This window comes from Colossoma macropomum, unplaced genomic scaffold (genome assembly GCF_904425465.1).
Source record: "Colossoma macropomum unplaced genomic scaffold, Colossoma_macropomum, whole genome shotgun sequence".
NCBI lineage: Eukaryota > Metazoa > Chordata > Actinopteri > Characiformes > Serrasalmidae > Colossoma > Colossoma macropomum.
Genome location: NW_023494787.1, coordinates 26,786,643 through 26,930,821, shown reverse-complemented (window position 1 = coordinate 26,930,821; position 144,179 = coordinate 26,786,643). Strand labels below are relative to the sequence as shown.

General features: G+C 41.6%; 2 protein-coding genes and 1 long non-coding RNA gene across 8 annotated transcripts; 2 read left to right on the top strand and 1 right to left on the bottom strand.

Annotated features, from left to right (window-relative positions):
- The first annotated feature begins 22,372 nt into the window (after positions 1-22,372).
- On the top strand, positions 22,373-26,208 carry actb2 (actin, beta 2). The gene is made up of 6 exons (XM_036566720.1): positions 22,373-22,484; positions 23,861-23,990; positions 24,106-24,345; positions 24,682-25,120; positions 25,220-25,401; positions 25,496-26,208. The coding sequence occupies exons 2-6, from the start codon at positions 23,868-23,870 to the stop codon at positions 25,637-25,639; spliced, it is 1,128 nt and encodes a 375-aa protein (XP_036422613.1). The 5' UTR covers positions 22,373-22,484; positions 23,861-23,867; the 3' UTR covers positions 25,640-26,208.
- Positions 26,209-61,326: 35,118 nt separating this feature from the next.
- Positions 61,327-127,954, bottom strand: tnrc18 (trinucleotide repeat containing 18). Of its 6 annotated transcripts, none has more exons than XM_036566714.1 (30): positions 127,794-127,954; positions 125,921-126,260; positions 110,667-110,825; positions 99,609-99,713; positions 97,162-98,862; positions 93,819-93,921; positions 92,117-92,319; positions 91,396-91,542; positions 90,804-90,991; positions 89,440-89,839; positions 87,750-88,730; positions 87,091-87,242; positions 86,417-86,550; positions 86,130-86,276; positions 85,859-86,039; positions 84,974-85,346; positions 84,404-84,664; positions 81,093-81,329; positions 79,149-79,537; positions 78,644-78,772; positions 76,358-76,502; positions 75,822-75,939; positions 70,134-70,209; positions 69,539-69,647; positions 68,765-68,881; positions 68,171-68,329; positions 66,552-67,861; positions 66,201-66,437; positions 65,949-66,023; positions 61,327-65,815 (listed from the first exon to the last, which is right to left on the bottom strand). In XM_036566714.1, the coding sequence occupies exons 2-30, from the start codon at positions 126,129-126,131 to the stop codon at positions 65,609-65,611; spliced, it is 8,754 nt and encodes a 2,917-aa protein (XP_036422607.1). In that variant the 5' UTR covers positions 126,132-126,260; positions 127,794-127,954; the 3' UTR covers positions 61,327-65,608. The 6 variants fall into 6 exon arrangements, with proteins under 6 accessions (XP_036422607.1, XP_036422609.1, XP_036422608.1 ...); XM_036566716.1 differs by having other exon boundaries at positions 76,358-76,499; XM_036566715.1 differs by having other exon boundaries at positions 78,644-78,769.
- A 195-nt stretch (positions 127,955-128,149) lies between these two features.
- On the top strand, positions 128,150-129,643 carry LOC118805710. The gene is made up of 2 exons (XR_005007059.1): positions 128,150-128,453; positions 128,912-129,643. It is a non-coding gene; the product is annotated as an uncharacterized LOC118805710 (long non-coding RNA).
- Positions 129,644-144,179: the final 14,536 nt, after the last annotated feature.

The following is a 144,179-nucleotide window of genomic DNA, read 5'->3' as shown; positions in this document are numbered from 1 at the left end:
TTCTATATGGATAAGAAATGTAATATTTTGCCTGATGGTTTGGATGAAAAGGGTTATGGGGAAGTCAGGGAGGTCAAAGGGACACAAAGTTGTGACATACATGAAATTAGAGATGTAAACATGTCAAACATTTTTTAACAATAAGCATTTTTGTCAGTAAAAGTCTGAAGGGAAGGTTGATGGAAACAAGCTGCTGGGCAGCAAAAACGATTTTAAGGCATTTTCATGTAGTCTGTAATCTGCACAGAATTTGATGTAAAGATAGCTTTGGGAACACCTTTTGATGAGAGGATGCAGCTGTAAGTGGCTGGTTTTAAAAGTGCCAGATCTGTAAGTCATTTGGACTGATGCCCCATAAAAAGACTTATTCGCATTCACATTTGGTTGGTGTGTCAGTGTCTATTTTAAGATATCCTTCCTCATTCTAGAAGTGTAAAGATAATGTTTTGTTGCATGCTATTTACCGTTACTTACTCTCATATCCCTCCAGAGGTAACACGACAAGTAACACAGTGGTGCATTCACTTTAAAACCCCAGCAGTAGCTTGCTGACCCAAATGCATTTCTCCGAAAAGCTCTGCCCTGTCACCTCCCATCCCTCCTGCTGTGCTCTCCCCTCCTCTTTCTCTCTCCTCTCACTCCCAGCAGAGGCCTAGCTGTCCTGCCATTTCCCACACAGCCAAGCTGATATAGCTGCTTGTCCATGGAGTGTTTGCACTGACTGACTGACCTACATACAATGCAGTGTGCTGCTCTTTTATAGGTCACACATTGCTGACAGGCACATGAAGATTTCAAAAAGACTTAGATAAGCCCAATGGGTAGAGTTCATAGTGGATTTTAGGCTTTTTGCTGACATTGCTACACTTTTAATAATATGGACTATATTGTATTGGATGTTCTGAATGAACTGCATTTTAGCAAAAACGATTACATTGAATGTTTGCCAGACAAATAGATCTCTAACTCTCCCTCCAGAGTAAAGCATATTGCATTTAATCTGGTGTTTAGCATTGTGAGCTCTATTATTAGCAACAGCTGATCTTCAAATAAAATCTTTAAATGTATTTTTACCTGTTACTGACCAGAAACTGGAACAATGGATCCTAGCTGTAGGACACTGACAGGATGTTTGAAGAGGTTCTTAAGTGGAACTGCATCATCTCCACATCCTGTGATTTGTAGTTGTTTAGAAAAACATTCACTATGAACGCAGACATTTACAATTGGATGCTTAACTATTAAAGGGCCCATATCATGGAAAACTGGACTTCCCTTTTTTCAAATGAAGGAGTATGAAGTAATATGTAAACCTTGTTAAAGTTTTAAAATGCAGCATCTGTAGAGGACAAATTTGCAGTGATGTCCTGCATCCCCTGATTAACTGTCTATCTAGCACTGTAAATTGAGATAATAGTTCCTTCTTAAAGGTGAAATCCTCTTCTTGTCATTCCTGGCACAGGTTTAAAGTGGAAAGATTAACAAGATCAAGCCTGAAATGATATACCGAGAAAAGTGAGAAACACGCTATCCTTGACTTTCATTTATGATACGTTTAGTTGTTTTTTAAGGCTCTGAAAATGTCTAAAAGAATATTATCATAAAATAACATCTAAATCTGTATACCTTTCTGTGTGTGTTCTGTGTGTTGGTTTAATAAACTCAGGATGACCACAAGAAAGAGTGCAAAGCACCATGGATACTCCTTGTGATCTTATACCAACAAAGTATCACAGTGACATGACCTTGTGCACATGGAAGTCATCCTCTTCTCACTTATTACAAGAGAGGGCTGAAGTTATCACGCAGTTACATTTGTAACTATCATTCCAGAGCACAGCACAAAGGATGATTAATAGCAACAAGGTCATAAAGGAGCTGTGGTAGCCTTACATAGCACTGGCAAGCCATGAGATGAAGCCATGCTGACTCAGTAGAACCGATGAATGTGCATAGCGATGACTGAGTAACCAACACCCAACATGTTTCACCAGTGTTCAGGATGTATAAATGCTTTACTCCAGGCTGCATGTCATGATGTCTAAACTAATTGTGGCTGCTAGATAGACTTGTAAGCAGTAAAAACTGCATTCACCATCAAGTAACCTGTTCTGTTTTAACAGAGGATAACGTCTATTTTTAACACTGAAGCAAACCAATAATCCGTCTTTCTGACAGATATTGGTGGCTAAGTGTATACAATGCTTCAAAGCCTGGCTTGTTATGCCAGACTTGCTGATAAAGGAAGCCTGTTCACTACACTGATTTACCAGAATAGGACAATGAGCTGAAGTTATGTTAAGCTGAGGTAATAGCTTGTAGGTGGTCTTCACTCAAGGTAGCATCCAGTGGAATCTGCACAAAAACTTCACAAATCATCTAACCCAAAACATCTTACACCAAGGCAAATCCCACTTCTAAGACATCAAGGCCAGAGTTCCAGTTGCAACAAGAGGTCCTTCTTGAGTGGTGTCGTGATGAGAACATAGTGCCAGCAGCAGTAGGAACCATGCTCTGTCAGTCCAACATGGTGCCACTAATAAAAGCCATAGTAGCAACCTTGAATCCTGTGTAGTGTTTTCAGCATGAGGGACGTTAGAGGAAGACATAAAGCACCTGTTCTGGGCCAAGTTGGCCACCAAAACCCAGGCCTGAAGGTTGAACGGTTTTGACAGGAAAAACCATCGCCATGTTGTCTGACCTTTTCAGCACACAGTACTGGCAGGAAGTGTCTTGATGCCAGGCAAACTTTATGCAACATTAACTTGATACATGCTCCAACAGAGCAGTGTATTTATCTTGTCAAATTCCTTATTGGGACATACATGAGATGATTTTCATGTCCTTACTCTCAGCAGGCATAAGGTAACCTGCATACACCTGGGGAATGATCTTCGTGATAGCAGTTTCAAACTGATATGAACTAGGAAAACAACTTGCCTATTGTCACAAAACAGGTATGTGACGTGACAAACGCTGAAATAAGTGAAGCCAAAAAATGCTGGCAGTGGGACTTAGCAATTAAAATGCCTCCTTAGTTGTGGCTTCAATCAGTTGTTCAGGTACCAAAGGTAGACCTCTGAATGCTGAATGGGTTGGAGGTTAGGGAACCAACTTTGTGACTGGAACGGTTCGATCTCCTGAGCCGACAGGACATGACTAAAGTACCCTTGGGCAAGGCACCTAACCCCTAACTGCTCCCTGGGTGCTGCGGATAGGGCTGCCCACTGCTCTGGGCAAGTGTGCTCAATGCCCCCTAGTGTGTGTGTTCACTAGTGTGCATGTATGTGGGTGTTTCAATGCATGGATGGGTTAAATGCGGAGGTCTAATTCCTCTGTGCGCAAGCACAGTTGGTCAATGGTTCTATAGTATAGTAAAGAGCTTAGTGTGACAAGCAATGTGAAGGCAGTCCTCCATGGACCCCAAACATACCACAATATTGGTCAAGGGCGCTCAAACATTGTCTTGGGTGGCTAAAGTACAATGTTTGTGGTGGGCAAAGGGCCAAAAAGGCAAAGTAGTAGGTAGGTTGGTGTAGTGTAGTAGGTAACACCTCTGTCTTCTATGCTGTAGACTGTAGTTCAGTCTCTTGCCTGGGAAAGCACCCTGCACTATACTAATCCTTGGGCAAGACTCCTAACACTACCTTTTCCTACTACTGTAAAAATGGTCAAATTGTAAGTTGCTCTAGATAAGAGCGTCTGCCAAACGCCATACATGTAAAAAACTTAAGAAGGTAGGAAGTTTTCAAAAATGTATTTTATAACATTACACTATATTTTGTTATTAAAATACTTATATATAATATAAAACATGTTTATTCTCTTGTTGGGTGAGGGAGTAAGGCTAGGGTAATTTTCTGGCAGGCCAAATCAAATATTACCCTAGTCTCACTAGGATCTCATCTCTTCTGGAAAAACCCCAGAGAAGCCACTTCAGTATCTGCTGGGAACACAAGAAACATCACTGGCACCAGAGAGCTTCTTGCATAATCTTTGTAGTTCAGCAGAAAACACTCTGGCCTCAGTGCATGCCTCAAGAACCAGAGCTGAACACCCTGGGTGCAAGGTTGACCTGTGCGCAGATGCATGAGGAATACCCACTGTACTTCACGGCACCTATGGTGGTCAGTAGGAACAAAACATAAACAAAATTACTGTTATACAAAAGTGAGTTGAGATAACCAAGAGAAAGTGACCTGATTTTATAGTCAAACCTGAAAAAACCTGAAACTAACTTTTTTCAGCTGTTTTTACTATACCTTGGAAAACCAAATTTTCCTTACTTCTTTAAATAAAAGAGTAATGTAATATGTAAAACATAATAAAAGTAAATGTAAAATGTAAACATTGTTTGAGATTCCAACTATAACATTCACCCACCGGTCCATGTTGTTCATATACAGAAACTATGCTGCAAAAACAGCCCGTTTTGAATTCATTCTTTGTGATGTCACAAGAACTAACTTACATTTATCCAGCCTACAGCAGTTTAGCTCCACCCATTCATACTGAAGACCTGTTTCATCTTTAAGTACTTTTTGAATAAGGCGCAATACAAGACAGCCAATCAGAACAGAGGTCATTTATCTTATAACAGTCTTAAAGGCACAATAACAAAAACAGCCTGTTTAAATCTAAGAAGCTGAAACATGGTCCTGTAAAAATGAATTATGACCATTTTTGGTACTTAAAAACACAAAGATGTTTGTGGACCTCAACTGAAAAATTAAAACACACAAAAAAAATGTAGAATGTAGCCCCTAGTTACTTTCTTATAGAAATTAGCTCTCATAAGGTATTTTCTCTAACTAGTTTTAGAAGACTTTATTATTTTGAATTTGTTTAGATTTTCCTGTTTTTTAAACTGGGTTATCATTTTCACTTTCTTAAGTACTTTGTCATGTTTCTGGTGCAATGGTTACATTCCTTCATTTTTCATACTTTATATTTGTCTTGTAAAAATGTTTTTTTTTGTTCTATATTTCAATATTTTTTCTTGCTTTTCTATACGTTAATAAAATCTAATTTCATCTTGTGCTGCTCTTTGCGCTAAATTTGAAATATGTCAAATGTGTCAGGTATTAGGCTTTTTCATCTACTATGCATCGTAAAGATTTCAGTAGGTCACTGAAGCAGTCTGTTGAAACATGCTCTCTTTCATAAGGAAGGCACCGTTTTTAAATTCGACGTGGGTAGCACTCTTTAATGACTGAACCAGATGCTGAGGAGGTAAAGACTGACAAGGTCTTGGCACAGGATATGAGCTGAGAGGGGATGGGGGGAGGGGGAGGGGAATGTAGACACCCCTCCCCACCAACACACACATTTTCACCTCTCCTCCTAAAATCTTACACCACTTTATGTCCTTATCTGATTCCAGGCACAGTGTGCCTACTGATACGTGTGAACCCCTGCAGCGAATTGTGCAGGAGATTTGAAGAGCCTTAGTTCTAGCAGTGTGGCTCTGGCACACAAGCCCTTTTTCAGGGCCTCCACTGCTCAACAAAAGGCCCTGAAACCACTGGGGAGCCTCGGCAGAGGAAACTCTCCCCACCCCTCCGCTGGGGTGAGAGGTCATAGCCTTTTTCAGGGGGGCTGTGAAAAAAGTGTGTCTGCTGGACTGCTTGCCTCTCCTCCACCCCACCCGCCATTGTCAGGACGGTAGGAAAAAAATGGTTTGCTGTGCTTGGGCCAAAAGCAGCAGAGCCAGCAGCCAGAGCAAAGCTTCTCTGAGGGGAGTGGTGTCCTGCTTAATCCATCAGCACTACAGCAGGAGCAGCAGCAGCACACTCTCCCTCTCCATCCTCCACCCTGCCTACAAATCCTGCAGCAGGCACCCCACAGCCTTTCGGAAACTACAGCGAGGCAGAGGAGTGCTGAATAAGTGATGGGGCTGCCCTGTGGCTGCTGCAGGGGCTCCCTCTGGCTCAGTCCAAGAGGGGCAGTCATCACGAGGCGACAGGCAGTAGAGAGCGCACTCCGAGCGCTAGGAGCCAGAGATTAGACCCAGAGCAGGCAGATATAGGTCAGTCAGACAGAGACAGACCAGGCAGGGAGGGGGTTGGGGGGTTGGTCTAGGCCTACTGCCCAGAGAATAGAAGAGGAGGGATGGGAGGGAGGAATGGCTGCAGCTGCATTGAGTAAACCAGAGTGCACACATCAGTCAGTCCAAAAGGAGGTCCTGCTCCACTGGGCGTATGTTGCAAGGCAGCGTTTTCATTTTAAAGATCAGCATCCTCACGGCAGCATTTCATAAAGCAGCTCTGATCACTTTAGTGCAGCTGCAGGGGTACTCGCATTCGTGGCTCCGGATATACAAATGAAATTTCACAGTGCACAAAAGAGGCATTGGATTACACGTCTAGCTACCTGATAAGAATAGCCCTCACTCTGCAACTCTTTCTAATGCAGCAGATAGCGGATGTGGTTCACAGGGTGCCAGTGGTCAGTGAAAATAGATTTCTTTAGGCCTGTATAAAGTGTTGACCTGGAGAAGAAAACCATAAGGGGTTTTCAGAGATGGCATAAGGATTTTTGTTACATAAAAACGTGTGTTGTTTTTAATTCATTATTATTTAAAACCCCTGTCTACTCTTTTTATTGATTTGCTTCTAACTACTCTCTATAGTTTTTGTGATTTTTTAGTACGAGCTGGCAGAGAAAGAACAATGTTAATCTTTTCTTTTGAGAGTTTTTCTAAATTACTCATTTCTGCCGTGTTCTGTTCGATTTGAGTTGGGTGAGACTGTCACTGATGCCAGGTTGTTTATATTGCCAAAGAGGCTTCACTGTCAATCATTATACTTTCTGACATGTCCATACAGTTCTGAACAGGCAGCAACTCTGAACTGTTAGAGCGTTTATCTGCTTTTAAATTGATATTGATATATTTTTTTTACTATACCACTACCAGTGTTATAGTAAAAAAATATGAACACTTATTCCATGGCATATCTTTACTATTAAAACAACATTTTAAACATTTGAAACCATGTTGACAGGGGCTTTAATAGGATGTCGGTTGTATTTAAACTCAATCTCATTACTCATCACTTTATGTTACTCTGTAACAAATTACACTGGCAGATAATGTTGCATGTTTCAAGCATATTTCTTAAAACAAGCAAATTATCAGCCACTTTAGTAAGATAATTTCACTTAATAAAATTACTTAAGTAAAAAGAAGTAATAAATAATAATACCACTCAAAAATGAAATTCTTCTCAAAATTAAAAACATTAAATATATCAAATAGATTTCACTTGCCAAGAGGAGCCCTAACTTATTTAAAAAAGTGCATCCAGTGGGCCCCATTCTCATCTTTTTCTAGAGCCCTAGAATCACCAAATCCACCCTTGACTGTAGTAGTAATCTTATTTCATTTTCAACATTTAGTTGGAAACAGTAGGGTTAAATTCTTGAACTGTACAAAAGAAAATTGTCCAATCATAATTTTTCCCTCATTATATCTAGATAGATACAGTTAATCAAGCAATTTTCCAATTTTTTTTAAGACAACAGGAGCTGAACTGAGCTGAAATCACCACTGGAGTTACCTCTGTTGTTCAAAATCATATTTACCCTATTTTAGTATCATCAAAGTTATCAACAATATCGAGTGGTGACAATGACAGTGAAGTCAGTTAAGCCTCCAATTCACACAAATACATCTCTAACCCTGCCTGCCTTAAGAATAAGGATGTCTAAAGGGTCAACAACATTATCCACATGGAGATTTATTGAATTCCTATCAGCAGAAGGTAAAAGCTCTCTCCCCCGCCCCCTGCTGAGTGCATACTTTGCTCTCGAGAAAAAGATAAAGTGGCACCCAGAGAGAAGGAGATAAGGTGGCTCTCCTATGTCTAAATACACATAGCAAAATGCCAAAGGCCTTGTGAAGATTAGCATAGATAGGGATGAAAACAAGACAGTGTTTGGGACCGCTTGTCATCCAGATGTTGTGCTCATCAACACTTGCTGTGTATTACACTCCCCATGCCTCCTGATCGCTGGTGAATGGCTTATAGTGGTGCAGCAGCACAGATACCTCCAGCTCAGACATCTGAAGCCAGTATGGGTCATCCATCAGTGGTCACCCCCCCCGCTCCAACCCTCCACCACCACCCCCCCATACCCTCAGAGCGAGCTTCACTCCGCTCGTGCTGCTCCAATCCCATTAGAAGCCCCCACATGAAAGACCGGGAGAATGCCTTCTCCCAGATTAAGAGTGATCCCATATGGTTTATTGGGACTAATTAGGAGCACACAGAGAGACGCCTGGAGGTTAATTACAAAAGACTGGATTACAGTAATTATATTTAAGCCAAGTCTCAGAAAGCTGGGCCCATTTGGACTCCCTGCACCTATTAAGACAAAGTTTTGTTGCTGTTGTGATTTGGACTAAGCTTGTTAAGTCTTACATACTGGGCTATAAGCTGCAGTTATAATCTGGTGAGCAGCTTTTTGTTTGTGTGTTCTGAATTCTGGAAACAAACGTTTTTGATGAAACTGTTCATTAGCAATGCCCTATAAAAAACAACTAAAAGAGTTTAAATGGTGTTGTGCCACTGACATTCAGTCTGCATCTCTTGAGCTTTGGCTATGAATTCAAATTGGACACATATCACCCCTTCCTCCGTTGTATTCCAAACCTTATCACATATGTTCCTTTTCCTCTCTGGGTTTAACTGATATTTTTTTAACTTGTGTCAGGAGAACCTTATCCCTCAGTTCTCACTCACTCAGCGGCTTTTCCGGATGGCTGAAAGAGGAGAGAGTGCACCATCATACAGCTCTGCAGCACAAACTGTATAAAGTTGGCTCATGTCTCACCTTACACTGCGGCCACTGCTCTATTGATCTGCATGGGCAGAGCAGCTCTGTGACGGATGAAAGAACAGGATCTGAGGATAAAGCCGCTGATGCAAATGTGTGAGTCTATATCCAGTCAGTGCTCAAGGTCATTTTCACAGTAGCCTAAAAATCAGCAGTGGAGGAACAGGCTTAGTTTGAATTCAGTGGAATAAGTCCATTGCTGTTGTTTAGCTTTGTACACATCTCACTCATGATCTTTAGATATGGGCTCTTTGAGACCTCGACTGATTTTGTGTTAATTCATGGTTTATTCAATATTCCTTTATATATATTATATTGTGCAAGCTCAACAATGGACAAAACCAATAAACTGACATCATTTTTAAGGCATGAAGCAACAAAACAGTGACTCACACAATAGGGAGTGTTCAAAAGCAGTTTTCTCTGAGCACTACCACCCCACCTACTGAACATACTGAAGTACTGCATCAACTGCAATGACAACATGTCTTCTAGGTGACAACATTCATTTATAGTGGTAGACAGCAACATAGTACATGTACTTCATTACTGTACTTTTTTCAGTATCTGTACTATTATTAAGTATATTTTTATGCTTTTGCTCCACTACATTTTACAGTAAAATATCCTACTTTTACTCCACTGCATTTTAAAATTGAGATTTTCCACAATATACCAACTTTTTTAAATTGAACCCCTCATAGAGCGCCTCCACTAAATATCAAATGACCAATCATAGCTTAGTAATAATAACTAGGCCAGAGCAAATCTGACAAGCTTTCAGAATCAAAGATAACTTTGTGCAGGATATGTTAGATGCCTGGAGTTTGGATGAGGGTTTTACCATTTCCTAAACTGAAGACAAAAAATTAGGATTGTTAGAGTATTTTGCAGTACTGCTATATTTGGTACTTAAGCACTATTGAAAGCAAATGCTTTTGTAGATCAACTCCAGTAAAATGATAAATACACTCTTAAAACATGTGTTACAAATCAACACATTCTGTCTCTAGACACATCAGTGTGTTCAGCTGGAGATGACACATTTTGGGTTACTTTTAACATTAAAAGTGTTGAGATATTTTGATACCCAGTTACAGCTCACCCATTTTGGGTTACTTTTAACACAGAATGTGTTAAATCAGAAAACAATATGACACAAAAAGTGTTAAAGTGGATAACACAAGCTAGTGTGTTGTTATTGAACTTTTTACAGTGTAGAGCAGTTATAATTTGACTTGTGTAATGTTTTTCAAGAGCATCTCTGCTTTCACTCAAATACACAATTTATGTCATTTGTCTTGACAGCCAATAACCATTTTTAAGGCACCTTTTTCTCACAAAAAGTATTCCCTGTCTATTAGATGTGTGTATTTTTCTTGAACACTGAATATGTTGTCTTGAACCAATGAAACAAACACACACATGGCATTTACACAGACCATTATGTGTAGAACATTTTATAGAATTTCACATGTCTGATTAACTCTTGATGATACTCAATGAGTATTTGTAAGATGGCTGCTGCTTTCAGAGGCATTCTCTGTCCATTGCTGTCTGCAGTTCGAACCCGAGGCCTTCTCTTATCACCAGGCTGTCTGTAGCCTTGCACTGCCATCCCTCCCCCTTCTCTCCAAACACAGCCTCTTTGGCTCCTTGTGGTCAATACGGCATTTTAGATGCTAATGATATGCACTGGGCCAACAAAGAGCTGCAGGCCTCCTAGAGGGCTCCATTCTTCAGCCCACAGCCATTCAGCTAAAAACACACACCACCCACAGTCAGCTGTTTCTAGCTTATTAAGCCAGATGATTTTTTTTTTTAAAAAAAGGTTAAAACATTTCTCAAGCTTTTTTGTTCAGTTATGCACACAGCAGCCAATGATATGGTCAGCTTCCTGCAACATTTTTGAGTGAGGCCCAGGTTTGAAAACCAGGCCTCACTTATTGATTATATCTCCCCAGCATCAATTGATTAATTGCATATTATCAATGAAAAAATATATTAGCATTGATAATGATACTGTCCAAAGACCCTGATCAGGAGTCTCATCTTTTTAACTCTGGAGACACATACCATCTGTTCAGAGAGACGGCTCATTAACATCTGGCACAGATGGCCAAACACACACACATACACCACACACACCACACCACTATTGACACTCTACTGATACCCAAGACAAGTCTGGTCCCCTTGGCAGAGTGCCTGTTGTATGCTGATTACTGGTGTACACCATGAATCCTGCCCAATGCACGTTCGCTTCACCCATGTGGTGTCTGATTGTGACCTCTCTCAGAATCATAACAATCACCACAATCAAATAAATTCTAAGTGATGAATCACCTTTCATCACTTAGAATATAGAAAATTATGAGAAACAAATACACATACAATGAACAGCATTGAAGGATATTACAAAGTGAACATATTCATCATTATGTACACTAATATATAAATATACAGGTACCTTTTGGCATGTGTAAAAGTTTGGACACCCTTCCTGTTGTAAAATATTTCATTTGGCCAGGTGTGCCCAAACATTTGCATACAACAGTATATGAACAAACAAGTGCAAATATGTTTTCACTGGTAAATAGATTAATAGATGCTGCTACATGTTATAAACACCATAACACCAGGGGCATAGCTAGAGTTGGGCCTGGGGGGAATCCAGGCCCGCCCAGATATCTAACTGCTTGACAAAAAGGTTATCCCATATGAAAACAGTGAAAATGTTACAAATTGCAGTTTGTCTTGTACTCCTAATTCATGATGAACCCAAATTTGTCTAGTTTTTGCATACTTTTGCCATTTTTTCACCTTTTTTCCACAAATAATAAAGACTGCCGAAGCTCTTCTACGATCACCACTATCACCGTGGCAACATTTATATAGCTGACTGCCATCATCAGACTCGTACTGTCTGAGGGTAGTTGGGCAAAATATACAAATATGAGTGAAAAGTCCTGCAAAAATGAAAAAAAAAGAAAAGAAAAAGAGGCCTTTTCAAAGCTAGTTATTAACACTGAACCTGACATTGTCTGTATCACTAAGCAGGGTGTATTCAAGCAGTGTTTGGCCAACGGAGTGGGCGTAGAGTCCAGCTGCAGCTGGCTGGACAGGGTGACCAGAGCTGGTTGAGGGGGGGTCTCTAAGCACCACCCTCTCTGCTCCTGCTGAGGCAGGCTATTGTGATATGAGATGGAGGCTCACCACTGCCCATCTGTCCAGCCTACCCTTACACACATTCTCTCATTCATTAGTCAAACAACAATCTGCTCTCCATGGCACTCACCATGCTAACACACTTCCCTACCTGGCTCCGCTCCATCTGTGTCTCATCTGAGGAACATCACATTGTCTAAATGGCAAATGACCATTTTTTTCACATCTGCAGATTATTCAAGATAGGTAGGGTGTTTACATACAGGAACAGTCATTTTTTGGCCAAAAGGCAGAAGGGATTGCTGTAAAACTGAACTCTGCCACCTATCTTTGAAGTAGTGCAAGTGCGGCAGCCCAGTCCAAAACCTCTCTGGTTACTGTTGTTCCTCTCCACAAACACTTTACTTAATATATGATGCAAACAGACTGTGATCAAACTGTCTCAGCTTGTTATCGTACTTTGTCTTCTTCAAGCTATTAATATTTGTAGTTGGGAGTTTTAGAGGAGAAAAAAATCTTAGCACATAATTGAACTGGTAAAAAGTTAATCATTTAAATGACTGCAAGGTAAGCTCCGAGATCATACGATCTCAGTAACATACGCCTATAGATAGTATAGTCAATATCACTGAAGTACACCTTGCTCTGTTGTAAATTGCATAGCTGCGTTTACAACCAAATGGCTTCCCAAACTAGTGAATGAATGATTAGTCCAAAGGAAAATGGATTGCATTGCCATCATTTGTTAGTGTATACAAAATGTAAAAAGAATATATTGACATGTATTTTCAATATTACATTTTTGTATGAGAGTATAGAATTAGAAAGACCCCTGTATGTGAGAGTAAACAGGACTGGAAACCCATTAGAGATATGAAGCCCATGATAGCACTGTGCTCTGCCTTTCACGCTGCATGTCAGCCACTATGATATCTGAGTTACGCAACAGCCAAACAGCACATCACTGAGTTATCAGCTTACACACTGCTGTTAACCAGAGGGGAGTGCTTTGCTCTCTTATCTGAGCCTGATCTCACTTCCTGCAGTGAGAAAGAGAGACAGAGACAGAGAGAGAGAGAGAGAGATAGGGAGAGATAGGATAAAGAATCTGAAACACAGACATTGCTGCCAACCCCTCCCCACCCCCCCTGTGTCAACCTTCAACCCTTCAACCTTGCCTTATTTAGGCAGCCAGCGTGTGCTTAAGGTAAGGGGTGGGCTGAGGGCTGAGCTTTACCTGTAGTAAACATCACAGGCTCAAAGGCTTAACAGGGATTGTGGCTTGCGGCTTCTTCCCCCAGTTCCATTGAAGCAGTCATAAAGTGGGACAAAGGGGGCGTATAATTGACCAAGGCCAGAGGCTCAGGGGCTGGGAGAGAGGCCTGCTGTTACCTGCCCCGACACCTGGCCCAAGCTCATGCCTCTCTCTCTTTCTCTCTCCTCTCTGTCTCCAGCTGGCGCTCCTCCCATCACTCATGCCGACAGATTGGATTGCCTTTTTAGGGAATGGCTGTCACAGGCTTGCAGTAAGCGGCACTGGATTCCCCATCCTCTGAATTGTCTTTCCCCCTGCGGCCTGGACCTCCATCCCTCCTTCTCCTCATCCTCCTCCTCCCTCTGTGAGCTGAGCCTCCTGAGTGCTTGGAGCCAGCTCACTGCCAGAGCAGAGGGGTATTCATTAAACATTAAAATCCACAACACTGCAAATGAAGAGTACATGTAGATATTGCCATCTAGAATGTAGAACGCAATGTATTGCTTTGAACCAACAGCTCGACAAAAACATCTAAAGCACTGCTTTCATGAGACTGCAAAGCAAAACACTTGGGTGAAATACAAATTTTTCACAACCTTCCCCTTACTCCTACCACCAAACTGCATGCCTAAAACATCACACAACTACCTCACACTATCAAGAGTGTGCCGAGTTGCTTATATGACACTGTATGACATACTGTTACAGACAAAAGTACATTGCATAGCTAAAAACAGTATTAGCAACCACCTTGAAGCCTGAAATTTGTCTTTAGTTTTTTATAGATGACAGTAGGTCATGCGCTTGAAGTAAGGGAAAACTGTGTAAATTTGATTTTTCACCAAACTATTGCTTGAAGTGCTTTTTTCCCTATTAGTATGTGATTACCGAATTTAGACAATGGTCATATGCAACTCTTCCAGACCCTGGAGAATATTGATGCCCCATTGCAGAAAGACAGATACACAGGCTTCTTGTGATGGGAGAGATGAGAGAAAAGGGTCAAGGGGTCACGAGCGCTGGCTGCAGCAGAGCAGCCCACCACTTTACCCCAAGCATGGCGCTAGCCCTATGCTCCTCTTAAAGGCCTCTGACTGACCTTGTGGCAGGCAGGCTGGCTGGAGTAGGCTGGAAGGAATGAATGGTTGATGGTAAGGAAAGGAGCAAAAGAAGAAAGCAGTGAGGCTTCCCACCGCAGAGGAGGAGTGGCAAGGAGAGAGGCAGCCCAATTGGAGAGACAGCCAGAATACCAAATGTCTCTGGTTCAATACCCTGTGAAACCACTGAGGCTTTTAGACTCAGACTTTGCAGTGAGTTTCCATACACATCAGGAAAACAAGAGAGAGAGAGAGACACAGATCCCTCATGGTTCACTGATGCACATGGAAAACAGTCCCTCACTGAATTCTTCCTCTTGTTCTGTCAAGATCGCACAACATTACAGCCCACAAGTAGGTCACAACATAAGAGTCACTGTTGGCTGCAACAAAGTTGCCTCTGGATAATTGATGAAGTATAATCCTGAATAACCTAAGCTTGTGTGGAGGAAAAATCAATTCAGCTGAAACAGGGAAACCCTTGTTTAAAGGAAGTACGCCTCTGTTTTAACTTCATGTAAACTCTTTTTAAATGAAGTGCTTCTCCATTTTCAATTTCCAAAGCAGTCTAACATTGTATGTTCTTCAGAATTAGAATGGGGTTACATGTGCTGATGCTTTGGAAGAGAACATAGTAACCAAGCAAGTTCCAGCTGTTTGAAACGTATATTACGTAAGAGCAAGACAGAGAGAATGGGGTTCCTGACCTACATTCAGTGGTCCTGGGCATGCCAGAATGAAGGACTATTTAAATGAAAAGGAGAATTCTGAGACACTTCACTATGTTTGTAGACTCAGCAAAAACGTTTTCAGGCTTGGGTTAAATAGTTTTTTCCAATTCCAGTCAAAAACACATTTTTACATCTAAAGTACAAAAAAAGGGAAGTTATCTGAAACAGGACTCTCCATTTTTACAATAACAGGAAACTGAGGCAGGGGCAGACTGAAGGGATATGCATGATCATGTTTTTTATATGTATCTTTTTTTCTGTCTATTCTCCTCCTTTCTAACCACAAACAACACTACACCAACACGACCAATCAAAATATCATATTTTATCATAGTTTTTAATAGATTAGATCACAGCCATTAAAAGGTTAATGATCCGGTGCTCACATCTTAATTACAAGGTTGTCACTGCATGAGCTAATGATAAATTAGCTTTTGTTACATAAGAGCTTCATGTTACTCTAGTGGCAACCCAGGGGAGTTTCTTACCACGCCTCCCTCAGGAGAAAATAAGGAGTCCGTGTAGACTTTGGCATGGCTAGCCTTTTACCATCAAATTACAGTTATATCCCACAAAGTCAAGTTGATGATTAATTACATGAGTCTAAAACAATACATGCTTTAATTAATCATTTGCAAGAGTCAGAAACATGGCCTTTCTTTGCACAAACCTCTTGTTTAGGGACAATATTAGGAGAACAATTAACATTTCTGAGAAGCTTCAGCATGCATAGACAAGCTCTTCATTCTTTGTAGCTAGAACTTGCCTCTGGACTTTCACAAGCAATCAACAGTCAATCACTCTTGACAGTGGTGTGTTTTTTGTGTGTTAAGCTCAGCTTAATCAGTAGAAGAAATTTAACCCTTAAACCTGAGAGGCAAAGAGGCAGTGGTGCCTTTAAAATGGCTTTTTGTTGACTGCTAATGCACAGCTCTGTACAGAACTGCTATTTCCTCTTACAGATTTAGATTCAGTAAACGACAGGATGCCCCACTGCTTCTCACAAACTAAACCTGCAGAGACTTTAGTTTATAGATATTAGGTAACAGAGTTTAGTGCAGAAATGAGCCAAAATAGTAAACAGGTTTGGGGAAACGTGTATGTGCCAGAGTCCACAGAGAGAAACACACCCAGCAAAACACAACCGGCTGACTGTACTGACTGAGCTCCACGCTTTGATGACTAAGTTTGGCAATAGCTACCTGCTGTTCCTGTCCATATATGGAACCTGAGACACAGAAAAGGAGAGAAGCTCCGCCCCCAAGGCCTTGAGCGGGCAATTGTTTGTCATCTAAACAGCGCAAGGAGGGGAGAGCATGGGAGTGATAGTACAGCAGAGTGAGAGAATTTAACTGCCGCTGTGAGTGTGTGCATGTGAGAAAGAGTGTTTAAAAAGTGCTTACATTCTTGAAAAGATTAAGATTGAAAAAAAAAACTGTTGATGGGAAATATACAAACTTAATGGAATGTAATAATGTGGGCCAGGCTATACATATAAACATGAAGTCAGTCGTGCTAAGTTGACACAAAGCATCAGTCATCTTTTCCTCTGCCAAGGCTGACTATATAAGGCCAAGACTTCGCTGTCATCATTTCAGGCCACTTCCTCTGTGTTCGCTGTGATGAGGATCACTGGCACACCATTTAACTTTGCCTCTCAGAGTCTGGAAGAACTGCTGTATCTCTACTAAAAAGAGAACAAGAGAAAAAAAAAAGAATAGACAGTCAGTTTCTTACAGTAAACTGAAATAGCAGAAGGAGTAAAAAGAAAAAATGTATCACTTTACAGTCCATGTGAGGCAAACCATAGTCATGCACCAGTTCACAGCTGCAGCAAAATAAAAAATGAAAATCTTCTTTGACTAAAAATCCCTAGCATCGCTTAGCAAGCACAACTTCATTCATTTGGCCCAGCGGTTTCAATCTGATTTCCTTGAGAAAGTCCCATGTGACAGAGGCCTTGAATTCTTGACATTGTTACCATGTGACACACTTAAAGATTTCCTTTTATGGTGGTTGCTGTTACATCGGCTAGAGGGCGAGGCCTCCACACTGCCAAAGTGCACAAACGGTCTAAAGCTAAACCTTTGAGGAAATAAATATGAAGGACCCATGGGTGGACAATGCAGGGCAACAAAAACTACCATATATGTTTTTGGCTCACTGCTCGATGCTGATGTAAGACTGTGTGCGGTGCTCTTTCTCACTAGCTCTATATTTTTAGGCAAAACAAGCCCAGTCATTGTTAGTCAGTTATAGCTTCAAGATACTGAAATACTGAAGCTTACAAACTTATGTATCTCTATTATAAGTCTTCTAATTTCTGATTTGACTTCTCCGTTAGAAAGTGTTTGGAGGGCTCCAAAACAACTCAAATACAAAAAAAAACTGTTTGATTTTATGATTGTGCCATTATAGGTTTGCAATAGTGCCCAGGTCCAGCCAAACACAACAGGGTACACCGAGGAGGTAGTCATTTAAAGTGTGACAATTTAAAGTGGCCTGTTTGTATTGAGTAGTGTTGTCTTTTCCCACCATGGTGTGAGGCAGCAGATTGTGGCAGGGCAGGATTAAGAGCAGTTGGCACATGCAGCCTTTCTGTGCATTCCAGCGCAGGCCGAGCCCTCTCTCAGCGTTAAATACTTGAATGTGATTTCCTGTACAAACTTGCAGAAAAAAATGGTATCCCTGAGAAATTCACTTCCTGTTCAGAATGCTTGGGTCATTCCCTTATTTGGCAACTGAAAGTGGCCTACGGCTGGAGGCTATATCTCTCATGCTGTGGAATCTGTTTTTTTAAGCCTGAATGGCAACATCTATTAATGCCAGTATACCAAATTTCATCTGAATTTGTTTGAACTGCAAAGGATAAAGCACGGCTAGGGGGTGGTGAGGAGGAAGCCGTTTTACGTTAAGCATGGACACTGATGTCTAGCTAATGGTTATTCTAAGTAGAGGTGCTAATGTGGGGCTGGATGTTACGTTTACAAAACCCAAATATAGGTCTCTGCCAGATATTGACATTGGAACCCGGCCTTGCAGCGCCTTAGAGTAAGGCTTAGTCAAGGGAGAGAGGTACTGGGGATGCCACACCTCAAAGCTCTCCAACGCAGTGATGTCATTGAAGCACCCAGGGCTAGCCAGCATTTCATAGCCATGAGGCAACGTAATGCGGCTTCTCTAGTGACCGATACATAAGCACTGGTTTCACCAGATCCTACCCAGCGTCAGTTAGTATATTAAGCTCAGTGTTGTTATAGTAAATGGGTGGATTTAAGTGCCCTCATTGATTAAGCACCATGAGTGATGTCAGTGCAACTACTATAACGGACCTTGATGGTGTATTATTATTTGGTGAATTGCAACACTTGCTGAAGAGGCTAAGCCAATTGCTTCATTCACTACTGTAGCTAGAGTGAAGCCTACGTTTCAGTCGAGATTTGTGTATGTGGAAATGATCGACAATAGAGTAAGCAAGGACAAACTTTTTGCTCTTTGTAGACGTTACTCAGCATCCTGAAGGCTTTAAAGACTTAGTCAAAAGGCTGGAAAGCTCTTGATACTCAAACAGAGATCTTTAAACAACAATAAGCATGCAATGGTTGTCTCTATCAGTACACTCCAGCTAAGTCCATGGCACAATTTGGCAGTTTTAAGAATGCTGCTCAGCAAAGTAATCTCTGCATGTTGGTTTTTAAGGCAAAGCAAGTATCTGGCCAGGACGTGCTGGTGTGACTCGGTGTGAGGCCAATCCCCTTCTAGGCCTACCCCTCGCCAGCAGACAGATGGTGATGAGAAGATTAGCAGAACCAGGTTTGTGGGGGAAAACTATACATTGCAAATCAGTTTAGTTGCATTTCACATCCCCCAATCTTTCCCTAAATCTCTATACATTAAGAGGCGAAATCTGTAAGCCATGCACATAATGAGATTGAGACTATCCTGAATGTAATAGTTCATGCTAATCAATCATACATGCCTTACAAGAGCATACCTGCAATCTGCTGCCTAACTACAAAGGTATGCATTTTTCATAAATTATATTAAACATTCTATATACTATACATATACATACACTAAAATATTCATAAAGTTATCTTGTATGTTCTGGAGTGAATGGCTTTGGACTGCAGCACTATATCCACTTCAGAGACTGCACTCCATGTGAGCACCAGTTAGCGGGTGTCTCAGCGGGATGCTAATAAGCCACTGATCTGCATTGATCTGCCTGCACTATAGCGAGTGTTACACATGCAGCAGGCACACTGGCCATCACGCCAAGGTGATGCCCAGAGTATGGCCCTAAGTGGCCCCACTCTAAACCAGGGAGGGTGACAAGTCCAAACTTGGAAGTGTCACAATGCCAAAGACAAAGTGAGAAGGCCAAGCTGGTGATGTGGTGACATGAGCCTTTCCCCACCTTGTAAATCTTTGCAGCCATAAATGGCACCTGCGGTCCCCTGTCAGCTATCAGCAAGAAGAGGAAGCGAAGCAGTGATATGGCGACACACAAGACACTGACACCACTGATATACTTAAGAACACAAATGAGGAACAGTGGATTTTTAAAAAATTTTCACCAGTATCATATCCTGTTCCAGGGCCTGTTCTAATGGTTGCCAGTGCGCATCGTTATACAGTGCATTTCTTTGTTGGGTTCAGTAACACTAGGGCTGTTGTTTAAGAACATATGGCACCACAACTTAAAGTCTCTCACAAACACCATGTTTGTCTTGCTAAACCAAGGTGTATTCCTCCCAAAGTGAGGAGTCAAAAACATTTGCATCACATGTAGGTAAAAAGGGGTAAAAGGTGTCTCTTTAAGGGGTGTGGGGAAGAGGATATGAATCCATCTGGGCCATGAATTGAGGCCTAATCCAATCTGCAGACTAAGAGGCCAGCTGGTAGAGTAGAATGTCTTCCGCGATTTCCGTGTTCTTAATTTGACTTCCAGGCTCTATGTAGCCAGTCAAAATGCACATTTAAGTGATTCAAAAATCAATGTATTGCAGAAGCAATCAGTAGTCCATTTACAGTCACTGGGGAAGCCACTAGATGCTAAGAGGGCGTGTCTGGAGAACATTCCAGGAGGAAGGGGGTAGGGTGGAGCATGTTTCTGTGTAATCCTTACAAATGCTAATGCAGAGAGATAGGCTGGTTTCTGTGACGCTGACAATAGGACATTGGTCTCTTTACTGTGGGAGTAAGGCCTCAATATCAACAAGTGGGCACTCCTACATACACGCAAGATGTGCAAAAATTAAAAATAATAATTCCTCAAAACTTCATGTTTCATATTATTTCCAATAAAAACTTTAGTGGAGAACAGTCAAGATTATGATACAGTTCTTTAATCCATTTTATTATGACTACCTAAACTCATTCGAATGGTGTTAGGTCTTAAACTGGCAATGCTGAAAAAGTGGAATACGAGTCCACAAGATCAATACAAAAGGGTGGTGGTCCTCAAAGGAGTCACAGCACATCTGGTGTGTCAGGACCACAAATACACTTGGACAAAGATGAGGACAAAAGTGATAATAAAATAAACTTTAAGTGAAATGACAAATCAGTCTACAAGGGGAAAAAAGATTTTGTTTACTTCTGAGTGGCTAAAACATTTTTCTCAGACAACATAAATTTAAACATTCAAGGCTACTTTGTGTGGAGGGACCAACGTTTTTTGCTGCATCTTGTATGTCTTTATTTGAGAATTTGCTTCAAACTTTAATCCTAAACGTTGAGATGTCATTTAGCTTCTCCGCCATAACATCCACAGCTGAATCTCTCAACAAAACAGTCCCTTTCCTTTTACTACTGACTTCAAAATATCAACAGCATATCAACTGTGTCATTACTTTACATGCTTTTCCATAGAATAAAACTGTGCTCAGAAATTCAATTATTCAAATATTAACTCAATATTCTGTACTGTCCCTCACAAATATCAAAAATGTGAGGACTTGTGTGGGACAAACTAACATTTTTGACTACACTCTTTAGAGTTGCTTAGTTTTCTCTTTTTTATCAAATACTTCAAATTCCTAAGGTGGAAAAACAACCATACAAAACCGTGTTAAAGCAGTGGATGAGGGCACAGGGAGGACCAGTGATCTGTCTGGAATTGTGTAAACAGAGTTCTTCTGCTAATGTGGCATCTGAAAGCAGATAGGATTTGACATAATCAGCTGTTTCTGTTTATAACTATCATTCACAAACGTCTTGACTCATGTCTATAAGCATTACTCACTGGTTACATATTAAAAAGTCACATGTACTTCAGGGTCGTCCTTACCTGCAGAAGACTGTCTTTAACTGAATTATTTTAAATGGGCTGAATAAATGTAATCACTTTCCATTCACGTTTCTTAAATATTTGCAAATATTCACCACACTGATGGTGCCCTTTAACTACAAAGCTTTCAAAACCTTATTAAGAAGCAAATTATATGAGCAGCCAGAATTAAGTAGTTTACATCTATGACACACGACAAGTGGAATCACATCTGGGAGCACACTGAAGGTAAAAGGCTTGGGTCTATATGAAGTCATAAAATGCCCCTAGACCACCCCTCATAACCAGCATTTTTCTGCTGGGTGTGCACACCTGTTGTCTCCCAGTGTCCTGACTCAATGAAATCAAAGAAAGACAGTCCCTTGACTTCTGAATCCAAGAGTGTTTGGACTAAACTAAGGGTTTAGTCCTCTATCTCATGGTTCCAATACATACATGCCCTCTGTCCTTCTGAATGTAGCAGCTAAGCTATCTGTGCAACTCCCCTCATTAACAGGTTGCACTGAAGGGCATTTGTAGATGATTTCTCATATACATATCCTAACATTCAACTAGTACAAATACAAGAACAGGAAGGCTAAATGGCTCGCTCTGCCACCGTTTTATTGGAATGTAAACACATCATGAAACCATATTAGCCTCTATCGAGGTGCCGGTGTCCAAACCTTTTGACTTGTAAACAACAGAGAGAAAGTGGGTGCAAACGAATTATATAAAGACCTATGAAACGGCATTATCTCTACCCAATATCAAGCAACAACGAAGCGTTTTAAATGAACACATTACATATAAAAAAACATATTTCATCAGGGTTAGCTAGGCCTCTTTTCCTCTACAGGCCTAGCTTCCCCTTCTCTCACTCTCAAGTTGCAAGCAAGTGTAGCAATGTGCACGCGACAGCCGGGTGTGTGACGCCGGACCAATCAGAGAGCCAAGCTCCGAAAGTTTACCTTTTATGGCTAGAGCCGGGCATACGACTCACTATAAGAGTGAGCGCCCAGCTGTCCTCCCTCACTTTGAGCTCCTCCACACGCAGCTAGTGCGGAATATCATCTGCCCGTAATCAATTTTCTTAAGCCGACAAACCCCCCAATCTTAAGGTAAGTTTCTTTGTTTGAAAATTAGTTCCATTGTTTTTCTGTTTACACTAAAAACAATTAATGATCATAAATCTGAAATAATTTCACAATTTTTAATTGTATAGTGAATTCAGAAGCTTGAAGTCTATTGTTCTATTTCAGGGTAACTGAACTGCAATTATTGTGCTAGCAAAGGATGTTCTTTACCCATTTTAACTAGACTGGCGAGTTTTTTTTCCATCAAACCCTCAGTAAGGTAAAAATCGTGGCTCAGACGGTTGTGCATGCGCCATTCCCTATGGCTCCAAAAACTGTCTTATATTCGGCGATTAAATCTTATGTGAGCGGTTTTCTGTTGCATTTTGCATTGTTTTAAAGTTTATCTGCGTATTTGTCGATGTTTCTTCGTTATGTAATTAACGTTTTACGGATGCCGGGCTCGGGAAGTTCTTTGTGCCTCTGCTGCAGCAGGGTGTGACCTACTTACTTAACGTTACTCGCTAGCTAGCATGCTAGCCGGCATTTGCTAACCAGCCACCCGGTCGTCCTGTCACGCTGAAATAAACCAGAAAGGCGGGTTGCTTAAATGCAGTCTCCTGAGCGCAGTAATAAGGTGTTCAGTCAAGTACTGTGGCGGTCCGTCTTCTAAAACGGCCGTGCCGGTTAATGCCGGTCCTTAGCTGTAAATGGGCAGAGTCGCCTCTTCCTCAGTTCGCTTTTTTTTAAATGAAGCCGACAGTTGGCAGAATTCAAGGTGTGGCCCAGTATCTGATCACTTACTGAAATAACAGTTTAACTGTTCAACCTCGTTCTGTTGCTTGTGCAGTAGTAGTTTATATTACATTAAATATCTTTTTCCCCAGAATTGTTAAATATCAGCTAAAATTAAAGCAGGCTGAGCTTCGTGTTAATGACCTGGTAGAAAGGCTCGCCAAGGCGGTCAGAGTTTAAACTGGAACATCACGACCGGCTGCAGATCTGTGACGCAGTAACGTTCGGCAGGTGAACTCCTTGTCGAAAATTCGGTGAAGCGCTTTCAGCCGGCTGAGCGGGGACGATGCGAAAGTTATTGTGGGAGTGGCTTTGGGCTTGAATTTCGAAATCTGTTCCTTTTATTGAACCTTTCTACTCTGGCTGAATGCCACACCGCAAAGCGGCTCAAACCATTGCCTTTTATGGTAATAAGGAGAAAGCGGAGGGACTTCCTTTGTCTGGCGAGTCTGTGGTAGCGCGCATTGTTCCGCTCTAGCGCCATCTAGTGGCCAGAAAAATAAAATGCAGAACGGAAGAGGAAGTTGGTTCTCGTTGGTCACGTTTCATTTGAAACATTGCTGCCTTTTTTTTTGTTTGTTTTTTTTTGTTTGTTTTTAATAATAAACGCTTTTTCGTCTCTTCAGTTCAGCCATGGATGATGAAATTGCCGCACTGGTTGTTGACAACGGATCCGGTATGTGCAAAGCCGGATTTGCTGGAGATGATGCTCCCCGTGCTGTCTTCCCATCCATTGTGGGTCGCCCAAGACACCAGGTATGCTTGTTGATTGCTTCTAGTTTACATCATGTGAATATCTTGGGTTTTTTTTTTGTGGTTTTGTTCCTCCAACTTATTTTAATACTGACATGACTGGCTTTTCTTTGTACAGGGTGTGATGGTTGGTATGGGACAGAAGGACAGCTATGTTGGGGATGAGGCTCAGAGCAAAAGAGGTATCCTGACTCTGAAGTACCCCATTGAGCACGGTATTGTCACCAACTGGGACGATATGGAGAAGATCTGGCATCACACCTTCTACAACGAGCTGCGTGTTGCCCCTGAGGAGCACCCCGTCCTGCTTACTGAGGCTCCCCTGAACCCCAAAGCCAACAGGGAAAAGATGACACAGGTTGGTTGAGTACTGAATTATTCACTGATTGTCTCATGGCTAATCTTTTCTTAGAATATGCTGGTCTCTTCAGTTCTCCCAATTCATTCCTTCATTCATTTTCTCCAGGCTTTATCTCCTCTGAACTCCTGAGTTTCTCATCTGCTGGAAGCAGCAGGTTATTTCTTTTTCCCCTGCCTGGTCTTTCTGCACTCTTGCTGTTCCTGCACCCCTTCATGTTGAATCTGTTTCTTTGCACTCATGCATTTTCCTAACTTTTCTTTATTCTAACTCTGCATGGATTGTTGTGGATTACTGGTTTAATTGAACGACTAAACAATGGTTTTCTTATTTCAGATCATGTTTGAGACCTTCAACACCCCAGCCATGTACGTTGCCATCCAGGCTGTGCTGTCCCTGTACGCCTCTGGTCGTACCACTGGTATCGTGATGGACTCTGGTGATGGTGTTACCCACACTGTGCCCATCTACGAAGGTTACGCCCTGCCCCATGCCATCCTCCGTCTGGACCTGGCTGGTCGTGACCTGACTGACTACCTCATGAAGATCCTGACCGAGAGAGGCTACAGCTTCACCACCACAGCCGAGAGGGAAATTGTCCGTGACATCAAGGAGAAGCTCTGCTATGTTGCCCTTGACTTCGAGCAGGAGATGGGCACTGCTGCTTCCTCCTCCTCCCTGGAGAAGAGCTATGAGCTGCCTGACGGGCAGGTCATCACCATTGGCAATGAGAGGTTCAGGTGCCCTGAGGCTCTCTTCCAGCCATCTTTCCTGGGTAAGAACATTGTGCAGCAGTCTACAGATAGCTTACAGCTGTAGTTCAGTTTTACTGGTACAAGATGTTGGCATTGTCTAATATTGCCTTGTTCCTCAGGTATGGAGTCCTGTGGAATCCACGAGACCACCTTCAACTCCATCATGAAGTGTGATGTGGACATCCGTAAGGATCTGTATGCCAACACTGTATTGTCTGGTGGTACCACCATGTACCCTGGCATTGCAGACAGAATGCAAAAGGAAATCACATCCCTGGCCCCTAGCACAATGAAAATTAAGGTGAGCATAGTTGAAACATCTTGGCTCTCCACAGGTAGTTGATGGGTGCTAGAGCCCCTCTTCATGTGACCTAATGGTGTTGTTCTCTTTGCAGATTATTGCCCCACCTGAGCGTAAATACTCTGTCTGGATCGGAGGCTCCATCCTGGCCTCCCTGTCCACCTTCCAGCAGATGTGGATCAGCAAGCAGGAGTACGATGAGTCTGGACCCTCCATCGTCCACCGCAAATGCTTCTAAACAGACTGTTACCACTTCACGCCGACTCAAACTGCGCAGAGAAAAACCTGAAACGACAACATTGGCATGGCTTTTGTTATTTTTGGCGCTTGACTCAGGATCTAAAAACTGGAACGGTGAAGGTGACGGCAATGTTTTTTGGCAAATAAGCATCCCCGAAGTTCTACAATGCATCTGAGGACTCAAAGTACTTTTGTTTTTTGTTTTTTGGTTTCTTTTTAGTCATTCCAAATGTTTGTTAAATGCATTGTTCAGAAACTTATTTGCCTCTATGAAGGCTGCCCAGTAATTGGGAGCATACTTAACATTTGTAGTATTGCTTGTATGTAAATTATGTAACAGAAAACAATGTCTGGGTTTTTGTACTTTCAGCCTTAATCTTGGTCTTCTTTTTTTTGTTTCAAAATGGAAAACAAAGCTTTACCTTTATTCAAAACATAAAGGTTTCCATTCCCCCTGGGCAAATGTAAAAGCTGTATGGAACGTGGCGGTGCCAGACATTTGGTGGGGCCAACCTGTACACTGACTAATTCAATTCCAATAAAGTGCACATGTGTAAGACATCCTCATTCTGTCTCCTCAGTCCTTTTCATGATCGTTTTACCAAAGAACCTTTTTTCCATGGGTTAGGTTTCAGTGAGCTGAATCCTTGGTAGCTATACTTAATTTGCCTGAAGACAAGCAGTCTCACATCTGGCTGATGTCTCTTAAATGGCTATAGATTGACTACTATACTATACCTAGGTTTGAGCTGTAGCCAAGAAATTGAAGACCAATGTTTTTGTAATGACTTTCCCTCCAACAATTTTTCAAAGTCCATATTTATAGCTTTTAGTTACTAAAGCTTTTGTGATGTAAAGCTGTCAGCAACAGGGACTCACAAAATGGTATAATGCATTTAATATTAATCTTTTGCTTGTCTGCCTAATATGGCCTCAGTACATTTACCAAGACTTGCATACATTGAGGCTGGAGCAATGATGGTATCTACATTTATCTTTTTGGTTTGCTAACCATGTAGTATATTAGACTTTAATCCCCAAACTGGTGAAAAACTTTTGTTCAAACTTTATACAGATTTAGGTAACCTATATCATTTGCTCAGCATAAAAGTATAAATGTTTAGGATGAATTAAATCAATTAATACATTAAGAATTCTGAATAAAATCAAACAAGCTGCAAGGTAGCTAAGGCCTTGTAAAACTTTGGGCACCCCTGGTCAAATTATATTTTGGTTGTCTAACTGCAAATAACTTTACATTCTCTACTGGGAAAAGCTTAAAATATTTCTGCAAATGTTAATGCACAGTTGGAAGAAATGAACCAAAATGTGGCCTGTGTAAATGTAATATGTTCAATTCAGCTAATAAATGATCAAAGACTGATAAATGTATAAATGACAAAGGGTGGGGGGAGGGTGGAGCCTCTGGATAGATCTGATCTGTTAGATGTGATTCTTCCTCCCCTTTGACAGAATGACTAGGGAGCATGAGAAAGCATCTTAATCATCTGTGACCCCTCTCAGCCAGCACAGCTCATATTTCAACCCCACTTCTATGACAGGTGATATGTTTCATCACCAAAGCAGGCTGCCTCAGGAACTTCAGAATGTTTGCTATGTTTACTGCAACTTAGACAGTAGAAAATTACAATAATCACTGTCAATATTATATATAGCATACAATATATGGCATAGTGTTTCCAATCTTCTGAATTTACTGTCTTATACTATTTAAACCTTGTTTATTGTTGACTTCCACATAGTGATGTACTGAATCCAATACAACATCTATTTAACATTTTCATGATTATTTTTACACATGTTGTGTCCAGCCACAAGAACACAGCACTGCTCTGACACAAAATGTGCAAACAGAACACAACCTTGTGTTAAAAACCTGAACACAGTATCTGTGCCGAATAACAATACACTGTGTGTTAATAGATTTACCACTGTTTCACACACATAAACCTATACATAAAACTCAGAAGGCATTGATAATTTTGGATAGCAAAACAATAACATATTCGCACTGTACACACATGGTGACTCCTGGTTCCAGTCACCACCACTGAAAGGGAATCAAAGTGAGTAAGCTTCTCTGCAAAGAACCGTGTCAAACTAAAACATAGTGAATGACTTTATTTACATCTCAAGAATTTAAAAAAAATCTGAGGCCTTCCCCTTTAAATCTAAGGCGTCTTGCTGAGAGTGACTTGCAGTATTTCAGGCGTCAATTTGTGAGTCAAAGCAGCAGATGGCGCTGCGCTCATTCTGCAAACACGGCGCAGTCCTGCCTCGCCTTTAGAAAATTCAGCCACACAAAACTACGGCAAGAAAAACCTCCAAGCCTCCGGGAGACAGTGCGCAGTGTCGGAGTTTTCTCTTGGGAGGCAATGAAAGATGTTCCATCGGAATGAAAGTGGCACGAAATAGAATAACAAAATGCGGCACGCATCGTATCGGAGCTCTGCTAACAGTACACACTAATAAGAGGCTGTTGTTTTAGGCGGATATCTCGGAGAGCTGAAGCCCCTTTGGTTACTGATGGAGTAGATGGTGCCCTAGTTGCATATGATTTACTCCAAGCTGCTCATTGTGCCCTGACAGCACTTGATGAAATATGATCAAGAGATTGTTCCTGCTGAGCCTCTATGTGTGTGTGTGTGTGTGTGTGTGTGTGTGTGTGTGCAAGAACATAAGCGAACGTCACACAATCTGTTCTTCCACCCGTCGCATTTTTTCCCTCTCGGAGCTGCAATTATGTACAATCCTCGCAGTTATGTGCTTCTAACCAAACGCGACAGCCACGAGCTTTTAAAACAGTGCTCGCTCTGTGGCGTTTAAATGGATGCCCCCGTAACAGCGATATTCTTTTAATCTGTTTATTATCTCCAATCCAATTTTGATTTAATTGCACAGAGAAATCAGGTCATGTCATCACCCTCCACACATCCCCCTCTCAACCCCCTAGTAAACCTGGCTGGAAAACAAATTAGATTTAACCGTTTCATTCATTAAGCTCACTGTGGACATAATTCATATCTGGTGGAAATGTACGGTATTAAAGACATTACGGCAAGAAGACCAAGAAGACCTGTCTCCTCTACCAGCATTCACCTTCAGCTGAGCCTCCTGTGTGGTCAAAGGCACTTTTTTGTATCAGCAGTCAGGCGAGCTTCTCTGATCGTGGCTGATTGCTCCGTCTTCACATTCAGAACACGTGTCGACTCCTCTCCTCTTTCCTGTACACAGTTTAAAAAGATGGTTCTTCAAGGGTTCTTCGGTAAAGGCAGTGGCTCTATATAGAACCATTTCATGCTTAAATTGTTCTTTGCATGGTGAAATAGTTCTTCAGATTGACGGAGAACGTGTTATACAGGGTTCTATATTAAATAAAGCACTAAGTCACGAGAGGCCGTGCGTTAGACTAACTTAGCTATCTTTTAGCCTGTTAGCCAGCTGGCCAGCCTAATTCTAGGTAATAGCATAGCTAAATTGTAAGCCCTTCTGCTTAAACAAAAGACGGGTTCTTACTTCATCAATATACTCGGTGGTCCATGCGAGCAACATAAGAGTTAAAGATTAATTTATTCTATTAACAGTACAATGTTTTTTTTTTTTTTTTTTTCGTGCCGTGGCGCAGTAATACACATCTCAGTTGTTGTGATGCGGTCATATGTGTGCGTACATCGTGGATTTTACAACGGCTTCGAACGCGGCTCAGCCAATCAGATTTTAGGACCAGATTTGGATCGTTCACTATCCGTTTTATAAAGAACCTTTTGAAAATGGTTCCATACAGCACCAAAATGGGTTCTTCCATTGTTACAAACTTCACATTTTAACAACAGAAGAACCGTTTTTGCTGCTGTTGGAATCATATACAACACATTCTCCATCAAGCTGAAGAACTAATTTCACCATGCAGAGAACCATTGCCTTTACTAAAGAGCCCTTGAAGGGCCATCTTTTTTGAGTGTGTAGGGAAATCAGCGTTTACAGGGATGTTGCCCTTTTACAGCAATCTGCTGTTCAAAAGGGACCAATCTAGTGCCAGTTCACAGTCATCAGCAGTTCTCACTGATAGGCTATAGTTTTACTGTAGAACGTGTGGCCTTATGTTTGGGAGGGCTTCATTTCACTGTGGTTCAGGGACATATTGTTTGAGTGGGAGAGCGACTGAAAGAAGTGGAAGGACAGGGGAGTGTGCTTGTACAGACTATTTGTGAAATGGAGGGGCTATGGTGGTGTTAAATCCATCGTATTACAGGGGCCCTGCTGGACTCATGGCGAAATGAGTGCTGGAGGTCTCAGAGCAATTTTGCAGGCTCAAGCTCAGCAGCGCTGTCAGGCCTGTCCTCAGGCCTCAGTCTGTGTGACAGGGTCCACACTGCACACTGAGACTCAGTCAGGAGCTCTCACAGCCACAGGCTCTCTAAGCCCTCCTTCTGGACTGCACAGCAGACTGAGTGGTACAGTAACCCAGGGTTAGGCGAGGGTTACAAACAAACAGTTTCGTCCACTCTAAGATAAGGCTAAAGCCAGAATGCAAGGAATGCATTCACTGAGGCATGTCAGTCTGAAGAAACTCAAGGCTTCAAGGGTCCATATCATGGAAGATCACATTCTCCTAACTAGAGGAGTTAATGAGTGGAGTTAGACTGCTGTAAGTGTTCACATCACAAAAACACTGAATTTAAAACTTTTTCCATATGTGGACTGAGGAGTGAATGGTATGCTTTTTTGGTAATTTTTTAACTTTAGTAGGGTTTACATCAAATAAAAAAAGTTTTAAATTCAAATGATGTCACAAAAACCAATGCATTTACATATATCTGCTTACAGTAGTTAAACTCCACCCATTCACATTCAAGGTTGAAGGAGTATTTTAGCCTGAACTGCTTTTCCTACAAGGCAGCCAATCAGGCCAGAGTTAATTTACATATACTAGTCTTAAAGGCACAGTAACAAGTACAAAGTGTGAAAAGCAAATTAGAACTGTTTTGGGTGCATAAAACCACACTAAAATCCTAAGTGGACTTAGGATGGAAAATGATAAAGGAAAAATGCAGAATATGAGCCCTTTATGAAAATCAAGGAATAAAGGAAAAAATGCAAAATATGAGCCCTTTATGAAAATCAACTATGAACTGTGTTTGACTTGCAGACTAAAAAAAAAAATTAAATAAATGAATTGCGTGTAGTAACTTATGTGAGTAAAACAGACAAGAATTAATGTGAGTAAGCCTACATTTCAGCAAATGGAGTGTATTTATTTTGATCTAAAGAAAATCCCATTCATTGAAAGCCAAATAAATTGCCCTGAAATGTTTTTCAATGTTGTTCCAATAAGAATTGCATTTTATGTTGACAAAGGCTGTATATGTTCACTTTAATTGATGAAATGGAAATGTACAGCATCATTAAATCAATCTCCTATAATGACTTATATTCTGAGTGTAGTTAAATGTGTAATGACACATTTCGAGGGGAGCCAAGTAATGTTTGTTTGACCTTGAGCTCTGAATGTGTCAACTGCTATTTCTATAATGAAGAGCTGGCTAAGGTGACACTAGCTAGAACATTATCAGTATTAGTGTATATGAACAGAATTGATCACAATAATTTTGACAACGTAACAGTGTAAGTATACACAATTAATAACTACTCTAATATTCCTTATAGCTTGACGGGACTAAAGCAAGAGAGGATACTTTTTGTAAAGTCTAACCTCAGTAGAAAAATCTTCATTACTGCAGTCATGTATTTCAACACTTAAGCAATTACAGGTATGTAAATATTTTTTCTTTAGGTTTTATTTTTCCCTGAATAAAGTTTAAGTGAATTTATGCCCCTAAACAGTTAATTTATACATGACCAATTTCAGCCTCTCTATATCATAAACAGAGTTTTTGTTACTGGCCTTTAAGACTGGTATATTTAAATGACCTCTGATTTGATGTTGTGTATTATGCCTCTTTCAAAAAAAAACACAGAGGTCAAATACTCTTTACACCTTCAGCTTCAATGGGCAGAGCTAAACTACTGCAGGCCAAACAGGTGGATATATGTGAATGCCTTGGTTTTTGTGACAGCACAAGAACAATTAATTCAAAATATGACATTTTTGCAGATTAGTTTCCTTATATAGACTATATGAACGTTATATGAACGAATGTTATGTTTTGAAACTTTAACAATGTTTACATACCACACCAAACTCCTTATTTCGAAGAAGTCAGGAAAATTCAGTTTTCCACAATATGGGCCCTTTAATTTTTTATGCTTACACCAATGACAAGAAACAATTCATATTATAAGCAGTTGGGCCCAAAAGTGCAGTGATTGTTATCTTTATGAGGAGGCACATCATACTGCAGACAAGCAAAAATTTTCACAAAACACATTTCCTACCTACTGTGTTTCCAACTTCACCGTAAATCGTTTGATTAAAAGCACTGCGCGAGTGCAGCTGCAGAGGAAATTGATAAAGATTTTGTCTTGTGTTATGGATGAAGCTTTTGGGAGAGGCTGCTCTTTAGAACCGTTTCATTATGGCCTCGAACAGAAAACACAGTGACTGAATGGACGTGAACGCTGACTCTGCAGCTATTAGCATATCTCAGAATGGTTTGACTTGGTGAATAATGAATCATACAAATGAATAGATTCTTTGATTCTAGGTTCAATATCCTCGGGGATTATAGATTTTCTCAGCCATCATATGAAACCTATACAATGTCTCGATTCATTGCACATTGCATTCATCACACCATTCATTATGGATCTGCAAAAGCTCTTCGTGCCCTTGGATGATGTACACGGTGTCACTCCACACTCATACATACAGAACCCAGGCACTGTAACCACGGCTGCTGTATTTCATTACAGTAACATGGAAAAAAAGCCTAACATACTGCAGGATGCCTGAGCCATAATATACAATTTATGCATGTACTGCTTTGGGATAATTTGCTTGTTTTTCTCTGAAACACAAACGCAGTTTTTGGAGTATGACCAGATTTTCACCGAGAGCGTGTAAACATGCAATATGGCGTTGTGATGATCACTGAGCAATTGTGTTTATGTGGCTGACCACAGCATTCTCTCTCACTCTCCCTGGCCAGCTATAAGTAAACATAACACATTACAGTGTCCACTGGAATTATTGGCACCCTTAGTAAAGATGAGCAAACACAGCCATAAAATGGCTCTGCTGTACATCAGCTTGATCTTCATATGGAAGAAATCTCAGATGTAGGATTCTATGGCTTGACAGATGAATACACATAACCAACAACCAACGACACAGTGCTCCTTGAATTCGTTATGTGCTCTGCCATTCGCCCAACTGAAAAGTCTTAAAAAAAAATTTTTTGTAATATAATTGAAAGAAACCAATCGAAAAATGGGGAAAGAGGGAACATTTGACCGTTTGTTAAATTCTAATTAAACCACCACCCCAAGTTACTATTGCTGTGTCTGTCATCCACAGTACTTGTGCAAAAAAACTGAACAGTTCAGTAACACAAAGGAAAATTTAGAAGCACATACTTCTGACATTTCATTATTCAAAAAATAAACTGGATTTACCAGACGTTCACTGGAGTCATAAGCTCTATTCAGGTTAGTTTCACCAAAAGTTTGTTTACTCAGCGGCTATCTTTGCAACACCACTGAGCAGTTATTTCCAGCAAGAGCAAGCTCCTATCTCTTTGTATGGGGAAAGACCTAAAAACTTGAAACTGAGGGTCACATTAATATATATTTAAATATATTTAAAATCACTGATATAGTCTGACAAAAATCTCATAAATGGTTTATAGTATTTGGCTCAGTAATGTACAAAAACGTTTTTTTTTTTTGTAGTTGTTCTGGCAATTGTAGACACACCGTCTCCACAAGGGGTGTGTGTGTGGGGGGGGTCCTTGCTCACGAGCTGATTGGCTCTTTTTCTTGAGGGGTGGGACTTTCTCCATAAACAGGCATCATGTCGAGCCTTATGAGCTTTCCCATTCATATTTCAACCAGTGACCAGTCTCCTTCTTTATAACATCTCTGGTTTTACATAGGGAGGTACTGTAATTTTACTGATTACCAAGGGGATCCAGTGATTTAAATCCAGTACAAATCTATCATGTCTGTAGTTTTTACAAACTCGCTAAATAATAATTCTGGAGCGAATTTGCTTATTCTGTAACAGTAATCCTGTTTTAAGTGACCTTACAGTAATGAAATAACAAATCCTGATAACAGACATCAGCACTTATGTTTTTTGGCGCCCAGGAAACAAGGCTAATCGCTAAAATGGAGCTCTTCGTGCAGTTCCTTAATCTTCAAATTCAAATTCAATTTTTGGGGATGGGCTAATCAGAAATAATTAATGTAAGTATCTGAAGGTACTGCTTACAGGGCAGTGTGATTTCTGTCCTGTTTGATGACATGTTAAGTTGAATGAGCCCACTTTACTAGCTTAATGCTATTCTATCTGACATTAACTAGAAGTTTATGTTTTGGTTTGTTTGTTTGGATCTGTTTAATTCTAATCATAATGCTGAAGTGAATGTCCAGGATATGACAGTTCATTCCAGCTATCTGAGGTAGTTTGGGGAAATTACACCGAAAAAAATAGCAATCTAAATCCTTTAGAAATCAAATTAACTTTAAGTAAAACTAATCCAGCTCAAGGGCTTTATGTTTTTAAGAACTGACAATATGAATGTAGGCCAATTTAAATTTAATGTATGTATTAATAAACCAGGGAATTTGTTTTAGCAACTGGACTTAAAAGCAGCATCTTTTCAATAAGGTGGAGATTTGAGTTTAGAAAGCTGCCCCCTCAGATGAGCTAATGCTAAAGCACTGGAGCCGGTCAGAGCAACTGAGGAGTGTGTACAGAGGTTTTCCCTTTTTACCCCCATTATGGGTGGCCCTATTCCCCTATAACGCTTTTTCACATCTCTTAGACTAATAATGCTGACTAATTTACTGCCAACAACATTCTCACTACTGGCTTGTTCTAAAGAGTTTTGTCTTTCACTTGATGAACGAAGTAGCATTTGGGGACAACTGTGATTGGCAGTGGAGATGTGTCAATCATTTTTTGTATATGGTCAAACTGTTGCCTCTTCTAGAAAGTAATGGGGAATTGTAATAAATGTATCTTCCATTTATCTGTACTTCACAATACAAAAATGAACTTTTTAGGAGCTCGAGGTCGTCCATGACCTCCTGTTTCACTGATGTTAGTTGGTACTCATAAAATTCTCTACTAATTGTTGTAATTGTTACGTCTTACAAAATCTTCACTATTACAGCTTTTAAACCAAAACAAGTGAAGATAGAATGTGCATAAGCACATGTGCACTTGTGATGAGGGTTCAAGAGGAAAAAGGGTCTCCAATTCTCTCTCAGTTATAATTTCAAATGTTGATTTCATCTTGGGGCCATGAAGTTTTCAAAACTATGTGAAAGTTGCTACTTCTTTGGCAAAAAAGCTTACCATAGACTGTAGAGGTGGATTTGGCAGGAATAAAAGGATGGTCATGTAGGCCATGGCTCTGCCAAGTATAGTTATAGACTTGTGATGTTATGAAACCCTGGGTACTTTGTTAAGAAATATGACATCATGAAATCTGGCTATTTCTGCCAGAAAGCTACACTGGGTCATTGCTGGCTCTTCCAGGAGGATTGTGATCCGAAACATCCCTCCAGATAAACACAAAAATGGCTCAGTGTCCACAGATGTAAGCTTGCACTGAACTTATACCCAGACCTGAACTCATCTGAAAGCCTGTGGGTTGAGTTGAGGAGGAGTTCACAAGTGAGGGCAAAGCCCTCTAAGGATCCAGATTTATTCTATGTGGAGGAATGATCTCAGATTCTTTGCTTTCTCCAATTTGTTGAAGCATTTTAGGGGAAGTATTCCATTCAGGTTACAACGTGCCAATAATTGAGACCTTTTAAGGAAACAAAGTGGATTTTTCCCTTTGATCGATGGTATCAAAAAAAAGATAAGATAGTTTTCTCTTGGAAAACATTATCCAGCATCATTGTTAATAATTTAAATTAGAAAAGCATCACAACCAATTTTTTCAGACCGAGTACGAGTACCTATTTTTTAGTAGTTGTCGATACCGAGTCCAATAATATACTAATTAACCTACTTAGAATTAAGTAGTAGTGTAAACAGTCTTAACAGTTAAATCATTAAATCTAGCTGATTTTAAATAAAGTGCATTATTATTTAACGCTACTGCTACCTTGGACTGAGTAGTGCCGCGGTAGAGAAGAGTGGGTTTTGTTCCACGGCAGAAAAGCGCTTCTGTACAGCTATAGTACTGCTCCTCATCTGTATCTTTCAACATCAGTCTCTGTAGCTCAGTGTCAGCAGGAATCACATCCGACGAGCTCACGTGTGGAGTTTATGTCTTACCTGAGTTTTAGCTGGTTGAGCTGTAGTTTAATGTCCTTTAAGACCAGACAAACACTGTGCGACTTTAGAAATCTTGTTTTTAGGTGGGTCACACTGTACGTTTAAACAGACCATCACATACGGACAAAGCCTACGATTTATATACTCACACTGTACGAAAACGCTCTGTCCACGCTATGTGAAACACAGCTCTACAGACAGCTCTGTCTGCGGACAACTTTAAAATGAATCTGTTTCATTCAAAATAACACTCTGTATGCCGAGTACTGAACAAACACACTGAGAAACTGAGCAGCTCTGCTAACACTGAGCACTGAAGGTAAAGCAGGCAGTGATGTTCATGCTTGGGCAATATGGTGTCTCTACAGCCTGTTTTACAAAAAAAAATCACTGTATTAACACTTATACCTCACTATTCTATTTAGTTAAACAGAGTAAAGTCAGCAAATACGGACTTTGGTAGCAAATGTCAACTTTTTTCTGTCTCTGTTTGGCTAGCCTTCAGGTCTCTGCTCATATTGGGGAAGCAGCTGTGATTTTGTGTTTAAAACGAGCTAAAATCACACATTGTAGGTCTGGTGGGAATCTGCCAAGGTGGATCAAGGCCAAGTGATCAACAGTTTTGTGTCTGACTGTCTCGGTGTCAGTAACTCTTCTCTGTGTGAGCAGATCCTCTTTCACTGCATTTGTTCATTATTGCAGCGGCGACACCCAGCTGGTCACAGCAGGTATTGGAATGCTGGTATCAGTGCATTTTTTTGAGTACAAGTAAATGAGCACGATATCAATCCAACTCCCAATACCAGTATTGGTATCGATGTGGCCCTAATTTAAACACCATGAAGGTGCTAATAATTTAGGATTGTACTAAAGCAAAAAAACTAACTGCTATTTTACACCCCATTATTTTACCTTACATATCAGGAGTTTAATTCTAAAATACTGTATGTCCATTTGTGATTATTTTGGATGTAACAAGTTTTTGAAAACAATAATGACAGATGGGAGAAAGCACATTTTCATTTCTTTAATAAAGGTGGAATTAATCATAATATACAGCACTGATATTTCTTGCAAGTGTAGCCCACCCCCAAAAATGTATTTAATGAGTTTTGGAAATAAACCATTCATACAGTCTATGATCTACAGCTACATGCAAACATTTTGGTGCCCCTGGTCAAATTACACCTTTTGTTGATTATTAGGTGAAAATAAGTTAACAAATCATCTACAGACAACATACTTCTGCACCATTTAATGCACAACTACTGTTTATTTGCTGAATTTAACATATTAAGGGAAAAATAAAACATAAATTGTGGCCTGTGCAGAAGTTCTGCACATTTTATATTTTATGTTTTATTTTTCTTTTAAACTCAGCAAATAAATAGAAATTGTTGAAAATTTGCAGAGAAATAGCATATCTACACATGTTCTCTGTAGAGGACATGTTAACTTATTTTCACTTAGAAAACCAACAATACATATACAAAAAACATATCATTTAACTAGTAGTGTTCAAACTTGTGCATACGACTGTATTTACTGCAAATGATTATTGTTGCAATCTGATGCTGCTTCTTGGATAGAAACTTATTAGACTTTCAGTCTTCAGTGGACTCATGATGTTTGACCTGGGCCACAGCAGGAAAACTCCTTATTACTACACATAGTTTAATACTGTACCACTTCATGCTATTTATAAATGATGAAATTATTAAACATTTGATCCTGACATTATTTGCGTCTTCTCTTCACAGTCCACTAGCCTGAACTGTTTCCACTGCAGCACCATGTCATGCTTACCCACTGCTCAAGTGACGTAATGTACACAGGAATGAGTAACTCCATCTCCCTGGCGCTGTGCTATCATGCACTGTCAGAGGAGTTCTAACTCCAAACACTGGCTCCAAACACTTACTCCAAGGCACACACACACACTTCACTGACATATTCACGCTTCCTGATTCCCTGCAGAGGAACCTAGTCTGCTGGTACTGGCTGCACCAGCTAGACAAGCTTGAATGTAGGCTTGTTGCAACATGTTTACAATGTCAGGGTTTACACTTTACTGAATTACAACAGGTTCCACCACACAAGCTAGTTTATAGCAGTATAGTTAATAAATATCTAAAGTCTTATGCAAAGGTTTGGGCACCCCAGTCAAATTGCTTGCTCTCACATTAATTTTAATGCATAATTATTGTTTATTTGATGAATTTACACACTAAGTTTTGGCCAATTTTATATATATATATATATATATATATATATATATATATATATATATATATATATATATATATATATATATTTAGAACCATGAGTTCTATATAGAACCATTTTATGCTTAAATGGTTCTTTGCATTGTGAAATCGTTCTTCAGATTAATGGAAAGTGTGTTGTATATGGTTCTGTGCAGCACCAAAAAGGATTCTGCTATTGTTACAAGATTGACATCTTAACAACAGCAGATGTAGATACTACATAGGACCATTTTCTAAAAAGTTCTATGTAGAACCAAAAACAACACATTTTCCATTAATCCATTGTGAAAAAAACATGCAAAGAACCATTTAAGTATGAAATGGTTCTATACAGAAACAACCCTTGCAGAACCATCTTTTTTAAGTGTGTAGTATTGCTGAAACCAAGGGAAACCATCTAGAGAGTACAAAGCAGACGAACACATGACCTAGAAAAAAGTATTGTTTACGTTAAAAAGCCAAAGTTAATGGTTTAGAGATCACCATTGTGTCAGCTGGCCATAAACTGGTGTTTAAAACGTTGTGAAATATGAACAACAACAAACAAAAACTTTAGGTATTAAATTTTACTCAATTCAGTTTTAGAAACATAAATGTGAACACTTCATTCTCCACCGTCTACAGTACCCCCATTTTTACAGTCTCTCCTCTATTTGCTTCGCTGAGCCAACTCATGGCCTGGAGGTGAGAGTCAATGTTTGCACACAAACAAAGATCACGCAGGAGGGTTTGGGTGGAATGTCCAAGCAATGCCCAAGACATTTACAGTGAAGCCTCGAGACAGGAATCCTGAATTCTCTGTAAATGGCAGCAAAAAGATAGACGATAGAGTCCACGAGCACAAGAAAGAGAGGTAGAGCAAACCTTTTACCCTAGCCTCTGCCAGATGCTTTCACAACCAGCTCTGTGCTCAGCCATCTTTTTTTGTCACTCCCTCACTGCTTGACATTTGCAGAGGAAATGACAAGACAGAGGCTATCAGGCAAATAATAGGCTCTTTGTCAAACTAGGCAGCATCACAGCTAACTAACACATCACAAGCTGGAGAGGAGATGGGCTTAGCCAAGCTCAGCGCCTCATGCCACCCTGCCGGTGACACCTGTGGAACTGAGTAGGAACTCCCCTGAGATAATGAAAAGAGAGAAAAGGAGAGAGCAAGAGATGTGTGCCACTGTAGGTACATATGCATGCATGCAGGTTCTATAAATGATGGAAAACGTGTTTTCCCAGAGTAGTCTCAGCAGATAGAGGCCCTGAAACAGATCGCTGCTTTATTTGACTTTCCAAATAGAAGTGTCAGAAACATTCCAGCCTTTGAAAGTGATCTGCATACCCCCATGCTTAGAAAAACCCGAGAGTGCGGCCTCTGAGCATCGTAAACTCCAGCCCTGAAGATACGGAACAGTTGGACTCCTACCTTAATGGGCCCTGTGTTACACTGGGATCGTGGCTAGCCTGCTGCTCTCCAGATGCGGTGCTTCCAACTCTAAACTCATCAATCAACCTGTAGGGACAAAAACAGAGCTGGAGGTAGGAGGAGAAAAGACCTAATGTGCTCAGAGGGACAGCCGTACCTCTGCCACCCTCTATTCACTCAGTCACCAGCATTGATCTGGACAAGACCTGAGCAAAGGCAGAGTTATTGTGAAATTTCACGCCCTGCACAAAAGTGCTCTGCTATTACCACAGTTGGGAGCGTTATATATTTTGCGCAACAATGGAAACGATTAAAAAGCAATAGACCCGATGATGGATTGGCCTTTGTGTGAGTGGGAAAAGTGTACTGCCATACAAGAGGTGATTGAACGTCACAATGGTGGTCTAGCGGCAGGGAACAGGAAGACAGTTCCACCCACCTCACTCTAGAGCAGAGGAAAGACAGAGGGCTTCCTTTCCTTCCCTGGCACCACTTGTCGGCCAGCAAACTCCACCTACAGCAATAGTTCCCAGTCATGGTCCTGGAGTCCCTGTGAAAACATTTTAGTGTTTTCCCTGCTCTAACACTAATGATCCAACTAATCAGCTAATTAACAAGCCTCTCTTGAGTTGAAGTGGATGTATTAGAGCTGGGGGAAAAGGGCAGGGTAACTCTAGCAAATCAGGGCTGACCTACAGCACAGATACAGCTCAACCCTTTGGGTGCAATTCCAATTGGTTGGAGCTTTTTATGCAGGCAAACAAAATGGCTTAGGCAACTGCCCTTGTCTTTCTAGCAGCGGTGCTCTTTGGCATCATAGCAAAAGACCCAGGAGTCCTGTCAAGCTTAACAAGGCTGCAAGAGAAGGTGTGCGGAGGGGGCATCTGTTTCCACACTTTGAGGCAGGTCAAAGTAAAACTGCAAGGTTGAAAGCCCCATGTTACCCTGGACTATGGGCCTCTCCAGCCTCTCGTTGAATGGAGGAAGGCATCAGGTGCTGGCACGCAGGGGGTAAGTCAGGGCTGCAGTAACTGAGAGGAGGTCGGGGCGGGACGTCGACTTCTAGTCACTCTATGCACAGCTTGTTGTTTGCATGCCCTGACTTTCATTTGCATATTGATTCAGTCGCTCAGTCAAGCTGAAATAGTAACCCCGTGCTGAAACATTCTCTCAGCACTTTTTAGCTTCATCCACTTCACAACTCTCTCCTCGGGTTAGAGGAGTATTACTTCATGGTTTTCATTAAAATTCAAAATCATTTTAACAGCTTTCCTAAGTGTGGACTGTCTGCATGCCCTCATATCTCATATTAGTATGTGGAACGAGTAGGAACACATGCTGCATCATTAGTGGCAGAGGAGCTGTCTTTTGCTTGCACATGCACTGCAATTTCATTTGATCTTTTCTGGGATGCTTTTGTCAGATGAATAATTGGAGAGTATGATGTAAATGAAGCTGACAACTGCATTTCACTCGTTTCTTTATTATCTGTTATTAGGAATATTATCACAATCAGAAAATTTGAGTGGAGAAGTAACAAATGTGGGGAAGAAATAAAAAGAGGGAGCAAATTATTCAGATGGGGAAAACAGAAGTGCAGCATCCACCCCCCTGCTTCTTCACTTGGCCAGTCATAATAAAGCCTCAGGATTTTCATTCCAAACGCACAACGTGTGGTTCTCCTTTTCGGCTGACAGATGGTTGTACAGTATCACGCATACTGTGCCACCACTCGCTGAAACCGACCCAATTCTCAGCTAAGATGTGAACTGAAAGTGGCTGGAGATCACCCAAGCATGGAACACATGAAGTGTGGCTCGAAGATCATTTAAACATGGAGCTCTTCAAAAGGGTAGGACATCAATGTTCACCGTTATTTTCATTGCCAACCATGTATAGGCCAATCTTTGCCTTTCAGCACTTTTCCATCTTCCCCATGTCTATCTAAGGAATGTCTGGAGCTTTTAGGAGTTCACCCCTGCTGCTGTTGAACAGCTCTCCATCACAAGAGTAGAATTACACCCAAACATCCCCATTCCATACCTTGGTCTCCCTGGTGTGTGTGGTGAGCTGGGGATCCTGCAGGAGCTGAATTTGCAGCACTGACGGTGGCTCCGCGGAGGAGGCCTGTCACTATCTGATTACTACTCAACGCCCTCCCTCCCAACCACCCTGACCGTGGGGAGGTGAGGAGCTTTTATTAACACCTCGGTCTGCCACCTCGATCGCCACGGCCGGCCTGCAGACAGCAGGGCCCGGCTGCTAATTCCATATAGATCGGCAGTAATTTGTTAACTGCGTGCCGACGGGGAGGCAGAGGCAAAAGCAATCCTGCTCTCTGATGGTTCTATTTTCTCCCCAGCCAGCCTCCCCTCAGTCCCATGTACTCTGGCAATCTCCGGGCTGAGTGCCCTGCAGGATTTAAAGGCGGCCATATTGGAAAACATAATGGCTCTTGATCAAACCACTGCAATCACCCCTGCACCCCTCACCCCTCTACAAAATGCTGCATTTCACCTGCTTTGATTTCCCTTCAACTGGCTCGCCCTCACACAGAGTCTCCTTCAAGGAAAAAGCGGAACTAGAAGTGAACTACTTGGCTTCTCACTTCAATATTCCCTCATAAGTCGTCTATGACATATAAAGCTTGTTGTTGGTACAGTCAATAGGAGCACACTGCACACTAATTCCCGGCCAGTATTTAAAATGTCCATTTAATGTGGACTAATGGTTGAAGACGGATTATTACATGCTACTACTAATAAAATCAGTGAGTTAATTAATTAAGTAAAAAATATATGGCACATATAGCCCAAGATCGAAACATTCATGAACCTCATGTTGTGTGGTGGAGAATGTATAAATTTGCTATTTCAGTCCTATTTTAGTCATTCAACATTTAGTAATTACCTTACTTTACTTTTACCAATCATTTCTTTTTTTTAACCTTTAGCTTACATTAACTAGTTCACATGCACAGTAATCTTGCTATTAGAAATGATTAAGTCGCTCGTGTAAATGTGGATTTCTGTGTGACCCTAAACAATTAAACAACTAAATAAACAAATAAACAATTAATTGAAATTTTGTAACTACACCACATTCAATAAATGTTACCTCTATCTGTTCTTGGATTTTTTGTATACATATAGATCTGTATTGTCCATATTAAAGAAACTTCTTAACTCTGAAATCTTATCTCTTTAGTCACCATGACAGCTTCAGTTGGGACTAAATTTGGGTCAGAAGCTATTACAGAACAACAGTTCGTAAATTCATAATCTTATCCTCCAAGTCCAGATAAGAAAACAATATTACAAAAACATCCTAACAAAATTTCCTAAATACTGTGTTACTTTAAGAAAACCCCTGAGGTGTCTTAACTTGTTTTAACCAGCCATTTCCATCGTTTTATGCAGTGACGGGCAGCACTTGACTATAACTAGCATAATGAAGTTATATTTATCTACACTGAAAACGGCGCTTTGACTTGAGGGTTTTCTAACAGCGTTTTAAAAGCCCCAGACACCGCGGACACAATCTCCACCGTACCTTATTATTACCTTTGTGTGTTAATGTTGAAAACTCGTCTGATAAAATTTTACAGTGATGGTGGTGAATAACGAGGAGACAGAGCTGAATGTGTATCTGTCTATTAGGAGGAATAACGTTAGCGTGGATGGCTAAAGCATTTGGGAAACTGCAACTGAAACTGTGGAGCGGCGATGCTGTGATTCGGTTTTGTTTGACCTTTTTTACATCAGTAACAGTAGCTGTCTTGCTAACTACCGTAATTATTTTACGTGTTTATGTTTCAGCTGTGCACATATGGTCGGTTGCTAGGTAAAAGATGTTGTAAGATACAATAAGTTGCTAAATATGCTTCTGTAGTACGAATTTGTGAAAAATCGTATCTTGACCTGTCAGATCCTAACATAAGACAAAAAACATAGGCAGTTTCTATAATACGGCCCCTGTATTGTATCTACATCTGTCAGGTGTCTGTATATACACCGATCAGGCATAACATTGTGAATACCTCAGTGTCACTGCTGGACTGAGAAAAGTCCACCAACCAAAAATATCCAGCCAACAGCATCCTGTGCGCAGCGTCCTGTGACCACCGATGAAGGACTAGCAGATGACCAACACAAACTGTGCAGCAGCAGATGAGCTATTGTCTCTAACTTTACATCTACAAGGTGGACTGACAAGGCAGGAGTGTCTAATAGAGTGGACAGTGAGTGGACACAGTGTTCAAAAACTCCAGCAGCACTGCTGTGTCTGATCCACTCAGACCAGCGCAACACACACTAACACAACACCACCACGTCAGTGTTCCTGCAGTGCTGAGTATGATCCACCAACCAATAGTACCTGCTCTGTGAGGGTCCATGGGGGGTCCTGACCACTGAAGAACAGGGTAAAAGGGGGCTAACAAAGTATGCAGAGAAACAGATGGACTACAGTCTGTAATTGTAGAACTACAAAGTGTACCTATATAGTAAGTGAAGCTGATAAAATGGACAATGAGCGTAGAAACAAGGAGGTGGTCGTGATGTTATGCATGATCAGTATATACAGACAAGTCACAAATGACAGGAAACCCCTGAATAAATGAGTGGAGAAACCTGAGTGCAGATGCTTCCTGACAGGTGTATTGCATGATACAGTAAACATCCTACCATGCTTTGTAGCGTGTACAAAAATAGGGTAACATCTGCATTTAGATCTATGGGGAAAACATCAGTAAATAGGGTTGTAAACCGCACTCGAAAGCCCACATTCAGTGTTTGTAATGCTTGTGCATTAGTGTTATAGGCAGGATGTGATCAGACTGTATCAGCAAGAACAGTCCTTCCAAAACTGTATAGTGAGGGATGTTATAACAGGGTTGCATAAACCCCTCATTAAAAAAAATGAATGGACATTCGAGAGTTGTAAAAACATCCTGTGATAAAGAAGGCAACAATGTTCTTAGTTTTATTGTAACTAAATGCAAAGGGTTTTTGTTCAAATGATGTCAAGATACTGTACAAAATGGATACATGCTATGGACTTCACAGTTACCAGGTCTTAAATTAATTGGATACCAATGGAGATTCTGAGCTGACATGTTAGATAGCATTCTCCTCCACCATCATCAAAACACCAACTGAGAGAATATTTTTTAGAAGAAAGGTGCTCTATCAGTCCAGCACAGTTCCAGAGACTTGTGGAGTCTATGTCAAGGTGCGTTGAAGCTGCTCTGCTTGCAGGGTGCACTGAAGCTGTTCTGCCACCACCAACACAAACTGGCCCATAACATGTTGTGCTGTTTTTCCTTTAATTTGTCATCCATCTGCCCTTTTTAACTTTGTGCAAGCCTCCACAGCCCTGGTGGGCAGCATGCACCATTAATCACTCAGTATGCAGCTGCGGCCACGCAGACGTGGCGAAAACGAGACTGGCTGCAGTCATCACTTAATGGGAAACCAAGGGGAACCCAATGCCATTTTACAAACATCTTTCGCCGCCTGCCATATTCCGTCCTAAATTGCTGTGGGAACATATGCTGCTAATAGATAGCCTACGTGAGTTCATATGCGTGCTGTCGTGGTCAACACATCTCTGTATGTATCAGGGTATACAGCTGAATAAATGCCCCTCCACAAGGAAATGCCGAGGAATAAATTGGAAGCGCTTGACTGCAGATTTCATTATGAAGTCTGCCGATAAGGCCGGCGCTTTGAGGGGTGAATAATGCACAGATACTGTGTCAGCCAAATCGGCTGTGGTTGATTCCCATCATGCTAAAGCATGGTGTGATTTGACAGTACAAACCATCTGCACTTCCGTTTCGAGCCATTTCCTTAATGTCTGAGGGGGAGCAAAAAGAGAAAAATCATATAACCGGTCGTTTTGGTTTTCAGTGATGCCCTAGCATTTTACCCACAGCTTGCTGTTTGAAGCAGAATGACACGGAGCAACATTAGCAGCACTCTGTGTGTCTCTCCTATCCCTCGATAGGAGCCCAGAGACTCAGTGACAGCCGGAATGAGGGGGTTGGGCACTAATGTATCCACACGACGGGATATTGGAACAACAAGGTAAATGGCTCTCTGGTGAGGAGACGAGGTCCATTGCACACACACCCTGTGTTTAATTTGCGTTCTGCTGTACACCCATCCACAAGCACACTCCCGCACACATTGGGACTGAGCTTCATTTGCCCCCACCTCCTTAATGACAGACAGTGACTGCAATTCCCCCAAGCAAGGTTACAATATGAACAGGGACCTCCTGGAGGCTTTGTGTCCTGTGGTGAAGGCTTCGGTTGGGAGAATGTAGTCAGAGACATCCATCTGCTGCTGTGGACTGTAGTGTTGCCATAAATTCTGGTTCCCTCCAGGAGGCCAGTGGATGGACAAGGAGAGATATGGGCAGGACCTCGGGCCCCACAGAGGCCTTCCAGCCCCAAGCAGACACCGGCCACTTGCATGCTGTCAGCACTGTTGGCAATAAACAGGAGGAAAGGCCTTGAACTAGGAGAGAGAGGGAGGGAGGGGGCAGAAAGAGGGAGAAAAGCGGAAAGGAAAGAGAGGTTATGGTTTCTATATCTGTGATCGCTTAAGTAGCATTTCTCTCCGTCACAACAAAAGCCCAGAGGGTCGGTCTTCAGCTTTACCGACATTCAGACGTTTTCAGGCCCAGCAATCATTTCAACATTATATCACAGCATATAATGGAATAAGGCTGTAAGAAAATGTTTGGTTTTGCGCAGCAAATGGACGCTCTATTCAAAAAGTGCCCACTTTGATCGAAGCTTTTTGCTTCAAGGACTGCTGTGCCCTGTCATAAAACACAGCCGGTCATCTCTCAGTTCCAAATGTGTGTGGATCGAGAGGTTGTGACAGAAGCACTCCATGCCATCAAGCACACTTCAACACAGAGGCCATTTCATGGCTGGACAGTCATGACGACGCACAAAATGGACCCTGGCTATCAAGGAGGAGTGGAGGGGAGGAAGTCATCCATTAGGGCAGTGTGTTCCTTTCTAAAAGAGGATGGACTTGACTCAGACCACAGGACGCTGTCATCTTCGCCCAATCTCCACACACAGCACGCTTTAATTGTCCCCTGCCTCAGTTCATTAAACAAGCATTCCAGCTAAATGACTCCTGAATCGTTCATCATGAAGGACAGTATGAATATTGCATGGATGCTCTCCTCCTGTTTTGGTGGGCCTTATTAGCATAATGATGTCATGTGAAGGGCTCCTCAAGCTAGCGTGTGAGAGAACATAGCAGTAAGTGAACGAGGCTGTACTGGCACAATTAATTGCTTTTTGTGAGCACTGACAGCAGTGGGTGAGAGCCACAGTGCAGGCCTAATTCTTAGAGGGCTCATGTCATGGGAAACTGAGTTTTCCTTTTGTTTTTTTTTTTTAATAAAACATGTTCTTCACTCCCCAGTCCATGTGCATATACAGAAATTAAGCTGCAAAAACAGCCTGGTTTCAATTAGCTATTTTTGTGAAGTCATGAAAACCATCAAATTTACGTATATCCATCTATTCAGCTTACAGCCTAAACTTCATTCACACTGAGGTTATAAGGAATGTTTCAGCCTGGACTACGTCGCACTAATCGCAAAACACACTCAAACTGTGCTCTCTCTCAGTCACTGACTCTTTCATTTTGTTTGTATGTGTAAGAGGCTGTTAGCTGTTTACCTTTCAAACACCTAATAAATTTCTGATTTTGTATGAAATAAATTGCACAATTAACAGATGAATATATTACAGTAAGGAAAAGCAAAACTGGATCAACTCCTGTTGTTGCTGAATATTAGATATGTACTAAACAGGGATAAGTGAGTTAATACAGTTTGGATGCTGTGAATATAAAGGTTACTGTCTCTAGATGTTGAGGCCTATGTGAACAGTAACAATACTGGCTGTGCACTGCAGTCAGTTAGAACAATCTTAAGGGCACAGTAACAAGAACAGCCTGCTTAATATAAAGGGATTAAAAAAAGTAAAAATGAATTTGGACTGTTTTTGGTGCATAAAGTCACACAAACCTCATAAGTGGACCTTAAGGAGAAAAATAAAGTAAAATGCTGATATGGGTTCTTTAAGAAAACAAAAGCACCCTTAAAGTCAACACATATTGGAAATCAGAATGCATTTTTCTTCCATACCATGACCCATTTCCAAGCCAAACAGGCTATTTGGGAAGGAAATAATTGTGGGTGGGACATGATTTTATTTTATTCTTCAGGGTTGGATTGGATCGTGAAAAGCATGCGAAGACTGGAGGTCAGCAGATCTGCTTTACAGAAAAGCAAAAGTAGTAAATAAAAATGACCATATTCTGTCCAAAAATGAAGTAATACAATATTCTAATGTGTATTTTCTGTAGTTTCTGAAACACGATTCATTATTGAAAGACTGATTATTATGTGTATTATTTTAGTTTTTAAGACGTAGAGGTGAAGCGCCGGTTAGCAGGCTAACCATTTAGCATCGGCACCGCTCTCTTTGCTTACACTTCCACTGCAAAACCAAGAAAAAAATACTTCAGGAAAGATGAAGTCAGGTTAAATAAATCAGTGTATGAGTGTTTTCTAAGGTTTGAGAAGGAGATGGACTGTTTGCGTGGCTCCATCATCACCTGGACCCCTCTTACAGCTAGTGTTGCCAACTTCCTGGGGGAGGGGGTAGTTAACCAATAACCAGACATGTATGTATTATCGCAAGAAAACACATAATTCTGAATTTGATCGGTTTTATATATTTGAGCAAAAAGAACACGTCTGATCATTATTAAAGAATTTTATTTGGGCTGCATGTATTATTATTATTAATAAAATAGTAAATATTAGTTACTACTCAGTTGTTACTGTTTATATTATATGAACCTTAACTAGATTATTAAACTCAGTGGAGCTCTGTCTGCTGTGTTAGCAGCACCACGTCGTCGCGCTTCATTTGATGATCTCTCGGAGTTGATATTAGCTTCCTACTGGAATTTCCGGTCCACCTTAAATAGCGCCGCATTTACACGCCAGCGACCGAACATGCGTCTGAAAGTGCTACAGCATTTAAGGTGGAACGGGGAATTAGAATAAGAGGCTAACTTAAACTTCAGATAATTTCTATCCACTATACGAGTTACAGTCAACAAACCGGGGCTGTACAACTTTAGGTGGGGCTTGCTGGTTTAGCCCCTAAATTACTACATATACACACTTGGATGTAACGTTTATAGCTTGTCTGAGTTTCTGCCATTTTGAAAAATCTCGCGCTTCTCTCAGGCGAATCGCAGCAACGCTGACAGCTTCATTGGCCGTGACTCACAGTCTGGAAAATTACGGAAAACGTCTTTTAGTTTCCAATTAAGAGATGATTCCGTATTTTACAGGACGGCTGGCAGAGTTATGATTAAGCAGGTCTCTTCATGTCCCTCATGCAAATATGCAAATATACAGTAACTTGCTACTAAGCTAACTAGCTGCTTAGCTAACTGTCTTGGCTCCAAAGAGATAAAACAGCACAAATATAATGAACTGCGTTCATAAGTAATAATCATTATGAAAAAAATTTAATAGTGGGTTGACATTTTTACTAAAATATAAGAATATAAGAATATAACTCAATACTGCTCAATGCAGCACCTTTTCCATCACTGTTTTTTAATAGATTTGCTTTTAACCAATCGCACCATAGTTACCGCCCTCTTTTGGAGGAACTGTAAAATCAGCCGAAAAAATGATGGACAGAAAACTCCAGTTGGTGATTGGGTAAGGAAAAGTGATTGACAACGAAAGTGTTGTATTTGATTGTTTGGACTGGAAAATGATTGACAGGTGCCCCGCCCACTCGTGCTCCGGTCTGAGGAGAATCGCGGCTGATTGCCTTATTCGGTCATTATGTAATCAATGACTCATGCGGCGTGTCCAAATATGACGTCATAATGGGAAAGCCGGGTATATAAATGTTCACTGCACATTCCAGAGCATTTCGCATTTGACTCTTCATCGGAGCGGACCGTTATCACTGTTTACAGCTCGTTCTTTAAAACGCATCTTTTTCACAACAGATTATTCTTCTAAAATCAAACAGAAATTGAACTTGCACACCTGAAAGCAAGTTTTTTGTTTCCCCAGAAGTCTTTTTTCTTGATTCTCCTGAGAAAAAAAGGTACAGTAATGGAGAAAAACTACCAGAAGAGCAGCTATGCACATCTACTGTATAGAGAAGTTTCTCATGGGCCAATAACAGTGATACCGCATGCTCATGATGGCCCTCTGGTTGTGTATGCACCTGCTGGTGGACAGGACAGCGATTCTTTTTTCCCCGACATTTGGGAGAAGGAACAGAAAACCGTGAAGAACCCTCCAAAGAAGCCAGGGCCCACCAAGTTTCCACCACTGCCTGTGAAGAGTGGAGCTGGAAACTCGTTTGTTTGTCAAGGCATCAGCATCAACGCTGGTCCTCCTGTGAAATGCCATGTGTTGCAAATGGCAAGTAAAACGCTCGCTGATGAAGCTGTTAGGAAGCCCCAGCTATCAAGAAGCTCCATGAAGTCCATCCTCATCCAGGCTGCAGCTCCTGTGCCCAGACCACAAGTGAGCTCGCTGGACTTTTCAATACAGGGTGCGACCGTTCCACTGAAGCCACGTTCCACTCCTGCTGATGATGAAGATTTGAAGATCCCCCCGGCTCCTCCTCCATCACCCGTCCTTCAGCCGAGCCCTCCTCCTCAGCTGTGTCCCCACCGCGCCAGACAGTGGGCTGCACCAGCCAGCAGACCAAGAGTGCAGACCTTCAGACCGATGCCATACACCTGGTCCAAGTGGTGCAGCTAAGCTCCTCCACTGTGCAGCAGAGTGACGAGAGCCTCAAAATTCTCAGGGGACACTCAGCTGACCCCATCTGCTGACTTTGCGAAAGCATTTAAGAAGGCTGAGCTGGAAGGTGAAAATCAGCAGGAGAACCAGCACAAACAAAACATACCAGCAGGAGAACACGAGGCTCAAACTCTGAAAAGAGGTGCAGAATGAATGAAAGCCAAAAGCATGAAGGGATGCAACTCCTTCACTGAGGATGATGATGGTTCTTACAGGCCTGATGTTGCTCCCTCACAGAATGAGCAGGAAGTCATCTGCTTCCTGTGTGTGTCCCATCTCCCCGAGCTTGTCTGAGGAAGAGGAGGAGGACCAAGAAGACTGAGAGTTGAAGCTGCAGAGTTGAGACTCTGAGGATGGAGATCATCTTCTAGAATGGACTTCAAGACAACAAGCACCAAAGTACAGGACCACCAACCACCCTGATGCCCAAGACAGACACTTTCCTCTACAACAGAATCATCAGCAAAATAATAAATAAATAACCGCATTGTATTCTGGGGCCTTCTTCTGTTTGTTTTATGTGTATGTTTGTTTTAAAAAAGCATATAATTATAATAAGAAAGTATATTCAAATAAATGGAATTTTAAAGAAATATTAAAATAAAAAGTTCCGTTTTCTCTTCTGAAGCAGGACAGTTTAATCTCATGTAGTCTGTTATAGTGGACATTAGACTTTGATTGTCTGAATATCATAACATCCTCTTAAGTAGCTTCTCACAAAATGTGTAGGTTCTTTAAAAAGAACCAGAATTCAAATGTAGTAAATTCCATCAGTATTACCCTGTGTATGAAAGCTTTGATATAATAAAGCCTCACCAAGTGTAAACAGTGTTTCTGTAGAAAATACCATTATACCATTTTACATTCCATTTTAATAAATAAATAAACATATAACAACAGAACAGGAAACAAAAATGTAGTTCTGGCTTTAAAATAGCCTCGTGCCATTGGAAAACTGGAAAAATACTGTTCTAGACAGGAATATGCTCATGCGCTGTCCTGTTCTAAGTGTAACATAAATTAAGTTTATTTAAAAACAATCTGTATAATATTTTTATAATCCCTGCTTGGAAGACCAGCACAGATCAGCTTAGACAAGTTTAGACCAGCATGGAATTCATGCTGGTCTTAGTTCTTTTTTTCAGCAAGGATAGCTGTTTAATAGATAACAGATTCGTATGATTCTTATTTGTCCCTGCAGACCTTCAAGTTGCTGCTCAGGGAATGGGCAATGTGAGGATCCAGAACATGGAAAGTGATCTCTGTCAGGTTCAAACAGACAGTGGTCACTGTGCCCTTCAGTCTGTAAAGGTAATGTGGCATTGCATTAGTCCTTTATACAGAAATGGAAAGTAAATCATCAGGGGTGTGATGCATTGACGAATATTAAAGTGTGTCCAGTGTCTTGAAGTGTCTTTGCTGGACAGTCATGCTGTAGTCCATGTTTCATGAGGTCTCTTTTTCTACAAAGGACAGTGCTGCAAAATCTACATCACTGCTGGGCCTCTAGAAGGAGAGAAGAAAGAGAAAAAGAAACACAGGGTAGAAAAGACCTACATAGTGCACGCTTTGCAAAAAGCATTCTATATAGCTTTAAAAAGGGTTCTATTGCTAGTAACAGTAGTGGAACTCTTTTTGGTGCTATATAGAACCCTGTTTTTAGATCGGATCCTGGAAGGAAAAAAACTCAGATACATCCTGTAACAAATCTAGCCTGAAATAGCACACACTCACACTGTGTGATGTCATGTCATTTGCTGTGTGTTTATTCCTGTGGGGTAACAGAATGTTTGAGTAGTTTGAGCTTGACAGCCAACTTTTACTTTTTAAAGAAAAAAATACCGTATCAATATCAGCTGATACTCAGTACTTCAATACTGATATCTGTGTCTGAAAAGAAAAAGTATCATGCCATCTCTAATAATAATATACTTTTTTGATTTCAGAGGGAAAAGGCAGACACACAGATATCTACTCACACAAAACATTACATAAAATACACAAGGAAATGTTTAAAGTGTTTAAAATAGTTCATATAATGTTTGTACATAGTGTCTGTAAATATATCCATATAGGGGGCTGGGGTTGAAATGACACTTATGTAGCATGGTGGCAGCTGGAAGAAAAGATGTCCAGACGTACTTTCCGGAAAAGCAAGGTGGTATAATCTGGTTGCACAAGAGTTATGGAGGGAAAGGCAGAACTGCTCAAAATCGTCTTAAAATTCCTCATTGGTCTCAAGTGCACTAAACGTTAGTTTGTGTTTGGCTTGTGTTTTGGTTTGCTATATCTTCTTCCAATAAGTGAATCAAAATAGTTGGCAGATTCCACTGTGGCTTCATGACTTGCTACATGCTTGATGACAAGCAACTAAATATCTAATTTGTACATTTACCATGTTCTGTTGGTTAATGAATGGGGATATATTTGGCAAACAATGTATGGTTGTACTATTAGACAAAGACACAGGATTTTCTCACCCTTTTTACAGCACCTTCCTGGTAGTCTTTGAGGGTCTCCAGGCATCTCTGGAGTGTGACTCTCACAATAAAATCATGGGGGGCATTTTGTTCAGCACTGCAGTGACTTGCTTGTCTGCATCAGTTTGTTGGAGGACTTTCATTTTCAAAAGGTTGTTAATGTAACTTTGTGAGTTCAGACCATGCCTTCAACATGTGGTGGTAATATGAGGAAGAATTGATTGAGGGAGGGGGGAGAACTCTGAGAACTTGGGCTGGAGTTCTGGGCAGCTTCTGCCTGTAGCTAGAAGGCCAGATCCCCCCTCATAGCTGTAGTAGGACTAATGCAGGAGGAATAATGAGGAATGGGGAGGAGAAGGGGTGGCGGTGGGGATTGCGAACACGTCATCACGGGAACGGAAGGTGAAGATGTGAATTTATAGGGCGTTAGATTGAAAGAAGGAGGGGTTTCAGCCATGCTCCTCCCCTCAAACTTCAGTTATAACATAACTACATCATGTAAGAAAATGTGTTAATTGCAAGACTGACAAAGACACAAAATACCTACTATTTCAGGCCATTTGAGAGAAACGAATTCCATCAATATATCTCTTGTAGAATGGGAGAAGATATATGTCCTACGGTATCTTCATCTTTGTCATCTGATCCTGTAGAAGCAGCATGTCTGGTCGAACCTTCTTTACTTCATTAGCCATTGTCTGGACAATTTCTGTGATGCTTGTTTCCTCCACCCACACTTCTTCTGTTGCAACAGCACCGTTAACTACATGAATTCATAAAAATTTACCTACATGAATTGACACAGCGGACAGTAATCGTGACGTAAGTAAATCTACCCATGTAAAGAGTGTATGTTCCCTTGTACTTACAGCAGGCCTTCTCCTTGCATTAAGTGGACAACCAGAATCTGAAATCCCAAAATTTGTTTGTTCATCCTGGCCACTTCCTCATCGCTAATCGGAAGGTGTCTTTCCTTTTTGAACTTGTTCTTTAGGGACTCATGCAGAGTATCCTAACAAGCAGAAAAACAGAGCAACCATATAGATCTCATGAAGCCATTTATGCTTACAACATATCACTGCTCTTGGAACAAAAGCTCATAGTCCAAAATGGTAACTTTAAAGGAGAAGGAAAAACATATTTTAATTTTAATGTAAGTCAATGGAACACGATTTTTTTCCAAGTAATTTTGGGCCATTTCTTTTGGTCCATTCATCATGACATTTCTACACAATGTAAAGGGCAACAGTGATTTTCAAATTTCAAAAACTGAAAAATGGAGAGCAGTGATATGTAAGGGATTAAATAAATGCTGAAGATATTAAATACATACATAACCTGAGCTTGTGAGTTCAGGGTTTCTTGAACTCACAAGCTCACAAATAATGACCCTGCAGCAAGAACAAAATACGTTAGTCCGATACATATAAATTTTCCACTTACATGTAAGTATCTAATATGTAATGGAAAATTATCAACCAATGCGTCATACTAAATGGATGTCAAAATCACACACTGTTTGGTTAAGTAATATGACATGTCTATTAAAACTTCATAAAATGACAGAATAATTCTGTAAATTTTGTAATAAACTCAACAAGGTGTGATGATTTTGGCACTTCTTGTTGATTTCACAGCTCTTGTACAAAGCCAATGAAATAACATTTTGATATCACACATGTTCTGGCTTGTCAACTTGGCTAGGGTGTATGTACTAAAGGCCAAATAAGCTCTTTAACTTCAACATTCGCACTTTTAGTCCACCTGTCTTCTACTTAGGATTAAGTTTTCTCACAGCATGATGATGTGGGGTGATGTAAGTCATCCTTCACTGTCTGTGTCGCAGTCAAGGGGATGATATTCCTCTTCTTCAACATAGTACAGGACCATTCAATGGGTAGTTGACCGCACACCAAAAGAAATGTAAATGCTCTGAATAGTGGTAAATCCTTCCACACAATTTCCACTCACCACAGAATGTAATTATATGAATCCGTTTTTAAAACCTTAAATCTCCTCAGCATGTAAAAAATCAAGAATGTAGAAGTCTCCAACTTTGTGCTGGACTGTCATGCTCCAAGTGTTTTGTTTTCCACACTGATTCTGCTAAGTCTGCAGCATCTTATGCAACAATTTGCCTCAGTTGAGAAGAGAGTGCTTGCAGAGGTATCTCTGTCACACCATCTGGGACTGCTTCAGAGTTCAGAGTGGTACTAGACTGGGACTCCCAACACTGTGTCATTTGGTAGCACTTTGCAAGAGTTTTAGCAATAGTCTAGCAGTTGCTAACCAGAGATGAGAGGAATTTGAAATAGAGCTGCTTTGCCTCAAATCTAAGACACCAGTCTGCCTTTCGAGGTCCGAAATTGAACCAAGTAATGGATCCTTGTTGTAAAATCATCTGGCAACAATCTTCGAAAACCTGTCAGAAATTCTGGTATGAGAGCTGTCAGAGGACTAGCTAACTTGTTTAATAACAGGTGCAAGAATGTTGTCACCTATTGATCGCAGTAACAGATAGAATTCCCAGTAAGTATTCCGTTTAGGAACAAAGTTTCCTCTTAGGGAGGGAAGAAGGTAAAACAATACAAGTTTTTCAACAGCTTTTCCTTGAATGCTACTTCCCTGCAGGACCGTCTGTTTAAACAACGCTTGTGTGTAACATCATTTTGTCCAAAAGGGAACTCCTGAAGTCGTTCATTCAATTGCTGGATTGTGATCAGTTTGACCTTGGAACATGTGAAACTACACCCTCTAAAACATTGTCCTGTTACCTCAAAATGGGGATTTTTTTTTTTTGACACTGGTTGATGATGAAGATCTGAGAAACGCACTTTTGCCTCATGAGAAGCTGCAGTCCCTGATTACAGCAAAGTTATCTGGCTTTATCAGCTTTAATTATTCAGCCTCATAATTGCATTGAATAGAAGTCAAGAGCTGACTAAAAATGATGATTAAAAATGACTACTTTGCTGTTCAAAAAACATTTTCAAAACAAATTAAGGGGTTTTGTGAGACTGCACATAGTTTAAGGAATAAAGCATTAATGTTAGTCTTTCAACATATCATGTGTGCTCGGGTTAAAATGTGTTAAACTGCTCACCAAATATCAACAAGAAATTTACTGGAACCACTAAGAACACAATAGATTTTAACAGCAACCAATGTGGGCTTTACCCTAACAACAGCTTTGGAATTTTTGTGACCGGCAACCAGAAATCACTGAGGAAGCAACACCTTTTTAGAATGAATAGGATATTTAAAGTAACTATTTGTTACTTTGGACTGATTAACAGGAACATTGAGAAAATTATATCTATTATTAATTTACACATGGAGCCCATCGGTCAACACGCCTCTGTGTGTGAGCTGCTCTCCTGCTCGGACACAGGGGAAGTAGAGGAGGAGGTGTCTCTCTCTCTATCTCACTGAGGAGTAGGTGTCTCTCTCTATCTCACTTTCTCTGAGGAGAAGTTTCTCTCTCTCTGAGGAGGAGTAGGTCTGTCTCTATCTCACTGAGGAGTAGGTGTCCCTCTCTGAGGAGAAGCAGGTCTCTCTCTCTCTCTTTGAGGATGGAGTAGGTCTCTCTCTCTCTCTCTCTCTCTCTCTCTCTCTCTCTCTCTCTCTCTCTCTCTGAGAAGTAGGTATTTTTCTCTCACTCTCCGAGGAAGAGGAGTAGGTATCCCTCTCTCTCTCTTTGGGGAGGAGGAAGTATCTCTCTCATTCTCTCTGAGGAGTAGGAGTCTCTCTCTCTCTCTCTCTCTCTCTGAGGAGGAGGAGGAGTAGGTGTCCCTCGTCGCCCAAAGCTAATGTTGTCTCTGAACAGTGTCCCGGGCTCATGCGTAGCCGAGTGCAGCGCTGGAGCGGATTGCAGGTTGTTGCAAGTTGAGCTCAAAGACGGAGGCGCGGTTTCAGAACAGCAGCTTTTCAGATGAGCTGTCTCGGTCAGGAGTGACTGAGACAGACATGAAAGCAGCCCTCGCTCTGCCCTGCTGGTTCCTCCGCGCTGAAGAAACGGCATCAAAGTGTTCTGCTTAGATATGTCAGTATTTGCTTCTCCTCATCAGTTAACCCTCTCCGCTAAAAAACTTAAAACAACAGAGGAGTTCTCATTTTATAAAGGAGGACAAACGCTCTCTTACTCCTCCTGCACCACCTCCACAGCCGCTCGACTCCTGAGGCCACTGGAAACGCAGTGACAGATCAGTGCGCTGCGTTCACTTAATTCAGCCGTGTAGGCCTACACCATTTACACATGAATAAAATATTTTACGTCAACACAGTTTTATATCTTTGCGTTTACTTACCTGTGGCAGTAGCCGTGCCGTTGTGATATATTTTATTCATGCGGAAGCGATGTACACTATGAATCAAGTAAACTGAGCGCTCTATTTTCTTCAGCGTAAAAGAGGCGACGCACAACAATGCCATTAAAATCAATTCCTGTTAACGAACTGAATGTCTGTAGTCTGAGTGAAACATGTTAAAGCTTAATCGTATTGTATGGTAATCATAGTGTGTTTCGTTTTAGTCTTTTACTGCATTAAGGGAATCTATGAGAAATGACGTGGAGCTAAATAAGCAGGATACAGTTTGTCAGTAATAAAATTAAGAAGCACTTCCATTAGATTGCATTATGCTAATTTTATTCCATTACAAGGGAAATCAAAGAGATGCATTCTCGAACCTCATCTTTATGGTTACTGGAAATCTAGAGGCTTTTTTTCCCTCTTGAAGGGAAATAGCTTGGTTTAGGTTGAGGAGAAACTGCTGATACAATGTAAGCCTTCTTTCTGGTTTCACAAGCTTTTAGTAAAAGTGATGTTGTACAGTTAATTTACGCCGATGGGCTGTTGAATGGTTTCAAACAGTGACCCCATTCATTCTAGCTCACTGATAATGCGGAGGCTATTTCCCAGAGCACACTTCCATGTCTCTCTATATGATGAACTAGCAGCCTGTTTATTAACTGTGCACACGTCTAAAACAAACCTCTTTCACTACCCTGACAGGGCAGTGATGTATTGCCGCTCGAAGAGTACATTTCTGAGGGGATTAGATTGCATATACCACTATGCTGTGGTCATTTTAGTGGCGCAAGACACTTAAATGTGGGTCTGTTAACATTTTCACTGGGGAAAGTGAACAATTAAATAGGAAATTACTGAAAACAAAGATTTTCATAGCATTCTTCAGCATTTAGTCCTGCTCGAGCAAAATAACAGACTGTAGCGAAAACTTTTATCGGAAACTACAGCAAAAAGCATTTATCTTTTAACAGACTGGTGAATTTCACCATAATGACTGTAAACCACGGAGGAGCGAGTTCCACTCCAGCTCTTACTGCTCGGCTCTCTGGTCAGCTGCACTCAGAATAGCCTGCAAGGAGCGTCAGTGACAGGAGCTGTGAGAATCTTATTACAGAGTAAAATTTAGTAATAAATTCAGTGATTCCCTTAAACCTGCCCAACAACAAATCCTTCAATCACCCAGACTAGGCTTAGTCTGAGCCACATTATAAAATATAGTGAGGATGGTGTGGTTATTATGTGTGCTTTAGTAAGAAAAATGTGAATGACCTATGCCAAATGAACATTTATTACCTGATTATAAACAGTTTCCAAAGCAATATAACAACTTAATGAAAAAAAAAGAAAAATGTGTTTAAGCCCTGAGTGCGTAGTCCAACATGCAGGGGTGCAAATTTGGTCAGATTGATGAGGGCCAACACAAAATTGGTGGGGACCAACACTGAAAGGCTGCAACCAACATGAACGATTACCAGTTCCAAAAAAGCCTGGACGTTATGTGAAATGCTAATTAATTTCTGTTCGATGTGTATTAAATTGAAAATGATACAAAAATATTTGATGTTTTACCTTATAAACTCTTTTTTTTCGTAAATATACACTCATTCAAAATATGATACCTGCAACACATTCCAAAAAAGTTGGGACAGAAGCATGTTTACCTCTGTGTTACATCACCTTTCCGTTTAACAGCACCTAATAATTGTTTTGGGACTGAAGACACCAACTGATCCAGTTTTGAAAGGGGATTTTTGTGCAAGATACAAGTCTTTGGGTGTGTAACCATAAGGTCTTCGTTGTTGTGTTATGAAGTTAATAATGTGGTACACATTTTCAAAGGGAGACAGTTCCGGACTGCACGCAGGCCAGTTTAGCACTTGCTCTCTCTGTTTACATGGCCATGCTGTTGTAACATGCAGAACATGGCTTGGTGCTGTCATGTTGAAATAAGCAGCGCCTAAAAGGCAGCATTTGTTGTTTCAAAATGTCACATTAAAGTTTTCATTTGTTTAGGTTACCTACTTATATCCCCCCATACCATGACTTTACAATAGAAATAGTCAGGAGGGTCCTTTTCTTTTTCAGCCCAGAGAACACAAAGTGACTTGTCAGACCACTATATTATTATATATACCACATTTTCACCATGCATTAGTTCTTTTCAGATGAGCTTGAGCCCAGAAAAGTCGTCAGTGTTTGTGGATGTTGTAGATATGACGCCTACTGTGCACAGTACAGTCTTAACTTTTATGTTTGCAGTGAAGAAGGGCGTTTAATGACGGTTGTTTGTCAAAGTATTCCCAAGCACATACGGTGGTATCCATTACAGAGGCATGCTGATTTTTTAAATGCAGTGCTGTCCAAGGGGGCATATGTCATGGGCATTCAGTTGTGGCTTTCAGCCTTGTCTTTTATGCACAGAGATGTCTCCAGAGGGCAAAATACCTAAAATTCTTATAATTGCTCGCTGAGGAACATTATTCTTAAACTATTGGATTATTTGCTGATGCATTTTTGGCAAAGAGGTGAGTCTGGACTCATCCTTGCTCATAAAGGACTCGTCTTTTCTGGACGCTCCTTTTATACATAACCATAATTCCACCATCTGATTAAAACGACCTGTTTAGTCTTGAATTGCTCCTCTCCCAACTTTTTTAGAATGTGTTGCGGTAATCAGTTTCAGAATGAGTGAATATTTATAAAAACAATGAAGCTGACAAGATAAAACATTTAATGTCTTTTTTTGTTTTTGTACTTTTTTGTTCAAATACAGGTCAAAGTAGATTTATGAATCACTGCTCTATTTTTATTTGCATTTTACCTACTCTCCCAATTTAATTGAAATTTTGTTTGCACAAGACTGGCACAACAGAAAAGTTGCATTTATTTATTTATGCACACATAAAACTAGGTAAACAAAGTATGCAAAGTTACCATATTCTCATGATGTCTCATGCTTTAGTTGTGAGTATTAAACACATTATTATTACAGTATTAGCAGGAATTACATATGTGGAAGCTTTTAGTGTAAATATAAACAGTTAAAGTTTGAACATCCCCAGTCAAGTTACTTTTATTTTTCAGAAAATCAACAAAAAGTTAACAGATACTCTACAGGGAGAAAGTGCATAATTTATGGCAGTGGGTAGCGCTGTCGCCTCACAGCAAGAAGGGCCTGGGTTCGATTCCCGGCAGGGCGACCAGGGTCCTTTCTGTGTGGAGTTTGCATGTTCTCCCCTAGTCTGCGTGGGTTTCTTCCCACAGTCTGAAGACATGCAGTCAGGCCAATTGGACATGCTAAATTGCCCCTAGGTGTGAGTGTATATGTCTCTCTGTCTGCCCTGTGATGGACTGGCGACAAGTCCAGGGTGTTTCTTGCCTTCTGCCCGTTGACAGCTGGGATAGGCTCCAGCTCCCCCTGTGACCCAGAAGGATAAGTGGCTTAGAAAATGTGTATGTATGTAAATTTCTATTTATTCATTTGCGAAGTTTAAAAAACAAAACAATAGTTAATGGCTTTTGCACAGCCCACATAATGTTTCATCCCCCTCCTGAGGAACATGTGTTCTGTAGCACTCAACAAAGCACTGTTGCACATGGGCAGGGTGGTTTTGGAACAGCCCAGTGTTTTTTTTTCTTAGACAGTCGCCTTCTGTTTTAGTGTGTAATGGCAACACAATATGACTGGTGTGGGAGATTTAATGGGAAATAGTGATATAAACTATGTACTTTTAAAAAACAACCATCCCCCTACACCACAAAAATTCTCTTGTATCATGTCACACAGTGGGAGTGCATGCCCCACTCATCCCCATCATCCCCCCAAATTTGCATGTAATTGGGTGCATAGTGATTAATGCTACTGACAGAACACCAGTACAGTTTTCACAATGTTTATTGATGAACTAGAAAATCGAGTTGCTAAAAGAATTGGAAAGAACACTGATTAAGCTGGTTTCGTCTGTTAAAAAAAAATACAATTTCATGAAGTTTACACACAGGTCAACAGCAATCTTACAACTGGTTTTCAATTCTTCAAAAATGTATCCTTTTATTATATTTTTTAACAGGATTAAATGTGTGTACAAAGTGTATGTCCCCCTCTCATAAAGGACCATTTACAAAACCATGATGCTTTTAAAATTTCAAAAATCATTTTAAAACTATAGCTTTTTTTTTGTAACAGGACTTTACCAATGCTGACGGACCAGCAGACAAAGACCAGCGAAGGACCAGCCTCCAGTCCACACTCTCTCGCTCGCTCTCTCTTGCTTTCTCTCTCTAACAATCTTCGTCCCTCACTAGCAGCTACCTCACAGAAACCACATTCAGCAGTATTGCACATTAAGCATGGAGGACGATTGTTCTGAGAGGGGGAAATGTGACAAGAAAAACCCCTGACAGGATTAGAGAAACAAAACGAAATGAAAAAAAAAGGCCAACAGAATCATGCAAACAGCAAAACCTATTCAGGTCTGGCTCTCCTATACAAGAGCTTTTTCTAACGAGCCAGTTAATCCTTGTACATTATTATAAAGAGGTGTCCAGACACGACTCTGGACATGTAGCAGAAGACACTTATCAACTAAACTCATCCTACATGACTGCTACCAGCAGAGGCCACTGTCTCTTTCAGTGACCACAGGTTGAGGCAAGGGGATGGACTCAAAGCTGGATTTAACTGACACTGTGTTGAAGACACAGCAAGCAAAAATATAGTTTTGTTGATTGCTCTGCTCTAATATTATTCCTAAAGGCATAAACTCTATTTCTACAACATGCAGACAGAAATTCTCTAAAAAGTGCTTTACAGCTTGACTCAAGCTCCAAGTAAACGTTTGTTTTGAGGGGCACTTAAATTGTACAACTTGATAAAAGACACACATCTAACACAAAAATAAGCATATTTCAGAGAGTTTTGGACCATGATTGCTTGCTCAATGTTGCTTCAGATTTTTTCGCTGATTTTAAAGATCATTTGGCACCATTTTAGTCAGCTTTGGGTCTGTTAAAAATCCTCGACCAAAATAATCAGAAGACTCAGAAAAACAGTCCGAACCTGATATAAAGACAGAATATACAATTTACCTCGAGACCACATATAATGATTAACATGTTAAGAAATAACCTATTGAATATCAACAAGATATCATCTCTTTAAGAGAGACTGGGCAATGTTATATGAAACATGAAAAAAAAAATATTTCAGACACATTTACTGATATACTTTCTCTCTCTATATATATATATATGCAATAGTGTCAACACATTTCTACAATATAAAGACGTTCTGAAATACTGAGTAGGCCTAAAATCACTCCGGGTTACAAAGCCCAGACGTCTCTAGTGTCTGTTCCCTTCTTGTTTTTTCTATCCCTCCCTTAAAAACGGAAAAAAAAACCCACTGACTAACATTTTGGCCAAAAGCAATGGGGTATGAATAACAACGGAATTAAGGTCAGAAATGGTGCTAAGCACATTTAGAGATAGATAGCCTAATGTGAACCTTTAAAATATGGCTGAAAATAAGGACAGCAAAGAAAAGCAGGATGTGGTGAGCTGAAGAAAAGGGAGGTAGAAGAAATATGGCAATGAAAAGATTTGGCTGGATAGTTTACATATGGGTGAGATTTAAACAGCAAAGCTAAACCTCATGAATTTACCCCTGTATTGACATGAATTCTCCCAATTCACATGCATTCAGATTTCATATGCACTGGAGGAAATTTTAGTGGCTCAGATAGATGGATGGACCTACTACAGTTGGAACAGGTTACAAACAAACTCAGAAAACATGCAAAATAAAAACAACATCCCCATAAAACCTCACCCTAAAAGGCCTGACACATGCTCACAAGGAACACTTTCCACCCAGTATCAAATACAATACATATCTGACTGGATATTAAAACCATGTCTGATAATTAGACAACATTCATTCTTTCAATCACAATAAGAGGCACCAAAAAAAAAAAATCACAATAAAAAAACATGAGTGTTTGCTAGTCTGAAAAATATTCTCAGCATATAACGATGCCAGAAATCAAATACATTTGATTGGTCTTGATTAGAGGAGCAGCGAATAAACAGCCTGGTCCTGTATCGGCATGTACGAGTGCCTCTGGTGACTGATGGCTCTTTCTTTGGAATACAATATCAATCAGAAAGACCTATTTACAAAAAAGCAACATTCAAACGGTGTGATTGGGCCAACATTAAGCAGCCTCTGGGGACCAAGGTTAAGGCTATTAAGGCCATAGACCGATACCAGCAGGTGCAGGAATGGGTGAGAGGGACAGATCTGGGCAGGCAGATATAGAAAAGCTATAGAAGCTTCCAGCATAAGGGTTTCCAATATCTCACTCTGATTGATGATGTATTTTGTCACTGTTCTGTGCTGCTCAGCTAGTCACATATTCCACCAAAGTGCTTTCATTGCATTTTAGAAAGAAGAGATTGGGCAAGGGATTACAGGAATGCTTAAAAGCAGAAAGAAAGAAAGAAAAAGCAAAGCCAAGCAACACAAACATGTCTGTCAAAGGGTCTAAATTAGCAATAAGCTAACAAAGCCTGATCAGGTGGTGATCACTCTGCACAACTGGCAGTCATAAAATACATCCTCTGTTGGGGATTGTCAAAGAAAATTTGTCCCAGGACAGACTGGAAGGGCAGAGTTTAAGTGCTTTTTGTTGTAAAACTGCAGTATTGGACAACTTCTGAACATCAATGCACTCCACAAACCCAATGTCCTGTAATAGTATCCTCAATATTATTATTATATTCAACATTACATTGCATTGTCAATGTAGTGGGCATCTGAGATGACTTTCAGTAACAATTTCTGAGATCCTTGATCTAAAACTCTGAGTTCCTGATTTTCACTTAATTTTGATCTCTTATTCACAGTTTTGTTAAAGCTTTTTTTTTTCTCCTTTTACCACTTTAAAAAAATTATTTTTCACATAAATCTATGGTACATGAAAATAAAATGTGGGTCTATACTGTATATAGAGTGTACGTCTGTATGTATTTACAAATGTAGCTATCTGTACAACGTTTTAGACCGCGACAGCCCATGAGTCATACAAAGAGCCCTTTCTGCCTCGCTGGAGGACAGGGCCATATAAATATTCTGATAGATCTTTTGGGCTGCTTGGTGGAAAAGTGACTCACACTTTCCTGTGAATAAACAGTGCAGTGTGCAGGAACAGCTCCGGCTCCAGCACAACAGATCTCAGACCTGTCCACAGGTCACAAGGCCTGGGGCAGACTGTTCTTCCTTTTTTTTTTTTAATTATAATTTTTTTTTAAGGGCTTCAAATTGTTCCCCTACCCATCCTAAAGTGGAGGTGTGAGTGCAAACTGCAGCTTTAAGAGTCTGGGCTTGTGTCAGCTGTCTAAGTTCATTAGCCGGCTGTCGCCCCGTTAAACTGCAGCATGGTTTTTCCGGGAGGTTGCTGGACAGCAGAGTGGCTGATAGGGATAGCTTCTCTGGGTGGACTGAAGTAGCAAGTGTGACATTCACTGTCAGTCTGAATCTCTTACTCCAGAAGCTGGTCCCTGGGCCCTCTAAGCTGGTTCCCAGCAGGCCCCTCCCCATCACCCGGCAGATTCTGTCCCACTGGACTGCGTCGCCTTGGTTCCAGCTCCACCACTGACAGCCGGAGACAGAGGAGCTCCGCTGTACCGATGTATTTGACCTTAAAGACAATTCTGACACGTTCAGTCTTCGTTTTCCCAAAACGGAGCTTTGAAAAAAACCAAGGCTATGGTTTGTCCACTGCGCTCTGTTGACTGCTTAGGCATGTCCTCCATGTTTGCCTTCTAAGCTTGTCCACACAAGCTTGTCCATGTACTTTAACAATACTGACAGATCATGAGCTGCCGTTGACTTGAATTTGTCCAAAGTGCTTGAAACCAAGCATTAATCTGTCTCAGGGACGACAATAAGAGTAGCCCTCAAATCTTATCTGCATTCTCCCTCTAGGCCTACAAGTACCTTCACCATGACTTCTGAAACCTGTTCTTCACCAGGAGAATTCCACTTAAGGCTGCAACATCTATTTAGCCCTTGTTCATCTTGTACAAAGATTTTAGCTCAATCTTGTGGTGCAGCTCTTGTTGGCTGATCTGAAACATTCAGGCGTTGAGAACGCTCCTCAGCAGATGACGGGAACCCCGTCAGTGTTGAAAATCATTCCGGTGGTGGGTTCATAAGTGCCAGCCAAGTAGTAGAGGTCCTCACTGTCCTGGTACTTCTTGGTTTTAATCATCTGTTCATACTGCTCCAGGCTAACCACCAGACACTTGTGAGAGATTGTCTGAACATCGTTCTCATCAACGTGAGAGGACTGGTACAGGGCCCGCTGCAGAAAGAAACATACTTCAAGTTAGATACTCTCATAGTTTTTCATTTACTGAGTGGGAGAAAAACATGTATTTGTATTTTTAATTTATAAATATACATCGAGTTTTACATTACTATGTATATCTATTTACCTCCATGAAATCCTTCCTCTGGTTGGAGGCCTGCAGAACAGCGGGAAGACTCCTTCCAGACAACTGATCCCAGTTCTGTCAAGTTAAGATATGTAAGAATGAGAAAGTGCAAAGTTTTGAAAATATACACTCTCAGCAAAAAAAGTTCAGGTTCAACTGTCGCAGACCTCAAATAATGCATTCAAGCATTAATGCCATTTATGGTTAGTTACAAAACTATTATAAATCTTTAAGAACCATAACAAAAGTAACCTTTTTGTCATGAAGTTTCTTTCCAGGGTTGGTTTCCTCTGGATGGTAGAACCATTTGACACGAACAACCATGTTGTTTCCCCAGGATTCCCACATGCTCTGGATGTGACCAATAAATGGGAGATTGGGTCGTCCAGCAGACAGGAAAACAGCGCAGTCTCCGATTCGGATCATTTCTTTCCCACGCATGATGGCCTTGTAGAAGAGCTTCTTTGCCTTGCCCTTCATTCCCCGTCTCTGCAATCAAAAGACAAAAGTTTTTCAGTCTGGATGAAAGTTAACCAAACTGAAAACGGGATATAGGAAATATTCATTTAAAAACATTTTGAGAACTGATCTCTACTGACACACCTGAGTAGGTTTCCCAAACCACTTCCACAGCTGTCGGGCTGGAAGAAAGGCAGAGATCTTGGGTCTGTTCTCCACAGAGGGCAGTCTCTGTCTCTTGGCCAGCTCCTTTGTGGTGGGCAAGTGGATGCCTTCTCTCTTCTTAGGCCGGCCAACGCTCTTCTTCACCTTCTGCTGCTGTTTCTGTTGCCTCTGCTGTTGTTTGGGAGGGACCTGCTGTTTCTGAACCTTAGGGGTGGTGACTGTGGGCTCAGACTTCACGTCTGGCTTCTCCTCTACATCCTCTTCCTCATCCTGAGGCGGAGTCTGTTCTTGAGGAGATGGGGACTCAGGAGCGACAGGAGCCTCGTCATCTGAGCTGCAGGATGACTCCTCGTCACTGGTGGTCGAAGAGGAGGAAGAGGAGGAGGAAGAATTGAATCCGGCAGATGAAGACGAGCTGCTAGTGGAAGAGCTGGAGGAAGTGGGACTAGAGGCCCGGGAGCTGGTGGAGCTGCTGTCCTGCTTGGCCTTTTTCTTCTCCTGCAAGGTCCTTCTCTCCTCCTCTCCCTCAGACTCTGAGCTGCTGCTACTGCTGCTGCTGCAGCTGGCTGACTGAGCTTCTTTCTTCTGCTTCTTTTCTCCAGAGCTCTTTACCTTCACCAGGCCCTCACCTGCACTGCCCAGTTTACGGATGCTGTAGGTTGACACGCTGTCAACATTCAAAGCCTCAGGCTCAGGTTTGGCCTTGGGTTTGGGTTTCAGTGTTTTTTCTGCAGGGGTGGAGGTAGTGACAGTAGTGTAGCTGACGCCCATCACGGCCTTGCTGTCTCTTTTGGTGGGGTTCTGGCCCTCCATCATCATCAGGGCTTTGGTCTTTTTGGTCTTGGGGGACATTACACCCTCATGGTCCAGCTTGATCAGGATCTCAGTCTGAGGCTGCTTGCGTTGGCTTTTAAGCCCAAACCCTGTGCCCTCGTCTTCACTTTTCCGCACTCGCTTGATAGGCTTTGCCTTTCCACTCTCATTAGTGGAAATAAAAGAAGCTAGCGAGGCAGAGGGGTCGTTATAGAGATCCACGGACAGAACTTTTCCATAAAGTGCTGATGAATAGATGGACTGGGGCTGTGAACGTACTTTGGCTGGGGACTTGGCTATTGCGGTTTTCTTCTGGCCTTCGGCAGTTATAGAAATGGAAGGGCTGCTTGTGGTGGCCGGCTGGGTCTTACTGCCTGGCCTTGGGCCACTTTTCTGGGCAGACAGGGGCCTTTCCTGGACCTGCGGAGGGGCTGATGTGTCAGCTTTTTCATGCTCCTTTGGAGGAACCTCAGGCTCTGGAAAGCAGAACAGAGAGGAGGGGTTTAATATGCCTGAGCACAACATTGACCTACATGGAATGCAGTGAAGCTAAAAGCTGACACTGTTCTGCCAGGAAGCCTGATCACCCCAGCCACAAGAAAGTGATTTAATATCTATGAAACCACCAATCATATCCACTGTCACCCAATCAGTCTGCTGCATTTCATCAATTCCAGTACAGCCAGCTGAATATTTTTTAAGGTGAAAACAATTAACAAACAAAGGACTGACAAAGGGTTCATGTTTATAAAATGTGAGTGTTTAGACTGTGGGCACTAAATCACCTGGTTTGGGTTTAGGTTTTCTCCCTCTCCCCCGGTTCTTCGGAGCAGGATCTTCTGTGCTTTTGGGGGCTGCTTCTTTGCTCTCTGAAACATCCTTACTGCACTTCCTGCCACGCCTTTTAGTGCTAGCCACCAGAAGAGCAGGAGAAGGCTCCGCACCTGTGCAGATACACAGTTTATGTTTAGTCTGCATAATTAACATACAGCACATGCAACAAACACAAAAATTCAAAACAAAAACTGCTGCTTCTCTTCATGTTTACTTGAAACTAATGCTTCACATTGTCTTTTTTTCCCTACCCATTCATTAGTCTAAGTAAGTACACACCAAGACTTTCAATATCAATTTTTAAACAACGCTCTCAAAACATTACACATGAATACAAACGTGTCAGTCTAAGAGTTGATCAACTGCAATCCACAGGCAATTTAAGGGAAAACATCTCTTCCACTGAATCCATCATCACATCTCAAGTACGAAAGCAAACAAATCAGTGACTGCCAAGGCTCCAAATCAAACACTGCATTCATACAGTCCATTAGTGTAACATTTAGATCTGGGCTGGTGATTCACACAATTCCTTGAGCACTTACACTGGATCTTGTAGTCTGGGGGTAGCAGTCTAATGTGCGACAGCGGGATCCGGCCGGTGTCCCCATCATCAAACTCCACCGTGATCAAGTCGTCCACCTCGTCCATATCGGGGCTCCCTGGAGGCACGGAACAGGGAGAAAATTGATGTGCAGGAACGTATATCACCTCAATTTACATTTCCACTGAGTGAGATGGCAAATCCTCCCATGCAAATGACAGTCAAAAGGAGAAAACCACCAATTTCTCAGCTGCGTCTCGTGGGCCACTGCGCTGCACACAGGGCCCTTTTTATTCTCGTGAGCTGACAGCAGCAGTAGCTACGGCCTCCCTTTAAGAGTTTTTTTGACAAGCTTCCAGCTCCCTCCTGCCTTAGTGGGAGGGAAAATAAATAATAATAGAAGCGGAGGGCTGCATGAAACTAACCACATCATCCTTCATCCCCCTGGCCCCTGCACTTCCCCACCTACTCTGGCAGGCCTGCTGGCCTTGGCTAAAAGCTTCAGATTAAAGGAAATTAAACAAGCCTCTGCCCTGAAAGGTTAGCTTTACAGAGGACAGTAGAGATTTGTGCCTTTTTTGTTGTTTTTTTTGCACCTGAGAAAGGTTGAGCAAGTCAGTGAGTCTATATAAAATGTGGCAATTGATGTGCTATTACAGTTACTGAAGAGAGAGAGAAAAAAAAGTGTATATATATATATATATATATATATATATATATATATATATATATATATATATATATATATATATATATATATATATATGTCTCTTACCTCTGACAACTGTGCCAGGATAGAGGCAGCGGTACTGCTGGCTCCAATAGGCTGCAATCCTCGTCCCCTGGGGGAGGTACCTCACAGAGGGGGGCTTTACATCGATTATCTGGAGGACGGGGGTTGTGCAGCCCAAAGGGAAAAATTAAATCAAGACATTTGTGCATTTTGCAAGCTATGCTGTATGTGTTCATTTATATGCAATGCACAGGGACTACTGTCTATTCTAATTCACAGCCGAATGACTCATACATTGCTTTTTGGCAACGCAACATTTCTCTTTTGTATATAATCCATCTGAGAGAGTGCCATGGCCGGGGTTGCTTTTGGCTGAGCTTCTACTTCCTACGGCCCATTAGGAAGGAGAGGTAGAAGCTGAGAGCTCTTACTGCCTAAACCAACAGTCAGAATTAGTGGAGCAAAACATGCCCTTAGCGTAGCGGGAGTGGAAGGTGCTAAAGAGGTCCTATGTTAGAGCATGTCCAGAGCCTGTTAGCAGAGGCAGAGAGAGCGCGCCCCCGGCCATGCCGCTGTGTGCTAGGACGTGCACGGGCCTCATTAGCGAGTGGCGAGGACAGTGTGTGGAAGTACTGACCGCCTCCTGCAGCAGCTGCTCCAGGCAGTAGATGTGAGGCCTGTTCCCTCGTTCGCCCTCAACCACCACGCTGTATCTGCAAGACACGAGGTACCGTCATTAGCACACAACCTGACCGCCTTGGCCTGACAGGCGAGACACTGCTGAGTGACCTGCTCCAGTGAGAGAGAAAGAATACTCACAGGTACAGACACAAGACACGGACCCCTACAGGGCATTCAACTAGGAGTACAGTAGACTTCAGGAAAGTTTTGAAACACCTGAGTAAGCAACATATACACACAAGCAGACTCTAAAAATAGCCTGAATAAGATTGGCCACATATCTCACTACCCTGCAAAATATTAACACCACAGTATGTCAGAATAAAAATAAACCAGTTGACAGAAATAGGCCATGTGTGGTACGGTGCATAAGGGGGGGTAGAAAGTATGCTGTGTGTCAGAGGAGGGATGAACAGGACTCGAATGAGAGGGTCTGAGAATGTTGGAGCGGAGGCAGTCCTAACATGAAGACAGGGGTCCTCAGAGGACCAGACAGACAGGGCTTTGAGCTGCCCTTTATTCCCCCAATACCCAAAGGCTTTCTCTGCTGCTTTCACTCAAACGGTGAGGTTCTCCTCTGGGACTAGATTCAGAAGCGGCTTTGCTTTTTAAAATTTGTTGCCTGATAAGTTCATCTTGTCTATGACTTTCATTTTTTTCCCCTGTTAAGAAGCCAGGTCAGGTGGGCAGAGTAAAGATAAGGGAGAGGCTTTTCATTACATAGTGTCTGACAGAGCCGGAAGGGGTTTTGCCCACCCCCCTTCAACCAAAAGAATAAATGACCCTTGATCTTGTATTCTTAATAAAAACTCTGCAAGGCTGAGTCACTATATGGGATTTGATATTTGATGAGTCTAGAGCAAGAGGACTGTTAGACCTCTGCAGTATTAATTTTGTAGCCAGCTGCTTTTCAAACCATTACATAGACAGGAGAGGGGCGGGGAGCGCTTGTTTGGGAGTTATCAATATTCCATATATACAATCGTATGCAAAACCCTTAGCATGCCTGATCAAATTGCTTGTTTTGTCGATTTTCTGAGTAAAGACATGTCTGCACATTAATGCACAGTTAAATTTAAAATACTGAAGAAAAGTCATGTGAGTCACATGTCATTTGACTGGGGAGGTAGGGGAGGTTGGTTTTGAACTTTTGCATACAACTGTTTATTAAATAAAGAGTGTGAGTGAAGCTTATAATCCTTTAAGATGCAGGTCAGCATGCAGTACAACAAAACAATAAAATGTTTTAGATGAGAAGCAGGCCTCCCTATTTATAAATAATTAAAAATGAACATAAAAATAATACCCAACAACAACACCCTGATGGTCAGATGTTTGACCTGTTCTCATCTGGATGCATGAGGGTGCCTGCAGCTTCAGCGTGGGCACAGAGCCAGCTGTCAGGCACGTCCGTCAGAGTGGCAGTCCTATTACTGAGACACGGGCCCGCGAGGTGATCTGGGACCCCCTCCTCCCCAAACACTTCCTCCAGCCTGGCCCTAGACACACTCGCGAGCAGCAGACTCTCTTGAGAGGCAGCCTGAAGGGGTGGGGGGGCGCTGCTGGGAACAGCCGATCGCCCGTGTCTGGAGGCTTCGCTTAAATTCACACCAGCTGCTCCCTGACGGGAGAGGCCGTGTGATTGGGCTTGAGATGCTACTAGCAGGGTTAAAGACTGAATCCTCCACACAGACTAGCAAAACAAGCTGAATTTACTGAGAAAATAGTCAGTAGGGCTGTTCATGTAAAACTGACAAAGAAAAAGATAAACCTACAATTGGGGATGCATCAATATGGGAATTGGGGGCTGATTTTTTTATGTGTCTGATATTTTTCCATGTACATATCTGTCAAAGCAGATATACAGTTGTATGCAAAAGTTATGGCACATTTTATATTTTTCTTATGTTAAATGTAGCAAATAAATAGAAATTGTGCACTAAAATTGTGCACAAAGTGCATGCCTTACTTTAGTTTATTCCCTGTAAAAGATGCGTTAACTCATTTTCTTAGAAAATTAACAAAACATGAAATTTGACCATGGGTGTTTATACTTTTGCGTATTATAAACATTTGTTAACCATAGAAACTGGGACTAAATCCACCTGCGTCAGTATTACAGATAAATATGATGGTACAAATGTGGGTTTCAAAGAGGATACATAGGGAATTACAAATGCAGCAAATTAATAAACAGTAGAGATTTAAAGCACAGTAGCCAAGTGTCACCTAAACATCCTCTTCCAGAATTCAATAGATGCATCCTCAAATATTGGTGAAATCTAAACATCTGTGCAATGCTGAGAATCTGACAGGACAAATAAGGTTCCAGTACCATAGTGTATCCCTTCCTGCAATTCAGTTGTTTATTGTAAAAAAAAATAAATAAATAAATCCTGAAAAGCTTCAGGGTTTTTGAGGATTTATAACTTTCAAAAGTCATTTCGTCCTTTCGGAGTGAGTGTGGAACAGTAAATCAGGCTGAATGCACATTAAAAGCACAATCTCAATACGAACTATAAGAATAGTATTTGAGAAAAAAGCGTAGCCATGAATGGGCACAAAATGCTACTTGCAATATACAATTTTCACATATACAGAAATCTCTGATTACGAGTGGAACCAAGGACCAGAACTCGTTTTCTTAAAGAAGGTGATAATTCCTGTTTTCACACATTGGCCCAGAGCTTGGAGACTCAGTACATAAATAAAAAATGGGAAGTCACTGAAGGGTGAAGAGAAAGCTTCAAATTATTTTCCCATTACCCATAAATAATGGGCCAGAGCCATTAGCATGGCCTGCACGTCACGTGCATGACAATGGGCCTGCCAGCAGTCTTTTCTGTTCTTACTGCACAGGGCTGGTAAAAAGCGGTGGCTCAGGGGAGACATGGCCACTTCTCTTCCGTCCTTCTGGATTCCAGTCCTAATTCAACACTGATCGCTTTAATTACTGACCCCACAATTAAACAGCGAGTGGTTATGGATATGGCCACGCATGCAGACAGTGTAATGGAGTTAAGGGGAGGGGGAGGGGCTGCAGTTTGTTCACACATATTCATACCCTTCATTACGGTGAAGGGTAATGAACACGGGCACAGGAGTATAAACAGCAGCAGCTCGCACACGTTTGATGGCCTCTGTGTGGACTCTCAATCTCTGGTTGCGTTTAAGGTGTCGTGTAGCACATGCTGCTATGGAGCGGAACAACAAGCGATCTGTTCCAGTAGGCTCTTCTGCTCGCGCCTTGCTCTCTCCACAGTCTGGATATTAAATCTCCTCACAACCAGTTCTCACTGTCGTACTAACCATGCTCCTTGAAGAGCGTGGCTGAAGGCCTGTGATTCAAACACAGCTCTGCACAAAGGCACCTTCCACAGCAGGGAGGAGGATATTTTTAGCACGGGCACAGTGTGTGAGTATGTGTGTGAGAGAGAGAGACAGACAGTGGGAGACTCTTACTAAACGTGACCGTTACATCTCATTATCTTAACTGCTAAATGAACCAATAAAAACACGCCTCTGCAGAGCTGAGTAACACCGATAACTCTCAACATCCGTTCTCATTCCAAACATCCGCTCATTACAGTGTAAGAACAAACAGGCCTAGGTTTTCTTTCTCCTGAGGTGGAGTGTTACTTGACTCCTCTGGCTCAACAGAGGAGGGGAAGAGCGGAGGGAAAGAGATACTTTGGTTTCCAATCAAGACCACTAAACATCTTAAGCCTCATCACTGTAAGACTTGCATGCTAGGACTGCAATGATTAACTGATACAAAAAAATATTAATAAGGGAATTCTTATAATCAACTTGTCATTTGAGATACACAGTGCTTTAACCCAGTGCCATTGCTAGACTTTCCCTTTAGGGGGGCGCAGCTAGGAAACATTATATACCAGAGACATCACTATAGTGACAGTGTCAACCACAAGTTAGCCAACTCCACTGTAGCTCCCATAACCAGAGAGAGATAAACACATGTTTGCTGACCTCTCATAGGCCTTTACAACATAATAGCAAGTCATTGCTAATTATTGTAATTATTTAACATTATTGCAATTATTAAAGCTAACTGCAATGCAGTCATATTATGCTGCAAGATACACAATGTGACTCATTTGAGTTGAGTTAATAAATGTAAATAAATTAAAGCAGTAAATGCATTCATTGGAACATCATGGGCTTACAAAAAAGCAGAGGGATTTTTTTTTTTGCTTATTTTCACTCTTGTGAAGGACATGCGCCTTTGCTTAGCTCTGCCCATGATTCTGTGTAATTGTAGATGTGTGTGAATCTGAGCGCAGTACTGATCTAACATTACAACCAGTGTCATCTACTAAACATAGCTAGCGAGAAAGGTCAGCCACCTTGGCAACTTTTGGTTTGTTTTAATAATCTCAAACAATAGACAAGAAAAGACAATTATTTGTATGATAATTAACTGTCAGATAAAATATCATGAGCATGACAGCCCTAACCTCGCATTTAACTGCCTAGCTGACAGCAGGTCACAGCAGATAAAAGCTATGTAACCACACTCTTCCCATTTACAGCTCTGGGACTTGATGTCCGTGGCAAATGGTTAAGAACTGATTTTCTTGTCTTTTTTATCCTAGCAGTTTTAAACTTTGTTTGCTTTACCATGGTAAACTTTACTACTTACCTAACTCACTAAGCTGTAGCCTATGCTAGGATCTAGCACAGCTCAGCTAAACTAACAGTCTGCAAAAACACTCTAGGAGGGTGATGCTGTTTTGTGCCTTATTGCAGAGTAAAAAACAGCGATGGTACGCAACTAACAGCAGTCTGCAGCCATGTAAACGTTGCCATGGCGATATCTGCTGCTGAAAATTGGTGATAACCTAAAGAGAGTTTTAGCGGTCCTCACCTTTGGGTTCATCGTGTATTATAAGAATGCAACATTATTTAAAAAAAATTCATTTAAAATTTGCATAATTTTCTTTTTTTCTTGTTTTTTGAGCTGTCAGAAATCTAAAGCAGGGCCATAGCTTATGGATAGCCCCCCACCCCAAACCCCCTATAATCTAAGTCTGTGCTTTAGCCAAATTACTATTTTGAGTTGGCAGCATGACTTATATGTTGACCTGGTGTCATTCAGAAAATGGTTAGCTCAACAACAAGACACATATTTCAAAACTACAAATGGAACTAAAAATGCAGGGCAAGGTTTGTTACACTGCGCATGTGTGCACTACAGCTCTCCACACCTGATGCTTCAACGCAGACTTTTGCCTCCAAAATGTGATTAGCCCTCACAGAGATGACTTTGAGGGAAAGTCTTTTAATCTTCAGTGGTCTGCATCTTGTGTATGCTTGACTATAACAGGCTGTGAGAGAATAATACAGCAAAGAAAAAATACAAAACAAAAGCAACTGGTATGAACGGAAGAAATGTATATTTTCATCAGCTGCAAAAAGACACTCAAGTCCCATTGTTCACTCAGCCTTGATTCTGCTCCAGAAATTGGTTCAGTTCACCTAAAATAATCCTTCAATGACCTTATATGAGTTATAGCACAGAGCCATTGTTTAGAGGGTAAAGCAGGGTTGGGGACGGGGTGGAACAAGGGAAAAGAGAACACAAAAAAGCAGCAGAGGTGAAGTGGGGGGTGGGGCCTCTTACATGTCAGGTGAGTGGACGGTGTTGACATGACCCGCGTACAGCAGCTTGTCATCCATGGGGATGAGCACGCGGAGTCCATCTTGCAGCTCATCTTTGTCTATCACACAGTTCCGAGGGGCTGCACAGAGACAGAGAAACACAAAAGATGAGCAAAACGGTGTTTTTGTACTGAGAGATAATCACTCAGCCAATCCAAATACCGTCATCCCAGCTAAATGCTGTCTATGAGGTAAACTCCAGGTGCAATAACATTCATCTATGCATATTACCATATGAATGCAATCAAGCTAAATCAATTGTCAGATTTTTAATGCCGGATTACGACAAGCAAGAGCGTGAAATGACTCTTGCCTCCTGTCACTCAAAGCCATTTGCTTTTTAACTGTGACTTGCAGGCAAGAAAAGGAGGGTTGATTTAGTCATAAAACAGCAATTAAAAATGGGAGAGTACTGATGAAGAGCTCAGCAGCCCTGCTGCCGGAAAAGGTGCATGAACAAGGCTGAGAGCCTTTAAGATAGCATGTGTGTGTACTTACCAGGAGTGCAGGGTCTTTCAGGCTGAGCGCTGGGAGGAGGGTTTTCGTCCTCTGAGAAGCTGCTGTCCTGGTTGGGCTCAAAGTCTTCATCAGCTGCCATGCTCTCCATCAGCTTGCTAACAGCACCGCCTTTTCCTCGAGCCTGCTGGGGAATTCAAAAACATACACAGTGTGGCCCTTTAAACAATGTGCACCAATAGGGAAAGTCCTCATCTGATTAGAAAAATTGATATTAGGTATATGTTAATGCAGCAGTATTGGCTATATTAAGTCCGATCCTTGTTAAGGCTAGCCGCATGTTAAAATTTGTGTGTGTGTGTTTATTACACACTTTGGCTTATTATAGCCTATATTATCAACAATATTGAGTTTACTTTAAAGTGGGGAAATTTAGCCTAATAACACTGAGCTCAGGAACCACCTGTAATTGAGCTGGACCAATCAAAAGCAGCCAAACATCCATGTGCTGTGTGCATAACACAATCACAGATAACTGGCAGTCTGGCATTTAAGCCTCAACCAAATAAATAAATAAATAAATAAATAAAAAGGGTTGGATCTTTACATTTATAGAACATAATCACAACTTAAATCATAGTCACATTATTTATTAGAAAAAGAATTCATTTTCATTTCAATTATTTTCACAAAAGTGTTCAGCCCTAGCTCAAACTGTACGTAAAAGGGGCCCAAATCCAATTTATTGCCCAAATCAGTTGTTTTGGTTGTCACTTTTTAAAAATGTGACCTGACATTAGTCTGAACAGATCACCCTCCTGAATTGCAAAAGAACACTGATACACCCAGCATGCTCATCTGTTCCTGCTCACATAGAATTTGTGTGTAATGAATGTGACTGACGCGAAACATGAATTCTGATCTGACTGTTCAGACTGAGGTCACATTGCCGCATATCAGATATGTACTGAATTCCAGTGCCACATGGAAGAGGTTCAAATCAGAATTGAACATGCCAGATTAAATGTATTTTTTTTAAATCGCTTACACTGCATGATATGTGAAGAAAAGAGATTGGATTGGACCACTTTTATCTGCAGGTAACGTAGTTTCAGAGAAGAGAGTAACAATGCATTCAAGGGAAAGAGCATGGAGTATTTCAAACCTCTTAGAGCAATGTGAAATATGAAGGTAGTGTGTAAAAGACACCATAAAATAAAATAAAATAAGGTCAGAGTGTCTCACTATGCTCATTCTAAAAATGTAGCCATTTACTCAGGTATTTTAAAGCAACTGGCAGCTTAGCACATTTTACTTAAATTTGATATTCTATCTTTAATATACTTAAAATGTGCCCAGCTGTATTATCTACAATAATCCAAATCATTAGATAGTCAATATTAACAGACCCCGATTAGAATTGAAGGACAGAAACTTGATCAGAACATCCCTACGCACCACTGAACACCCAGGCATCGCTGGTTTAATTCCAACGTGCTTGTGTGGCGAGAATTGATTCAGTGAAACCCATTTAGATGAGTGACAAGCTCGACATGCCAGACACACGATTCTCCATTTCAAAAATGCCAGAACACCCAGGGGAACACCCGCACCTCAGGATGCCACATCAGAACATGTGATTTATACATAAAACGAGGAAAGAGTGACTGTGGTGAATTTTAAAACGCAGCCCACATTTCTCCCTCACAGAAAAGAAAATAAACGTCTATAGAAACAGATAAATGAGGCAGGGGGGCAGGGAAATGGATGGAGGGAGACATCCTTTAGTTCATTCTGCTCCCCTCCCACCGAGTGTGCAGTCTAATTAGGCTTGCTGTTCTCTTCTCTCTCTCATTCTCTGTGCAGTGGGTTTTCAGAGCAGCGCTGTACAGCATGGGACAGGAGGCCGGGCCTGGCCAAGCTCATTCAAATGCATGGCTTTTCCCAGCGGTCTGCAGGAGGGGCCTCCAGCCTGCCAGGTAAAATTATTCTAATCCTTTTCAGTTTCCTTCTCCTAGGCTTGACTCTCTCTCTTTCTCTCTCTAGACCCTCACCAACAGCAAAGAGAGCCTCACGAAATGGCTGCTCCTTACACCTCCTCCTCTTTCAAATATTTATCATCTGGCCTCTTGTCTTTGCACCGTAAAAAATGATCACTAATGCTGCATGAATCATATATTTTATGGGCTAATGCATCAAGGCCGGTTGCATTAAGGGATTTCAGAATTTAATGTTGGTAGTGGGGGCTAACTGGAAAGGGAAAAGAGAGGAGTCTTTATAATCATTAGCATGATCTTAGTGACTCACTCACTGCCAGGTGGAGCTTACCTCTCGGGCTTTGGGCTTGACCTTGTTCTTGCGACCTGGACTGACAGGGGGCGCTGCGCTGCTCTCTGAGGGAGTGCTGGGGAACTGAACCAGGGGCAGATGCAGGGGGCTCTCCTTCAGCCTCTTCTTCTGCAACATCGAGAGACAAAACTAAGCCACCAGCACTTAGAGAGCGAAAGGCTTCACGCAAGTATGTGACAGGACACAAGCCAGAGTTATTCCCAGACACTGCAGCCCATCACAGAGCAATGGATGGGGGCAATAAACATTAACAGGCTACCCTGTTCACAGCACTATAAAAAGGCTGAGGGAGGATGTGGAGGGAGGGAGAGCAATGGCTGGTAATTGTAGCCTGGCAAGCTACAGTCATCCTTTCGCTTCCAACAACATGACATTCACAGCAGGAGGTTTTTCTTGTCCTACAAATGCAGCAGGACACCTGCTGCCATGCAGCGTTGCAGGCTGGCAGGGAGGATTTGCCGTACATTAATAAACCAGCACCCACCTTTCCCAGTGCTTTCACGTCCTTGGCTTTAGGCAACTCCTTGGAGCTTTGCGGAGAGGTTTTGGGGCCGCGAGCCACTTTGGCCGCAGTTGGTTTGGAGGGGGAGATGGGGTTAGCCTGGGCAGCATCATGAAGAAAGATGCGCTCGCTCCTGCGGCGGGTCCAGCGATCTTCGTCACTGCCATCAGCCGGGAAGTCCAAGTTGAGCTCCGGTGGAGACTTGGGCTTCTTGGGTTTGCGCCCACGCTTGCAGGGGCTGGAGTCTTCACGCAGTACGCTGGCTGGGGGTAGCAGAGGAAGCTCTGGAGTGGACCTCTTGCCATGCAGAAGAGACGGAAACTTCCGGATCTTGATGTCAGTCTCAGAGTCAGTGAACTCAAACTCTGTGCCTTGAGAGAGAGAAAAAAAAAAGTCAGCATTAACAGTAAAAGCATCCTAAGTCTATTGAGACACGAATTTACACACATGCACTAGAGTTTGGCATAATCCATCCAAGCCCAATAAGTGACTAAATTATCCCACATGTAGGCAACATTCACTAATGTCTTAGGGCCTGTTGGCTATTGGTTGATTAATTAACTAATATAACTATTATGCCTTATTCAGTTCCTCTACTTTGACTGCCACCATCATTCAGAGACCTGTCTGCCTGACTAGCAGTGTTGGGGTAGGTACTCAAAAAAGTAATTCATTACAAAGTACTATTTACTTCTTTCAAATTGTAATGGGGGATTACTTATTACTCCACAGAAAGGCAAATCTTTACATCCATGTTACTTTAAAACCCATAAACATCTGTACCAGCTGGAAAATACAAAGGAAAATCCAGTAGTCCTTTCAGCATTATTTAAAAGATCACTAATCCCGACTTCTACAATGAACACGACACACAAGACCGGTAGGTTCTCTGCAGACGATGTGTTAACTTATTTTAATTCAGAAAAATCAATATGTACTTTCACCAGTGTAGCTCAAACTTTTGCATATGACTATGTTTCAAATACATTCCATGCAATTAATATTGTTCTCTTAAAGACATGTGAGTAACAGAATTAACAAAGTCTGTATTAAGTCAGTAACTGTAATGTGATTACATGAATCTATACTGTGACACATTACAATACATTGTTACAGACAACAGTAATCACACTATGGTAATGTGTTACTTTCTATAACATTAAAGTGCAGCAAAATCAAAAGAAGCCATATTGCTCCGAATGCTTAATGTGGTGTATAGCAATTTGTCAGCATGTGTAATAGAAGTGTTGTAGATTAAAGCAAACAGTGAGTTTATAATACTTTCTTAAATGATGTGTCAGCTTCATCAGACAATTGTTGCAGCTTTAAAATGCATCATGTGTGCTGGAGGGAGCCAAGTGGGTCCAGATGCTGAGAAGAATATCAAGCACTAATACTGCCGGGCCACTCTAGAATGGGGCCTGGAGGGGGTGTTAATGAGAGGGGCCGGGGCTGTCTGCTGGAAGGCCTGCCATGAGCCCCTCTGGGTGTCCTCTCATCATCACAGATCCACAGCAACACTTCATCAAAGCACAGCCCAGTCAGTGTCACTCGCATGATGAGCAAGGGAAAGAAAGGCCCGCACACACACACACACACACACACACACACACACACACTGAAAGGATAATGGCGTTCCAGTATCCAGGTGGCACCAAACTGATGTGTGTCTATATTCAATAACACCCCTACTGAGTGACTGCTCCAAGCACAATGTGTTTTCATCTGCCGGCACCTTTTCAATTTTACCACACACACAAAGAGAGGCAATAACAGTGCATCGCCCAGTCACCAAGGTATTCATGTCCCATGGGCTTAGAAATACTGTTGATCTCGCGTTCGAGAGATTACAGACATATGAAAGGCGCTAGAGAAAGACCACAGAGCCGCGCGCACACATTGAGCACAGGGGCAGCGCTCACTCACCTAGCAGGCTCTGCCTCTCCTCCTTCTTCTTGGCTTTCTGTTTGGCCTCCAGCTGAACGAGGGACAGGGGGCTGGAGGTGATGGGGCTGGGGATGGCACTGGCGGCAAAGCGAGCCAGCAGGCCCAGACCGCTCTCTTCCAGCGAGGAGGAGCACAGACCGTCGCTCTCATCCAGCTCGTGCTCGTACTCCTCTTCATCATCCTCATCCTCGTAACCATCCCTCTCAGTGAAGTACTCTACGGTGAAAAGGGAGGCGTTAAACATAGCTGTCAAAATATTTGAAGCGTGTTGAAATGGGCTGACTTGGACTTCAATAGTCCCTCAGATAGAACTCGCATAGCAAACATAACTCACGTTTTCTCTTGTGATTGTGTGAATTCAGTTTGAAACATGGCGCAACACGTGTACTTTCGCCGCATCTTCCACTGGCTGTAAAAACCATCTGGAAGACGCGCATGGCTGTGAATACCAAATCACTGCTATTCATCCATCATTCGGTCTCTGCCACAGAGGACTTCCTATGACTTAACACCGCAACTGACTTTGCTTGGATACAAGCGTTCCTGTGCGAACACGAACGCCCGCCCACTACTACACAAGATTACTCGTGTACGGAGGGGGGGAGCAAAGCTAGGCTTCATGCGGGAGTGATCTACTAGGCTGGGTGGGCAGCATCTCGCAAAAGACAGCTTTCAAATCGGAGGCAGCTGCAGGGCAGGATTTAATTCAGCACGGCCGCTAGCTTTCAGAAACGAAGGGAAATGTGAAGATTATGTGGAGGGAAAAACTGGACTAAATAAGAGCTGATTGGCGTTTTGCTGAATGGGCTCTATGGCTGGAAAATGGAAATAGGAATAACCCACGAGCACTGCAGAAAGCTGGACGCGGGTTACAGGCAGAAAACACTGACTAAGAAAGTCATCAATTATTAACGGCCCTGGTCGGTGGAGCTTGTCTAAACTGATAAAGGGAGAGAAAAATTCTCAAGGACTAAATGTAAGACAGTAGGTACCCGCTTTAACCGACACCCCCCATCTCACTTTCACGGGAGGGTGACGGACACATTAGAAGACAGAGAAGGACACAAGACGCACAGAATGTTCCAGAGTGGTTAGGTTTGCTGACAGGAGGAATGAGCCGGTTAACATATGAGGGGAAGAAGCGCATGGAGTTTCAAAGCAGAAAAGGACCTTTGGCTCGTTACGTTGTGCAAAAAAATAAATAAATAAATAAAAAAAGGTTAGAAAGACACCACACATTCTTGACAACGGTGTTAAGCGTCTTAAGCATGTAGCACACGCAAGTAACGGCAAGCAGAGGATGAGCACAGGTAGAAGCAAGCGAGGCACAAAGCAGGCTCTGTGAGGACAGACCTCCATGGCTCCTGGGGCTCTGTGGCTGCTCTGAGTCGCACTCATTAGGGACAGAGAGGAGTTTGGGCCGTTAGCCTCTTAAGCCATGGTTATATCCTTCACTGTCCTACCCCTGACTCCACCCCCGCCCCCCCACACTATCTGTTGAGATCTGCACTACACAACAGATAAGGAAGCTGAGAGCCAAAAGCAGTGAAATTGAATGGACTCTATAGAGGCAGAGAGAAAGATAATACACAGCCACAGCCTGGCCTCCAGAACCTAGCTTACACAACCTGGCTCACACAGGCAGTACAATCATTTTCAGTTTAAATTTTCAGGTCTGCGGAAACCGTCACTGTGTAACCGACCGTACATTATCTGAACGCTATCTAAAACCTATTGCCATCAGGTCTTGTTACAGCATCTGCTGTTTTCCACCTGATGGCAAGAGGTTTCTAGTTCCAGTTGTGTGGCAAACCAAAATGAACGAGACAGTGAACCCATAGACTAAAAGGACCTACATCTACTTAAAAGAAAACAAAACTAAAAGCTAAACATTCTACAACATACCATCTAAACCAAGAGTCACCAGTCTTATCTGCAAATGGTTGGTGGGTGGCAGGTTTTCATTACAATCAAGCAGAAGCTCACGGCATTTCATTCTTTAAATCAATTGGTCTCAGCCTTCAAACAATTGATTTGTCAAAGGAGGTGTGCTCCTGCTTGGTTGGATGGAAAACCTTACAGGGCACGTCGGCCCCTTTTGGATAAGGCTGGTGACCTCTGATCCAAACCTACTAAAGGCATAACCATGGCTTCTGGGCACAAGATTCAAAGTGAATTTGTGAGAACATGTTAAAAGATACCTCATTCAGTTTTTACCTTGTTTTTTTGTTCTGCAACACAACATAAGCACAAATTTCGTAGAAATGATTAATCGAAAAGTCACAGCAAGAGAGGGTGGTGGCCTACTTACAGAACATTGCCCATGGCTCAGGTGACATGGATAGTGACCTCACGTTGCACAGCTGGCTGCCCTACTCCGAGCCAAGCGCTTGGCTTCTCTTTTTTGTCGCAGCAGGACAAGCAAATGCACAGACCGAAAAACATTCAAAAGTGTCATGGGTAGGAGAAGGGGTCAGAGGTGGAGGGATGGCCAAGCAGCTGCAGGGAGAGAGCCAGCAGTCTACAGAAGCTAGGTTATTCATTTTTTTTCTTTTAGTTAAACAGAAAGCTCCCCATTTTCCAAATATCCCAAATCATCATCAATGCGTGACAGGCGTGACAGTCTATAAATTGGCTTATTACTTTGAAAATGCACAAATATTTACCTCTCTTTTGGCAATAAATGTAAAAAAGGACGTACTAAAGAGCTGTCCTCAAGATTGCAGCAAGGCACTTTTGATATGTGGATAAATAAAGTGAGCGCACTTTTGATGAAGCAAAAATATTTGCCTACACACACTGCTCTCTGTGCAATCTTCAGTCTCTTCAGAGACAGTTCTACAGTTTGAGTAATGCTTGTGAAAAGGGATATTTGAATAACAGGAAATGAGGAATGTGTAGAGTATTGCAATCTAATATTCTAGCAGGAGACGTAGCGAGAGAGACATTCAGTGAAAATTAAAATCAGCATGTTTAATAAAGCTTGGGTACCAAACTGCAATACAATTAAGAAACAGTTTCCACACAACCACACAAGTTTTAATGTACAATGCTACATATGCCTCAAATGATGAGACAAACTGAAAAAAGCAAAATCATTAAAAGAATAAAAAGGACTCTAAAAAAAAGAGCCAATAATATTATATACAAGCATACAAGAGGTGAGGTAGGAAATATACCATAACTATATGATTATGGCTTCTCAGAATAATGCAATCAATAGCCATGGCAAAGAGAGGCTCTGGGGGCCTGAAAGCAACTGTGTGCATAGTGAAGGTTTATTTAGTAACCTTGGTCAAATGAGTCCTCGGAGGAGCTGACTCCTGCCTCTTGCAGTAATAAAGCAAAGTGCTTCTGTTTCCTCTCTTTCGCCGCCTGTTTCGTCTTGATTGAAGATGAGGATGATAGAGCGGCTCTCTTGGATGATGCGTGTTTCTTCTTGGATGGAGTGCTGCATAAGCTTGGGATCTGTGCACAGGACCCTGGTCTGCCCAGAATGGAACGAGGTGGCCAGCCCTCCTTTATGGAATCCTCCTCTTCTGAATCAGTGTCTGCATTACAATTACACAGAGCTTAGGATTTATGTTGGCAATTCTGAGGAAGTGCTCAAACTGTAATGAATTTCAGTGTAGGTACAGATTAAAAACACAACAAAAGGCAGATACACCAGACTAACAACAGAATTTCAGTATTAACACTTAGCACAACATTCCCGCAAAGACTTATCCACATTATCAACAACTCATACAAATAAATAGAGCTCAAAGCCAATGTCTTTCTACTTACAACAAACTACAGCAATAACAGAAATACCATGGCTAAATATACTACTAAACCAAACATGAAGGCATTCAACTTACTGTTAGAGTAGCTGCTGATCTCTGACCTCATGGGAGAGTAGGGAGATTTCCGCTGGCCTTTCCCCTTAAGGCACGGGTCAGAAGGCTTTGATTTGGTAGCCATTTTACTTTTACCTCCTTTAGAGGACTTGTGAAAGAGACCCAGATCTTTGGACAGGCTGGATTTTCCCATCTTGTTTCTCATGTCTATATCTGGGAGCACAGGGAGCCTGCTCCCAGAGGTAGCCCTGGACTTCCCTGAGGAACCCTCCACAAACTTACATGAGACCTTGTTTAGTTTACCCAACTTTGTGAGGGACAAGGCCTTGTCGAGCTTCGAAGCCAGCTGCTCCTGTTCGCTCACTCTGCTCTTTTTACTACCCGCTTTAGACACCTGTAAAAAGCACAGTTCTGCAGTTAGAAATGTACACTTGGTAATATTACAAGAGATATAAAAATGCATTCAATTTAGGTTAGAGGAACTTATCGTGTGTTTTCTTGCCAAATACAGTTTAAACACAGTTTAAATACACAGGATGCGTGATGTAAAACCTCAAAGAATGTCAGGACACGAACAGGACACAAAAGTCATCTAAATATAACTACGTATAAAATATTTTAAACAAATAGTTGTACAGTGTAAGGTGAGAAACTCACATGCCTGAACATGGAAAAAAAAAAAAAAACACTGTCAATGTAATTCAATAAATGACTCTTATTCAAGCTGGGCTTACTAAATCTTCATAATAAACCTAAATGTTAAACCTTCTTTTTTCATTTCTCAAATTCACATAATCAAAAAAATGAATATATTTATTATACAATATTGTAGATTAAAACAATTGAATAGAAAAAAACGGCTCAAATGCTTATCTCAGAATGGAAAGTTACTCCGTAGGGACACACCTCATGAGAGCAGCTGGAAGATGCCTCCTGGTCATTCCAGCTCTTGCTTCTCCTCTTCGACTTTGGTGCGCCAACATCCACCTCCTCATCCTCCTCCTCCTCCCGGTTGGAGGTGCGGAAGCGCTTCCTCAGTACCTCTCCGCTCTCTGAGTCCTCCGAGTACAGTGCACTCCTGGGCAGCCTGCAAAAACATCATATCGTTCAGCTTTGGGAACAGACAGTTTTGCGGCACAGCTGGGCTCTGTTTGGGCTCGGGCCCATGCACACTTACTTTCCACATTTGCCGTCCAGCTTCCCTAAGGTCGGAGACAAAGTGCAGAGGCCGTGCTTACGCTTTCGGGGTCTGCCTGGGCCTCTCCTGGACAGGTTTCTGTTCCTGTCTTCATGATGGAGTTGTTGCTGCAGCTGTTGCTTTTCGCTAAAACCACAATAATGAAATTGAGAAATTATATGTCCACACTCATACATTATTAATATTTTTTAATAGTCAATCATCAATCATCATGGAAAAACTGATACATAAGCCGATATAAACAGGGGTGAAGGTGTGTAACTCACACTTTGTCTCTCCGTCTCTGCAGTCTGATCAGCTCTCTCTGCTTGTCTTTGTACTGGCGCTGCAGCTCAGCCAGTCTCACGCGGTAGTCCACCTCCATGGCATCCATCCCCTCCAGAGAGGATTTGGAGAACATCTAAGAGTGAGAGGAAACTACATTACTGCCCATGGCTGTACTTCTGATCCAAACTCTGACACACACAGACACTTTACTTTATCCCTCTCTGTCTCCGTTATCCCTTGATAACAGCAACTGTTCATCCGGACTAAATAAGGTCTCACTCTCCTCACTCTCAAGGTGCCCAACGGGAGACAGAGCTTGCAACAAATTCCTCTCACAGTTTGAAATCACTGGAGTGTTACCAATGCACCACCCACATCTTTGCACAGGCTGGATATGAGTAATTTTCATATAAACATTATCCTTATTACATAACTCAGTGAAGTGGTTCATTGCCTTCCCTGTGTTTCAAACCCAAAATTACATATTCATCTCACAAAATCTTCTTAACAACTTTAAAATATATACATGTACACAAAACATAAAACAGGTAATTCCTGTGAAATGCCATTCCCTGAGAACACTGCCTTTAAGGCAACAATGAGCCCCAGCCCCTGCACACGAATAAAGAAAGCTTGAGCAGCCTGAGGGAAAGATTGAGAAAGGAATGCATACAGGTTCATCCTTCTTCTGTCTCCAGCTGTATTTCTTGTTGGGGTCGAGCTCTCTGGGGAGGCAGATGCTGACTTGAGGGTGGCACTCGATGGCTTCCAGGAGCACTTGTCTGCTAGCCTCCAGGAGACTCTCTAATCCATAGTGCATTATGCCTGCACACACACACATACAATCAATACAAACATTTATTACATCCAGTTTCATACCCATCTGCAGGGCAACCTATGGTAACACATCCAGAAAATATGGGTATTTTTTGTCAAGATACTCAAATGGATGTGGAGTGTTATGTGGAAGATGGCACAACTAGCTTGTATCACCATTATTTCTCCTTTAATCTACTTATTTACTCTAAAAGATGCATGATGCATTCAGTGTGTCTGATAAAAGGAGAGTCATTGGCACACTGCTCATTTCTGCAGCAAGAGCTGTGCTCATTCACTGGAGCTGAAAGCATTCCTGCTGTGCACCACACATTTTACTTTCCAACTCCAGGGTGAACAAATCTATGTATTACCCCAACTTCCCACCTCCCACCCCCCCACGCCACCCTTCTTCCCGCTCCCTTCCCACAGATGAGTGCTGCCAGAATGAGCTAAATCACAAACCATTTGCTTCATATTAGTCACGTTTCGAGTTGTTTTGGAGCAGAGCCTTACCCTGTGAGATGTCCCTCTGCTGCCTTTGTATCTCCAGCTCAGCCATCTGGCTGAGGAGGGCCATGCCCTCGGCTGCACTGGACTCAAGGAGGCTGATGCCTGGAAAGCACGCCGATCCAGAAGATAGCGGCTCCTTCGGGGTGGTGAGGGCTCCCGCCTGGGGGAGCTCACTAGCTGTGACCAGGGCGAGCATGCCTGCCATAGGATCCTCTGATAGGATGCCTAGAGATACAGGGGAAGGCTGGTGAGGGTGGGGCAGGGGCAGATTGTCACATGATTGTTCCAGGAGTTCTGGAGTGTCAGAGTTGGGTTCTTTGAGTTCGTGCACCGAGGTGAGCCCATTTGTGTGAACTGATGGTGAATCTGAGGGACCAGTGTCACAGTCTATAGGGCAAGGGTCTGTGTAATTTGAGGATGGTGTGTAGGCTGGCTCTGGAAGGGTGACAGAACTCTCAGCAGTTTCCAGTGCTGGGCCCCTATCGGAGTCCCGTCCTGATATTTGGTACAGCCCAGGGCGGCCTGAGGAGGAGAGATCCACTTTGTTGTCTTGGTCTTCTTCGTTCTCCTCTGGCGGTACTGGTGAAGCAACAGCTCTGGAGCAGGCCTCTGCTTCAGGAGGAGCATTCGAGTCTTGGCTTGGGACAGGAGCAACAGCGTGAAGAGGCTGCCCACAGTTATCCTGGACCACACATTCCTTGCTGTCCTCCAGGCACGGCTCCTCTTTAAACGGCATGGTGCTGTCCTCCATCGATTCGGGCTCTCTGGATGCCTGCAGAGCATCTGCCGGCGCTGGAGAACACAAATGCCTAGGCTTGACATCAGCCGGCCCGGCCAAGCGCTCAGAACACTCATTCTGCAGCGGTACAGCTGGAGCGAGGCCGTCTGCATCAGCCGCAGCAGCCGCAGCCGGCTGGAGGAGGTAGGAGTAATGGCTGCCGAATGGTGCCGTTATTGATTGGTACGGGTAGCCAGGAGGAATTTCTGCCAAAACAGAAAAGGGGGGAAAAAAAGGAGAGGTCTGAGTGGCTTGGAGTGCTTATGCGAAGAGCAGAGGGGGTTAGTTCCCCCACGACAGAGTGACAAAATGATTAATCACCCCACACACTCTACAGCATGGGGGCTTTATGAAACTTTCATGAGCCAAACGGCCCCAGTACAAGCATCCCAAAAGCCCTTATATACATACACACACACACAGTCCAAAATGCTCATGCGTACTCACACGTTCAGAGAGAGCATAAATATCTATTCATTCCATGCACCGAGATTTTTAAAGGGAGAACGTCAGGGGGAACAGGCACAAAAGTGCTGCTATCGTAAGAAATCTCCATCTGATTGGAGTGGCAGCTGGTAATCCCATATGTGGGGATATTTACAGCCTACTCATTAAGGCTCCTCTAGGCTGCACATGCTGACATGAAGAATAGCACTATGGCTTTGATTGCCGTCCTGTGTGGATTCCTAGTCCACGCCCAGAAACAGAGGCAAAAATAGGACAAAAGAAAGTTGAGCTTGACGGACCACAGCTTTCATCTTTTATATTAAAGGCAAGTCCTTAATAACAGGGTATGCTAATAAAAAAAACTTCTGTTGGACCACAATGGAAAAATCATAGCACTGATGAAAGTTTATAATCATTTATGCAAACCAGTTTCATTATAAAGCACATTACAAAGTGTAATCTGCTTACCAGGATATATAGATGTGAAGGAAGCAGGCGACTGTTTCTGCAGGTCGAGGATCTCTTTTTCAGGCACCTCCACGGTCTCCTGTTTGGGGCGAATGGGGGAGGGGGGAGGGGGCGAAGCAGAGGCAGGACTGACAGGGTGTGGGGCAGGGGTAGATGGGTGGGAGTAGGACTGCTGGGGTAAGGTGCTCTCCCCTTTAGACCTGTCCTCTGACTTCAGGGTAGTAACAGGAGAGGGCAGCGGCGTAACTGGCAGAGGCGTCAGAGCCTTCCTGTAAGAAGTAGAGGGAGTTGGGGAGCGTGTTGGCGGCTTGCGGGTATGCAGGACTGAAGCTTTGGTCCCCTCTCCGCCTCGCTTGTCTGCTTTGTCCTCCAGATCTGCCCGCTGTTCTTTAAGTCTCTCCTGCAGAAACAGAAGACAGTCAGGAAACTACTTCTACAAAAAATATTCACACAATCTAAGCTAATTCACCCCATACGTAGCGGACTAGTCAAGACATGTTTAGTGCCCAAAGTTTGCTTCTTTAGTTTTGCACTTCAGCTAAAAGGCCAATGAAGCCAGCAAGTAATGGAAACTTATGCAAACCTAAACCTGCATGCCTAAATCACACTCTTGTCTAAAACCGAATATAGCTGTTAAGTAATCTGAATAGACTCACATATTTTCTGACACTGTATATGGTTGACATGCTGTAATGGACAAAAGTATTGCATATTTAAAACAACTGCGTCTTTCTTGGAGCCTGAATTATGGCTATAATTTAATCAATTTTTTGTATAACAGCATGCGTCAGAAACTGCATAAGCCAGTCTGTTTGAGATCACTTAATGGCTGTGTCTGAAGCGTAATAAACGCTGCCTACTCAAACAGTATTCTGAGGCAGGAAGGCACCCAGTCATGTCCGAATTTGTTTGTATAAAAAAAGTTGCTCCGTTCTGCCATTTTTTGAATGCAGCTCAGATGTATATCCCATAATCTCTGTGTCAACGCAGATGGGGTTTAAAAAAAAAAAAAAACATAGCAGAAGACACTAGCATTTTGTGACGCATCGCTGCCTTCAAAGCACGTCACAGGTATAATTCAGTTGCAGGGACCTTAATTACAACACTGCCTTCTAAGGCATTAGCTTATAAGACAGCATAGGTAGCAAAGCATCAGGACTGCTCCCTTTAGTTCTGGACACAGCCAATAGCATGATTTAGGCTTGCGGTTTAAACAATATTAATGGGTAGAGTATCAGCTTGCATTACTTACTTGCTCCAGTGCAAAACTTTGGACATTAAACATGCACTGGCTGATCAACTACATTTGGTGTAAAACTGGACACTGTAGTCACACCCCAAGGATGAAGAGTGGTTTCCCCTACCACAAACTGTGCGTTCCTCTGCAGCTCCATGACCTGTGCGGCCTGCTGCTGGATCATATAGAGTTCCTGTTGCCGCATGAGCTGCTGGTGGGAAAGAAGCTGCAGCTGATGGGCGTGCTGCAGACTGCTGCCTGCTGGTGGGTACATTGCCGACCACAGTGGGGGGCCGCGCTCCAACATCTCTGCTGCTGCAAGAGGAGGAGACATTAGTGCTGCACATGCCCAATATGTGAGAAAGACTGTGCTCCAGACAAGGGATACATAATACCCTGTGGTATGAATAACAAGCATGCCACATACAAATATGCAAGATGTCTCATCTTTTAATTCCTGGGAGGTGCTACAGGTTCTAAATAACCAAAATAACGTTTTATGAATACAAGTTCATTAGACTCTTCCTACTTAGTGTATATTATTATAGATAACCTATAGAATTCTCTGGTTATTGTAAGAATGAATTAATTATTTCTAGTATTCATGACTGCATGAAATCATATATCCTTTTGCTGTGCCATACTGTGTCAAGTATTCTGTATCTATCCATCTATCTACCTCTACATAAAAGCAAGAGAGAAGAAGCGAGAAGACCTACTGTAGTGTGGAAGGTGCTCAGTGGGAATGACAACCAGCTGTCCTGTCTGGGGGTCCCGGGCAAACTGGTAGGGTGGGGGGATTGAGCCAGACAATGTGGGAGGGTAGCCTGGAGGTAGGGCCTGGTGGAGAGAAGGGGGCCCCAGACCTGTAGCACAGAGGGGAGAGACAGCTGGGTTAGAGAGGGAGAGCTCCACAGAGGCTCAAGTTGATGGTCCATTTGCGCTGGCTCACTGGTGGTTTCATGCATGCTCTGGACCTAATCCTCCCGAGAGCCACTGTACTCACTGTAACGTCACCTCAGAGCTTTCAGCACAGACCACCCTCCACTGCTGCCAGCAATTCCAGCACTTTAACTGCTGTCATTTTCTTAAGAGATGCTGGTGCTTTTCCAGTAAAGTCTAGACAGGAATTTTAACGTCACTGAGCTGTGATAAGGCTGCGCTGTTTGCTGTTATTTTTGGAAGGTTACAGGGCTTGCAGGGCCTGGGTGTGTTTCTAAGAATGTCTCGACCCTCAGCCCAGACAAAAAACGCAGACAGCACCACTTGGCAGGTCAACAAAGACTGAGGGATAAATGAATTCAGCACTCAGAACTTACATACTTACACTTTGCCATACCCTTAAAATTACAAGGAGGTACTACTCCACACTGATATGTGCTTCAAACACTTGTTCTTACAACTTGTGTAATGTAAAAGGTAGTCAAGCTTAGCAGGTACCGTATGGAGAACCAGGGAGCCACATAGAGGATGCTCCAGTGCGGGGTAGCCAAGGATGTGAGGCCAGATGGGAGGTGGGGTCAGCAGGCCATCGGCCCGCTCCAGCTAGGGCAGGCCCACCAGTCACCATCAGGTTTGGGTTCAGTCCACTTGCAGATACCAGGGGAGGATGCAACTGATAATCTGCTAACTCCTTACTCTCTCTGGAAATTGGAAATCAAAAAGAGGAATATGTTTAACCTCTAGGAGAAATGTTTAAATCAGATCAGTTAAATGGCTTGTTTTTGTGTAAAAACTAAAATTCAAATGACTTCTCAGTTGACCACAGCTGTAAACTGTTCATGGAGCCCTTTAACACATTCAGACTGGTCTGAGCTATAAAGTATAGACGTCTCGTCATGCCTCAGCAGTCTGTGACTGTTCCTGAATTAAACGTAAGGTGCAATGCTGAGAGCAGCATCCTGCTGAGAAAGCTGGATGTTTTTATAAGCACCAATTTCCACAGTGGAAAAGACTGGCATTTTCTGCCACTCTAAATGACTGCAACACTTTGAAAATAGACTCAGAAGAGATGGAAAGTACCCCTAAATCCATCTACTCTTTAAAGAACCTCATGCTGAGAGTGAGACTAATAATAAGAAAAAAAAGCCATCTTAAAAAACCTGTGAAGAGAATCAAAGCTGCAGGACTGAGCGGATGTGCTCACAGACCTTTGCAATAAAACTCAAACATTTCAATAATGAGATGTTTTTAATTAACTAACTCTAGACTATCTTGGCATTTTCTGAAGACTGTATCAGCTTGCTTGAGAAAGGAAATGTCTTTTTTGGCATATCTGCCTCACTCTGGCTTCTAACCAGCCTAAACAAAGCCTTAGCACCAATCTCTGAGGTGCAGATCTTGCAGGATCCAAAAGCACATTCACCTGTCACTAGTTTAAGTAACTTTAATGAGTAACCTTCAAAGGAAACATCCTATACTTTTGCAGCCCTAATCAGTAGCTCCCACTTAACTGCATAGACTTCAATACCATCCACATGCCCTTTGAGCACTTTCTACTCTACTTTTCCTTCTCACTGTCAAGAGAGCCAAAAGAGAATCTACAAGCTTCAAGGCATGACTCACTTATCATTAGAAAGCATAGATGGCAATATATGATTCACATAAACTAAATAGAGGAGAATACATCATTGTGAACAGAATCAAAACGAGCAGAGGAAATAATAGTAAATGCCACAAAAGGCTGACATTCTGAACCCCAACTTCTATTACAGAAGCAGAAATTCAATGTACAAACACTGAGCATGCCGTTTCCAACTCCAAATAACTTAATGTTTCTTTACTATTACATTTCCCTCTGCTCTTCGTGTCTGGCTTCCCACAAAAATGACCAGAGGCCAATGTGATTTTAACCCCCGTAGTCTCCTTCAGAGCAACATAGCATCTTTCATCACACTATTAAATTTACGGTCTGTGAAACATGAAACGAGTTTGCAGAAGCTCCCACAAGAAAAGAGTTATGGATTAAAAATGGCAGATTCATAAATATAAAAACAGGGGAGGGAAAGTTGTGGCACCCGAGACCCCTACAAGAGCATGAGCTATTCGACACTGTCAAACGTTAGTAGCAATAAGCCCAGACAGGCAGGTCTTTCCCCATCAGGCTTTTAGAAGAGCTCTACACCAGCAGTCAAGATTTCACCTCAACACTTTCTCCTGCTCGCGCTCCAGCCGTCCACATAGAAGGCGGTCATCACGGTGACGTGCTCTTTCATCTCCTTGCTCCTCTTCCTCGTGACCTGGGCCTGTGGGACAAAAACAGCCAATCAGAATAAAGGACAGCATGTTCAAGCTCTGACATGAGGTCATTCTGGCTTTGTGACTAAGGCATTATTGACCACGACTTCACAGGTCTGGGCACCCTCTTGTGTTACATAAAGAGTCAGTTTCTTACTTGCATCTTAAAGAGAATCAAAATTTTCAAAATTTCATTCAGAGTGGTTTGATGTGAAATGTTTCATTCTAGAGAAACTTACTGAGCAGAGTGGTAGTGATGGGAACCAGAAGGCAGAAGCATTTAATGCCTCTAAAAGCTATATCACAAAAGTTATTACATTAAATGGTTATGAATATGCTACCTGATGCCTGAGGCATTGTTTTATGATAGTACTGAGATGAGATTTTGGTCTAAAACACATTTCTTAAAATACACTCAAGGTGGAGAGCTACATGCATTGTAATGCAAAATGGCACCCAAGCACAACTTAAAATACTAGCAGAATTCCCTTTTAGCCTGCAACATTTTAAACAGTTTCACTATGATCCATTTGGTAAGCATAAAAGTTCAATGAATGAAACTTGTGATGAACACAAGTCGAGAAACAGATCGCTTTGAGGTTACTTATTAATCACACTCATAACACTTCACACTTGTGTTGAGTGAGTAACAAAATAGTTTTTTCTGGAAACAGTGCTACATTTAACACACATGAGCAGCAGACAACAGCGCAAAAGACAATTGCAACAAGATCAATACAAACATTTGTAAAAACACAGAAATTGAGTACATGTACCTGCATTACCATTACAGAGAAATATAAATAAATTTTATTTCTACAGGTTTATAAATGCAGTTTAAAAAAAGCTTAGTAGCCCAGTGTCACCTAAATGGTCTGTCCAATAAATACACCATCAAATACACAATCAAAAATAACTGTTTGATAATATTTTTTAGGCAATCATCTGCTGACAAGATGTGATTCTGATATCATGCATCCCTAAATACAGCCAATAAACTATACGATATACAATACTACACAATATACAATAACTACACCTAACCTTTACGCACAGGACAGAAGAGAGTAGGCAGTGTACGATGGGGAGGAGAATAGAAACAGACCAGCTGTCAGGCCACAGCAGCGATGACTGTTGTGCATGTACTATTGACAGTCCACCGATAATTAGTAATAGTCCTTTGCAGCTTAACCACAAGCATTGTCAACTGCAGACAACGTAGACAGACTGAAATGTCTGCTTGTGCAAAATGAGTGAAGTGTAATGTTTCATGTGTAAACTGACTGTCATATTACAGAAGAAAAATGCCACATTAGTGAACATCATATGACAGAGCGTCATATTTCTGAAGGAAAATGCGTTATGGTTTCCGATTCACACAGACTAAGACCACTTGCACAGAACAATAACTTCACTTCAAAAACTTCAAAGCCATCAAGCAACCTCATCAAGACTGTAACAGCACAAGATGATCACTTTGCTCTTAAATGTTAGATGGGATCAGAGGATCAAGCTGTTTGGGGGCTGAGATGGACAAGACAAACATTTCTCAATCATGTTTACACTCCAAATACCAAAGAATAATAAATATCAAGATGTAGACCCTTGTTTACTTCAGGATGAATGTAGCCAGAATCCCCGAGAGTGATTCAGCGCGAGTGTATTGAACGTTCCTGAAATTGAAAGACACCATCGGGGAGGAGACCACGCTCCTCGACCTTAGACAGGACGCGAGAGCCCACAGATCTTCGTCAAGCCCCAGGAGAAAGGTTTCAGCCTGTTTCCAAGGTTACCGAAAGCCTGACCAAGACGCCATCGTTTGCATCAGAAACACTGCAGATTACTTGAGTAAAGCTCTCTTGCCCCTGTTTTTTCCACAAAAATTGTGTAAATTCAAACATCGCTGCACGAGAGGGCTAATGTTATTACTACAATCCCTTTGCACTCAGAAGGACATAAATTAATGCCCCTCTTTCCCCATGCCTCACTCTCTCTCTCTCCCAAGGCTGATTCTATTGCTTAGCAACAAACCTAGTCTTATTAGAATTCAGTGCTTGTTTACAGCTTTTAGTTCTGCTCTGTAAATTACATTTCTAATGCAGGCAGGCAGGCTGTGTCTTAGTCAGTGAAAGGTTTAACACACTCCGTGTTGCTAGCGGGAAGCAGTTTGGGCCAAAGCGATAGTGCAGCTCACGGCCAGGATCTGGAGTCTCTAGTGAGAGGGATTGAAAGCACGTCAGCTCCGCCTCTCATGCATGTTTTGCTTTCATACTGAGGGCAAAACGACCTTGCTGTTGAGGCATGGCCAAACAGCCTCTCACCACATGAAGACCGACAAGGTTGATGGGTGTTTTCTTCCTTTTTTGTAAATAAATTTCAGACTTTAAAGCATGCACGCAGCTTAGGGCTGTAATAATACACAACTTGCACAATACATATTGTTGTTTTTGGATCACAATATATTTCCAGCACAGGATTAGAAATGAAGTGCTAGCAAAACTTGTGTTTATTTTTTGGTAATTCCCACTGTTGTCTCTAAAGACAAAAAAAAGCTCAATGAAGGGATAACTGGCACAAGTCATTTTCTTAGAAGACATTAAATAAATAAGTCAACAAATAAAAATGAAAGTGTAATATCTATATAAAAGTAAACAATCCGCTCTTGCATTTCTGTAAGTGTGGTTCTTATCCTCTGGAAATGAGTGAGAGGGCATTTTCTAACATTGGTTAATCACCTTCTTAAATTTTCTGTTTCATTCCAGTTACATGTTACTGCTGCTCCATTTAAGGTGGAACAGATAATTCAAATAAGAGGCTGGCTAACTTTTAGCTTTGCATTTTCTCCTCGCTCCAGTAACTGTCATTTGGCTAATGTCTTCACAAGTCATTTCAGGTATTAGCACAGCTATTTGGTACAATGAGCAATGTTGACACACTGTTTTATAATTAATTAACTTACTGAATATTATATTGATCAACTAATCCATTACGCCCTATGCAGTTTCCAAGAAGATCTCTGGCCACCATCATTCAAAGATTCTTCCTCTGCAACAAGCAATTTATTCTTTCACAGCACAATGGACCCAAAGTCATACTGCACACAATCTGCGCATACTGCATGCATCATATACGCATTACAGGCCTTTTTGGCCTTTTTTTCCCCTCCAAATAAATCACAAGACATTGTTTCTGTAATTGAAAATCAACTTTGTTTTTTACGTTAATATTAAAGCAAAGCAGTGTTTTACCTTTAATGCCTCCCCCAAGAATAGGTCTGTCTCTGTCCGATACTGTGCTGGACTTGCTGCTGTCTCTCTGTCGAGCCACAGCCACCGCGATGCCCACTGGGGGGTGCCGAACCTCAGTCTCCCCCTGAGAGGAGTTTCCATCCCGGCCAAAAGACTTAGCACTCTCAGGCCTCTCAGGCTCTCTCTTCAGCTGCTTTCCAGGCTGCTGGGGCGGCAGGTGCTGAGCCTTGGACCCTGAGTGCTTACCGGCCTCCGGCTTCAGGTTGCCCAGTCCACCAAACGGACTGCGGCTATCCGTGACTTGCCTAGAGCCTGCCTCGCTCGAAAAGTTCCCACTGTACTTTATGAGGCTCTGCATGGCCGACACCTCGCTGTGGGACTCTGGACTGCCTCTGCTGCCCGAAGGTCGGGCCGCAACCGCTGGGTCTAGGTACATGCGTTTGCCCTCCTCCTCTCTTCTAGGTCCATGGATGTGCTGGGCTGCCAGAGCAGCCATGTGGTTGGTGGCATAGTTGCCTAACTCAAAAGGCTTCCACTTGGCCTCGGTTGAGTGAAGAACTGTGGAGTCCAGGCTAGAGAACGTGGGGCCGGACCTTTGAACAATTTCACGTTCTTGGCTGCGGCCTTCCGCCTCCAACCCTGTTTTGATCATGTGTTTGGGCATGCTGATGGTTAAGTCCCTGGCATCTGGGCTGTGGCCAGATTTGCTTGTGCTCAGATCTGAGAGCGGTGGCCTTTTTACTGCTAAATTGTTGGCCCTGATTACAGAGCCCTCTTCCCGTACAATGTCTCTCTTGATATCACCATGAACAGGAGGAGATTCGCTCCTAACGGAGGAGCGCCCATGATCTGCGGGTGTTCTTTCGCCCCCCACTTGCAGTGGCATTCTGTCCCTGCTTTTATTATCCCGAGCTTGTGAGGCTATTTGGATGGGTCCTTTCCGCTCGTCGTAAACCTCAACAGAAGGCACGTAAGTGGGAGCGGTCACTCTATGTTCCTTGGCTGGCGGCTCTTTGGCGGCCGAGTAGAGCTGGTACAGGCCGGGTGGCATGTGGTGTGGGGGAGGGTAGGTGCCGGAAGGCACCAGCCTGGGTGGGAGGTGCTGGGCTGGGCTGCTCTGCAGGGAGGAGGCGCTGGTGTAAGACACATGCAAAGTGCCGAGCGTAGTGGCCCCTGAATCACATCTTTTCTGCTTGTCGGAGGGCGGCTGGGCATGTTCGTCGTCCCGCTCCTTTCTCTCCTGCTCCACATTCTGGTACCTGGTCGGCGTTCCGCTGCTGCCGCTACTCCTGCAGTTGCTAAGAGAGGAGGGCTGGTGGGGGTGCTTGTATTTAGTGTCTGCAGCGCCTGGTGTGGGAGAGTGCTGCTGAAAGAAAGGCCACGTGTGCTCAGCTGTCTTGATGGGCCGCTCTGAGCTGCCGGTTCGCCGCTCGTCCTCGGCCTTCACATCCAGGGTGAGGTCCACCACACTGTGAGGCCGTGGCTCCTCGCGCCCCTTCTCCCGCTCCCTGCGCTGGACGGAGTGGCCCGAGTCGGCCTTGCAGGGCTGTTTGTCCTTCCCCAGCTCCCGGCCCAAGTCTCTGGAGCTCTTGTGGGGAGGCATGGCCTCCTTCTCTCTGGAGAGGGAGCCAGGCATGTGCGCTGCCAGGCTCCGGACCATGGCAGACTGGGAGTGTACCGAGCCTGCCAGGTAAAACCCCTCTGGAAAGAAAAGAGCACAGATAGAATAAGTAAACCTGAAGTCACACAGTTGGGATGTAATGTAACATAACTCGTTGCCAAGAGCATGAATAGATGAGTTGTCCCCCATTTAGCCTGAAAAACTCCACACAAGAATCAGGTTTACTCCTTATTGTTGTACAGGCACATTTTGCTTAAGGAGCACTGGGGCAGCAGTTTGCTGGCCTTTTAATTCTTCTAAAATGGAAGAGATAGCTTCGAGATTTGTACAGCAAAGTCATCACATCATATGAACAGTTCAACAGATCAGGGTCATAAGATTATTTGGGGGAAAAAAAAAAAATCAATATATTAGGCTCAAAACAACAACATCATATAACTTCTGGCCTTGAGTGTGAAAATAAATTCCACCCAGTGATGCCACAGAAAAAGATTGTCAGTTTTTATATGACAGTGTGCACTAATATAATATTAGTGAAGTGAATTTGAACACTGAAACAAAATTACTCTAAGATCCGGTACAGCCCAAGTAATTTTAGACTACATAAAATGATATTTCGCAAATGACAAGATGTATAATGAATTCATTATATTCACAGTAAACTGATCTTTCTTGGTACATTATTCTTTCTCCTATTAAAACTTAAATATAGACTGACAAAGTTGTTCTAGCTGAGACCATTATGAGCAGTAATAAAAGCAATTTCAGGGGATGTTAAATATCTCGAGATAGAGATTGTTCTTCTCCACTTCTGTGTCAGACAGACCTTTTTGGGAGTCGAAGAGTGCATGTTGACCTAGCTGCGGGTGCTCCAGGTGACCCAGAGGAAGGTAGGGGCTGGGGTAAAGACCACTGGGGAGATGTGGGAAACCTAAAGAGAGAAAGAGAAAAAGAAAAGGTGAAAAAAAGAAAGGTAGAAAGAAAAAAAAACAAAAAACTCAATGTTAGGCATGCTATGCCAATTATCAAGTCATATTATGGATATTTCTGAAGGAAGAGGGGTGGGTTTCATCTTATTGCAGCATTTCATTAACGACAGTGCATTTATGAGTATGCAACTGCTCCATAACAAAAACATTTTGCCATCCTTGCTTACTGTTTCAAATGCATTTTCTCTCCTTTTCAAAAGACAACAATGGACTTCTCACAAATCTGCTTCAACCCTGGAGCAACGACTCATGTTGGTACCATCATAAAGTAGAATTATGCACACTGAGAACAGGAGAAAAATATTTTTTTTTTATGTCTTACAGCTTGTCACCAGGAAGTGCCCATTCAAGACTTTAAGATTTCAGGAGTTTAGCAAGGACACAGGAGCTTGCACTGAGTAAATAAGAACAAAAACGCCCAGACAATAAGGCCAGTGAAACGGATCTGGAGAGAGACGTAACATTTCCCTGCTCTAAACAGCACTTTATAGAGGTACAACAAGGTTGCTGGAACTAAGAACAAACAGGCCTCAAAAGATAAAAATAACTGACATTTCTCAGAGAAAGAGGGAGAAGCAGATGCTAGAAGTCAACGTCACTGATGAACACAGGGTCAGGCAAGTGCCTCCATCATGTTTTGGCCCTAATGGCTGAATTTGAATGGGGTGGCTGAGTGGGGGAATTGGGCTCTGGAGTGTGAGCAGAACAGCAGCGCAGGCGAGGTGGGTGTGTATTTATAGGCAGAATGAGCCCAAAGCAGCGGAGAAAGAACTGCCCCGACCTGTTGCAGCGTTTAAGGAGAAACTTGGCAGCGCGAAGCAAGCATCAAACGCCCTGGCCCCCGGCGCGTGCTGAACCCACAGTGACTCTATCCTTGGAGCCATGCGCAAAACTACAAATGAAGTGTTTGTCTCCCCTCCCCCCTACAAACCAGCACTTCCAAAGCATATATTATTCAAACCCCTTACAGCCATATTGGGGGTGGGGCAGGGGGGGGTGGGGCGGGGGGGGTTTAAGTGGCTTGGAGAGATGTCAGGAGGTGGCACTATGACTCATAAGAAACCCTAAAAGAGATGAGTCACCACTAAGTCACACAATCCTAGATTCAATCCTTTCCTTCTAAACACTGCGCTGGGACTGTTGAAGGGAGGAGAGGGCAGTTTGGCAAAAGCCTGCAAAGCAAATCAAAGGAATTAAACAGGCCCTGAATGCTCGCTTCCCCTCAGGGTAAATTGCCACAAAATTCACTGTAGAAGGTCAAGCAGCCTGGATGTTTTTCCCGCTACGCTGGAGGACCCCTAGCCACTGAACTCTCTCTTAACATTCCACCACATTTTCCTTTCACTGAAGAAAAGTAGGTGTAACAGTTCACAGAGCGTATTAGAACTAAATTCCAGAGAAACTGAAAATACTTCCTTCACAACTGACTAAGCATGGAAAATTCAGCAAACTAGGCCACTACACACATATGAAAAAGAACAATCTCCTTTTGAGTGTATTGATGACTCCATTTCACGAAGAATTCTAAAACATAATGGATTAGATTTGGTATCTATGTAATTGCAATCAAGTTCCATCAATATATGACTCAAGCTTTCATTGCATGGGTGCCCTTTAGAGAGACAGACACACAATAGATACAGGGTCTTCCAGGGGCAAGGTCAGGGGTCAGCCAATCTTAATGAGTGTTTCCAGAAGCCTGAATGAGTGTTTATTAGAGGGTAAATGGCAGAAGCACTCTGGCTATAGAGGAGGAAGATCAAGGCTGCTCTGCAGCAGTAGTCTCACATGCCTAGGCCCTTAAACTTACTAAAAGCATGAGGTCAGCAGAGCTCTAAATGGAGTATTGTGTCAGCTGGAGACACAAATGTGGTCATATTACTCAGTCCTTCCCTGAAGTCACTAGGCAAGCTGTTTATTTGCATGTTTTGTAGGGGTGTGGGAAAATCGATTCTTAGATGCATCGCAATGCGGACGTAAACGATTCTGAATCGATTCACAAATGTCAAAAATCGATTTTCTAAATATTTAATTTATAACAACATTTAATGTCCAGTATGTCTCAGTATGTGTTAATGTCCTAGTATAGGCTAAACAATATAAACGAGAGCGCAGATTTACTTTACTCTGCTTTAAGCTTTAGCTTTAGCCACTTTCCTCCCATCTCCATCAGAAAACTTTTCTTCAGAAGTAGATCAGTTTCTCATAAAATGTCTTTCAACGTTCAACTGTTTTCCAAGGCTGAGGTCGCTTCTCATTCTCCAGCTTAATGTATGAATTTTCCCGTTCCACCTTAAATTCTGACTGAGGCGCCGAATGTAAATGCGGCACCATTTAAGGTGGAACGAGAAAATTCGGAAGAGAAGCGACTTCATCTTTGCGACTTTTTACTGTTTGACAGTCTCTTGTTGCAGATTTAACTTGCCATGAAACCAACTGCGCTGCTTATGAATGCAAATAACGCAGTCTGCAGTCTACACGGCAATTCTCAGTCGTTGCGAAACAGGGCTTTCGCGCAATGTTGCACACGTCCTGTCTTGAAGATATTTTACTAACACAGTGATCCCTCCCACCCCTTTCTCTACAACGAGACCAAAACCGAAGTTATAAAATCACTGAATTAAACGGGCAGGACGGCTGTAACACGCTGCGTGGACATCCATTACCACTGGATCTTATTTCACCGTAACTGCGCATTTTATCGCAGATGAGTGGCAGCAGCGTCTCATGTGCTCCAAAGGCAGTGGATGAGAGCCTTCTAGTTCACTTGCCACCTCACTTCCATTTGTTTTATTAATAAAAGATATTGGAAGTAAATTCATTATGGATCATTACAAATACTTTGCTTTAAAACTACCAAGTCCTCACACAGTGAGAAAATAGAAATGATGTATAGAGATGCGTCGAGATGCATCGATAATCGTTTTATAATCGCATCGCAGCCCTCTGATTCGTAATCGAATCTAATCGTGAGGTGCCTAGAGATTCCCAACCCTAATGTTTTGTATGGCCAACCTCAAAAATAAGCACCCCAAACTTAGATTTCATCTGTTTACCAGGCCTAGACTTAACTGATCTGTGAGAAATAGCAGCAAACTCCCTGAAGCTCAACAATCAACAATAAACAAAGCACCAAGCATCATGGCTGCACCTTTTTGATAATCTGTAAGCAGAAAAAATTAAGCGCAACAGCATCACACAGTAGTCACACAATCTTTTTGATCAGAATGCAATAAAATCAATACCAAATTAACTGAAATCCCGATTTTGGCTGTGGAAGGCACTAATTAATGCATTTATGCTCACTATAACCCAATCATGCACTTCTAAAGACGAACTTCAAATGAGTGCTTCATCTAATCACACAATTCTGTGTACCATGATATTCCCAATAATTTATTGATGTTCTTTGAGTGTTCTCACTAATCAGAGGTGCTCATGCACATGAAAATCACTGATGTTCCCAGGAAGTGCACTGTGACTGAACATCACCATTAATTGCATTTAATATCAACAATCCCAATTTCATTAAAATAACCACGATGGACAAAATCACAGTCTATTAGGATGCCTGATTTCAGCCAAGTACTGATTAAGATACTGCACCAAGATTATTTATAACGACACTAGTTGTAAAGCCCTTCAGCATGCTTGGAAGTTCAAAGGCTCTCTTTATATAGTCCATCTCAGGTGACATGATGGTGCTATGCTGTTGATGGCATTCCGACACCATTCCAAGAGAGGACTGAAGAAATCCTAGCCATAGCAACAGGGACAGAGTGGAAACCATTCTGTTTATTTCTGTGTTCCTGGGAGAAGTGTGGGAGAAGTGCAAGCAAGCAAGCAAGGCTCTTCCAATTTAGGGCACATCTAATCTCTGTTTCTCTAATGTGAGAATAAGCAAATCTTAGCCTCGGCAATATCTGCAGGATAATGAGTTTTGGCTGTCCATAGCCCTTTCCTGTGGTTCTGCTTCCTTAAACCACAATGCACCTATAAAGCCTCGATGCAAAGGAATGTCCAGACTGGCTAGTCAGCCAACAGATAACCTCTCAGGACAAAAACAACAGTAAAGTGGGAGGGGAAAAAAAGAGCATAATCCATCTGACAGATTAAAGGGTTTAAGCCAGTGTGATCTTGAAACGGCAAGATATAGGGGGTTTCATGAAGCTCAAGAATGATTTAACCTAGCTCATTCTCCTGGGATGTATTACTAAGGAGTGAAGAAGGTTGCATTTAAAGTGGGCCATGTAGTGTGAAATCTGGCTCAAAACAGAACTACGAAAAAGGAAGCCACTAACATTCAAAAGCACAAATGCCAGGACTTTGAGATGCCCTCACTGACTGAAAATAATTTGAGGCTAAAAAAACTCCCGAGAAATGCATACTCATGTAACCCTGTAGAAAAGTGAGGGGCTGTTTAGAGAGAAGGTAGGGGATGGACACTGTTGTTGTGGTTCCCAGCTCTGGTCCTATAGCACCCTTGTCCTGTGTATTCTGGTGTTTCATCAGCAGAATAACAACAATCAGCTCCAATTTTGGGATCAGCAGATATTTGCTTCAATAAAAATAAATAAATAAATAAATAAAGAATTAAAAAAAAAAAAAAGGATGTGATTTGGCTGATCGGTCTAACCAACATTTGACAACATTCACTGCAGATGATGCTGGACTAATATGCTAAGACACACACAGAACAGGTATAAACACAGAACACAATTTGTTGTTACACCCACAAATGCAAGTTAAAACTCTACCAAGCAAAGAAGACACTATATATATATATATATATATATATATATATATTATATATATATATATATATATATATATATATATATATATATATATATATACACACACACACAGACACACACACACACACACACACACACACAGGATCCAGAAATGCTGCTGCCTTCTCTGGCCCATAGCTCATTTAACCCTTAAACAGGCAGCAGTGAAAAAGTAGTTTGGAGGCTTTAATACTTAAACACTCAACCTAAACCTGCAGACAAGTGTAATCAAGCATGTTTGAGTGAGAAAATCACCAAACTGTGCTGGACACCGGCCCTCCAGGTGACAGAACGTCTACAGTAACTCAGATAACCACTCTGTACAATTGTAGTGAGCAGAAAAGCATCTCAAAATGCAGAGCACATTAAACCTTAGGGCAGATGGGCTACAACAGCAGAAAACCACATCAGGTTCCACTTTTGTCAGAAAAGAAAAGAAAGCTGAGGCTGCAGCGGGCGCAGACTCATCAAACTGGACAGTTAAAGACTGGGAAAAATATAGCCTGGTCTGATGAATCTCAATTTCTGCTGAGGCACACAGATGGTGGGGTCAGAATTTAGCACCAACAGCATGAATCCATGGACCCAACCTGGCTTGTATTAACAGTTCAGGCTGGTGGAGGTGGTGCAATGGTGTGGGGGTCAATCATCAATCAATCACCGCTTGAATGTCACAGCCTGTTTGAGCATTATCGCTGACCATCTTCTAATGGCTACTTCCAGCATGATAATGCACCATGTCATTAGGCAAAAGTCACCTCAAACCGGTTTCATGACCATGACAATGAGCTCAGTGCTCTTCAGTGGCTTTCACAGTCACCAGATCTAAATCCAACAGAACACCTTTGGGATGTGGCAGAACAGGAGATTCACAGCATGAAAGTGCACTTAAAAAACTACAGGAATTGCATGATGCAATCATGTCAACATGGACCGGAATCTCAAAGGAATGTTTCCAACATCTTGTGGAATCCATGCCACTGAGACCTGAGGCTGTTTTGAGAGCAAAGGGAGGCCCTACCCAGTATTAGTACAGTGTTCCTAAATGCTCACAATGTATATGGTTATACTGTTGTAAATGAACATACCTGTGCATGATAATATATGTTTTTGCAGTGAATATTAACACATTTTCCGGTTTGACACATAAATTTGAAGTTGCTGAGTAATAAGTTGTAACACCAGGAATATCTTTAGACATTTTTTTCTACATTGGCACACTAAGACAACATGCCTAATTAGTGTTATGAATTTGTTATTGTTTAGTTGAAAATAACTGATTATTATATAATTATTTACCACCTGGTCAGTAAGTCCTGCACTACTGGTGGCAATGATTATTTCTGAGCAGGCTGACTAAATGATGGCATATAACCTTAAATCAAGTCATGTGACTTACATACAAATAACATAAAACCTTTGATAACTGATAACTTAATTGGGTAAAAAGCTTTAATCAAGCCCCCTACAGGACTTTTCCAGTGGAAAAGTGCCCTGTGGTCCAACAAATCAAAATTTTAAATTCTTTTTGGAAAATACAGATGCTGCACTCTCCAGGGCTAATAGGAGAGGGACCATCGTCTGTGATGGTATAGGGGTGCATCAATTAATATGGAATCGGTGACTTGCACATCTGTGAAGACACCATTAATGATGAACTATACATACAGGTTTTGGAGCAACATATGCTGCCATTCAGACGACAACTCAGGGAAGGCCTTACTTTTTCCAGCAAGACAAAGTCAAACCAAGCTTAACGTATTACAACAGCATGGCTCCATAGTAAAAGAGTCCAGGTGCTAAACTGGCCTACCTGCAGTCACCTATTGAAAACAATGGCGCATCACAAAACGAAAAATAAGACAAAGGAGACCCTGAACTATCGGGCAGGTGAAATCTCCTATCAAGCAAGGATGGGAAAAGCAATTTACTTTCAAAATTACAGCAATTGATCTCCCAAATGTTAAGAATGTTGTTAAAAGAAGAGGTGATGGAATATTGTATTAAACATGCCGGTTCCAACTTTTTTTTTTTTTTAAACATGTTGCTGGCATTAAATTCAAAATGGTCATATTTTTCAAAAAACAAAACTTCAGTTTCAACGTATGAAATATTGTCCTTTCACTATTTTTAATTAAATACAGGGTCTAAATGATGTTCACATTACTTTATTCTGTTTTTATTTACTTTCTGCACAGCATCAGAATTTGTTTGGAAACAGGGCTGTATACACACGCACATAGATCCAATTTCTATATTTTATAAACATTCATATGTGAGCATCAGCAGATATTTACAGAATTCCCACACAGTTGCATCCCTATTTAAGAATCCCTTCCTGAATTCAAACAAGTGGGTTAAAGCAAGAAAAACAGAAGTGTAACGATACAGTCAGCCCACCATTCAACTGGATTCACAATACCGGATTCACGATTTAATATTCTCACAAAATTTTGGACCAAGTGCTTCATAATCATGTAGATGCATGAAGTTACTAATGACACTAGAGCTGGGAGGCAGGAGAAATGCTGAAGTGAGGTGTTGATCAGTGATGACCGTTTGCAAACTTTGGTGTTGAAATAGTCTACTTGCACTAGATGCTGTAGTTAACATATGGCGAAGTCCATCCTCTATGATGCATTGTCACAATGCACTGTCACACCCATACAATAAAAACATTCAAGTGTGCAAGGAAGGGGGTATTTTACAAAGTAAGATTTCAGTAAACCAGATAAATTAAGCCAAAGATAAGTACAAGAGCTAAGATCATTCATATTTGACAATTTTCATTTTTGACTTAAGTTATTCAACTGTTAAATACTCCATGTGCTGGGGGGCCCACTGCTCCCCCTGCCCCCAAACAGAGTAGGTTATTAAAAGGGCAGAACAGAGTTTTCACTTTCACATCAACACCTTAACAACCCCTTGGGCTCTCCTCTCAGAATGCCTCCAAACTTCTACCTCCTGCCCCTCTCCACTGTACGTTGGCAATATCTCACACTTCCTATTTTATAACCACGTCAACATTAGGAGAGGTCATCTGGATTCCAGTCAGCAGCAGGGAGCATCACGCTGCCCCGACAAATCCATCAGCAGACCCGGGGCAAAGCATTCCTCTCTCCTTGAGTGCAGCGTGTGACAGCACTGGCAAGCATGGAAACTCTATCAATCACATCCTCGTGGCAAGCAGTGCTGTAGTCGCCACGCCATACCACCCCAGCACATGGTCCAAAGGTGAACGCCACATGCTATCTGCACATCTGATTACAAACCCCGTTCGCAGAGCACGGTGCAGATAAAGCCACTTGGCAAACACTCATCTTATCGTTTCAGCATTAATTATTTGACGACTCCAGAACCAAAGGCTGCATCACCCTCTGAATTACAAGCCAAGGTAGGCAAATTCTAAAGTACATCGCACATGCATACAAATGAGGATGAGGTGCTGGCTTCCAACTCTCTGGGTATGCTTTGCACATAGGCTCTACGTTGTGGAACACTAATTGCTTGACAAAAGCGCATTATCACATACATAGAGATTGCTTATTTTAAAGTCAACTGCCGCTTGAGGGGTTACCACACAAAGAACCCTACGTATACCAAGGCCGCCGTTACAAACTACAATATTTCACAGTTCGCTGCAATTCATGTTTATTAAGCGAACTTCAGAGATAAATCTGATGAGACCGTGCCTGTTCTTCTGTGGATGTGTGCCATTTGCACTGTAGTCTAGGGAGAGAGAGGGAGGAGGGGCAGAAGCATGATTGTTTCACACTTCTTACATAAAAATAGCAGAATTCCACAGCTGCCACTTCTACTTCCCTCCGTTAATAAGGGCCAGGTGCGCCTTTCAGAATAAACACGCATGTTCAAATATTTTCACAGGCCGCTGTGACCGAGTACACTTCAATGTCAGCTATTCATCACATTTCTATGTGGGCAGAGCAGGCATACTATGATCGGTGCCAAAGCTTCAGAGACGATCTGCACTTTTCTCTGCAGAGACTTGAAACATAAGCCTGCGGCCGCAAGGCCCCTCAGCTAGCCTCGTTAATAATCCACCCACACCCATGCTCGTGTCGCATCTCTTTCATTTGTTTGGTGTACATGCGAACCATTTTGTAAGCTCAAATCGCAGCCTGCTCAAAATGGAAGGGTGGGAGCTCCTTTGGAATTTGAAGGAGTGACGCCAAAAACTTGAGCCCAGATCAGATCTACAGACCATGGGCTAGCCCCACACTGGGAAACAGCTTACTTGCGTGATGGGAAAATGGTAAGGTGTTAGGCAAGTGAAAAAGAAGACTTAAAACACTGATGAAGTAAAGACGACACTTTACAACAGTGGGCACCGCATCATTAATATTATATCCATTATAATACAATAAAATACAATATTTTTTCTTCTTTTTAGGTATTGCTCATTGCACTTCAACAGCTATTTCTAGAAAGAAAAAAGGTACAAATATGATGTTGTGTAGCAGTAACGTAGTCTACCTTATGTCTGAATTGCCAAAACACAATTATTGCTACAGCTATTGCGACTGCAGGCCGCTCAGAATCTGTAGAACTGACTCTGAAAGAGAGGGTAGAACGATTAGGCCTGGATAGGCATGAGCAGATATTGAGTAGATACTGCCTTAATAAGCCACATACTGCCTTATCATTGGAGGCACACCTTCTTACAAGTTCAACTTTGCTTTCTTTTTGCACATTGCCAATCTGGAGACAATTCCTATTAACTTTAAACCCAAAGCAGCTCAAGAAGAAGTCAAGAAGTCCCCATAGGCAGGAACGAGGCTGCCCACAAGTGCTGCCTGTCACACCCAGCCTGTGATTCTGGTCTTTGTCTTGGCCTGATGATCGACCAACAGACCTGATCGTTAAGCTCAATATTGCTGAAGCAGCCTTACGCAAAAGAAGGCTTCTACTTTGTTTTAAACACCGACGTGCTGGCATGCTTTTCCTCCACCCTTTGATGTGGAAGAGACAAAAGGACGGATACATACATACAGTGCTGTGAACAAGTATTTGCCCCTTCCCCAATTTGTCACATTAAAAATGTTTCATCCAACTAATTTTAACATAAGATAAAGACAACACGAAGAAACACAAAATGCAGCTTTTAAATGATCATTCTATTTATTGAAGATAAAGATTTATTCAAAACCTTTATCACTCATGGAAAAAAATATTTGCCCCCTTAAACCTAATAAACTGGTTGTGCCACTCTTGGCAGTAACACCTGCAATCAAACATTTGCGATAACCTGCGATGAGTCTTTTACATCACTATGGAGGAATTTTGGCCAACTCTTCCTTGCAGAATTCTTTTAATTTGGCTACATTGGAGGGTTTTCGAGCATGAACAGCCCGTTTAAGGTCTTGCCACTGCATCTCAACGGGATTCACTCCAAAACCTTAATTTTGTTTCTTTTGAGCCATTCAGAGGTGGACTTGTGTAATTTGGATCATTGTCCTGCTGCAGCGCAAACTGCATTTTTTTAGGTCACGAACTGATGCGCGGACATTCTCCTTCGGAATTTGACAGAACAGAATTTATGGTTCCATCAATTTTGACAAGTCATCCAAGTAGCCCAGACCATCACACTACCACCACCACGTTTGACTGTTGGTATGATGTTCTTATGGTGGAACACAGTGTGAGCTTTACGCTTTTGTAACGGGACCTGTGTCTTTCAAAAAGTTCTACCTTTGACTCAGAATATCATCCCAAAAGTCCTAGGGGTCATCTAGACATTTTTTGGCAATTGTGAGATGAGCCTTTGTGTTCTTTTTGGTCAACACTGGGTTGCAACTCTTACATGAATGCCATTTTTGGCCAGTGTCTTTTGTATTGTAGAATCATGTATCTGATCTGGGTGTGCCTAGTAAAACTGAACAACAGTTAATTGAATTTGGTTAACTCTAATAAATGAAATCACCATTTAAAAGCACCATTTTGTGTTTACTAAAAAGCATTGTGATGATCTGAAACATTTACATTTTACAAATATGCAAAAATAGAAGAAATCTGGAAGGGGCAAATACTTTTTTGCAGCACTGTACATACACACACATACATACAGTGGCTAGGCCTTACCTTCATGAGAATGTGAAGCCCAGAGCTGGGCCATCTGCAGGCTGGCTGGGTTGGGGGCTCTGAAGGCAGGGTCAGAGGGCAGAGGGCTGGGCCCTGCGTGTGGACTAGACGAACTTACGTAGCCGCCAAGGAAGCTGGAGGCACCTGGAAAGGCATCACCTAAAGGGGAAAAAAGCACAGGCTTTTAGGGCTGTGTATTGTCAAATAGCTCATGATACCACTCATCATCGCTCATGTTGTGGTTTAAAATATCACAATCCATCAATAAACAGCAAATGGATCACAATGATCATTTTATTCAGTTTTGGTACAGCTAACAAACCATTGTATCTTCTATTGCAAACCTGAGTTTTATTATTTAAGCCAAAGTATGTCCATATATCTGACTTAAACAAGGCAGAAACTGGTCATATCTTCAACAAGGCTGGGTACAGAAGCTACAGAAGAACTCTTACAAAATTCAGTAGCATTCTCTAGCTGCTGTGTATAGGCATTAAGTAGGTACTTAATGTACATTGATCAAACTACAGCACCAGTATACATACAGAAATGCAAACAAATATTGATGAAAGTATGGATGGTAAATTGTGAAAAACAATTGCGATTCAACAACGAATGAGTAGCAGCGCTACAGCTTTAGAATGAGTAAGGCAAAAACACGTAGCAAACAAAGCTAGAAGTGTCACGGTGTCATCCGAGATGATCACATTCCTGAGAGGACAAAAAGAGCTTGGGCAAAACTGAAATGATTACCCAGAGGAGGGTGAGGTTAGAGGGTTGTGGTTTCTTTTGAATTTCAGCAGAGCCACAAACCTCTAACCTGGTTCCACTGCAACGGCGGTCTCTTCATGTTCTTTCAAAGACGAATGTTTACCAAGAGGCGCAGAGAAACCACAAGCGCAAATTGGCTTTTGCTTGTAAACAAATGTCATGAATAATTATTAGTCATCCTCAATGTTATGTTAACTGTCATTACAATAGCCACCAGATGTGCAGCTTCAAGAGTGAGAATGTCTAAATAAAAGTGGGATTTCATTTGCCAGCATCGCAACTGGTGCAGGGGAGGACACGCTGGCTTTAGTTCACCCCCCAGTCTCTTTCAAAGGCACCCGGATAAAAACAGCAGCCATACCACTCATATGGTTACTCCACAGAGACCTGGGGAAGCATTTAAAAATACGGGTGGGGTAGGTACACAGTGGAGGCGGGGGAGAGAGCTTTGCTTTTAATGAGAGTGTCTAAATCTAGCAGAGAGAAGGAGAAAAAGAAAAAAGAAATTCTGGCCCCTGAAGAATATTCCTAGCATTTAAAATCAGTGAATTAAACCCTGACTTCATACAGGGTTCAAATGTACGAAAAGCAAGCACAGTCTAAATTAATGACCGTTTCACCCATTTGCAGGGATGTAGCTTCGCTGCCTTCCCACATAGCGTCTTGGACTGGCGTGGGAGGAGCCTTCACACTTATTACACAAACAGGAGATGGACACTCTCATACACACGCATGCACGCACACACGCAGTCGCCTCCGCCTCTTTCCACAATGAGCCTGTTTTTTTTCCCTCCCCCTCCCGCATGTGTAAACGGTTCATTAGCATGAGAAGAGGAGGAGGAACAACAAGGCATCAACAGCAACATGAGGCCTTTGTAGCAGGGGTTAGCATGTGATTAACCTGCTGCAGAAGAAGGTCCTGCTCTGCTGAGGAGCTGCTGCGCCACGCAGGCGGAGACTATTGCTGTTGGCAGATGTGAACCTTTTTGGACTGCATCGAAACATTAACTGTGGGGTAGATCAGGCCCCCAGCTAGAAGCAAGGTGCGAGCGAGGAAGAAAGGAGGCTGAGGAAAATCCACAGGAAATCCATTCTTGGTAGCTTGGTCTTCAGTGAGCTAAGCTCAAAAATCACACATGTGAACTTAAGCACCGCTTGACAAACCTAGAAAGAAGAGAAAATACATAGCTGGCTTTCACCACTAACAGGATGCAGTCATATGCAAGACTGGTCAACACATGGCCCGGAGAGGTGAGCAGCAAGAGTAGCCAGGTGATTTGACAAAGGGTAGCGGTGCATTTCAGACTGTAAGCCTTTCTGTATGAGTGAGCTGTTGTCTCTCTCTCTCTCTCTCTCTCTCTCTCTCACACACACACACACACACACACACACACACACACACACACACACACACACACACACACACACCACTAAAATGGCAAATCTGGACAACATTTCCTCACCAGAGTGGGGGTTGCATCCAAGGACAGCAGAGCCATGTGCTTCAACTTATCTTAACCGTGGCCCATACTGCAAACATGCACAAAAACGTGAGTGGCTGTGGATTTATAAAAGCAGAAGTACCACAGAGAGATGTTCCACTCACTTCCAGCTTGCTCTAGATAGACTCAGGATCCATTCTAGTGTGTTGATGGCACCCTTTCTTCCTCAGTCCAAACTGGAGAGCTGATTTAGACCCATTTTAAAAGTACTTCGGCTTAAACACTAGCCTCAAAAGGCACCCACGGCAATGTCCGCTGCGCTGCCTGAACAGTAAGTGGGAGCCCCTGTCAAATAAATAAAACAAAACCTCAAAGCTAACACACTGTCTGCAAACAGTTTCCCGACAAACTTGCACGTTTTAAAGTCGCTCCCTCTGTTTGTCATTTACCTGCACCTACATCCAAATGGGCCTTGCAAGGAATTTACAAAGTCATTTGTTTCACGTTACTTCTGAAATATTCATATGCCATCTGCAAGTGGTTCCCGCTGCCTCAGAACCCGCACACTTTCGGCCTTTTCCAATCAGCAAGCTTTACGCCAGACATGGTTGTCGTCTTGGGCGCATGAGAAAGAGTGAGGAGTTCAGCAGGTCAGGAGCAGTTCAGCTTCCTAAACACGAGAGCTTTTCAGAGGGCTGAGCGTTTTTCCCTCCTCCAGCTACGAGGGCACTGTCAGAGACGCGCTGAATAGGGCCCAGGAATTTCCTAATTGCTCACGTTGCTCAACTCGACTGCAACCCACAGGCCTTGCGGTACGCTTTCGCAATCCCACCTCCCTCAAAACCACACACCCCCTGTAATTAAAGCCAGACCCTTAAAGACAATTTCGAAAGAACTGTTGTAAATTAGAGAAAAGAGGGACACTAATTAGAATTCAAGACCTTAAACTAAGACACAGTACGATGAAAAAAGACCATTAAAATACTCAGACCCACTCTTAGCTGATCATACAAAGTACAACACCTGCTCTAAAAAAACAGAGCACTATACAACAAAGGCCAGCATTATGATAGGCATTACAATGCAGCACAAAAGCAAAACCTCAAACAACACAGCAATTCATACATGGAGGAGAGAACTACATTTACAGTTTATGTGAGTTAGTTAAGTAAATACCAAAAGGAAAAAGCAGGACTGAAATGCTAACCGGGGAGTGAACGATGAAGTGAAGGCTGTACAAACCAGGCCTACAACACATGCTTTAAAAGCGATCTGTTAAACTTGAGCCTACAAAATTACTTCAGCTGACCTCTCAGAGAACATGACAGCATGACATTCCACCATGTGCATGCTTTCCATACTATCCATACCCAGAAAAAAAAAAGAAAAAAAGAAAATAGTAGCACCATCTCAGAAACATGATAAACTATGCAGTCATAAAGCAGTTAATCACTACTCTCTCAAAAGCTGTTCCAACAGCCATAGTAAGGAGCAAGATTGTTTCCTTTCCAGCATCAAAATAAAGCATGATAATGACAGGCAATCGCTATGGGATAAAAGACAGTATTAGAGAGGCTGTGTCAGATAATCACAAGCTAAACATTACATAATATGCCCCACTAACTTGGGATTCAGCTGAATTTCTGAGAAGCCCAAGTGTTTCCAGAGTCTGCGGTTTTGTTCTTCATTTTCTTTTGAAAATGCCTTTTTATGGTGGCTTGAAGGCCAGCTATTTCTGAAACCATTAAACTGCAGGGAGCAGATCTCCGCATCTTTGCTTTTGCTAGTGTTACCACCCACTGGAAAACAAGGCTTTTGGGATCACTTTCCGTCTCATGGCAGCACCTGCGAGGAGACGAAAACATGCCAAAATGTACCCGTTCTAACAAGTCAACCTGGATGTCACACAATCAGCCAAATTCCTACACCTCTCCAGCACTGCAGGGTCTCAAACTGAAAACTTTTGTTCGGCTTCACTGACAAAAGGGGAGTGACAAAATAATTGCAGCATATAGCGGCGGTTCCTACACGCTGAACTAAGCTCTGCCTAATAGCTGAGGGTGCTTCTAAAGCTTCAAGCCAAAGGCATCACTGCCTGTTCACTCCACCAAGCCCTCAATTGTGTCAAACAATGTGTCTCGTTTGGATTGGGTCTCGAAACAGTCACAGATAACGCGCAGTTTTACATTACTGTGTATACACTCTGTACACAATAGTTTATGTTTAGTTTCAACAGCAGAATTTGTTGTGAATCTAGGGTGACAAAATGTACCAAAATTGTGATTTAAATAAATACTGCTCTGGATTAAAACTGTTCCTTTGCTACATTTTTATTTAAGGAAACGCTGCATGTGGTAAAAGCACTGGCCTTTTAAAAGCCCCACCCAGCGGGTGCAGGCTCAACAGGGAAGGCAGAAATACGAGCCAGCTCCACACAGGTCAGGCACATTTGTGTGCACGATCATCTGTCCACAGCCTGAGCACTGCTGCGCTGGGGAGCCATTTAAAAGTAGCATTTGTTAGCAGGCTCCGTCTCTTGAAGGCCTTACTGTTGTATTTGCCGTGGCCCTGTGTTTTACAGGACACTAGGCCATGGTTAAATAATGCCTGTGACCCACCCACTGCAGTGGGGGTGTCACTGAAATTTTCTGCACTGGATTGCAATTACGTGACCAAGCTTAATGATGTGCAGCACGGAACGAGCACGGCACACGCACACCCACAGATTCATACCGTGCATCAGCTTACTCTAGAAATCCATTTCAAACAGCATCTGTGTGTAGCACAGTGCCCTTCTAACACTAATATCTGTGTCGAAGAAAAGCTTCTCACCACCTTTTCATTCCCCACATAAGACGTGTGTGTAGATTAGCAGTGTGCTCTGGCAAAATAAGGCTCTGTACTCACACAGGCCTCAGCATTCAAGACAGGCAGGCAGCTGTATGCTCACCTGACCCTCCCATCTGCAGAAAAATTGTCATATGATGACAGACGCGGGACAGGCTAACAAATAGGCCTAACGATAATGAATCACACCATTCCTTTTTGTTAACAAACACCGAGCAGCTCGCCAACAGATGATATTCAAGTAAACATAGAAAAAAAAGGACTGACTCTTGCTGACATAATAACAGCTTGATAAAGCTAACTAAATTAAAATGACTCTTCCTGTAAATCAGAGGGAAGCCTTTAACTGTAACATGACAGTTGAAAACTCAATTTCAGGTCATTTATTCTACTAGTCATCTTGCTCAGACAGAATGCAATTATGTTCAGGCACTTTTTTATTAAGTATGCTGAGGTATGACAGATGTGTCTTTCTGTCTACCAGAGATAGAATAAAGTACCATAAAAAAAATCCACACACACAAAAACAAGGTTTCCTTGATAAACTAAAAGTTCATAGCAGAAAAACAGGCACACATCAACTGTTCATAACAATTGCTAAATTCCCTGTGGTCTACCTAACAGCTCCTTCCACAGCCTGAGACATCCATTAGAAAAATCACTCAGGAGTTCACTTTTGGAACAGACCTGGTCTAGTGAAAGTACCGGTCAACTTCTGCTGTAAGGAGACATTTACCTATTCTCTATTCCTACATAGACGTATAAATCCCTCCTTCTCACTACTTCTCTAATCCTGGGAAATTTCAGAAAAAAACATGATCAAAGAAAACATGTTAAAAGCATTCAGGTATAGTGAAATGTCTGGTACATTTTGTTCTTGGATCGATATGTATCTTAAAGGACGAATGTTTTCATTTGTCAGATTTAGGATGTTTTCACTGAAGAGCCGTTTCCTCTCCATTCCTTTGTGCTTGTTAACAGCTACGTAAAGAAAGGCAGTGAAGCTTTAATAAATGCGGAACTGGAAAACAGAAATACCAAGCTTTTTATTTTATTTGTAGTAGTGGTTAAAGCATTACAGTAAATGGGGCATGGAGGAGCAAATACGAGATGAAAATGTCAACCTTGTTTGGATTTCCGAAGTGAAATAATGCTCTGCCATGTCCGTCTGATGCCTCAGTTGACACAGTCATGAAAAATAGTGTAGTAATGCTTAGGAAAAAAATCAAGTCTATATTTAACATATTTAACATATTCCATCAAACATCCAAGTAAAAAATAGTCTACATTTCTAAAAAAAATTAAAAAAAAATGAATAAAAATAAAAAAAATACTTTGTGGTGAGCACTGTAACGCAAGATATGAGCGCAGAACAGTAGAGCTGGTTTTCATTTCACATCCTTTGTTAGCTTTTCAGAGGCATAGTTTAATCCCAGTCATGCCGGCCAGGTCACTGCTTCTCTGTGTGGCCCGAGAGACAGACACAGATACACTTCGCCAGTGGCCTTTGTTCCAGCTCTCAGACCCATGTTTCTGTACATTTGTGCATGTCTGTTCAATCTCTGTAACACTCCCAACAAAATATAGATTAGCAATCTACATCAGTACTATCACATCACCCCTACAGGAAAACAGACTAAATAAAAACATGGGATAATTATACATATCACTGAAGCTCCTATTACTGTTACATATTAAGCCAAGCTATGACAGCACCATTGTGCAGAACCAGAGCCAGACAACAGTTACGAAAGACCAAACAATGTGGCTTCCTACTAAACTAAAAAACTTTCATCACTAATATGAAGAAGGGACAAGTGCCTAAGCACATCTGAGATCCTCACAAACAAAACAAACAGGGCTGTTTCTGTATTCTATTTCAGAACAGGGATGTGAATTAAACAGCACAGACATGGTGTAGCTTTTCTAGGCCACACCGAAACCCGATCTCATCAGCTTCCAATCACTTACCATCAAATTACATTTTAATACGGCTTTTCTACAGCCATCTCTGGCAGATTTTAAATGAGAGATTTATCAAGACAAGGTGTTCCACCCCCCCCCACCACGTACTGGGAAATTTTCTGGGGAATTTAGCATTATTTCACAGAGTTTCCAGCACACCCATTGAGCGTGTTTAAAAAGGAGAAACAAACATCAAAAGAGACCTTAAAAGAGGAAAAACATTTCCATGTAGACACACACAGAGTACAGAAAATTAAAAAGACAAATATGATAAGAAAGCTTGCTTCCTTCTTTTCCTCACTAATTACAGAGATTTATCCAAACACTAAGAGCAGGAACAAAAAAGGGTTGCAAATGCCCTCTAGGAAGACACCATCTCCCATCATAAAAACACATTCATGAGTGCATGCCAAACAGCCAGAGCATTCTATTTCAAAAGCGCAGAGTACGTAACCCATGAAGGATGAGCGGATGGGGTCCGTGCACTGGGACACTAAACACTTTATGTTTAATTCAGAGGAAAGTCAAGGCTGCAGGAGGCGTGCACACACATCCTCCTCCCCTCCACCACACCACTCAGGAAGGGGGTGGAAGGGCCACATGAGTACCCCCGTGTTTCAGTGCTCACCATTTCAGTGCTGCTCCCCGCCTGTCACAGTGGATCATGCTGAGGGACTCGTCTCAGAGGTTTCAATAGTACGGCTCTGGCTCACGCTAGGGACAGACCGCAGAGAAAGCCCCTCTCTCCCAGGCCAGAACTGTACGGAGCTGAAGACGAGCACAAATTAATTCAGCTCTCACTGTTACAAGCTGCTAAATAAACAGCAACAAATCACTGGTTTAGCACTTTCACCCTGCACTTTATAGGAATGCACCTATAACCTTGAAACCAGAGTGCAGAGACGAGGGCGGAAATGATAACACCTGGACTGCTGGGCTATTTTTTACAAGCAATTTTCCCCCTATACCCTTCAGGGCATAATTCTGGTTTTGTGCCTTTTCTCAAGAGTTAAACAGGATTAGGCAATGCAGCCATTCTGAGTGGTCATCAAAAGACAGCGTAATAAATGGCAAATTGAAAGGGAAAAGGCCGACAGGACAGCACAGAGGATTGGAGCCTTCATGTGTGCTCTAAGCAGTGCTCCACTCTGAGCGCCCAGGCGCTTTCAATCGAATGTAACAAGAGGCTGAGGAAAAGCTGTAGCGAGAGATCAACGCCAACACATATTCGGGGGAAGTGGAGCCTTGATCTGGGCAGCCTACAAGTCTGCCAATCCGCTCGGTGCCCTTGGGCAAGCTTGTCTCCAGTGTCGGTGGAGGTTACACAACAAATCATGAACATGTCACAGCCATGGCCCTCAAGTAAAAAAAGAATAAATAGATAATATTCGACTTTGTACAAACATACAATACATAGAATACAGTCATGGATTTACTGGTGAAAGGGGTGGGGGGTGGGGGTTTCGTTACGAAAGCAAACAGACACTTGGAAGGAGAGCACTGGGATCGATAAGAGAATGGAAAAGAGGGAGGTGAGGTGTCAGCAGTCAGCACTATCTGCAGGCCAAACACCAGGATCCTCAAATTCAAACCAGGCCCTGAACCACCAGCAGGGCTGGAACTGCAGGATCCTCTGATGCTCCATATGAAAACTGATCAATCGTGCGCTCCCAAAGGCACTCCACTTCAAACGCATATCAAGTCAAGATTTACATTCTCCCCACCCCCGTCCTCTAGTTATTCAAGCTTCCATGGAACCCCTGTTAAACGAGTCTGCTTTGGTGCAGAAATATGTACTCTTTTCATGCTGTGCACGATAAATGCATTAAACAAACATTAACTTTAGCCATTAGCATGGGGTTCTAACCAACAATCTCTGGAATCATTATTAAAGCAAGCTGAGGATCTGCAGAAATGTGCTCAACCTTAACAGAAAGAGAAGATCATTACTAAAGAAAAAGGGAAAATACATTAACCAGCAAACCTAGGTAAAGTGAATGTTAAATCATTCTCAAGGAGTAGAAAGCCATATAAAAACCAAAAAGGTTAACATAGGTTGACAGATTTAAAATTTGTAAACATTATTGTTGACTATTACATAATTTAAAGTTGTTTCCTACCTAATCTTCCATTTGCATCTGCACCATGAAAGCTCCAGCTGAGGGACAATTCTCAAATACCTGGATTGGTTATGAAATCTTAAAATAAAACAGTAAACTCTAACAAGTTTGTTCTTTTTCCTCACACACACACACACACACACACACACACACATACACACACACACACTGCCCTTAGCACGTTGATCGAAGTACAACTGACTACAACAACTGTAATTTTATTTATTTATTCTTTTTCATTTTGTAGTACATAAAAAAAAGACAAAAGTAAAAATCAATCACAGCTTTTTCCACCCTCTACAAACTAAAGCTGGGCCTGCACCACATGACTCCAAAAACAGAGAGAATACACACTTAACATCTGTCTTAAACAGAATCTCCTTATTTCTTCTTTGTCAGGAGGACCTATACACTAGTTTCAGCTAAAAGTAGTCAAAATTGTACATCTCCCCATTACCACCTGACACAAACAAAGCTAAACTGGACTGGACCTGTTTGTGCTTTTATGCATACACAAGTATAGATAAACACAAACTGGGGATGAATATGAAGTTTAAACACACACATAATCAGAACTGAAGAAATATTTGACCACAAACTGGCTGCTGACTTGAAATTGTAAAGAGAGTGATTATTTACTCTCCTCCGTTTCCACAGTTCGCTGCTCACACGGCACAGTACATGCATATCTCTCTTCACCTTTTTTCTCTCTGCTACCTCTCTCACTGGCTGCTGCCTGAAACACTCGTTGAGTTATATTACTGACCATCAATACTACAGGACTCGTGAAAGAGTCCAGGCTTGTCACAATTATTACATAAGCACCTAATCGCAATCATCTGAAATAACTGCAATTATTTGAGATGATTGCAGTTATTTGAGATTATCACAATTATTTAAGCCACAATTATTTTCCACAGTCATTAGATTTCACAGTCATATACTGCTGTAATAAACACATGGCTGTTTGTGAATGGTCTGAGGTGGGGTAAGACAAATAAATGTAAATAAATGAAAGTAGTACATGCATTCAATGAGACATTGTGTAACTTAAAATACTCTAACTTCTAACTTGGTGCTCTAACATGTTTAGAGAGCAGTGCTGAATAATGTTTGGTTATTTGGTAGCTTTGTAGCTAATTCTAACGTTTGTAGCATGTGTGCTCGCAGGATGTGTGGTTTTTTTTTTTTGCTTAATTTTACACTCACAAATGACATCTAGTTTACCATGTAACTAGATATTTGTGTGAGTGCGAGTGCAGTATTGATTTCAATAGCACCACCAGTGTTGGCTACTAAGCTAGCAAGTAAGCGAGTCTGGCCACTTTAGGCTTGTTTTAATACGTGCAAAGTAAAAATACATCGTTAATAGCAATTATTTATACGACAATTAATCGGCAGCTAAAATCTCATGACAGACAGCCCTAGTTGAGTCATAAAAATCAAATGTTTGAAAATATCAGAGGGCCTCCAATCACTCCAGAACTCGACTGGAAGACTAAAGAATGACAGATTTCTTTCTTCTCTCACATTACTAGATCATCAGGAAGCAACTGATGGCACAGATGATCTGGGTCTGGAAAATTGCTTTAAGATCCCAAGGTCTGCCTATGTTACTAAAAACATTGTATTAGCTAGATTGTGGTTGAATATGATACGGCTGCTTTCAATGCCCTGATACATGTAAAAAGAATTCCTTATGATAAAAAACAAGCAATAAATAAAATAAAATCAATAAAAAAAAATAAATAAACAAACAAACAAAAAAACACTTTGAACCATTATTTTACCAAAAAAATATGTATTTTAAGCACAGATTTGTTAGGACACTATACTTTGTAGCAGTCATTTTTACAGTCTTGGCACGTTCCTGAGGAAAAGAAAAAAAATAAATATAACAACATACTGAGACATTGAGTGTGTGTATGGCAGCTGGCCATGTAAAATACGAAAGTATGGAACAGCATGTCATTTTCATGAGTTCTTCAAATAAGCAGATGACGATACAAGTAGACAACTTCAGGCAGCTGACAAGAGTGGATATGCAAGACAAACAGATAAACAGATACAGCTATTTGTCTTGGAGTCCATTTCTAGGAGGTGCAGACAGGCAAGTTCAGGTGTGCTAGTGAAACGGTCAAAGTTAAGCTAAGGGGAAGGGAAGAGGTTTTTGGAGGCTGGCTGGCACAGGCACAAGATGTTGTAAGTCATGATCTTTATGAGCTCTGAGGTATGACTGGCAAAAGCTTGAAGCTCATCTTCACAGAATTCCTTCCGAACTCCATTTCAATTCAATGAAAAACATTCATCTGATGCTGTGGATTCCTGTCTGAACATTTTTGAAAGAAATATCTAGTCTTCTGCCTAGAGGTTGCATGAGCTGGCTCAAGCTTAAAAAGGTACAGCTGCCTTTCAAATGGTAAGGACTTGTTAAAAAAGAGATCAGCGCAACAGACTATATAGAGATACTTTGGAATCTGTTAGGGGGTAAAACAGACTGATGTTCATCTACACAGACGCACGCAGCAAAGTCAATGTGAATTCAAGAACGTTTCACTCCATATAAAAGTTGAGGAATGGGGCTTCGCTCACATGCCCCTCCACTCTTTCAGCATGTGACTTGGTTCAGGTCCAGCCCAGCATAGCGTTTCCCCGCCTGACACAGAGAGCAGGGTTCAAAGGGAGGCTTCTTTTACATCTATTCTAAATTCCGAAAAGGTAATTTCCCCACAATACTGCTCTGTAAGAGAACAGTTATCAAATAACCTCTGTTTAACCCATATGTTTCTCAAACTGTTTTATTTTATGAAAAAAACTAAAACAGATCGGTGCTTGCCAAGATGCCATTGAAATTATGTATTTAATATAATCAGAGAGAGTCTGGTTCAGGAGGAAGACTAACAGAATGACAGACCAAATCTGGTTTGCTTTTTGATGATTGAAATTTGGCTGTTGAGGAGTTATTAGTGGAGGACATGGAATGTTCATGCAGTTCCCAGGAAACTGAGTCAGTCTACAAACATATGATGCATTTTCAGCTCGCTGGCTATGCGCATGAAGGCCATTTCAGATAAATTCAAGTTCATTTATGACAAAATGAGGCATGAAGGACAAACAGCCCTTCTGTTAGAGTGAAGAATGTGTTATGATCACTTCGGAGGAGCAGCGCTTAGAACAGTTCTCTCCTAAACTGGCCAGTTTTAGGAGGGAAAAAAATGAACTCGGAGGTTGCCCTTTGCGCTACAGACGTTATGGGGAAAATGTTATTCTAGCACGACCAAAGAACAGCTAAAAGACAAGAAAGCAAACGCTCACTATGGTGATAATGTTTCAGTGCACATTCACATAGCAATGTTTTCATCAGTACACACCCATTATGTCAAAGCATACAAACAGCGTACATGCACATAAGAGATGACCAGTTAGACTCTCCACCTCAAACACAAACATCATAATGCAGACTGCCTTTATCTACTACCAGTAAAAATCATGGAAAATCATCAAAGCTCTGCAATAAACAATCATCCATTTAAGTTAATCATTTAAAAAAGTATCAAGGAACAGACTAAATTCACTGACATGCCAGTTTCTTATCAGTGTCTTATCGTTATGAACAATCAATAGCATCGAACGCATATCTTATGGCAGTCCAAGACAGTACTATGCCAACACTATTTTTAGTTAATTAATGTCCACTAACTACAAATGTGCGCTTAGTTTAAGGTGGGTCACCTTGTGATCGAACTATGAAAGGGCTCATGAGGACAAAACCACTTCTCACTGAGAACATGGTGATGCAGGAATCAGATTTCAAAAATGTACAGGAACGCCACAGAGACCAGCTTTAGAACAGCTGAACTGCTCTTTTAAAGCCTAATACTGAGCTCATTTAGATTAGAGGAAAATATACAAGAGGACATAAAGAAAAAATACAGACTACATTTATGCAAAAATCTGAATAAACACTTAGGTACATAAAGCTTGGGTTTCAAGTCATTAAGGTGCTATATGGACATTTCAAAGAGACGCGAGTTACTGTAACATACTGTATTTGTTTCCACTATTCAGAACACTGACAACACTTGATGGGAAGAAAAAAATCCAACATAAGTTCAATGCCTAAAAAGGAACTGAACCTGGGTGGAGAGTATTGCATAAAGGAGTAAGCCGAGCTATTAAGTTACAATTGAGAAGAAGGAAAATAGAGTACAACATAATTTTCTGCATTTAATGGTTCAAGATTTTGGTAAAGTTTTGCGTTAAAAAAATAGTATGTACACACACACACACACACACACACACACACACGTGTATGAAGAAAAAAAACAACCTTATTGTAAATCATAGTTTTAGATTTGATCCACAACCTGCATAAAGAGCTCAGTCTTGCATAAAAACAACCACAGTAAGACTGAATGAACACTTTATAATTCAATGAAAAGAAAAAAGTAACAAAACACACCCAAAGAAAAATAATGCTTGTGCCACAGTATAACTACAGGTCACTACATTTAAAAAATTAAGTGAAAACTAACTCCACTCCGTATCACTGTTTTCATCATTGTCACCGCTGATGGGAATTACAGACCACAGCTACAAACACGAAAGCTAACCTTCTCTGCAAACCTACGAATGAAGGTTACCCCATTTTTACATCAAGAGTCCAGATGTGTGTGTGTTTTTTTTTCCTCCCTGACCGATTTCACCCATCATACTTTACAATTTACAGGCCCACGCCCACTAGGACCTATTTTAAGTTTGTGGATTTTTCTTCCAGCAGATTATCATCGTTACTCCAGTCCGAATATTTCAATCTGCTTTTTAAATGTGTTTTGCATGGTAATACCTTAGCCGTCATAATGCCACAATGAAAAAGGAGTATGCAATTTGCCTGCCTTGAAACTGCCACTTTACCTCAAAACGACAATTACCAAAAAGGTGCCAGACCTTTTATGGCACTAGATCACCAGGGGTTATGTAAATGTGACAAACACAGTATTTCGGCAGTTCACGGTCCTCTACACCAACGCTTCTGAAGTAGGGACATTCATTACAACGCTGTAAGTCCTTTTCTATTGAAGCAGCATGATTTACAAGACAAAAGGTGCCGAGATTTGACTCGGGCTTAAATTTGCAGATGAGTATTTTCCCCACATGCCATCACTAACGAGATAACCAGCAATATTTAACCCAAAGAACAAGCAGCGCTTCCAAAATATTCTTACGCACGGTGGCCGTACGCAACTCAACGCAATGATCAGTAAAAGTAGGCGAGAGAGCGGAGTGTCGGAGCAGTAATTACAGTGCCTGTCCCAGCTTTGAGGGGAAAGACGACAAATGGAAGCAATTTCAGTTTGAGCTCGATTTCAACAGTGATCAACTTCCAACAGACAACTTTAAAATCAAAGAGCAGGGCTCCGTTTAGCCACATCACTAGGAGCAAACTTGTATTTCTCCCACCACAGTCTTACATCAAGCAACTCCATCAGCACCCATTTGCTCGATCAGTGCTTTCCCTCTGCCCAGGCGGCTAATGACGGAGAGCACTGGGGACGGTGCACGGCTCATTTCTTCTCCAAGACGGGCTTTGCGCGCAGCAGCCTACATTACACATGACAACTCTGTAGCACATCACAGTGAACGCAAAAAAAATGTATTTTCGGCCCTTGTTATTCTTAGCTTTATTACAATAGGAAGGACGTTTGAGGTGCACTGTATTATTAATACAGCAGACTCAAACAAACTAGTGATTAGGACCACCATCGCAAAGCCATTCCATATGCTTATGCCCGTAAAGAGACTGGTAAATTGTGATTAGCGGAGCTGAGCACACTCGCAGTAACTGAACGAAGTAATAAGTGGCGTAAAGCTTGAGATTTTGCACGAAATTACACCCGTAACAGACCGTCTACGGTAGGCTGTATTCCTAATAAATATAACCGTGTAGCCACCCTGCTAACAGGCAGCGGCAGTCGCCACACCGAACAGCACTTAACAGCTAGCTTCACGACTTCCCACTGAAGTTTCGCTCTGAAATTCTCGCTAACGAGGGAATTTGTGTGTTTACCACAGCCATGCGTTCTTTAGGTGAAATTAAAGCGTTACTTACTGTGGTGAGACTGTATGTTAACGGTAGGTGAGAGGAATTTTCCGGTGTGCAGAGGCGCCGGGTGGCCCGCGCCCAAGTGGCCGGGGGACGGTGGCACTCTCCCAGGTGCAGCGGCGGCGCCGAGCCGGTGAGACTCCATCGCCAGTCCGGAGAGCAGCGGTGGAGGGACGTGAACAGACCTGGGGGGGCCGAAATCTCGGCCATCCATCATCCACAAAAGACAAACTTGATGATGAAAAAAAGGAAACTGCTTGCTTGGCTAGTCCGAAGGAGCCTGTGTAGGCTATAATGTCCCTAGATTTCTAGGCAAATCAGAGTCCTTATCCGGCATTGTGCCGACCTACGAAAACAAGAAGAAAATCAGGGCTAAGGTAAATACGAATGACAACTTATCAAATGTGAATCGATGAAAAAATGTAGACATAAACAGGCTCTTCCTAACAGGGGCGTAATGACGCAGTTTGAATGCAACACACAGGGAATAGTAATCCTTCCAAGTTCGCTCGGCGGTGAACACGGCGCATGAAAATCGTCCCCTACGATGAAATAAGAGAAGCGAAAGCGCTGTCTAAAGTCTAAACTTTGTGGAGGAACGGCTCCTGCCCTGATCTCTCCTACACGTATCGCTCACGGTTATGCGTTTCGGCCGCAGTACTGTGCAGGGAAAACCCAGCGCTCGCTCGCTTTTAGGTGGGCATTTCAGAATTCAGAATGGCTCTCCAGCAAAGTGACCCGAGCTCATGCAGAGGGCGGAAAATAATAGCTGGCTCATTTAAAGCCTACTATGGGCGATTGGGACGCGAAAATCAAATATTCGTGTCCGCGCACATCCTGCAAGAGCAAAATAAGAGGCTTCTGATGTCGAAAATGTACGTAGACTAATGAATTTAACACAGCTCATTTACCAACACCGAGGCACATGGTTTGTTCTTACGATCAATATATTTTAGCCGATTCCTGACCTCGTTTAAACGTAAAAGGTGGAGAAAAGCTTTGCATCCCAAGAGTGAAATGTTCCCCTCATTCTAAAAAAACACGAGTGAACTTTCAATTTCGACTAAAATAGCGAGTCCTAAAGAAAAGGGAGTACCGGAGCTCGGATCACCGGAGTCTTCTCTAGTTGTGTAAAAAGGTTTGGGAACTGCTGTGGTTTTACTCTCAGATGGAGCGACTCGATCTCTGTTGTGTATCTGGTGTTTAGCTAACAGCCCGTCCCAGGAGCTCACGCAGCCCGAGCGTTGTAGGAGAGACCGTGAGCCGCTACAGTCCACTTCTACCGAGCACACTGCGACCGCAACGGCTATCCTCACTCGATTTCTTGTCCTTTAGTTGTTTATGCTGGTTCTGAGAGTCGAATCGGTGGTCTGTTTAAATCCAGCAAGCTAGTTCACTATAGCAGACTATGGCTTAATCGTTGGAAACTACGCTTCCAGGTCATCAACAATTTTACTGTTTGGAGCAACTCGAATGTGAAGTTCAGTCGAGAGCAGGATCGGACCGCTCGGCCTAGGATACACATTCACTAGGCTGCTAAAGCTTGGAGAGTGTTTTTAAACAGGCTTCACGGCAAACAGCAGCCTACCCGACGGCCACGTTTCAAACTTTCAGCCTACGTGCTTCCATTTTCAGCAACGAAACTTTTTTTCGCGGAAACATTAAGCATTCAGAGCCATTTTATTTTTATGATGCAGTCTGTGGACGGATTTACACCTACAAAACACTTTTAAACGTAACCGCGATAAAACCAGACTGTTCCCCGCCTTTTCACCGCTAAGAAGCATAAGAAGACTGCATTCTTTGCTAAGTGCCTCTGCTTTGCTCCATAAAAACAACCAAACTAGGTCCTTCACTACCAGCGCCGACAACGTCTTACTTGTAATGGCGATTCAGTTTACAGAATCCCGTTTCTTCCCCAAATCCGGACGCAGGGCTGAATATTTCTTACACTCCATTTACAGACCATCCGTAACAGCGCAGAGGGATTGCTTAGACAGGGGAAGGCCTTGCGCACAAACCACTGTAGCTCTCAGTAAACTCTTCTGCAATGAAACAAGCATTGTTTAACACGCTCCGCCTCCTCTGAACGCAACCTGACAAAACCCACAGCGAGGCGTGTGATAGGTCTCCCGGGCTGTCCATCATCTCGATGTAAACACTTTGGCTCTGCGCCAGCACTATAAAACCAATTATGGACCAAGGAGGCCGAGCTGTTTCAAGCCCCCCCTTCCTTCAAGACTTGAATGATCAAAACAAGCAGAGAATTTGTGGAGGGCAGTTTCAAGGCCGCTCAAGCTCTACTGATTAAAATAGACGGATACAGTCTTGATTGTACCACAATGGACCCAGATTACGAGACTACGGGCCAATCTTCGTTTATTTCGACACGCATTTTTATAAACATACGACGTATGAGTGGAATTTGCCTCAGGCCTGTGGTGAACTACTTCACAGACTGAGTCCGTGTTTGGTTGAACACCGCAAGTGAACGCCTGTGTTGTTGTTTTTTTTTAAGGCCTATTAAAGGAACACACGGGTGAGTGAATGACCCATGTGTGACTGATTTATATTATCTGTTACATAATCAGACAGTATGACTAACAATATTTTTTGTATTCTTCCGTTCTGTAGTACAGCTGTTTCAGAGCTTTATTAGGTTGTTCTGTTAGAACTAGAGTTTAAAAAAAAGGCTTATCCATGTATTTTTCATCTTTGTTAACTGCACAGTCCTTTAAGTTTTTAGGGTTTTTTAAAGATTTTTTTTTAGAGACTTTTCTCAGCTGTCTGGCAACTTTAGCATCATAATGTTAATGTGCAAAGAAGTGAAATAGAAGAAAATGTGGCATTGTTTTCCTGAGTTGAGTGTTTTAAAGTAATGTTTGTAGTGTTGTAGGATCTTCAAGCTCATTGGATCCACGATAATATTCAGAATTGGTGTTTTAATCATTACAGTAAACGTCTGTTTTAAATTTGACTACCTGTGTGTGATGTCAGGATATCACAACTATCACGCCACGTTGGAATAAAATGTTGATTTAAAAAAAGAAGGGAGCGAGAGAGACAGAGGAGGAGAGGGAAAAGAAAGTGGTGCGGTTTCAAACTACCCCCGGTCGCGCCCCGACGAGGCGGTTTCAAGGCATCCTCTCCCAAGCAGTGCAGGGGAGAAGGCGAGCTCGCGAGGAGGCGATGGCTGAAGCCGAGTGTGAATTTTCACGTCCCGAGGAGCAGCACGCGCGTCTCCACAACCGACTTCAACTCTCTCAGTGACTTTTAAGGCACACAGTGAGGAAAAATCAGCGACGTCGGCTTTGGATGTTCCTGGTTTTCGCTTCTCCGCGAGGATCGCTGGAACAATAAGCCGCGGGAATGAATGGCTCGCCGAAACAAGGCGCTACCATACAGGCGTGTGAGGTTCACGGCTGTCTGGGCGAGTTAGTAATGACCAGAGGGACTGCAGCAGCCTTCACTTTCTTTACAGTTCACTTTCCCTTTCTTTTTTTTTTTTTCAAACTAAAAAACTAAGAATTACCCAATGATGTCTTTGTGTTGCTGTTGTCTAACACTCCGTAAGACTGGCGCCTTTGTTTCTCCTGGCGGAGCCGAGCATGGACGTTTGCCTTTGGATCTCTATTGCTCGCACTTTCAGCTATTGTTCTCGGTGACAATCACTGCGGTTGTTCAGGTGGGTGATCAACGCGTTTTATGCAAATAAACGTTACCAACATATTCCAGCCTTTGTTGTCTGTTTCAATTGTAATACAGGCTAGTTCACGTAAATGATTGAAGATTTACATAAAATAAATGAGTGCGTCATTCATTATCGCAAGAAGAGTTTCGAGTCGAAACATGGGCGAGTAAACCACTTTAAGGAGCCTAATGTGGGTGAAGAGGCCCCGACGATGTTTTGTTCTATCAACTGCATTTATTCAGCTGTAACAGCTCAGCTCAGCGAAACGGTTTAGGCGGAATGGTCAAAATCCCTTCACAGATGAAAATCCTTTCACTTCTGGTTGGCATCAATAATTCAGCATTAAAAACCTTAAAACTGGTCTTATACCCCGTGTAAAGAGGAGGATGGAGTGGCAAACAGTTTATCATGTTTATACAGACCATGTATTCAATCTGTGAGGTAAGGAAAAAGAACTGAAACGTTTGTAGGAATTATCCACAAGGTCCTGTTAAAGATGAAGAATTTACGAACATACTGTTTTAACAACTAAAGCCTTTGACAGTATCGTACATCTCCCAAATCTGCAAAGATTAAACAAAGACAACAAAAAAAAACCTTGGCAGTTGAAAAACCTCGATGGGCCAAGCTCCGACCTCCGTAAGCCAGCTGAGGTGAGGCTTTTCGTGAAGGTTTGTTTTGCTCTCTGATGAAGGCCTGTGCACTCTGCTGGTCTTTGTAGCCCTAACCGTAATTCTGTTAAACGCCAAAAGGCTGTTCCGAATTGATCTTAAATATTGTATAGAAATAAGAAATGAGTATTTGAAGTGTAATTTTAATTTGGTGTGCTTAAAAGGCCCGGTTTAATTAAGTCTTAAAATGCGCTAATTGCGATAAACTTGAATTACAAAACTATCTAGCTAACCGCAACAGAACTGGGAGAAAGGCTAACTGTTAAAGGTGTCCTCTAGTCCATCTTTTAGTTGCTTTAAAAATAATCAGAAAACGTTACTGCTTGTCGTTTTAGGTCTACATGTACACTAAATTAGAGAAAAAAGTTTGAACTAAACTTCAAGACCCTCAATAAAGTGTCAAAGTATCATCGGCTCCGGAGAAAGCTATGGTGATTTATTTTTTTTCCCCCTCACAGCGTGAAGAGCTGCTCCAGGGTCAGTCCTCATAGTCAAAAGGCAGCTAGTGCTGCATTATAACTTTAATCCACTGCCCTCTGTATGATTCCACATGACAAAAGTACTGAACCTAAAATGTAATTGGTCATTTGTTAAAATTGTATTTGTAATGTTCAAATAAAATGAGAGCACGCTCTCTAATGTGGGTCTTCATAAGTCAATTACCAACTTGCCTTACACTAGAAGATACTGATGAAGAAAGCTTCTGAATATTTACATTTCCATACATCTACCATTCTTGGATTATTTGGTTAATGTGTTTTCTTGAGCTCCTGTGACAGTATACCAACATATCTGTAAGTGCTTTTAAAATGACCAGACCGTTTGAAATTGGAATAGTAAGTGATTCAGGATGGTAATGAGCATTCATGCACTTTCTCCTCAAATAAATGTTTACTTTTAGTGGGCAAAATTAAAAGTAGAAGAAAATTAAAAACGCAATACCGCCTCACCCAAGGGTGCTGAGAATTCAGGATTCAGAATGGCAGCTGGTCGGTGAGAACGAAGCAGATTTTGGTTGGAAATTAGGCAATTTTCCCTTCAGTCACAGATGGTCATCTTTGAATCCCTACGATCCTTATTTGATCTGGACTTGATCACGCCCTCACAGTCTAACTCAGATCTGAGCCAAGTTTAACATCCCTATGTGGCTTTAGTGGTTAAAAGACTACTTGATAAGCAGATTTTATAAAATGCACAGGCTGGTCATCATTATATAACATGCTGTTGCAAAATTGCAGGCCTATAACTTCAGATATCATGTAGCTGGCCTGAAATGTGGTCTGAAAAATGCACTGGTTTTAGTTCCCCCTAGAAATTAGGGTTTTCTGAAATCTTTTTCATGAGTGTGCATGGGGGTGGTGGTTACTGGAGAATGACATAGAACTATTATACATACGTAGCCATATAGAGACAAGAGTATTCCTTTCAGGAGATGATTATTATTTAAGTCATAATAGTGTCTGTTTTCTGTCTGCTTGACTTTGGCAGTGCACATTGTGGACTGGACAGTGAACATCATGGAAATTGTTTTGTGCACACTGGAACAGCTGACGTATTATCTGGGCATGAAAAATGCCCATGAACATCCTTTAAATCACGGCTGCGATAACTTTGAAACATGGCAAATGCTTGAACATTTCTGAATAGTTCCATTTGGCAGGACAGCACATCATGGATATGAGGGAGTATGGGTGCCTTGGGAGAAGTCAGGGTAGAGAGTTGTTTTTGCAGGCTTAAACAAGCTTTACAAATGTCTGGTAGAGAAAATACCCCCTAATCACGGGGGAAATGAGTTACTGCATGACATTTGGGTTTCCTGAAACAATACACATTCTGTCACTGCTCACTTTCCCGAAATCCCTGAACTCCCGACACAAATGCACCATAGAAAGTTAACAGCTGCAACGCCGAAAACTGAGCGCTTGCCGTTTTATAACTTAAGTTACATTGTAAATAAAACTATACAATCCTACCAAAAGACCAGTGCGAGATGTCCAGATGGTTTCAGAGAAAGCAAAGTTGCTGACGTAATGCAGAGTTATGGACGTTCTTAAAATACCTATAGAAAGGGATGTGAGAAAGAGAGAAACATTAGTGTCAGGGCTGTGAAGCCAAAAGAGGAAATGTGCCTGGTCTTAATCTGAGTGATAGTGTGTGAAGCCCTAATAACAGGCTGTTATATACAGGCTACATTATAAAACTGGTCACGGCTGCCACCCGATCTGCATTCAGGGTTTAGACTAGGTGGAAGAAAGATGTCTGATGTAATGGTTTGTCATCCAGTACTGGCCAAAACACACTATATGACCACATTTAATACAGAGTCTATGCTTCTCTTGCTGCACAATAAATGTATAAATAATACGAAGTTACTAGTCTGTCGTATCTTAGTGATGACATCACTGAAAGCTTCTATTAGTTTGGATAAAGCTTATAAAAAACAGTTGTAAGGCAGGCACAGTGAGGAATGGTGCCCTCTAAAGGTTGGCTTATACTTTCCTGTTGATTTCTCTGATTTTAGTTTTAAGGTCCTGCATAGCTGATTGGAGCATCAGCAGTTAACCATAGTTTAATCTAGCCTTGACATTAAAATAGCTGGGCGAATGTATTGTTTTATATTAATGTGATTTTTAAACAGTTCTCCAAAGGAAAGTTGGCATGACCTCTGCTTGTGAAAGTATGACAAGTCAAGGAGAAGCTAATCTGAACACCTGCATCTGCCCAGCAACCTCACATTGCTTACTATGCATGTAGGCAAGAAAGCAGAGTTCCTTGGACCCTGGCCAGAAATGAGGCTTTTGTTCTCCATCAGCAACAGTGAGGCTTGTTAACCTGTATGTTCAGCTCTCTGTCAAGGACAAAGTAAAATGCTAGCTGTGGACTGGCTATTTAGGAAGTTCTACCTTTTAATCATCACTTCAAGGAGAGTGTAAAGCTTTTTCTCCCCTTGAATACAGAATCCAGCCACACAATAGGGAATGGTAAGCACTCACATATTTGATTCAGCAAGTACGCGTCGACTTTGCCTCTTCCATAAAATTTTAGTCTTAGCAAACTTGTAATTTCGTCAAGAAGTTATCAGGCTTGCTTAAAAGTAAGTGGAATTCAATGCTTCGTATTAAATTTTCAATGATTAAGAAAAATGTAAAGTAACATTATTTTCCACTGTAGATGCTCGGTTTGTCTTTAATTAACAGATTTGAATGGAATGGAGTCTATTAAATGCAACCCTAACCTTAATAAACTTTGATTTTCTTGTTTGAAGTTTGTCCAGAAATCCACTTGCAATATTTGCATAGGTGTATGTACTAAGAATAGTCATTAATTTTCACATGACCATTTTCCAACCTTTCTCTATCCCTTACAATTAAAAATGGATTTTAAAGAACACATTCTATCCTACATTTTACTTGCATTTTCCCCTTATGACATTTGTGATTTTCTATACAAATAGTCATAACTTTTCTCACAACCTCTTTTTATCACTTGTAACTAATCAGGCTGTTTATATAATGGTGCTTTTAGGACTGATGTATGTAAATGAACTGTCTTTTGATTGGCGATCCTGTATTACACCTCATTCAACAAGCAGTCCTCATAACTTGCTTGGTTAAACTTTGAATAGGTGTATATATGGTACTGTGCGAAAGTCTTAGGTACCTGAGCACATTGTTTAAAACCATTTATCTCAGCAGTAAGTATGATTTTACTTGTACACCATATATCATTAGAATAAATGCAATAAACATGAATACAGAAAAAAAAATGTATTTCTAAAATGTAGTTGTTATAGGCTAGTTTGAAAAGCTTAGAGTTGCAGATGCCTCCAGCCATCACGTTTTTTTTTAAATTCCATCACTAGCACACTTGATTTAACATAAAGCACTGATTATCCAAACCAGGTGATGGATAATAAGTACAAGTCATGCTGGGCAGCCATGAGGAGAGGTCTGGAAATAGTTAAATGAACACAATGACAAAAATCATAATTCATTATTGTTATTTGTATTTATTGCAATATTAGTGGTTTTCTGAACAAATAAATGTTTACTGTCCAGATAACTTTTTAAATATATTTTTCTCAGGTGCCTAAAATGTTTGCATAGTACAGTTGCTTTTCATGACACCAAAAAAAAAAAACAACAAATTCAAAGCAAGCTTTGAATCCATATACTGACTGTATGGACTGGTGAGTGAACACTACATTTTGAATCTTTAACAATGTTTGAATCACACCTTTTTCATGATATGGGCTCTTCAATTTCAACCCAGAACCTTGTCAGTGAGACATGGAAAAATGTTGTTAGTATGTGGTTAGTTGTTTTATAGATGCATTACTTGTTGCACTGTATAACTTGCCTTGTACTGTAGTTAATTGATTACTTTAGTTGATTGGGTCTTCTGTCAGCTCCATGTGAAGAATGTGGATGTTGTCATATGAGCAACTCAGAGATAATAAAAGCACTTAAAGCGTCCTGTTTTAACATTTGTGATTTGTCTTTTTAGTCATGCTAAATCCATGATAAGCAACTGTTTCCTAGTAGTGCCACCCACAAGTCACAGCATCCTTTTAAAATCAATAGAATTTTTCTGATTTAAAGCCTTTTCCCCCCATGTGGCTGTTATTCCAATCACATGAATCCTTCACACCAATCCCACAGGCCAGATGTAATCTGCTTTACTGCCTTCTCTGCACTTTATGGAGACACAACTGCGGTGCCTGGTCCACAGAAATGCCTCGGTGCATTGGAAGTCGAATTGCATGTTCTGAGATCTTTTTTGAAGCTGAGGCCAATTCCCCTCCTCTACTTCTCTAAACAGGGGACAAATCAACTTGTCTCTTGAACGGCGTCCACCTTTTATGTGCAGCACTTAAGTGGAGTAGCAGCCGTGGGATAGAGAATTTATTGAACTTTTCACTCCCCCCGTCGTCTCGGAGGGATCCTTGGTGGAGATCCCCGGGGACTCTGACTCGATGCCCTCCACTGCCTTCAGTCTTATGGCCAGTGACAGCTCTGCACTTGACAGGCGGACCAGACAAGCTGCCACCCAGCACAGGGCCCCTCCCAGGAAGACGGGTCCTGCTGGGGTTTAATCTCAGCGTGGCGGCTCGTCCTCCTGACAGGCTTTAATTCTCTCCGGGCCCCATTCATCATGCACTGTCTGTCATGGGCCTTTAATCAAATGTACCGCGGGATATTCGCATCTCGGCCAAACTGTCCTGGACCACTTTACGCCATCGCATATATTCATGGTTAATTTATTCATGAGTTTGTTTGCCTTTTATGTTATGTTGTCCTAGCCTGTGTTGAGTCTGTCAATGATTGACAGGAGGGTGGCATCCAGACTACAACCTGCTGTGCAGTTCTTATGTGACAAGAACATTATAGTAAAATAACACTGAAAATATCACAGTTTTGCGAAGTTTTCATTTTTCTTTGATGTATAGTAAGAGGAATGATGATTAAACAATTTCAAAACAAATCAATACTTTGCAAAGATGCCAACCACAAAGCTAGTGGCAGCAATTTTGGCAACAATAAGAATGGAAAGGAAAATAAGTTTAATAAGGAAACCAAACAATACAAAACAACACAAAACAGGGAAAGCTGTTATATTCTGAAAAACAGCCATATTAACTTTGACAGAAGTATGTTAATGAGCAGCGCATTTACACAGCACAATATAATTGCGGTAATCCTCATCAATTTCTTATTTCAAAATAATTCGTTATCTAGCAATGCTGTTTCCCCCAGTCAGAATTTCTCAGTATTAATCCACTTTTTAATACAGCAAATCCGTTTGTAAAACCTTTAATCTGCCTCTATTTTGGGGAATAAGAATTTTGTTGTGGCTTAAATTTACAGTAGAAACCAATAAAGGACTTAACATGGGGCTCGAATAACATTGCAAAGAGAGATTTCAGAAAATCAAACTGATTTCAGTGAAAAATGAAACACAGATGAAGTGAGAAGGGGCTGCTTGTAGGGAATGGCGAGTGTTTCACATTTTAATTATCTCTGGCTTTATAAGTAACCCGAGGCTCATCTTAGTCCTGGGATGCGTTTCAACACTTTAGCTCCTGATGGTCCTGATTGCTGCAGACATCTTACTGAATTCTTTGTTGAAACTGTAGACTGTCTATCATATTACATAGCTGAAGTGTTACTGAGTGAGGTCACTGATTCAAAAGACAATATTCTGAGAGTAAAAAGTCTTTTTATAACATATTCTTATAACATCATCTGCGAATTTTAACAGCAGTCAGACAAGTATTTCTTGAAATTCACCCTGAAGACTATTTTTGGACCATAAAAGCACATTTTTCCTTTGTAAGTTTTTGCAATCACTAAGTTGTGTGTGGAATTCAAGTCCTTATAGGCGGAAGTCACAACATTCACACCTATATTTTTTTATTTGCCTTTTTGGCTATAATACAACACCATTTGATGCTTATGAAAAACTCACAGTGAGAGCGAGCCAGGCTAAAGTACAGCCTCCACACTGCTGGGTTAATTGTAACAGTGCTACAACTAAGCTTCCTAAAGTAAACAATGAGAGACGTCCAATATAATATAATGTAAAAACATAATATTAACACACTATATGCATAAATGGCCATTAAAATGCCTTAAAGATGTCATGTAAATAAAATATAATTTAATTTTATTGTGCTGATATCTGCTCTTTTACTTTGTGTTCAAAAATAAATTTGCCAGTGTCTGACACCCTGTTTTCACCAATCATCACATTTATTTTGATGAATGCATTTTCATGTATTTAGGTTGGAAAACTTGTTTGTTTCAAACAAAACAGAATTATATTGAATTAATTGTGTTTTGCATTGATTTACCACACTTTTTAGTGACTTAAAACTAGTTCCTCCGTCTGTTGCATTAACCCCAATTATGGGGTGAGTTGTGACATTTGCACTCAGGCCACATTTATCTGAGCTGCTCATACACTGTAGGTGTGGAGACAGTTTATGTTTTCACTTGTAGGAGACGTGAGTTGCTTGTGCAAAAACTATTAATCTTGCTCAATATTTTTTAGTTATTAAGCAAACACCAAAATGTGCCCTGCTCTCCCCTACATCATAGTTACGAATGATTTTTTTCCTTCTCCTATGAGGTTACAACCTCAGAGATAAGGTTATGACAAAATACAGAGATGAAGAATCTTTCCAGTTATTCACAATCCTACAGTCGTATGCAAAGGTTTGGATGCCCCTGGTCAAATTACACGTTTTGTTGATTTTCTAAGAGAAAAAAGCTAACACTTCCTCTCTGGAGAACAACCATGAATATGACTAATTTTAGAGCACAGTTTCTATTTATTTACTGAAATTAACATTTTGGAGAAACAATTCAACAAAACATTTGCCTTTGTAAATACACTGTATGTTTTACATTTTGTTAAATTTTGCAAATAATCAACAAAAGAGTGCCCAGACTTTTGCATATGACTGTATATTCTGTTCTGTCATGACATAAAGTTCTCATATAGCTGTAACAGCAAACTGTATTCTGTATAAGTGAAAAATGTCCAATCCGAGTCTTTCAGACAATCGCGCCAGCTACACAGACAGTCCCTCGGGGAGAGATTCTGCTCTGTTCCAATCAGCGGACTATTTTAGTCTTTAAAAAGCCGCAGCCCAGAAGCAGGTTACACACAGACAGCCGTATCAGCAGGCCTGCCCTGTAGCCCTGCGTGGCTGACCTCCAGAGACGCTCTCTCATTCTCCTTTCCCCCCCCACTGACTCCTGGTCATCAAGTGTCAGTCTGCAGAGCATTCTGTGACCACAGCAGAATTCAAATCCCCTTTCCTTCCCTTCCCTTCCCTGGAGCATCGGTTCAGTGTTCCATATGCTCTTTCTCCCGCATGCACACGCACTCACTCACTCACTCACTCCTAGTGGTGTGAAGTAGCCACATCCTCTACCACATTCTCAGCAGGAGGGGAAAACGGCCTCGCACTTGCCTGGGCATGCTGCTCACACCACCCACTGATTTAATAGGCTGCGACTTCTGATGACCACGACTCACTGACAAGATAACACCACACATTATGAACGAGCCCTTCAAAACACAAAAACACACTTTCATTTGTTCTCTTAATTGCAAGCTTCTGAAGTTATTTTCCAAAGTGTGGATTTTCTGCAGGCATGATTAGTCTGAAGAATTTTATCCTGTTCATTTGATGTTTGATAAAGTATGCATTATATGCACACTGTATGCAATGTTTTCATTAATATAAAACCAGATAAATGTATGAAAATGATCTGAATATGCTAGTCTTGTGCAGCTTCATAAATTCATATAATTTAAACAATTTAAACAAGTTTTTACTTGTTTTACTTCTTTCTACCCATGCTGCATTTTATAAACTGTCCATGTCAAATAAATAAAATAAATAATTATAAATACATTGTAAAAATGATAACATAAAAATGCCTTCATGTGGCAACATGCAATTAAAATCATTTTATTCAACTAAAATAAATACTTTAAATATATCTTTCAAAATAATTTTTGAGTTGATATAATTAGTTCAGTTGCATGCTCACATAAAGCTTTTTTTTGAACTGACAAACTATTTTTTACAGTATACTATACTGTAAATAATAACGATAAATAGGTATCTGTAAAAAATGATGAGACCTTAGATGTGTCCAGATGATTCTAAGTTAAATATATATATATATATATATATATATATATATATATATATATATCTATAATGCTTTATTTGGCAAAAGTGAAACTTCACAAAAACTCCTCTAAATAGATAATTATAGTATATTGTTTGTAACTGAATAACTTGCCAAAATACTTGAAATATTAAATAAAACATCTAAAAGTACCTTTTGCTGTCTAATTCAGAACATTTAAGTCTGCACAGTAAAAGTTGTTACTGCGACTTTTTTTTAATACTTTTTTATATACAAATTATTGTATATAAAATAAGAAAAATATTAAAACAAAAAAATGAATGCAAACTTTTGAATGCTGGTGCATATAATTTCAAGGTTCAAGAAAAAATCACAGCGAGGACAATTTGTACAGCAAAAAAACTGACTAATTACACTTCCAGTATGGGTTTTTATGGATGACTTATTAAAGTAACCAAAGGATGCTGTAATGCACAATTCTGAATCTTATCTCCTTCACTAGTTTATTTAACTCTTTGAAAAGGGGTCAAGTTGTCTGTGTAACGAAGTGTTTGAAACAAATCAGTAATTGAGAAGTTCTTCAGTTCTTCATGCTCAGTTAGAAGAGAAACTGCTCTAAATGCAAAATGCCACATGGGTTCCAAAGAAAGCATCCCACCCCTGGAAAAGTTAATTATCCACTCAGTTTGACCCAGATGATCCTCTTCAAGAAATGGAGCCAATTACCAGTTAGAGCTCTGAAAGAGGGTGTATGTGTGTAGGAGGGCCTCATTCAACAGAAATATCACAACATTTGAGGCATTATATATAATGTAAGAAATGTAAATATTTTTCAACAATAACTTTTTTATATTTATATGAGAAGCTTGTTTGTGTTGAGTTTGTCTTGTTTCTCACTCAGCATTCAGAAAAAGATGGTGGACATAGTCTTCGTTGATCCAGTGCAAGTGGAAAATTACACTGAAAGTAATTTGGTAGAAAGGGGCTACTTACATTTCCTCATATGCTGCTGCCAACTGAGGGACAGTAATGTTAGTATGACTCAATTGCACAATTTTAGTCATGTATCATGTTGTTAAATGTCTTGCAAAATGTCACTGTACTTGCTAAACACAGTTAGAGTGGGCCAGGAAACCTCATTAACAGCTTCTAATGAGAAGGTGAATGGTCCGGCTGGTGCGGAGTGCAAAAAATGAAGAAAACAAGACAGACATTGAACGTGTTTCACAAACACCGAATTGTAAGCATTTGTAGTTCATGTGTATGACGGGTGCCTTGACGACCGAGCAGTGGAACAAAACCATTCAATGACATTTTCAAAAACCATTGTATGCCCATTGATCCACAGGGAAAGGGACAAATGACAGTCATTTGGGGTTTTGTTATTGGACTCCATCAGTCTTGCTGATTTGTACTCATTGTGCTTCATGTCATCAATCACATATAACAGAGGTGATTTGGTTTGATGCACTCACTTCTAGTCTCAAGAACAACTGCAGAAACCATTTCTGAGAAGCCACATAAAGCTCCGGTAATAGCAGCCTATCACAGTCAACTCCACAGGCTTATGAAAATGGTAGCATACAGTTGAATAAACTTGACAAATATGTATCACAAACTGTTGTCTGAGATTTGTTCGTTTTTTTCCACGTGTTGAAACACACTGCCTACACAGACTGAATGTACCGACATCATTCCAGGCAACAGCTCTGGGGACAAAGCACCGAATCCTGCGTTTGTGCTGGGGCATGGAAACTGTGAAACCTGTGAAACCAAGCCCAAGTCAGAGGCGTCAGGCTTACAGAGCTGGACTATGCAATTTTGTTTTTCTTCTAGCAAAATTCCAATGAGAGTCATCGGCTTAAGCTGATCTGAAGATTCTGTGATGCGGATTTCTGTGGAAAGAAGCATCTCTTTGGATGAACGTTGATGAGAGAAACATGATACTCCCTTTTGAATTGTGAACATAAAAGGCAGTAGTAACATAGAGCAGACATTTATGTGTAAGAGGGTGACTCAGAGTTGAATGGTAAGAGGGGCTAGCCGTGAATTCTGGGAAATATGATGTGATGTGTTGATGTGCTTCAACTGTTTGCCATTAACTCAGTGGCACCTGCCTCAATAAGGTCACTTCCCCTCTCCCATGTTAAATGATAGAGTGGCGCTTTGAATAAATTGGTCAGATGAAGAGCAGAATTGCTTTTGCACAGCATGAGTGTACCGTGCTGTGCTACAATGACCTGCAACACTGACGATTTATAATCCAGGTTTTTATTTAGTGATAAAAGCTCCTGTGATGGAAGGTGACAGCTCCTACCACAGGAATAAATCACACAGAAAATAGAAGGCTTTAGCTTTGAGCCTGAATATAAAAAGTGTCATTTTGCATTATTGATCTCCTGAAAGCTATGACTACGAAGATGGATGCCTGAGTCTCTGTAAACCTGGATGCTTTTGAAAAAATCTCCAATGCATACACAAAAGCTCGATATTTCCCAGAGGCTCAATATTTTATTGTTTTTGATGGAGGACAGCTTTCCCACGATCAACTAGGTAGGCTTATTAAATGTGGAGTCAAGAGGTTATGGGCCCTGTGCACAAGTATGGAAAAAGGAGCACTTAAGATGCTGAAATTCTGTAAAATATAATGAGGCCTCCAACAACTGAATTCCCACATAAGAATAAGAATAGCAGCAGTAATTAGTGCAAAAGAGAAGGTGGTGTTGTACGATGTCCTTTCAAGATTGATCTAATTTTCAAGCAGATAATTAATTGGTCTGGGAAATGTTTTACATTTCCTGAGCATATTTGCTAAAGCTGAGCGCAGGACGTGGTTTTCTTGTATGCATGCTGTTGTGCAAATGTGCAAAAATAAAAAAAGGATGATGAAAGGAAAAGTCCTGTTCGACAGGCTCGCTCCGAGTACACCCACGCACCACTTTCATTTTTTCGCACGTGTGGTTTGTTGTAGTCAGAGAACTGCAGGCCTCCCTTTCCACCACAACATGGATGCCATTATTGGGCATGAAACGCAGCGTTCACCTCAGAGCCAAACAAAACTACAAGACACTTGCATTACTATGACACAAGCCTGCTACTACAAGACAAAGGCTCTTTAGACTTCTGCAGTTCTCACATTTTATCCAACTAGGAATCAAACCATTTGTGCTTAATACCTTTAAAGGGCCCATATCATGAAAAACAGATTTTTTCCTTGTATTTTTGAAATAACTGATTTTTAAGTAGTATGTAATTATTGTTAAAGTTTCAAAATGTCCTGTTCACTCCCCGAATCCATGCACAGAAACGCTGCAAAAAACAGCCTGTTTTGAATTCAATGTTTTTGTGATGTCACAAAAATCAGTGCATTGACAGAGCATTCAGCCCACAGCGGTTTAGCTCAGCTTACACGCAGTGAAATTGAGTGTTTCAAACTGGACTGCTTTTTGAATGAGGCCAATCAAAACAGAGCTCATTTATATATCAGTTTTAATGGTACGGTAACAAGAACAGCCTGATTAATTGTAAGGGATAAAGACAAGTTGTGAGAAAAGTTGCGTAAAAATAAATTATGACTGTTTTTGTATATTAAAACACACAAACTTCGTAAGTGGACAATGCAAGAAATATATAGCATATTGGCCCTTTAAATTCAGTTTTTCATCAGTATATAGTGCTAAATTGAGTGTGAATTCTACACTGACGCTCTGGAGGGGTCAGAGTGATTGTACGGGATCCAGACTACATAATGCAGGTGAGTTAGTCTGACACTTATTTTACTATCAGTATTTGCTCCTGTCTTGCTTACCTTCACTTCAACTGACATCTCTGAAGTTGTACCTGACTATTCCTCTCTAAAAAAAAATAAAACATTAGTTAGTAATTTATGTAGCAAAACATGTGTTGAGAAGCATACAGGGGCAATCATACATATGACCTTAAAGACAAGATAACTGTAATAACTTCAGTGTTTGCTATGTATCATTTCAGTTTGAAATTTTTGATTAATCTAATTACTATTACCATGCCTTTAATTATTATATATACACTCAGTGCTGTTCAGATTAGCATCACAATTGTTGATGAATACACAAAAAAAGTCATAGCATTATCCCCTACATTACAATACTTTTAACGTCTTTCCTTTCTGGGCTTTCAAAACACTGGCATACATCACTGGCTTTCTGCTTGCTCATGCTGACTCTGAATGAAATTTGAGAGTAACATAACTCATACAGCTTGCTGTTACAATCATTAAAGCATGCATAGCTAGCTCGGTTGTCAAATCTGCTACCAGCTAACATTCAAATTCCATTCATGCATCAAACACACTAACTTAAAAGGGCTGTTTCCTGTTATTTTTGTCTGGGGGGAGTCTATTATTTTTTTTGTACTGGTCCTAGTTACACCACTGGCTGTTTCCTTACTGACAAACAATTATTGTGTTACAATGAAGCACACCAAGAGAGCGCAAAAATTAGGGACAAAATTATAGAGAATTTAGTAAACCTCCATCAAGGCAGCTATAGTGCTACACCTTATATTTACTGTATTATTTAGCAATCATGCAGACTATTTGTAATGTTTTGTATATTTCAATAGCTGTCTAGTGCAGAACGAAGCCAAATAACTACCAGTACTGCTAGGAAGCTGAATATCACGTCTGTATTTGTTAGTCTCTACATCACTGGCTAAGCTAGCAGTCGGGATTTCTTTATTGCTGTGGAGGGATTCCCAGTGGTTGCATGGTGTATTTGTGTAATACATGCTGGGCACTTACGTGAGAGAATGGGTAAAAACAGTGATGGACAAAAACACAAAAAACATACAAAATCATGAATCCTGGCAATTCGATAAGGCTGAGAGCCTAAAGGTGAGCGACAGAATATTACATAACACAACAAATAACATATTAAATATTTACATATTAGCCTAGTTTGAGGCTTTTTTCTGAAGGGTCAAGTTTTATTTGTAAGTAAAATTCTAGTCATTTAGCTCTAACATTTGCCACTATTAATACAAATACAGTCAGGTTTAGGCGCCAAAGAGACACAAAAGCAACTAACTATAAGGCTACAAATAAGATTGACCATGGTAGGTAGCTAGCTAACAGCCTAGCGACTAGCTAATGTTAGCAAGATGTTTAACTTACAAACAGTTAACGTTAGGATGGCCAGCGTCATATATTCACACAACAGTCTACATAGTACGACCCGTTTGTAAGAACACTC

Excerpts from the sequence above, each read along its gene's own strand:
- actb2 (XM_036566720.1), top strand. The coding sequence starts at position 23,868 with ATGGATGATGAAATTGCCGCACTGGTTGTTGACAACGGATCCGGTATG. Across the intron at positions 23,991-24,105 it reads TGGGTCGCCCAAGACACCAG|GGTGTGATGGTTGGTATGGG; the intron begins GTATGCTTGTTG and ends TTCTTTGTACAG. Across the intron at positions 24,346-24,681 it reads ACAGGGAAAAGATGACACAG|ATCATGTTTGAGACCTTCAA; the intron begins GTTGGTTGAGTA and ends TTCTTATTTCAG.
- tnrc18 (XM_036566714.1), bottom strand. The coding sequence starts at position 126,131 with ATGATGGATGGCCGAGATTTCGGCCCCCCCAGGTCTGTTCACGTCCCT. Across the intron at positions 93,922-97,161 it reads TCTTGGGGGAGGCATTAAAG|GCCCAGGTCACGAGGAAGAG; the intron begins GTAAAACACTGC and ends TTTGTCCCACAG. Across the intron at positions 66,024-66,200 it reads AGAAACTTCATGACAAAAAG|AACTGGGATCAGTTGTCTGG; the intron begins GTTACTTTTGTT and ends TTAACTTGACAG.